The sequence below is a fragment of the Sycon ciliatum genome, chromosome 1 (assembly GCF_964019385.1).
Source record: "Sycon ciliatum chromosome 1, ocSycCili1.1, whole genome shotgun sequence".
NCBI lineage: Eukaryota > Metazoa > Porifera > Calcarea > Leucosolenida > Sycettidae > Sycon > Sycon ciliatum.
Genome location: NC_088643.1, coordinates 96,043,842 through 96,188,020, shown reverse-complemented (window position 1 = coordinate 96,188,020; position 144,179 = coordinate 96,043,842). Strand labels below are relative to the sequence as shown.

Sequence of the window (144,179 nt, the reverse complement as noted above, 5' to 3'; positions counted from 1 at the left end):
GAGAGAAAAGGCGCAACTAGCACATCACGGAGGAGAAAAAGTGCATTCTCTGCAGTTGAAGTAATAGGAAGAGAGCCTGATCGAGCCCGTCGCAAGCTGCGCGAGGCGATTGAGATTCGTGATGCCAAGCCCCATGTGAACATAAGCACCGGATGGGATTTGTTATGAATTTTTCTCAGCTTCCCCTGCTGCTACTTCAATATCACTGAATAATTATAATATGAGGCGGGTCACTCAAATCCATTCTGTTCCTGATGCCTCGTCGCGTCCCTGGTGGTAACAGTTTGGCATGGAAGTTTAACCTCATAGTGCATTGACACATGGGGCTCCGTGCTCCCCTCCTGTGCTAGAATTAACACCATAATTATTTGGCATGTACCCTCACTTCGTAGAGCACAACGGCGCGCTCTTCTTCTCCGTGATGTGCACAGTTGCACCTTTTCTCCCCCCTCTGTATAGAGGTGACATAACTCGCATCATTTTATTTGTTGGCGCTACACTCTGCGTAACACCATTCACAGAGCACAATGCGCGCTACCTTCTGCTGCTTCTCCTCCGTGATGTGCTAGTTGCGCCTTTTCTCTCTCTCCGTCCCCCCCCCCCTTCTGCATACTAGGTGACATAATTCGCATCTTTTTTGGCGCTACACTCTGCGTATATACTGCTCTTGTGTGGCTTCCACGGTATTCATTGTTATTACCTGACGATGGCCAAGTGCCGAAACGTTGTAAAAATAACGGAACTGGTTCGGATGTGATGTGCAGCGCTATGGGAATGGGTGTGTCCACCCGAATTCTTTTCACAGATGAAGCTGCAGGAAGCCTCAGCCCTTCTTCAAACCATTTCGTTGTTATCATTATTCCACGATCGAGGCATGCTGCCGGTATGGAATTTCAGAAGGTAATATTGGTACATCAAGAGATGTGTTAGACCATCACACCATCCCCGATCATTGCGCTGGCGATGCCCAATGAGCAAAACTGGTTTCACTTTTGTGCAGTGTTTGTAAGTTTGTGATCTGCAAAGTGCAAGTACAACTGCAGGGCAGGTACATGTACATGTAGGTATTGAGGGCGTGGGCGGAGGGGGGGGAGGGGCGGGGGGAGGGAGGTGAAGGGCCGGAACAGAGGAGCATCTATAATACACTATGCCATGACCTTAGTGGATATAGTATCTCTGGTCGGTCGCAAACGTTCCTGAGTCCCAGTGTCTGCTCCAGCGCCGGGTGAGCCGGGTAATCCACCCGGTTGGGCGGCGCTTGGACCCGGTTGAAAATATAGTACAGGGTCACCTGTGACCCGGTTGGTACTTTACACTTTCGAACTTTGAAAGGACTGACTACATGGCTTGTATGTGTCAGATACTTCTTCTTCTTTCGCAATTTTCGAATTCCTAGCCTCTCTTTTCTAAATTCGGCTTATCCATTCTCCTTTATATCATTGGGCCTAGTTCCCGTTTATGGTCCGAATTAAAATAAACCAACCAACCAGTTAAATTATGTGACTCGGCTGGTGAGACAGCGCCAGGCACATGTACATGTGTACCCGGCTCCGACCCGGTTGAAATGGTTGCGCCAGGTACACGTGTACCCGGCTGTCCTACAATCCTGGAGCAGACACTGCTGACCTGGCTGGAACAGTCGGTTTCTCTATAGATTTTTCGATTCAATGTGCGACTTGACATTGCCGTCTGGCAGGCTTCATACGCAACCAAATCCATCTGGTGAGACTTGACGCCAAGATATGCATGTCGTCTGACCCTCACGTGTCCAACTCACTCTATCTGCTCACATGTCCCAGCCACTCTAGATGCTGGATATGTACATGGTCTCTTATACTCAGCTTCTCATTGTCCATCATGAAAAAGTGTGCTTTTGAAAACCTCACACAATCCCCCTAGCCTGGGTGGTGCATAACATCGAAGACAGGTAGACACTGGATGTGTGTGAGGGGGGGGGGGACATCCATTCGGGGTCCAGGCAGCGCACGCCTATAACAACATGCCCCTGATATGTTTTCCAACTTTACATGGGTGAATGGCCACCATACCATTCTGAACCACCAGAAGTCTGCGTCAAAGGAGTCGAGTTTTGGCTTTTGTAGCGCATGCCACTTGTACATTGCACAACACAGCCTGACACAGTTTGTCAGCAACATGCCTTCGGACAACCTACACCCTACATGCCATGGTTAAACTAGCAGAGCAACTACACACATGTAAGCCCGAACATGGGCACACAGGCAATGTGCAGGTGAGTAAATCATAGAGGCCGTCAAGTACAGACTAGTGCATCCCTTATACAAATGGATCAGACTAAAGGGAAATATTTACTGAAGTACTTGAGCTGCGACTGATCCAAGTGCATATTGGACATGGGCTGACGGAGGTCATACGTTTCGAGTGTAGACATGGTAAATGGCATTACTGGGAAACAAACACTGTTGCAACATTGAGTTTGGTGAACAACGGACAAAGCAATTCACCAAAGCCACATCTTTTGTTTTTATTAATTTTGTTTTATTCCCCTTCACAATATCGTGTTTCACTGTGGACAAAAAAGACACCAATAAATACCAAACACATGCACAGTACAATGTGACGTTCAAGTACGATGTAAGTTTTCTGAAGTCCAAATGTAGGAGGTTTGATGATAGGTGTATAGTGGTGAATTCTTGGACAGCATGTACTTAACCGTGATCCGACGGTACTGCTCTGTAATTGTGGTTCCTACATTGCAGGCTGGCTAGTAGACATGATAAAGATTGTGTGGTGGATGTGTTTTGTCTTCATCTGTACATGTACATGTATGCGTGCTTGTTCTATTTCGACTACGCCATAATTACTCAGATAAGACTACTGTACTCAGGTGTAAAAATGCAAGTGCGGCAATGGATCATGTGTGAAAAGAAGACGGACGTGTAATATACATGAGGAATGTCTCACAGGTGGTCGGCAAGAGACCTGCTATAGAAAGGTTTGACATCACATTCGTTATCTAAAATGTCATGTGGTCATCATATCTATCTCTAACCAGATTGCACGACAAAATATACCTGTCGTGTCATGCAACACGCAGCACGCCGCTGCTACTAATACTCGCACAGTGCTCCAAGTGCTGTTCTCAGGGCCCACCTACACCTGTTTAGGATAGAGTCAGCTGATATTCTAAGTTTCTTCAATGACTGTATACGTCTTAGTGCTCTGCTGCGTATCTTCATGTACTGGAGGAGAGCCAAGAGAGTTCTGTCATTTGTCAGCAACATGCCTTCGTACAACCTGCATGCCATCGTGAAACGTGCAGAGCAACTACACTTGACATCCCTCACACGGCCTACCGAAGCTGTGCTATTGACCAAATCACAGATGCTGTCAAGTACAGACTAATGCATCACGGATCCAAATAAACCAGACTAAAGCATTATTATTCTGAAGTAGTTGAACGACGACTGATCCAAGGCTAGGATGACACCCAAATGCTTGCATGTCTTCCCTCGGAATATTGTACAAGGGCTGACGGGGTCATACATTTATAATGCATGCCAGGGTACATGGCGCTACGGGCAACCAAAGACTGCTGCAGCTCTGTGTGTGATGAACAGGGAACACTTATGAATCTACACAACCCACACAGCCATACTTGCGCTTCGATTCAACAACTTGCTATTCTTGTCGGCTTGGAACATAATAATTATACAAGAATGTCTTCACGCATGAGAAGTCATCCAGTGGAACAAACATCGAAAAAATGCCCGTGAGTCGGACGTGTGTGACCCCTGATTATTTGCAGACAGCCCACCATCATTTCCCAAATGTCACCATTTGTCGAGTTCTGGTATAAAAAGCCCCTCATTATTTTCCATACTTTAACCTAGAGCAAGTATTCCCGAAGCATCGGAATGGCCACGTCTAAATATAGCAATGGGTGATTGTCCTCTAGCCATGGGCGCACTGGCAGGGTTCTAGCCAGGTCAATATAGTAGGGGGGGGGGCATGGGAAAAAGTTACCCCATGACCCATTTTTTTCCATTGTCAAAAACTGTCTTGCCATGCAAAATGCAACATACAGGGTGAACCCCGACTTCACCTCTCACAGATGTGCCTTTATGAACGCTCTAGTAGTGACAATCGACTGTATTTTCGTTGAATGGCGTGAAAAAATACAAAAATCGGAAAATGAGTAGGGGGGCGGCACTTTTTCACAGGGGGGCGCGCAAACGGAGTAGGGGGCGCTGCGCCCCCTACCCCCCCCCTTGGCTAGAACCCTGACTGGTAAATTACCGACAAACAATACTGAATGCTAAAAAGGAATCCAAGGGATCAAAAGGATTGCCACACACGTCCGACTCACGGGCATTTTTTCGATGTTTGTTCCACTGGATGACTTCTCATGCGTGAAGACATTCTTGTATAATTATTATGTTCCAAGCCGACAAGAATAGCAAGTTGTTGAATCGAAGCGCAAGTATGGCTGTGTGGGTTGTGTAGATTCATAAGTGTTCCCTGTTCATCACACACAGAGCTGCAGCAGTCTTTGGTTGCCCGTAGCGCCATGTACCCTGGCATGCATTATAAATGTATGACCCCGTCAGCCCTTGTACAATATTCCGAGGGAAGTCATGCAAGCATTTGGGTGTCATCCTAGCCTTGGATCAGTCGTCGTTCAACTACTTCAGAATAATAATGCTTTAGTCTGGTTTATTTGGATCCGTGATGCATTAGTCTGTACTTGACAGCATCTGTGATTTGGTCAATAGCACAGCTTCGGTAGGCCGTGTGAGGGATGTCAAGTGTAGTTGCTCTGCACGTTTCACGATGGCATGCAGGTTGTACGAAGGCATGTTGCTGACAAATGACAGAACTCTCTTGGCTCTCCTCCAGTACATGAAGATACGCAGCAGAGCACTAAGACGTATACAGTCATTGAAGAAACTTAGAATATCAGCTGACTCTATCCTAAACAGGTGTAGGTGGGCCCTGAGGACAGCACTTGGAGCACTGTGCGAGTATTAGTAGCAGCGGCGTGCTGCGTGTTGCATGACACGACAGGTATATTTTGTCGTGCAATCTGGTTAGAGAGCGGATCACCTCTCACAGATGTGCCTTTATGAACGCTCTAGTAGTGACAATCGACTGTATTTTCGTTGAATGGCGTGAAAAAATACAAAAATCGGAAAATGAGTAGGGGGGCGGCACTTTTTCACAGGGGGGCGCGCAAACGGAGTAGGGGGCGCTGCGCCCCCTACCCCCCCCCCCCCCCCTTGGCTAGAACCCTGACTGGTAAATTACCGACAAACAATACTGAATGCTAAAAAGGAATCCAAGGGATCAAAAGGATTGCCGAGGAATACATAAAATATTGAATGCTACCTATACACCGCTATTATCTGCAGAGGTGATTTCTTCCCTCGTCGATTTCTTTCCTGCTTTTATACCTCGATATTTAGGTACTTGTTTCCCTTCTTCCCATGCTTCATCTTCCACTCTCCTCTCCCCATTTCCCCATTTTTCTTGCGATATTTATGTGGGAGACTTCCGTGATAAGCATCCATTTGCTTTTGGAGAATCCTTTTAAATAAATACAATACAATACTTAACTCTGCATAACACGTTTACTGGTTGTATCACGTGACGCCTATCTTGACATTACCATGCTGCCCATTCTCTCGAGGTGGTGGGCTGCACATTGATTTGGGCGTCGTCCTTTGTTACCTACATATTAAGAGTCAATCCACAGTGCATTGTATCTCCTGCAGTGCATTGTATCGCTTGCAGTGCGTTATATCTCCTGCAGTGCATTGTATCGCTTGCAATGCGTTATATCTCTCTTCACACTATTGGGTTTCATGGTGTCGAAAAAGATACAAATTTAATAATAGAATCACATGCATACAGTGTGACGTTCGAGTGGGTGTTCTGAAGTCCAAATGTAGGTAATATAATGCTGGGTGTATAGCCGTGAGTTCTTGGAGAGCATACTTAACCGTGTTGCTAAGGCAGTGCTCTGTTATTGTGGTTCCTGTAGCACTGGTGAGGAATCACAAACACAAGGTCTTAGGAGCGGATTTTTTTTGTTCTTTATTGCTTATTGTTTTTGTTTTTTTGACAATGCAACACAATTATGGTGGAAAGGTCACAACAATAAAAGACAAGATCAAAAGGAAAGCTTTACAATAATAATTATTGAATTGTTGGCAGGCAACCTGCCTACACTCAAGAGAGCACTGCATTTCACACAAATCCATTGGTATCCATTGTAACGATACCAATGGATTTGTGTGAGATGCAGTGCTCTCTTGAGTGTAGGCAGGTTGCCTGCAAACAATTCAAGTATAATGAAGCTGCGTGAAGCGTCCTTCATAATTTTGAAATAATAATAATAATAAAACGTAGCCTGTAAAATGTAAAAAGTCACTGAGTACAGTTTAATTCAATATCCATGTCCAGTATTTATAATAAAAATAATCTGCTGCAATTTATAGATTCTCACATGCGAGCAACCTGGGCCTCAGGAACAACCAGTTCAGCAGACTCCAGATGCCGAACCGATCGCTCACGGAAAAGACCCCGTGAACCCCGCAAACACATGATGCATGATCGCAACAGGGCAAATGAGAGACGGCATCTGATGTAAGATATTACGTGGGAGTACTGCTCCTTCCTCCTTTCCGCTCTCAATAACGCGATTCGGCGATAGAGTGATGTCGCCGCTCTTCCCATGCCACCACTTGCCGACAGCACAACAGGCATGAACGTCGCATGCTCCACCTCTCTCACTCTCTCTTCATAGCATCGTCGCTTTTCTTTTTCATGGCGCCGATAGACAGTGGTGTGTGGTGCAGATCGATTTGAGCGTGCATGAGGATTAAAAACCCGTATATCAAGTAAAGTACGCTCAAAACGACTGCCCCACAAACCACTGACCGCTACATCAAGCCGCGCATAATAATAATAATAATAATAATAATAATAATAATAAATCTCAACCCGGCCAAGTGTGCCGTGCTGCACATCAGGAGAGGAAAACCAGATGAAGGATGCTCTATCCAGGTTGGCGATGAGACCATTGCAGAGTCGCTACGACTCAATGAAACATACAAGTACCTTGGAGTAGTGCAAGCAGCCATGATACCTCACCCGAAGCTCAAGACGCAACTCACTGCAGAATACAAAAAGAGATTGTATTTGCTTCTTAACAGTGGATTGAATGCGCGAAACATGATCAAGGCCATCAATACGTATGCTCTGCCGGTTATGACATATAGTTATGGAATCGTAAATTGGACCGAGGCTGAAATCAAGACCACAGATCGAGTGACAAGATCAGCCTTGACTGCGTCTGGATTTCACCACCCCAAAGCCTCAGTCAACAGGCTCTACATGAAGAGGGGAGATGGAGGCCGGGGCTTGGTCTCTTGTGAGGATATGCACGGCCGGAGCATGTGTGGCCTGGCCCGCTACATGAGTACCAGCCCAATAGACAGAATAAGCCTGCTTTATCAGTATCATCAACAAAAACCTACAACAAAAAGCCACTCAATAACTGCAAAGGCCGCTAAGTTCCTGTCGAGTTTGGATCTGCCAGCAGCTGGACCAGCTTTACCCAATAAGCATACCATTAAACAAGCGTGCGCTGAGCGAAAATCCAAAACACTTTCCACTATGCCGCTGCATGGGAGGTATTGGAGCCGATTGGAGGAGAATCGCCTAGATAAGGAGCTTACCTTCATGTGGTTGAAATCAAGGACACTGAAACCTTCAACTGAAGGCATGATTATGGCAGCACAAGACCAATCCCTCAAAACGAAAAATTACCAATACGCCATAATGAAGTCAATTCCTCGAACTGATGCCAATTGCAGGCTTTGCAAGGGCAGCTTAGAAACAATTGACCACATTGTCAGTGCCTGCCCAGTTCTGGCTCGGACCAGTTACATTGAACGACATAACCGGATAGTAAAGTATGTGCACTTCGAAATGTGTAAAGCACGAGATCTACCTACTGGTGCTTCACGATTCGACCACCAGCTCAAGGCATTGGTCAAGAGTAATCAGTATCGCCTCTATTGGGAGTATTCGGTCCCAACTGACCTGAAACTATCAGCAAACAGGCCCGATCTGCTCCTTGTTGATGACAAGGAGCGCATCGCCTACATTATAGACATCAGCGTTCCTGGTGAGAACAACATCAATAAGAAAATGGCTGAAAAGCGCTCGAAATATTATGATTTGAAGCGGGAGATTTCGAGGATTTGGTCCCTCAACCAGGTTGACGTGGTCCCTGTGGTTGTCGGTGCCCTGGGAGGCTTGGTGGGGGAGACTCCTCAATGCCTTCGGACTGTGCAGGGAGGAGACCTGGCTATTGTGCAACAGGAGGCTATACAAGGTTCGATTAAAATACTGAGAACTATCCTTAACATGTAGATGCACCTCTGCTGCGTTTGCATGTTCAATAGCTAAGAGACTTGAATAACGACTGATAAAGACTGATATTTCCTTTGTTACTACTCCCTTCATTGGTTGATGTATTTTGCCTGTCGCTGCAAATTCTTTATTATTGTTTTGATGTTGGAGTTCGGATTGAGTTTCTTTCCTTTCTTCCTCTTCCTTCAACTAGTTCTTGTCCCTTTGGTTTTTAGGTTTTATTTATTTATTTATTTTTGTTTTTGTTTTTTCACTTTCTTTTTGCTGTCCCACCCATGGAAATATTTCCCGGTGGGTCTGGCTTATCGCCTTCGAAAGAAGTGAATAGAGGAGAAATAATAATAATAATAATAATAATAATAATAGTTTCCTCTGAGACAAAAATGCGATAATACTCATAAAAAGGACACACTTCAGGCTCATTACAAACATCTTGAAAGTTTTTGTCTTCACAAGTATACTTTCAAGCCTTCTCATCAGGTGAAATACAGGCAAGAGAAAAGGAACAGGAACAGTGGATTAAATACAGTAAGAAGGTGGTAAAACAGCGCAAAAAGAAAGAAAGAAAGAAAGAAGATAGCTAAAGTAAACAGCGAAAATTGCAATAATGACACAAAGGTGCAAATGCGAGAAAACTCAATAAGCGCGACATGTAGTGCGACAACAAGAGACAACCACTGGACATACATGTAACTAACGAGGTTTTGACGACCTACCTAACAGCCTAAGTGTGAATTTGATTTGTTTCTGTTTGCAAAGGTTGGGTTTCCTTGTGTGGATGTATACAGCTTCCAAAACATTCAGCAATCTAGCACTGCGTACACGCGACACAATCGAAAAACAATCATCCGAATACACAGCACGACAATCAGGATGCTCAAACAAATGACTAGCAATGGAATGTATGTCCAGTGGTTGTCTCTTGTTGTCGCACTACATGTCGCGCTTATTGAGTTTTCTCGCATTTGCACCTTTGTGTCATTATTGCAATTTTCGCTGTTTACTTTAGCTATCTTCTTTCTTTCTTTCTTTCTTTTTGCGCTGTTTTACCACCTTCTTACTGTATTTAATCCACTGTTCCTGTTCCTTTTCTCTTGCCTGTATTTCACCTGATGAGAAGGCTTGAAAGTATACTTGTGAAGACAAAAACTTTCAAGATGTTTGTAATGAGCCTGAAGTGTGTCCTTTTTATGAGTATTAATAATAATAATAATAATAATAATGCCTGGCGGAGGATGTGTTGTTCATTTGGAAGATCTTCCACGGGCCTATGCAACGCTGTTGCCATGCTGACGAAGCGCCTCGCCACCTCTCCTGTCGACTCGGGTGCTTTGGCGCCGCTGCTGGCTGGGAGGCTTGTGCCCCTGGATAAGAATCCTGGTGTGCGCCCGATCGGCATTGGGGAGACCCTCCGTCGCCTCATTGCCAAGGTGGTCCTCCGCATCACGCGTCAGGACATTGTTGAGGCCGCGGGGGCACTTCAAACCTGTGCTGGGCAGGAGGGTGGGGCGGAGGCCGCTGCACATGCCCTGTGTCGCCACTTTGACAGCAGCAACACAGAGGGAGCACTCCTGGTCGATGCTACCAACGCGTTCAACTCCCTGAACCGTGCAGCTATGCTCCACAACATCCACCTACTATGTCCATCAATAGCAACAATTTCGAAAAACTTTTACCGCAGCACAGTACCTCTCCACGTCAGCGGTACGGTCATCTGGTCTGCTGAAGGCACCACGCAAGGCTGCCCACTAGCCATGCCCCTCTACGCTATTGCCATTACGCCACTCGTCACTACCCTCGCCACCGCCCTTATGGACGACTCTCCAGCTGGCACGGTGCATGACCGCGAATCGCCTGAGAGACCAGCCGGCGTCGGTGCGTCCGCTGCTCGACCGGACGCCTCGACCATCCAGCTATGGTATGCCGATGACGCGGGAGCCGCTGGCCTGCTGCGGCGCCTTCGCACCTGGTGGGACCAGATCTGTCAACTTGGCCCAGCATTCGGCTACTATCCAAACGCTGCCAAGACTTGGCTGGTTGTCAAGCCCGAGCATCTCGATGCTGCCAACGCTGCATTCGCCGACACCAATGTCCACATCACCACGGAGGGCCGCCCCTACCTGGGTGCTCCTCTGGGCTCGGAAGCCTTCAAGACAACATTTTGCAATGCTCGAGTGGAGGCTTGGGCATCTGAGATGCGTGAGCTGGCGAACGTGGCCGAGGCCGAGCCCCAAGCCGTGTATGCCGCACTGGTCTTTGGGTACCGTCACCGCTGGACATTCCTGATGCGCGTGTCGAGCTGTGCACCAGACGTCTTCGAGCCTCTCGAGTCCTCTCTTCGCTCCGTCTTGTTGCCAGCTCTATTGGGTGTGCCAGTCGTCCCTGCCCCTCTACGCAGCCTTCTTGCTCTGCCTGTGCGTCATGGTGGCCTTGCAGTGCTCAATCCAGTTGAGGCTGCCCCGCAACAGCGGACAGCATCTCTGTCCATCACGAGCAGTCTCCAGCAACTTATCGCGGACCAGTCCTCCCTCTACAGCGTGGACCCAGCAGCCATTTGCGCCGCCAAGGCTGCTGCCAAGCAAGCCCAGTCTGTGACAACCAAGACCGTCCTGCAGACAGCTGGTCCAGAGGCCCTACCACCAATGCTTCTGGAGCACCTCCAGGCCAAGGGAACAGGTGCATGGCTGACCTGTCTTCCTGTTCGCGAGCATGGATACTCCCTCGACCGGCGGTCCTTCGTTGATGCCCTATGCATTCGGTATGGCCTCACCATCCACGGTTCACCTACCGAGTGTCCATGCGGCCAGCCGTTCACCATCGACCACGCAATGATCTGCAAGTTGGGCGGCTATCCCATCCACCGGCACAACCATGTCCGCAACTACCTGGGCCAACTTCTTTCTCAAGTGTCTGAGGATGTGCAGCTGGAGCCACCGCTGCAACCTCTACCGACGGTCCGCACGTTTGACCATGGTCCTGCCCTGCTCACTGCGGACGACGCCAGACCGGACATCAAGGCCAGGGGGTTTTGGTCGGTACAGACTGATGCATTTTTTGATGTAAGGGTGTTCTATCCCAACGCACAGTCGTACCGATCTCGCCCGCTGGCTGAGGTGTTCCAATGGCACGAGCGTCAGAAGCAGTCGGCATACGGTGCCCGGATCCGGGAAGTTGAGCACGCGTCATTCACCCCGATCGTCCTGTCTTCCGCTGGTGCCCTGGCGAAGGAGGCCACCCGGTTCCTGAAGCTGCTCGGAACGAAGCTCTCCACCAAGCTCTCGCAGCCTTATCCCCTCGTGATGGGAAAGCTGCGGACGGACCTGGCTTTCAGCCTTGTCCGCGACTCCGTCCTGATGGTTCGTGGGAGTCGCCGTGCATTCCGTGCACCTGGTCTGGCGGCGGATGTGGATGCTGTTTCTGTGGAGGCCCGCATTCCCGCCACTACGTGACGCTAAGTCCTCCTGGGGTTTGCCGCTCTCCGGTCCTCTTTCATCCCGTTCTCCCCTCTTTTTTGGGGATTCTTTGTACTTCGTCTTTCTTGTTTTTCTTGTTCCTTTGTTTTTTTGTAAGACAGATTTTTGGTGTACTGATTTCGGTCGTTGTTGTGTCTGACTCTATTCCCAATATCTAATTCTGTGGTTGGTTTTCCAACTCATTGGGTTTTGTAGTTTCCATCATGAGTTTGATTCCATCGTGAGTTTGATTCCATCGTGAGTTTTGATTCTATTTGCTATTTTTCGTTCCATTTTTGAGCTCATATTTTATTTTCCTGATTTCTTCTCCAGTGTATGTTGTATTGCATTTTAATACATTGTGTTAATTTTTGCCCGTAAAAGAGGCTTGCACTTCAAAAAAAAAAAATAATAATAATAATAATAATAATTTTATTAGTGCAATTAGGAGTATAATCGATGCAGACATGGCCAAAACAACAACGAGTTCATGGAATTTTTAAGGATTTTTATGTTATTCAAAATCGATTTTCGTGTTCCGCTCATCAGTGAATAGTATCGGAACTGAGGGTACTGTGTACAAAAATAGAACATTTTATAACAGCATAATTAATTAAAAGTGTGAACAACAAAGGAAGTGCTACAGCATTACATAATAGGTGTCAAACATAGTGCTAACGTATATAACTGAGTGCAGCCACAAAGCAAGAGGTGATACAGTGCAACATGACACAACATTTACATCTGATAACCAGCTACGAGAACAACTTTAGCGCGACTACATGCTTCTTTTGTTTACAAAGAACAGGATTATGCACACGAATACATACAGCTTCCAGAACCTTCAACTGCTTAACATAACTTGCACGGCACAAAACAGAAAAGTGAGGCGGAGGAGATCGAAGGAAAGGAGCGGGATGAGACGGAAGAGAGCGACGTGAGCAAAAAGTCAGCTGTATTTTGTCACTTGTTATCACGTCCAGATTGTCGTAGTGTGTACGATGATTCTCACTTTTCTGTTTTGTGCCGTGCAAGTTATGTTAAGCAGTTGAAGGTTCTGGAAGCTGTATGTATTCGTGTGCATAATCCTGTTCTTTGTAAACAAAAGAAGCATGTAGTCGCGCTAAAGTTGTTCTCGTAGCTGGTTATCAGATGTAAATGTTGTGTCATGTTGCACTGTATCACCTCTTGCTTTGTGGCTGCACTCAGTTATATACGTTAGCACTATGTTTGACACCTATTATGTAATGCTGTAGCACTTCCTTTGTTGTTCACACTTTTAATTAATTATGCTGTTATAAAATGTTCTATTTTTGTACACAGTACCCTCAGTTCCGATACTATTCACTGATGAGCGGAACACGAAAATCGATTTTGAATAACATAAAAATCCTTAAAAATTCCATGAACTCGTTGTTGTTTTGGCCATGTCTGCATCGATTATACTCCTAATTGCACTAATAAAATTGCTTTCTCCACGCCGACTCTTTAAATAATAATAATAATAATAATAATACGAAGTAGTGGTTGCGACTTCGGCGATGATTTGTAAGAAAGGTTTGCTCCCCACACCGGAGCTCGCGCTATTCGGCGGAATAGCGCGAGCTCCGGTGTGGGGAGCAAACCTTTCTTACAAATAATAATAATAATAATAATAATACAAAAAAAGTATTGTCTACGCATGCATCTACGCAAGAGTCACCACCAGCCAATTAGGACATGTGTCAAAGTATTGAACGTTTTCGTTCCCTTCTTGTCAAAATACTACAGGGAATGATGGAAATAAGCTAAAAGACTACAACTATAAGGAAAAGAAGTTCAGAAATATATCACTCCAATTATGTGTAGAAGTGACACGAAAAAAACGCGTAGATGCATGCGTAGACAATACTTTTTTTGTAATATTTTCTGCCTCCGTCCTACTTTCAAATAATAATAATAATAATAATAATAACAGCTCGCATGTACCCCATGGGTGAGATCACCCATGGGGCTAACGCATCTATTTATTTATTCAACATCTCCTGGCCCGTCCGAAGACTGCCAATAAACATGAGAGGTCAGGTGATAGCCAACCACGGCAAGCTAAAAGGGAAAAAAAAAGAAAAGGAAAGATGCTGTCAGAGAGGGAAAGGAGATAGGGAGAGAAAAAGAAAGGGAGGCACATTAATAATACATGGGATCACTTCGGATGAGACAGTGTGGAAAGCTGGACTGTGAATTTCCTGATATCCTGGCATGTCTTAATGCTAGTAGGCAGGTTAGACCAAAGGGAGTATGCTGAGAAGAAAGGGGATTTCAAAAACAGAGAGGAACTAGCTCGGGGCAGTGATAAGGCATTGCGTGTTGGTCTAGTGGTAACAAACCAGTTGTACTTGGCAATATGTTTCGGGACTTGGGCTAGGAAGATTTTTTGCACAAGGATACAAAGATGCTGCTGATGTCGGGCAAGAAGAGGGTGCGTGGAAGCAAGTTTATAAAGACAAAGGGAGGCAAATGTTTGGTCTTTTCGAAACAGAATTTTCAGAAGCAAGCGTTGATGTACCTCCAGTCTGTGGAGTAAAGTCTGAGACAACCCGCACCAAGCTATATCGCAATAGTCAAATATAGGCAAAATGTACGACTTAAAGAACAATTTTCTGCAGTTATCATTCAAGTGTTGGCAGTGGGGTTGTAGCATACCTAAGGACGCACTCGCACGCTTGCACACAGACTGGACTTGTGGAGACCAGGAGAGTTGGCGGTCGAGAATAACGCCCAGGTGCTTGTGCTCGTTAACAACTTTAATAGGTGTACTATTTAGACCAGGAAAATACAGAAGTTGAGTGGGGGGCGAGGGAGAGAAGAACATGGCCTCGGTTTTGGCGAGGTTAGGCTTCAGTTTCCAGGTTTCCATCCATGTTACTGTAGCGTTGACCCCGGACTGCATGGAGGCCGTGAGGTTGTCTGCCGAGCTGTCGGAGCACATCAGAGCAGTGTCGTCAGCAAAAAGACTTACATTTGGTACAAGGGCTGGCAAGTCATTAACGTACAGTAGAAATAGGAGCGGCCCAAGTATGGACCCCTGGGGTACCCCAGACACGACTAGTAATGGGTCTGATAGGGAGGTAGATACTCTGACAGTCTGGTGGCGGCAGGAAAGATAGGATGAGAGCCATTGCAGGGCTGGACCGTGTACCAAGAAGACGGACTCTAGCTTTGCAAGCAGACCACGATGCCAGACGGTGTCGAAAGCTTTCGCTAGGTCAAAGAACACGATGCCAACATGCCGCCTGAGGTTCCGCTGGGTGTAGATGTCTTGTACTAGACGTGTTAGTTGGAAAGTTGTGGAGTCTCCACGGCAGAAACCGGATTGAGATGGTGAAAGCGCTGGGGTGACGTGGCAGTACAGAGACTCAAAGAAAATGCGTTCACAGACCTTGGACACAGCGGGAAGGAGAGAGATTGGTCTGTAGTTGCCAGCCTGAGAGCGTTGGCCTTTCTTATAGATCGGGACGATAACAGCAGATTTCCAGACGGACGGAAATACTCCTGTACGATATGACATGTTAAAGAGCAGGCACAAGGGATAGGACAGAGATGGCGCAAGCCATTTGAGAACCTCATTGGGTATGCCATCTTCGCCAGGGGACTTACAATTCTTCAGGAGTTTGAGGTGCTTACAGACGGTAGCAGTCGTGGTAACGACGCGTGTGAGTGGTGCGCTAAGTTCAGGGGCTGGGGACAGCGATGGAATGACCCAATTCGGATCTTCCGGAATGCCGGATGAAACAAACTGCTTGTTCAGTGTGTCTGCAATCGCCTTCACATCGTGCTGGCGGTTGCCATGGGAGTCCGTCAGGTACTGGATTGGCGCGCGGGAGGTCCCGCGGCACTGGTTGCGAATGAATTGGTGGAGTGATGGGCGATCGGGGGAGGAGAGTGTTGCAGAAAGAGAGCATCTGTCGGCAAAAGAGTTAGAGAAAACGAGAAACACATGACATACACACCTTCTTCATTCTGTTATTGCAGGGAAAAACTACCTCGATTCCACCATGAGCCTAGGCATGCCGCAAGCCGCGCATGCTCCTCCACAATAGCAGACCTGTATCTCATTCTCTCTCCAGTGAGTGGCGCGGAATGCACAGATCCAGCATTGCTGTGGCGCCTGATTAGTAGACAAAATAGAAAATGTGTTGTGTCTTCCCGTGTACATGTGCTTGTTCTAATTTGACTACGCCAGAATCACTCACATAAGACTGTACTCAGGTGTAGAAATGCAAGTGCGGCAATGTGTCATGTGTCAAGGGAAGACGTGTAAGATGGAATGGGGAATGTCTCTTTTGTGCACCCGCACATGTTGTCCAGGCGTCAGGGGCCCAGCGTCCCTGCCCATCCGACCCGCCACACACAACAACGAAACTGGACTAAGAGTTCTACATAATTTCTTGACAAGACGGAGACGGACAAACAAGAAGACCGGACACGACGAGGTAAACTGATAACTGAAGAAAAGACTAACATTATGGCAGCATATAAGCATGCGCACAAACAAAACATAACGCATGACAATGACGTAACCGTTACTTGGATCATGTACAAACTATACATGCAACCAAAACCAGTCAAAGCAGAACGCAAAACAAACCACAATAAACGAAAGGACCACAACAAAAATGAGCCATGAAAAGTCTTTCTACCGATACACAACAGTCTCACAGGTGGTCGGCAAGAGACCTGCTACAGAAAGGATTGACGGCACACTCATAAAATAAAATGCCGGTCATCACATCTGTCACCATCCAGCTTGCATGACACAATAGACCTGTCATCACATTCTGTTAGCTGCTAGCAGCACGCCGCTCCTACTGATATTTGAACAGTGCTCCAAGTACTGTTGTGCCATGGCTGTACAAGTCGCAGTGTTCTTCTGCGTATCTTCATGTGCTGGAGAAAGGCCAAGAGAGTGCTACAGACTCCTTCAGCTAAACATGCGTGCGAAATGTCAACGTAATTGCAAATATTTGCATTGGGCACAGCCTGACGTTCTTTGTACTTTGCACGAAACCCACGAAATCTGTTATACTAGTACAGTCAAATCTGCCGTTAGCGACCTCTGCTGTAGGCGACCATCTACCGTTAGCGACCGATTTTCCGTGCACCGACGGTTTCACATACAAACTGATCTGTCCAGAGCGACCGTCTGCTGTGCGCGACCAGCGACCGCGATTTCATGCACGGTGGCTGCATTCAAATCTGCTGTAAGCGACCGCGACCCAGGTTCAGTAAGGTGCGAAACTGTACTTGCCAGTGCGCTGTCAACTGCAAAGTGTGAAAATGCGCTGTCTTGCAAGTGCGATCGACTGGCGCCTGGCCTGTACTGAGGCTGTGCTGTAGCTCTCAAGTCCAGGCAGTGTCGATCTACTGCCGTGTCGCATACGCGTACTATACGGGTATGGTCGTCGTTGAATATCCAATAAAATGATAGTAAAAATCACATTATTCTCGACGATTTGAGTACATGGAAGCATATACCTGGTATGCCGGATTTACCATACATCTGCCGTAAGAGACCATCTGCCGGAAGCGACCGCTTTTTCTTGCACCAAGGGGCGGTCGCTTACGACAGATTTGACTGTATCGGGATTGGTCGTTTGGGAAAGGACTGCTAGTATTATAAGATATGCAAGGTGTCTGTAAGTTGTGCAACGAGCCCTTTTCCATGGTTGTTGTAGACTCCTAAGGAAACCGACTTGCAAAATTTGAGCGAAATCGGAGAGATTCCCAAGCCCAGCTTTTCTGGTTCTATTGTGCATGATCTCTAAAACTGCCCAATTATGGAAATGAATAGCTCATCTAACAGTGAAGCGTTATCAAGATTACATGAAACTTATTTCTCTGCGTGAAGGGAATACATCAAGCACTTTCATCATGAACGTCCCCAGAATATCCATCTCCACCTGACGAATGTCGGCTTAGCTCCAGTCTACGGAAGGGGCCGGAAATATTAGAGCACGGTGCTCTCGGAAAGCCTAACTTTGTTTTAAACGCATCATGCACCACAGCAGCCAGTAGAATTGTGACAAAAAGCTGGAAATGGTGCCACCATCTATATTGATTTAGGCAGTCGTGCTGGTAACGACATGGATATAATTATTATTATAAGATCGTCATGCAACAAAACTTCACTGTGAGAAAACGTGAAAGGGGAAGGAAATTGAGGTGTGTAAATAAAGAAGTAGGGAGAGAGAGAGAGAGAGAGAGAGAGAGAGAGAGAGAGAGAGAGAGAGCGAGAGAGAGAGAGAGAGAGAGAGAGAGAGAGAGAGAGAAAGAAGTAGAAAGAGAAAGACGGGATTTTTGAGCGAAAAGATGGAAGAGGTAATGATCCAGCATGATGGATAGGTACCGATGTATCCACTCAGTCAGTCACCAATCCACCACACTTACCTCACTCATGTGCTTGCTCGCTCACCAACTCACGCACTCCATCATCCACTCACTCCCTCAGTCACTCATTCCCTCAGTCACTCACTCACTCATTCACTTGCTCACTCCCTCACTCCCTCATTTTCTCACTTGCTCATTCACTCACTTGCTCACTCACTCATTCATCGCTCACACTCACTTGCTCACACTCATTAACTTACAGACTCACTTACTCACTCATTCACTTATTCACTTACTAACTTACTTACTCATTCACACACTCCCTCAGTCACCCACTCGATCACCCAATCACTCGGTCGCTCACGTACTCTCTCTCTCTCGCTCCCTCATTCACGCCTTTGCTCACTTGCTCATTCTCTCACAGTCCGTGCGCCAGACCCTGTTTTGGCCCGATATTTATTTTCTGCGCGGGAACCATACATGCAGACGTTATGCAGGGAAAGATGACGACGCCGGTCAGTAAATTGTTGGCCAATTTGTTGCCTACTTTGAGACCAGTCGATGAAATGAGGGCTTCCTTCTTCAAGAAGTATGTTGCCAGTTGTCAGTCCGATGCCACTCGTCTTCTAAACATCGCACTCGATGCAAACAGCGCAGTTGGATGGACGGGAGGCGAGGAATTTATCGTTTTCGATTTTCACCCTTTTCTGGACTGCCATTACCTTGCAGCTGGCAGCACCACGACGGAATTTTTGCACAAGGGACACTAGGTGAATTCAACTCCTCAGAGATATCGCCATGACAGGGTAAGGTTATTTTAGCCCTGAAATTGTGTACAAACTAACGGCACGAAATTATGGAAATATTTATTTTTTCGCAATAATTGCATGTTTGTTGAAAAAATGTAGCCATCTTTGTATTGTGGCATCCTGGCGGTGTGTTTCGTAACTATACTGCATGACAATATTATTTATGAGAAATGGCAGCGATTGCAGTGATTGGGAACAATGTACAATCAACAGCATTGGCACAAATGATGCAGAGCTGTATGGAACTTTCGTACAATTTGCCTGTATATTGGTATTTGAACACAATGCATGAAGCAGAAGAGCATAATAATGTTGACTTGTCAATTTATAGTTAAGACGTGAATATGAAACCCATGACCAATGCCAATAGCCCAATGCTGAAGGGTCTGCGCAATGCTGAAGGGTCTGCGCAATTACATTGTGTGTGACATTGTATACAAAAATTCCCTGTGGCATAATCATGTTCTCCATGCATACACATGCTTGAGCGGTGATATTTGTTACTGTACATGGTAAAAATCTAGTGGCGCCATGCTCCTTGGTATGTGTGTACGTGTGTGTGTGTGTGTGTATGTGTGTGTGTGTGTGTGTGTGTGTGTGTGTGTGTGTGTGTGTGTGTGTGTGTCCCATATGGTGCAGTGGTATGTGCAGCGATTTCCAATCGATAGGTTGTGGGTTCGATTCCCGACGATTATGGTCACACACGTCTTTCTTCTCTTTCTCAGACTCTTCCTGACTTTTCTTTCATTCTCCTGGGTGGTTACCAACAGCCAGTGCATGCCAGAGTATGTGGTGTGATGTGTGAGCGGGAAAAAAAGGAAAAAAGACCAAAAATAGGGATTCACTGGCCAGAAAAACGTCACTTCAAATAGCTGTATGGTGTAGACCAGGCTGAATAGTGATGGTCAATTCTTCAGCCTTGCAAGCTGTTGTTGTAGAAGTTTATTTAACGTCGCACCACAAACAGGCGATTTCGCCTCCTTTGATACATGTGGACGACAGAAGGAATGAGAGAGAGGGGGGGGGACAGAAGTATGGAGAGAGGAAGGGTAGAAATAAATCAGCAATCAACCTCAGGGCTACACCAAAGCAAAAACGGAATGGGAACATACTATATACAAAATAGCTTCATACATATATTGCAAAACACGTTTACTATTCTTCGGTCCGCTATACCACAGAAACACACTAGCCGAAAAGCATTTAAACGGAGCCATGATGCGCTTTTAGCAGGGCACAGAACTGAAGGTGGCTGGGCTCGGAACGGAGATCAGGCGGGAGCTGGTTCCACAGGACTGCGCCGATGAACTGCATGGTCGCTCGACCCGCAGGACCGGGCCAAAATGGTACTCGAGCGAGGTGATGTGCTGCTCCCCGAGTGCGGTCACCAGTAACTCTCACGAAGAAGCTGGTGAAGAGGGAGCTAGCTCGGGAGAACAGACAACGACGGACAAAGATGAGGAGCTTAATGTTAAACATGTCCTCCAGGGTGGTGAGGCGGAGCTGTTCAAAGATCGGGCTCGTGCGCGACCACGGTGGCAGACCGAAGAAGCCGCGGATAGCGCACTTCGTTAGACGTGTGAGGGGCTCCATGTTGCCAACTTGAAGTGACGGATAAAAGGCGTTGGAAGCGTACGACAACCTACCCTGGATCATCGACCTGTAAAACAGGATCTTTGACGCCAGGGTGAGGCTTCGGCGGCTCCGCCACAGCGCACCTACTGACTTCCGCACCTGCTGGATTGTGTGATTGACGTGAGGCTCCCAGGAGAGCTGCCCATCTACCATTACGCCCAGGTACCGCGCTTGTTCCACAACTGCAAGGGCTGCATTCCCACAACGAATTCGAATGTTATCTGTGTCAGGGGCTGGGCCTCTTGGGGTAATCAACAGAGCTTGCGTTTTCTTTTAGTTCAGCATTAGTCCGCGGTCCTCCAACCACTGCGACAGGCCAGTGATGGCTGTGCTTAGAGAAGAGCACACTTGTTCGCAACTGCCCGAGGCTTCAATTGCAATGTCGTCTGCAAATTCCTGGTTTGTGACCTGCTGGGGCAAGCAGCATCGAAGGTTACGGATGTATAGTGTGAACAGGAGGGGGCCGAGGACGGATCCTTGCGGCACCCCTCGACTGCATGCGACGTATTCCGAGCAATTTCCGCCCACGACTACGCGTTGAAGCCGCTCACTCAGGTAACTAGTGAACCATAGCTGGACAGTACCGCCGACCCCAATGTCGGATAGCTCCTGTGCCAAGATGGTGTGTTTGACACAGTCGAAAGCCTTCGACATATCCACGAATATCACACCTGTGAGTTTGCGCTCATACTTCGCTTTCAGCCAGCGATTGACAGCAAGCACAAGAGCGTCCTCCGTACTGTGGTTCTTCCTGTACGCGAACTGCGAGTCAGGGAGAATACTGTGATCGGTCAGAAAGGATGTAAGCTGAGCTTTGACGATCTTCTCGAGGAGGCGAGAAACGACTGGTAGTAGAGAAATAGGTCGATACGCAGTAGGCTGACAAGGGTCAAGGCCACCACCTTTGAATAGCGGCGACACATTAGCAATTTTAAACTGACGGGGAACACACCCCTGACATAACGAAGTATTGAAAATGATGCTGAGCGAGGGAGCCAGTATTGATGCCGAGTTTCTAAGGACAATACCCGGCAAGTCATCATGTCCAGTTGCTTTTGACGCGTCAACGGACTGGAGAAGGGCCGTAATGTCCTCCGTCGAAACAGGCGCAAATTCCGTGAATGCTGGTGCTTCACGTTCGGCTGGTGCGTTGGCGCACAGCGCGTCTGGTCGTCCAGGGTCATGTACAACTTCGCCAAAAGTTCGGGAGAGGATTCCAACAGGTACTTGTGGTGGGCTTGAACTTTTCGCTCGTCCAGTCACCACGTTTATCGTATTCCAGAGCTTCCGTCCATCCTTTCCGGCCGACTGTAGGCGAGCTTGAAAATACTGATCCCTTAGCCTCCGATCTAGCTTGCGCGCGGCTGCGCGGAGAGTGCGGTGTTGCTCTCGCAGGCGGACATCGTTTGGAGAGCGTGAAAGAAGTCGGTGGGCCTTGTTTCGTTGACGCACAGCAGATACAAGTTCAGGACACAACCATGGGCAAGGTCGGCGCCTCGGCTTACGAGGAGGTTGTAAGGGGGCGTGACGATCTAGAGCAGTAAAAACCTTTGCGTACCATTCGCTTATCATTGCATCAACATCATTCGACTTGCTGAAAATCTCAAGATTGCAGTCCTGCAAGTCAGCGTTAAAATGCTCCCAGTTTATCCTCCACACTCGCCTCTTTCGAGATGCGACTCGTTCGGACTGCCGGGTGGCGACGATAATGTTGGCCACAAATGCGTAGTGGTCGCTGATGTCACACTTGATGACCGTGCATGTTCCAACTAGAGAGTTAGGGGCGAGGAGCAGATCTATTAGGGTGGAAGTTGATGCCGTTACTCTTGTCGGTGTCCGGATGTGGTTTTCCAGATCAAACCGCTGGAGCATGGTGTGCATCCGGCTGTGTCCCGAGCACATGTCCACATTGAAGTCACCAATGGCGACCACGCGGTTGTTTCGTCGCAAGGTTAGATTGTTCAGACTGATTTCTAGGTCTTGCCATACTGCAGCAGTAGTGGAAGGCGGAAGGTAGAACGTAGCGAGGGTGATGGGTTCACCGGATTCTGTCTTCAAGGTGAGTATCAGATTTTCGATTGTGTCACTCTCGAGTTCAGCGTGTCTGGAAACAGCCAGGGTATCTCGACTGTATACAGCTATACCGCCACCAGGTCTGTGCCCGCGATCGCGCCTAAAGAGTCTATAATGAGGTATATGAATGGATGAGTCAGAAATCGAACAATCAAGCCAAGTTTCAGCAATGCCGAAGATATCTACATTGTGGTAGTTTATGAAGTTTTGGATTTCTCCTAACTTCTTTCTAAGGCTGCATACATTCAGAAAAGCAAGTTTACAAGACTTCTGTCGACCGACAGTAGCTCTATGTAATTGTGGATTCATTTAATAGATCTATAAGGAAGAACTACATCTAGAAACTAATCCAAAACCTAAAACAAAAAATACACAGGCAGTTCAAGCATACTATTTCAAGGTGCTGTTGAATGGTGCAATCCCAGCACAAGTTCCTATGGCTTCTGCGGTAGCATTGCTATCATCGCCTCCGGCGATGGGCGTCAAAGGTCAAACGTGTGTGTGTGTGTGTGTGTGTGTGTGTGTGTGTGTGTGTGTGTGTGTGTGTGTGTGTGTGTGTGTGTGTGTGTGTGTGTGTGTGTGTGTGTGTGTGTGTGCAGCGATTTCCAATCAAGAGGTTGAGGGTTCGATTCCAGACGATTATGATCTCACTCGTCTTTCTTCTCTTTCTCAGACTCCTTCTGACTTTTCTTTCATTCTCCTGGGTGGTTACCAACAGCCAGTGCATGCCGGAGTATGTGGTGTGATGTGTGCGCGGGGAAAAAATGAAAAAGACCAAAAGTAGGGATTCACTGGCCAGAGAAAGCCACTTCATAGCTGTGTGGTGTAGACCAGGCTGTATAGTGGCGGTCAATTCTTCAGCCTTGCAAGCTGTTGAATGGTGCAATCCCAGCACAAGCTGCTATGGCCTCTGCATCGCTATCATCGCCTCCGGCGATGGGCGTCCAATGGTCCAATGGTGTGTGTGCACTGCACTCTCTGTGTATTGATGCCTATGTAGATATCACCATGGTCAACAAGGTCAAACGCTTACAACTGCCAACAGTGGATTGCCTCATTTCTCCCACTGGGGTGGTCCTAGCTTGAAGTGATGTATGATATTTGCTTACATTTGAAAGCCATCTGCTGGAAGGCAGTCAAATGGGTTTTCGTCAAACACAACCCCACCAATAAAATGAAGACAACGAGGCAGGAGAGCAGAGACAACGAATGGTAGAGTCACGAGGTGGCCGTGCCGGTGGGGAAGATCCAGCTCAACAAGGTGTTCTTGCAAGTTTGATCAGTGCACCACCCTGGTCCGAATCCTCAACATCAGTGAATCTTACAGATTGATGGCTGCTGCCTTGACTCGTGATGCCTACGATTGGATACAAGCTGCTCGAAGTATGTTTCAAATAAGAGTACAAGTACAATCATGTACATGCATCTTGGACTTAGCATGAGAGGCATCCACTTCGTTGATAAGCATTGTGATACTACATGTATACAGCGTTCGGATGGAGATTTTGCTCCTCCGCAGTTTTTCTAATTCTTTTATCCACTATCCCAGTCAACCGATTATGTCAACCGATAATGATCGGGTAGCGGAGTTCCATCACTGACGCAGTGTGTGGGTATTGCATTATGAATTGGTTGAGTAGATAGTTCCGGTATTAATTCCGTGTTCGATATTGTTTATTTTTTACATATTTTTATTTTATTTTATTCGTGTTCGATATTGAATTTTAATTTTTATTTATTTATTTTTTACAAATATTGTTTTTATTCCATTTCACATTTTTCATTCGTGTTGGGTTTAACTACTCACTGTACTGATTATGAACCTACTTCATTACTTTCTTCTAGGCTTCAGGAGTCAGCTCCAGTAGTTTTCACCGCTGTGGAGTTGCCCAGTCCGCTATTCCTCCCTCCAGCTGGTTTCTTGTTACCTGGCGAACCGGCCATTGTGCCGTAGTTTCGGGTCGTTTTCGACGCCTTCGCCTTGGGCCTTGGATGAGCTGGCTTGCGGTGTTGTGCTTTGCGACTGGGTGCTATCCCGCGTGGCCTGTGACGACTGATGTGCGAGGTACTCTTCACACCTCACGTCTCTTCGCGCCTTCTTCTGGCCGTGCCCGTGTATGCACTGTCACGTTAGTCAACTGGATGCGGTGCACCGGTGGTGATCGGCAGCGGGGATGTCGCAGGTTCGTGGCACTCTGCCATGTTGCTTATGTAGCAGGGGCACCTGTCACCCCTGCTCTTGTGCTGCTGCGGGCAGTTGCTGTGAGAATTGTGGCCCTGGTCGAGATAATCGTTGTCGAAATTTTGGCAATTCTGATCTTCGAACTACAATTGTTGGTGATGCTCATGTGCCATTTGCGCCTCCTGCTGCGCCTCCTGGTTGGGTTCCCCGGAATGTGGGGTCACGGAGTGCTGGAGGCTCCTGTGCTGGAACGGACATGCCATGCACTCACCATCGTCTGATTTGAGATCAAACTATCATAACCAACATAATGTGTCTAACAACCAGATGAGAGTGGGCGATGTGTCCCGCGTTGCTGTTCAGGCGGCTGATTCTGTACATCGCCCTACCCATGATTTGTCAATGCCTGCTGAGTCTGCTAGTCGTGACTCTGCTTCCGTCGTGGTAGCGCCGTCTGTGGGTGATTCTCCTCCTATGGCGCCTGACGATTTGCTCCCACGGCAACCAGCATCCTGTCAGGACATGGTGTCTGGTGCGGATGTGCTCCGTGTGGCGTTGCCCCGGAGACGTGTTGCAACCCGGCATCGCAGTCCCTCGGTTCTGCTCTAGGTTTGGCTTGTTTGCCCTCTCTTACATCGAGCCGGGATGAACGGCAGACTGAGGATTTGCCACAGCACACAGAAGCAACTTTCGATGGTTTCATAATCAATGGTCTAACTAACACCCGTTCAATCGAATTGATTCAGAATACTTATGATGAACTTGTTCATTTTCGCCCCAATGCTTTCCAAGTACCAACAGGAGGTGTGGGTAACTCTTTCGTGACACAACTAACAACTTACCTATCCTGTTTCGGTCGTGCTGGGCCTTACGAAGGAATTGCTATAAAGGTCGCCATGGTCTATCAACAGCTCTTGTTACAGAAACCATGTGGCGTGAGGCCTGACTCTGCAGCAGCATGTTTAAAACGTCGTATGGAGCTATGGAACCGGGGCGAGGTTCGGGAGCTCCTTCATGAGTGCAGAATAATCCACCAGCAGCTGGATGATCGGGCAAAAAGAACTCCTCAGTCCAATATGAATGATACTGCCAGGGATTTTGCCTCGAGGGTGACATCAGGCAAACTCAAGTCGGCTTTGCGAATGCTGGATGGTAATGAGCGGGGAGGTGTACTGCGGCTTGACGACGAAATTGATGGCCAAACGGTGCGTGATATTCTGAAGGGTAAACACCCAGAGGCAGCACCTATCCAGCCCGGATCTGTACCTGATGGTGCCCCGCCACAGCCCCCACATCCAATTCTATTTGGTGCCATAACAAGAGATAGCATTCGACGAACTGCGCTGAAGCTCGAGGGAGCTGCAGGACCGTCTGGAGTGGATGCTGATGTCTGGCGGCGTATGCTCACTTCGTTCCGTCAGGCATCTGATGGTTTATGTGATGCTGTCGCCACCTGTGCCATTCGCATCGCCACCGCCTACATGTATGTTGATCCAGTCAGTTTAGAAGCCTACGCCGCTTGCAGGCTTATTCCTCTGGACAAAAATCCAGGTGTGAGGCCCATTGGGATAGGTGAGGTAATGCGACGCATAATCGGGAAAGCGATTATGGGTGTGCTTGGCAATAAAATCCAGGAAGTCGCAGGTTCTATTCAGCTTTGTGCCGGTCAGGAATACGGTGTCGAGGCCGCAGTTCATGCAATGTGTGGTGTCTTTCAATCACCGGAAGTTGATGGAATTTTGCTGGCTGATGCGTCAAATGCATTTAATAGACTGAATCGCGGATGCTGTCTACAAAATATACGTCATTCATGCCCTTCTCTCTCTACCGCTGTCATCAACACATACCGTAGTCGCGCCCGTCTGTAGGTTGATGGTGAGATAGTGCACTCATCAGAAGGTATCACGCAGGGAGATCTCTTATCAATGGCCATGTATGGGCTGGGGGTGCTGCCGTTGATTGAGGGCGTCTCAATGGCTGACATCATCCAAACATGGTTTGCGGATGATTCTTCCGGAGCAGGCCGATTGAGGGCAGTTCGTGCGTGGTGGGACTCTCTGAGCAGCCTTGGGGAAGCTTACGGGTACCATTTGAATCCAACCAAGTCGATACTTCTTGTGAAGCCAGACAGGTATCATGAGGCGCTTGATCTCTTCGCTGACACAGGCGTTCAAGAGAGGATGGATGGCTGTCGTCATCTTGGCGCAGCCCTCGGCACTGCTCCGTTCGTCGAGGAATACCTGGCTGACAGAGTGAGTGGATTCCTCGGGCAGGTGAACAAGTTGTGCGAGTTTGCTGAGTCGCAGCCACATGCAGCCTACCATGCTTTGGTTAATGGGCTGCAGAGTAAATGGACGTTTCTCTGCCGGACCGTGGGGTGCTGCAGAAGCCCTCAAGCCGTTGGAGGAGGCTATTCATCACAAGCTCCTCCCAATGGTGACTGGATACCACCCTAATGAAATGGAGAGAGAAATGGTTTCCTTTCCTTGCCGCCATGGTGGCTTGGGAATTGTAGTCCCCACCACTCTAAACCACCAGTACACAACTTCGAAGACCATCACAGCGCCTCTGGTGGAACGCATCTGTTCTCAGGCTCCCCTTGGCGACTCGTTTGACTGTATTCGTTCCGCGAAGCGCAAGTTGTCGGCAGCGAACAGACGTTCTATGAAGAGCAAAGTGCTTGATTTCCTTGCGGCGGCACCGGCAGAACTCTCCTATTTTGGCCAATTGGCCTCCCAGCCGGGAGCGTCCAGTTGGCTGACTTGCCGGCCGATGAAGCGCCACGGATTCGCTCTGACCAAGAGTGAGTTCCGGGAGGGCATTGCCCTTCGGTATGGCTGGCCATTGACTGGTCTTCCCAGTAGCTGTGCCTGTGGGGCTAGTTTCGATCTCTGCCACGCATTATCTTGCCCAAAGGGTGGCTTTCCAACATTGCGCCACAATGAGGTACGTGACGTCACCGCCAGCATGCTCCGGAGAGTGGCCAATAACGTTGCGGTGGAGCCTCATCTTCAGCCGGTCACTGGGGAGCGGTTTCGCCATCGGACGGCAATATCAACTGACCAGGCACGGCTTGACATTGTGGCAGGCGGGGTGTGGGGCGGACGGTTTGAACGCTGCTTTTTTGATGTAAGGGTATTCAACCCATATGCAGCTTCGAACCGGTCGGCCCACATATAATCTGCCTTCAACAAGCACGAAGCTGAGAAGCGACGCCATTATGCTGAACGAGTACGGGAAAGGCCTAAATCCCATTTGCCACATCCATGTTTTATTTAATTATTTATTTTATTTTATTCCAAGCAATACATGGCTGGGGTAGCAAATGACCACTTTGCGTGGCGATTGCAGGGTTTTTATAGCCAACCATGGCTAACATGGAAAAGAGTAAGAAGTCAAAAAGAAAAGGAAAAGAAGAAAGAAGCAAATATGGACTGAAATTGTGGTCTACTGGTAAAGCAAGGCGTTCCTGAATGCTGTTAAAAGGGGGGAGTGTAGCAATGCAGAAGAGCGGGCTAGAGGAAGGGAGAGTTGGTTCCTAGTGGAGTTACCCCGTCGGAACCAGTCAAATGGTTTAAGATGCGGGGTATTTTGGAAAGTCGAATACTATGGATAAGACAGCACATCATGATTCGTCGTCTTTCTAGGAGAGGTCTGGTCGAGGATAACATATAGAGAGCGACACTAGAAAGGGACTTGGGCATATGATAAAGAATCTTAAGGAGGGAACGATTGTGAGTTTCCAGTTTCTGCTGTTGGGCAATAGATAGATTTGTCCAGGCAGTACAGCAGTAGTCAAAATGCGGCAAGATATATGCATTATAGAAAAGAGCACGACAGCTGTCAGGAAGATGGGCGCGGTGTGAGTATATTATACCTATGGCTTGACTAGTCTTCTTACATATGTGGGCAACATGGTGAGTCCAGGAGAGATTGATGTCAAAAATGACACCAAGATGCCTGTGATGATCTACATATTCTATGGGAATGGTGGAGAAATGGAATACTAGGGGAGGGAGAGGGTAGTAGAGAGTAGTAGACAGAGGCGGAATGATCATTACCTTGGTCTTCCCGACGTTCGGTTTTAGCTTCCACAATGCCATCCATGAGGTGATATCCGTGATACCCGCTTGGAGGTCTAATACAAGACGGGAAACAGAGGGACTGCTGCGCAGCATAAAAGTGTCGTCTGCAAACAGAGACACGCCAGGGACGCCAGGGTTGAGGACAGGGAGGTCGTTGACGAAGGCCAAGAAAAGTAACGGTCCTAGAGTGGACCCTTGCGGTACACCAGAGGAAATAGGGATAGAATCTGAGAGAACTGGACCAAGCTTGACTGATTGAGTCCTATTGTTGAGATAGGAGGTGAGCCACGACTGCAGGCGTCCGGTGACCCCATAAGCATGCAGCTTGTCTAGTAACCCCCTATGCCAAACTGAGTCAAACGCTTTCGCCAGGTCGAAGAAACACAGGCCAAGGTAATGGCGGCGGTCTCGGAGGGTGCACAGTCTCTGGACAAGGTTGGTTAGATGTAGAGAGGTAGAGTCACCATGGCGGAACCCAGATTGCATATCATGGAGCAGAGGTGCCAGATGATGGTACAGCCGATCATAGACGATTCGCTCAAGTATCTTGGATCAGGTGTTCAGCAGAGAGATTGGGCGATAGTTACCAGGATCATGTCTGCTTCCCTTGTTCTTGTACATGGGCACAACCACAGCATATTTCCAGGCAGAGGGAAAAACGCCGCTGGACAGGGAGTTATTGAAGATAAGGGAGAGAGGATAGGAGATAGAAAGTTTCAAGGCCTTCAGAATCTCGTTGCTTATACCGTCATAGCCTGGGGACTTCCCTGTGGGGAGTTTCTCAATATAGCGAATCACGGCCTCGGAGGAGATGACAATGTTTGAGAGGTTCGAGGCCGGAGAAGAGAGATGAGACAGATCTGGGACGGGCCAGTCAGGATCATCCTGTGTGCCAACCCGTACAAAGTGCTCGTTGAGAGCAGCTGCCATCGCAGCAGGATTATGTGTGAGGGTGTCAGCGGAGGTGGTCATTGCTGAGGGTGCAGGGTGATGCGAAGACACACCAGACAGGGAGCGGACAAATGAGTAAAGCGACGGGCGGGCTGAGTTAGTGAGTTTGCTTTGGAGTGACTGAATGTATCTTTTGTGAGCACGGCGAGAGAGGTGCTTGACCAAATTGCGTTGGGCCTTATAGCGAGCAAGGTTTTCTGCTGCGGGGAACTTCCTGTAGATGCTATAGATATTCCGTTTATTGATGACTGCATTTATTACTGAGGTCGTCAGCCAGGGTGGACGTACCAAGAAGCTCCCTCCAATCCACGGAAGTAAGCTGCTGGTTTATACAGTTCCACTGGTCATTTGTGATCGTACGGAAATGATAGCGGGGCGGTGAACGGCCGATCAAGTCATCTGGCGTGGACGGTGAGCGCTCATAGGCTGTACCTGATGCAGGAGAGAACGTTGGTGTTTGGTAGTGTTGCAGGCTAGGCGCTTCCATGCGAACCAACACGATGTCGTGGTCAGACTGACCCAGAGGAGCAAGAACGTCTGAAATGGAAAACGCAGATGGTGTATCAGTGAGTACCAAGTCCAAGGCTGCTCCTGTTCCGGCTGGAGTGTGGTGAGTAGGGCAGTTGACTAACTGGGAGAGGGAAAACATTCTTAGCAGGCATTGTAGCTTGTGTCCAGCAGCGTCCGTGATATTGCCGTGCCAGTCACTACACTTGGCATTGAAATCACCCATCATAAGCATAGAGGAAGTGGTGTGTCTGGTCGTCTGAAGGACTGTTTGCAGACAGCCCACAAAATTGTCAATATCAGTGGAACACGCATTTGGTGGCTTGTAAACGCATCCAGTAATGAGAGACTCAGGAGGTGCAGATGACGAGGTCGATGTATGAGCTGTTATTTCGACCCACGTGGCCTCAAATTTGGGGAGGTGTAGGTCAGTGCGGTGCTTAACTGCAGCCGAGTGACGGTGTATTGGACCTATTGGACATGCCTCTCTCCTTCTTAAAGTCTGCCACATTGCGTCCATCTGCTAAGTCATCCGTATTTGCTGCTCAGGATCAGGTGGTTAATACCAGGAACTAACAGAGGTCAGTCATTGGCGAGACTTCCGTGGTTGACGTATGCCGTTTGTGCGGAGGTCCGGGGGGGGGGGAGACTGTTGACCATATTCTGGCATGTTGCCCCGTGTTGGCACGGACAGCGAGTTTGTTTTGGGGCCAGCAGAAGCACAATCACCTCTTGCAGCTGCGGTGTGCCTCAGGGATCGGTGCTCGGCCCGCTGCTCCTCAAATGTGTACACAACAGATGTTCCTCAAGTAGCCCAATCCGCAGCCACGATCCAGTTCGCCGATGATGTAGCAGTATATTGTAGCGCTGACACGACTCAGGCTGTTGCAAGTACGCTCTCAACCGCAGTCTCTCCCTTGGCTGCATGGCTGGAAGAGCGAGGACTGATTCTGAATGAGAAGAAGAGTCAAGTAATCACAGTCATCCCTGGTAGAGACGCTGGACTCCGGGTGACAGTCCTCTGTCGCAGCCAAGCTCTGCCAACAGTCACCAGCGCGAAATACCTTGGCGTCATCATTGACGAGGGGCTGAACTTTCAGCAACACCTGAACGCCATTACAGCAAAGGTGTCCCGCAAAGTAGGTGCCCACTGGCGGACTTGGAGGTGCTTCAGCCTGGCGGCCCGAGTCACCTACTTGAAGTCCGTGGTAATGCCGGAGCTGACCTACGCATCAAGTTGTTTCGTGTTCTGTCTAACTGCCCAGCAAGCAACGGATCTCCAGACGCTGGAGAACAAAGCGGTTCGCGCAGTTTTTTTGGCGTTCGGCCTTAATATGACTCTGCTCAACCTCTGCTCCAACGGGTGGAACTCTACCGAATCTCAGAGCTTCACAAACAAAAGGCGCTATTGCTCACCTGGCGATGCATCCACAGCATTGCGGGGAACCAGTATTCCAGTCACTTTTGCTGTCGCATCCACTCGTATGTCGCATCCACTCGTAGTCCACGTCCACTGATGTCGACCGAGGTAGCTCTCTTGCTACTGTGCTGCTGTGTAATAGTTACATGTATCCAGCTAATGTCTCTACTTCGTTTAGGGAATTCAGAATAGGAAGACTGCTGTACCACCCGCTCTTTTCTTTTTTCTTTTTAAAGCGATTATTTTTAACATGGAAATGTGTTCCCTGGCTCACCATCTGAGTTCTTAAAGCTACATGTATTATTCATTTTCTGTTGCCCCGGTCATTTCTTTTATTATTATTATTTTCTTGGCCTTCGCATTCTTGTTATTGGGCAACTTGCCCGTTTGAATCTGTGAAGTAAAATAAACAACAACAACAACAACAACAACAACAACAACAACAACAACAACAACAACAACAACAACAACAACAACAACAACAACAACAACAACAACAACAACAACAACAACAACAACAACAACAACAACAACAACAACAACAACAACAACAACAACAACAACAACAACAACAACAACAACAACAACAACAACAACAACAACAACAACAACAACAACAACAACAACAACAACAACAACAACAACAACAACAACAACAACAACGTGGTTGGCTAACGCCCTCTCTCTTTGTATTGGCCGGTGTTCTCACTGTGCTATGAGATGCTGTAATAAATAAATAAATAAATAAATAAATAAATAAATAAATAAATAAATAAACAACAACAACAACTATGGTGAGAATAAAGATTTGAAACAACAACAACGCGATTAACAAAACCCACATAGGTAAATTAGAAGTTCTCCATCGCCGTATACTGCGCATCATATTTCGTACTGATCGTTATATCACAAATCTAGACTTGTATGCTGCTGCACCCACTACCACTCTGCAACATTACCTTGATGCTTCCAAGTGCACCCTGGCACATTCAATTTTTCTTGACTAGCACCCTGATCATTTACAGTCCCTTGATTGGTTCAATTCAGGTGGCACCACCCGAAGCTGCGTTCGTCTCCCCCTAGCTAGGTCTACCCTATTCGTAAATTCCCCTTTCTTTTCCTCCTACTCCACGTGGCTCCAACTGCCTCCCAGTGTTAGACAAGCCTCAGATATGCCCAAATTCCGTACCCTCGTCAGACAGCACTTCAGTATCTCCCAGTAAACAAAGTCACAGTCACCACTTCCGCTGCATAGCTCGCTGAGCATCCCATTGCTTTTTAAGTTGCTAATCCCTTCCCACTTTGTGTACGTGCTCTTCATTTTCTTTTTTTCTCTTCTTCCGTGGTTGGTCTCACCCTCTCCTCAATTCAATTGGCTGTCTTGACATGCCACGAGGTGCAGAAATAAATAAATAAATAACGCAAAGTGAAGCTCATCCTTCTTGCCCACTCCATAAAATACCAATATGCCCCACAACACATACGCATGTTCAACACCCCCGCTCAAGTTACGGCCCAGTACAGCCTTCGACACGCACGCACTTGGCACCTTTCACCCTCCAGAACCGATCGCTGTAGAGACTCCCCACTGTACAAGTCCCTAGAATACTACAATGCCCTCCCTGTTAGCATTCGTGACGTCTCCTCCAGACCTGACTTTTAAAGGTTTATTTTTATGGTTAGCCAGCATCTAGGCTTGGACTTGGAGTCGTGACTCAACTGTGACTCAACTGTGCTTTCTTCTTCTTTATTTTTCTTTTTTCCCTTTCTCTTTTTCTTTTTGAGTATTTGCAGTCTGTGTTTTCTGTGTTTTTCTCTCTTTCGTGGAGGCTTGCTTGTTGTATCCTTGGCTCTCGGCCGTTACTTTATCGCCATTATAATATTGGGCACCATTGCCCGTTTGGTCTGCGATACAAAATAATATTTCAACAACAACAACAACAACCTGCTTTCAAACAAGAAATCTGGTCACTGCTGATTAACTCAATCTGCTCCTGCAGCGCTCACCCTCTCCCATACTTGTAAAATTCAAAGTGATGTAAATCACTTTCCAACTGCATAACCCACAATTTCACCTTCTCATAAATTTATCTCTTATTGGCGATGGTGCCATCGTGAAAATAAATAATTCAAAAAAACAACAACAACAACAACAACAACAACAACAACAACAACAACAACAACAACAACAACAACACCAACAACAACAGCATACATTACTCGTCATAATCGTCTTGCTGCTGTCGTCTACGGTGCACTATGTCGTCGCTACAAACTGGTATCTCCTGCTCCCCCGGGTCACTTGCCGCACTACGTCGAGGATCGCCAAGGCCGAAAGTTGATGTTGGAAATGCCAATCCCTCAGTACAGGCAGGATGGTAGGGGCGAATCGGCCGGATCTCGTTTGGGACGATGGCAAGTCAGTCCAACTTATTGACGTCAGTGTGCGACTAGATCACAGAGTAACACTAAAGCATGTTGAGAGAATAGCGAAGTACTTGCCCCTTGCAGTGGAAACTAGGCAGATTTGGTAGCGGGAAGCGGCTTTCGTGCCCATCATAGTTGGTGCGCTTGGTGGCCTTTCGAAGGAAGGGGCTATTTCCATAAGCAGCTATGTAGAGAAGAGCGGCATGTTCATGAACTGCAGCAGGCCGCTATCCTTTGCTCGATGGCCATTCTACGATCTGTTTTGGGTACAGCATAGGGCTCTTCGCTGTCTCTGGTGGTCTTCTTATCGGTTCTGTATGTTATTGTATTCGCTTTAGTTTGTAATTGAAACACTGTGGTATTCATGTGGTTATTCGCGCTTGATCTTTCTGTGGGCACGCATTGGAGGTTGTGCCGAATGATGAGCCTAGTCGGCTTGAATTTTTGCCAACATCTGATGCTCTCCGTTTGCAATACCTGTTAAACTGTATCAGGGATACCTTTGGGCTTTAATGCCGGTGATGGTACATGCGCCTTTCTCCCTCCCTCTCGCTCTACCTTACTTTTCCCCATTATTATTCCGTGCTGCTTACCTTTGGCTATGATAAAACCGATGAGTTAGTGTACTACCTCCAATTCTTTATTGATTTTCAGCCCGGAGTGGAATAAAGAATCATAATTCTCCCACCCCGATTGACAACTTTAGATTCCCTAACAGAATTCAAGCGTCATTTACGTATTTACATTGCAAAGTATCAGTTCGACTGCACTGGTATCCCTTTGACGTGCAGTCATTGATTTACATGTACACTGCTTGTTCTTTCACTGTATCTTTTGTACAGCATCTCTCTTTTTCCGAACTCACTTTGCACATTTTCTCTTTTTCCCAACTCACTTTGCACATTTTCTCTTTTTCCCAACTCCAATGTTCATTGTATATACACACAAAATAGGAGATCCCCCCCCCCCCCCCCCCCCCCCCGATAGGCGTTAGCCTTTGGGTAATCCTGAAATAAAGATAATAATATTATAATAGCTATAAAGAGAACAAATTCTGCTGTCATCGCCACACTACAACAAAGTCATGAAGGTTTACCAAAATCGATTTTCTTGTCACAATCATCAGTGGAAAGCCGTGACTGAAGAGTAACCATGCTGAATCAATGATTAATATACATTCAATAATGTGTTACGAGAACAAAACAAAGTGCTAAAAATAGAATGAGGGAAGGTGAAACAATTGAAGTGAAGCGAGAGCTAAGTGCAACAGGGGTGAGGAACTAATTACAACGCTAGAACTGTGTATTGAGACAAACAATCATGCTGTGCACCTACGAAAACAATCTTAACGCAACTACATGTTTCTTCTGCTTACAAAGATCAGGCTTATGCAAACGAATACAAACAGCCTCAAGTACTTTCAACTGACTAGCGTACCGTGCACGACAAAGAACAGAAAAACTAAAATCATCATACACCTGCAGACACTTAGGGTGAGACAACAGATGAAGAAAAACGGCAGACTTCTTACGATCACAATCACCATCCGATTCCTCGTCTCCACCAACCGCAACCTCGTCCTCCGTCTCATCTTCCAACTCGTCCTCAGTGTCGTCCCCCGTGTCATTCTCCTCATCCACACCGATCGGTCCCAGGCTCGCTTCATGTTGCTTAACCTCTGTTCGTTGACTCCTCCTTTGGTCTTGATGGTAATTTGTTACCATTGTTGTTGTTGTTATTGTTGTTGTTCCTGTTGTTGTTAAATCTTCTGTTCCCAGTGTTGTCGCCGGTGCTTGACATCCAGTACTGTAATAATTCATTGAAAAATTAGCCGTTGATCGTCTAGGTCTTTGAATGTTGATCGTGTTGTTTTCTCTGTTGAATTCCGTTCCCTTCAGCTTTCTTTCTCCTTGTTCATGTTCAGTGCTTACCTCTTCCATATTCACCTGTGCCACCGACCCCACAGACCCAGCCCCAGCACCGCCGATGACAGGTGCAGGTGGCGGTTCCGGGGGAGGCAACGGCAACGACGGCGATGGGGGCATCACCTCATCACAGCGTCCACTTTGGTCTTGAGCCAGATGTTCTTGTGGCGTACTCTCTTGTGTTGTTATCGTGCATTGTGTTGTGGTGACGATGTGCACATTATCCATCTCCACGGTTCTCAATACGGGTAACGGAGGCACTATTGCCGACGACGGCAATTGTGCTAACGATGGCTGTGACCGAGGGTTCTTAGGTGGCCTGCCGCGTTTGGGCCGCAGCGCCCGTGCCGAGCCAGTCAGCATGTGCATTGGGACGTGCTGCTTGATACGTGCGTTCAGATGTTGAAGAGTTCTACCAACGTACCGACTGCCGCATTGTCGGCACTCAAATTGGTATACCAATTTAGATGCGAGTTGGGTTGGTAAGACATCCTTCCTCACCGTGAACGCACGTACAGTTGTGAAAACGGGTACAAAATCTACCGCGTAGTACGTTTGTTGTACAATTTTCCGGACCACGCGACTCATGGATAATGAGAGGTTACCTTTCCAAGGGAGAGAAAGATACGTGGGACATTTGTCCGGGCCAAAACGTATTTCCTTACTATGCAGCCTTTCGCTCATGAGCTCCTTCAAGAGATCGTCGGGATACCCGTTCTTGAGAAAAACTGACTTTAGGAAGTCCAGTTCCTCAGCTAGTTTGGAAGAGGAGCAAATACGCTTTGCTCGATCCACCAAGTTACGCACTAAATTCACCTTGTATTGGTACGAGCAATACGAGTCAAACATTATGTACTGGCCGGTGAATGTAGGCTTTCTGTACACAGATGTTACTGTACCCTGACTAGACTTTTCCACAAGGACGTCTAGAAAGGGAAGTTTGTTCGCTTGTTCGTGTTCACAAGTAAAACGTATGGAAGGATGTAGGTCATTTAGAATACCAAGAAAGATTTGGCTATCTTCAAGAGAATCAAACCAGGTGAAGGAATCATCAACAAAACGAACGTACAATGCTGGCCACAACTGTTCCGCAATATTCAATGAATTATTACAGTACTGGATGTCAAGCACCGGCGAAGACACTGGGAACAGAAGATTTAACAACAACAGGAACAACAACAATAACAACAACAACAATGGTAACAAATTGTACCATCAAGACCAAAGGAGGAGTCAACGAACAGAGGTTAAGCAACATGAAGCGAGCCTGGGACCGATCGGTGTGGATGAGGAGAATGACACGGGGGACGACACTGAGGACGAGTTGGAAGATGAGACGGAGGACGAGGTTGCGGTTGGTGGAGACGAGGAATCGGATGGTGATTGTGATCGTAAGAAGTCTGCCGTTTTTCTTCATCTGTTGTCTCACCCTAAGTGTCTGCAGGTGTATGATGATTTTAGTTTTTCTGTTCTTTGTCGTGCACGGTACGCTAGTCAGTTGAAAGTACTTGAGGCTGTTTGTATTCGTTTGCATAAGCCTGATCTTTGTAAGCAGAAGAAACATGTAGTTGCGTTAAGATTGTTTTCGTAGGTGCACAGCATGATTGTTTGTCTCAATACACAGTTCTAGCGTTGTAATTAGTTCCTCACCCCTGTTGCACTTAGCTCTCACTTCACTTCTATTGTTTCACCTTCCCTCATTCTATTTTTAGCACTTTGTTTTGTTCTCGTAACACATTATTGAATGTATATTAATCATTGATTCAGCATGGTTACTCTTCAGTCACGGCTTTCCACTGATGATTGTGACAAGAAAATCGATTTTGGTAAACCTTCATGACTTTAAAGTTTATTGTTCCAACTAGGAACACACGCTTCTTGCCGAACTTGACACTTGACACTCGCAAGAAGCGTGTGTTCCTAGTTGGAACAATAAACTTCATGACTATTACCGCCGAAGTCGCAACTTCTAAGTTCTTCATGACTTTGTTGTAGTGTGGCGATGACAGCAGAATTTGTTCTCTTTATAGCTATTATAAAATTGTTGTCTCCACGTCGATTATTTACATAATAATATTATTATAATAATACTTCAAGTAACAGTGAATCCATACTGCACAACAGCTGAATAGCAGCATCTGGTATAATTCGCAAAAAAGCAGAAAGAGCACGTTGTTGCACTGAAGTTGTATTCGTAGGTTGAAACTTCGTTCAGTGCCTTCTCGCTTTTGGTTATGTAATCTTGTTAGAAGCGTACAAGACGATTTTACTGATAGAGGCAGGGCCAGCCAGAGAGAATAGGCAGCAAAAAACGGAGATCTGGTATAAGCTGAGGTTCGGGCTTTAGGTAAAGTGCAGGGATTGCGCGTAGGACGAGTGGGAAGAAACCAGTTATATTTACGCAAGTGTGGCGGGGCTTTGTCAAGACGAATAGAATGAACAACAATACACAGTTTTCGATCCGCTTGACTAGAGATAGGGAAGGTGTTAAACATATCATACAGCTCGGCAGAAGGAAAGTATGATGGTTTGCGGAAAAGGACTTTGAGTATCCTCTTATTGTGGACTTCCAGGGTACTCATTAACGATTTACTAAGTAGGGATGACCAGGCGGTTGAGCAATAGAGAAAAATGGGGAGAATATAGCAATGATAAAAAAGGCGAATGCATTCAAGCGGTAGGTGGGAGCAGTGAGACACGAGGTAGCCAACAGCTTTACTGACTTTGCTACAGATATAGTCGACATGTCTACTAAACGATAAGTCTGAGTCAATGACCAAACCAAGATGTTTGTGTTGTTTTACCACTGTGAGGTCTGTGAGGGATCCGGGAAGAGTGAATGCATAGGTTGGCTCTGAGTTCGGCAGGAATAATATCTCAGTCTTGGCGATATTAGGTCTTAGTCTCCAGGTAGTCAATTATGAGAAATCGAAAAAAAATCTATGCTCAGTGCTGACCCTACTGATATTTGTACTGCGTAGATCTGCTCATAGTATTTCTTCTCAAACTCTTCTCCTCCAAGTTTTAATCTCCTATCGGCATCTAGTAATACTTCTGTTCTTTCCACACCAGGGAAACATGGATGCAGTGAATGTGATTTTCGGTCTTTGACCACTTTCGACCAAGACTCTATGCAGAGCTGTATCAGGCGTTGCACACTCTGGGGGGTTATGTACTCTTGGCGGTACAGGTTAACCGGTTTTGCACCTCCACATAACAAAATCCGATAATCAGCAAATTAAAAAAAAACTACTTAAAAGTGCTGAAAAAGTGTTGAAAAATGCCATCATGTGTATGATAGAATATAGATTATTCGTTCGATGGAGGGCGAAATTATTCGATAGATTATTCGTTCGAAGAATCCGTGTTCGGTTTAAACACTAATTATTACTGTGCAACACATGGTTCCCTGCTGTTCCTCAGCTAGAGATCGCCCGCACGCACACTATGAGAGTGAAGCCTCTCCAAGCTGCTCCATCCTGGGCCATCATTGAGAGCTCATCCAGCTGGTGCTGAGTGGAAAGGCCTGCCGCATTCCTGTGCAACACGTCACTGTGCAGAACACCCAACAGTGTGGTTTGAGGTAAGTAAGAGATATGACACCTAAAACTACTGCATTGAAATAATACAAGTGGGACTGATCTAACAGAAAAGGCAAGAGCAAACACCAATGCGTGTGTTAACAATTAACTTGCAAATCCAATAGGAGAAAGTGCTAATACAAACAGCAAAACATTTCACCTAGAACACTAACTGCCGCGCTTGGCCACACTAAACATAACATGTTACTTGAACAATTTCAATAATAATACTACCCTTCTGTATGCACAAATTGGGTTAGACAGACGCTGATAAATGGCTTCAAACACTTTTAACTGTAAACCATATCCATGACGATCACTGCCGGCACAATAGAGTGAAACACGAATCAGAATACGAATTGCAACAATCATCAGCCAACATACAACATGTAATAGAACAGCCAACATACAACATGTAATAGTAAAAGAACCGGTGGCTAAACGAAAGAAGAACTACATACAGCACAAGTATTATCATGAAGAGAAGGGAAAAAAACGTTTGATAGATGAAAGGAAGCGTCCACTTAATTGTGTGGATTTGCGTCTTTGCATACGAAGGAATAGATTGCGAAACTTCAACACACGTATTATAATGTATCTGTGCTAGAGTTATGGGTGTGTTGCATGGCTGATGTAATACAATGGAATGCAGTAGGAACTAGGAATGGACAAATTGGCCAGGAGAGGGTGAACTTGCTTTCTAGTTAACACCCTAATGAACATCATCGTACATTGGGTCAGGGTGCACGTGTTCGCCATAGGCCGCGTTTTCAGTAAGGATTGTGTCTGTAGATACCATTTGGTGTTCGTCATACATATTGTTATCAGCAGAGATCTCTACATGGGTCTGCTGACTGCAGGAAGTCCGGCTGCTGCTTGCGTTACCTGCAACTGCTGGAACACCAGTCCTTCTTCGAACGAGGACAATGAGAATAGCCAAGAGAACAAGGATGATTGACGCTGCACACGCTATGATCGCCGCAATGCTTGTATCTGTCAAAACTGTACTAGGTTGCAAGGTCGGTCCTGCAGTGCTGGGAACTGACAAACACACACGTACACACGTACACATACACACACCCACACATACACACATACACACACACACATGCACACATACACACACACATACACATACACGCACACACACAGACACATACACACATACACACACACACGCACACATACACACACACACACACACATACACACACACACACACACACACACATACACACAAAAGAACAACAAATACATTGTACCGGATTCAGACCATTGTTACAATTGTCTGTCACATCATCTAAAACACATGGCGAGACATACAGAGACCAACACCCAGGTTGTGTGTGTGTATGTGCGTGTGTGCATATATCTATAGGTGTGTGTATATGTGTGTGTGCGTGTGTTTGTGCGTGTGCGAGTTAGGGTGTTGTGGGTGGGTGGGTGGGTGTCTGTGTGTGCGTGCGCCCGTGTGCAAGTTAGGGTGTTGTGTGTGGGTGTATGTGTGTGTATGTGTGTATGTGTGTGTATGTGTGTGGGTGCTACTATGTGTGTGCGTGTTAGTATGTGTGTGTGTGTGTGTGTGTGTGTGTATGTGTGTGGGTGTTACTATGTGTGTGCGAGTTAGTGTGTGTGTGTGTGTGTGTGTGTGTGTGTGTGTGTGTGTGTGTGTGTGTGTGTGGGTGGGTGTGGTGTGTGAGCGAAATTAAGCGCGTGCTTGTTAGTGCTAGACCTGCGCCTACTGCATCTGCCTCTGAAATAGCCTGTCCCTGTATACATTCACGTGATTACTCCTCTCGCTATCGTATTATCACACCTCTCTCCACTTAGATATACCAGCGCTGCCTCCTATTCCATTATCGTTGTCTGATGATTGGTTCATCCATGAAACTCTGAGTCACAACGGAATTAATTTGCCAAGGTTTTCATTGTGTGCCTTTGTGTAATAATTTGAAACTCGTATCCTCGTAACTTGTATCCTTATGTCCTTTTCCTTTCTACAATAATAATAATAATAATAAACAACCAAGAGCTACCAGCAGTTCCGCCAAGAGCAAGCCTGCTCCGTTTGACAATCCCACATGAGGAAGTTGATGCCCTATGTGCCTCTCTGGATTCCGCCGGCTCTTGTGCAGTGCTGAGCACTATGCCTGCCTTCTCTGACCGGTACGCTCCAAAGGATCAGGACGGCTGCCCACCATACCAGGTAGACGAGCTCTACAATGACGCACTGTTGACGGCCAACTTTGCCGATGTGCTGCAGCACTGTGAAAAAGTGTTCAGCGCAATAACTGTTACTGCGGAGGAGGCAAAGGCTGTGGAGAGGCTCACAAAGGACCAGGCTACCTCCAAGCAGTGGTTTCGCTACCGTGCTGGCAGGGTAACAGCATCCCGCTTCAAAGCTGCTACGCGCACCTATCCCAGCAATCCATCCGTGTCGCTCATCAAAGCCATTTGTTATCCGGAGGCGCAAGCGTTCACAACTTCAGCCACTAAATGGGGCTGTGAGCATGAGGCCAGTGCGCTTGAGCTGCATGCGAGGAAGCAGGGGGCTGCTCACAAGGAGCTGTCTGTGACTGAGTGCGGTCTTTACCTGTCTCCTGACTTCCCGTATCTTGGGGAAAGCCCAGATGGCTTTGTCAGTTGTGCATGCTGTGGGGCCGGTGTGCTTGAGATCAAGTGTCCCTATTCATGCCGGGACAAGGCATTCGCTGATGCTGCTGACGAGAGCAAATTCTGCTTGGAGTAGGACCCGTCTTCCCGTCTTCCTCCGGGTTGCTGCCACAGCTTCGCCTAAAGCACGACCATGCTTACTACTATCAGGTCCAGCTCCAGCTGAAGGTCTGCGCTGCCAGACACTGTGACTTCATAGTCTGGAACAAGGAAGAGCTGCACCTGGAGCGCATACTTCCTGATGCGCCGTTTATGGCTGAAGCCTTGGAGGCCGTTGTAGATTTCTACAAACTCGGAGTACTACCGGAACTAGCCGCTAAATGGTATTCAAAGAACTTTGATAGCTTACCTGACGAACCACCAGCAGCAGCGGGCGCTTCAGCCACAGTGGGTCTGCCGAAGACTACATTGTCATCGCCGGGTGGTTGTTACTGGGACGGGAAAGAGGCCGGTGATGTAGCGAAGTGTGCTAGTACTGATTGCACTCGCCGCTTCTTCCATGTGAAGTGCCTAGGTCTCAAGAAGAAGCCCGGTTAGAGCTGGCATTGCCCTGAATGCCGCAAGGCAGCTCACCAGAAGAAGTCGAAAGCTTGAGGAGTGGTCCTACCTTTCAGGAATACTGATACTGAGGTATTGTCCAGCATTCACTGGTCATGCATGTTCTTCATTTCACAGTCTGCCGTATGGTATGTACGTTGCTCAAGTCTACCCCTGACAATGCCGTCATCCTGCAACTTGTACTGTTACATTGTATACGCATGACGTCGCTGGATATCTTGTGTATGGAGTATGGCATAATCTAGTTTTCTAGTTTTTGAGGTATTCAAATCGTATGTCAGTAGTGATTACACTATTGTACCTCATCAATCACATTCTCTGAACCAGTGTCTTCTTTTAAACCAAGATCCTCTCCATAGTGAAATCCATTGGACCATCACTCAGACTTTGTTGTGCCTGTGAAAGGCAATTGCGGCAACAAGAGAGATACACTAAACTCCCAATTTGGCTGAGTTTGACTCCTGGGAAAGGGAATGGAACCCCAGCATTGAAGTGGATTTACACCCAAAGGTCATCCACAATCGAACAAGTTCAACTTGTCTGGGTGCCGATAGTGTTAGTTTATATGCAAATATTGAAGTTCACATTGCCGAACACAAAGACAGTTTCATTAATCATGGTGTACAGCAGTTTTCCATTTGATGCTATTAGAAAAATAAAACAATACATTCACAGTTCATCGCATAGCCGACCAGTTCAGGCATCCAATGTGTAGTGTTTTAGTCCGTGACTCACAACACCCAAAAACAAAGCACAACCGTAGTTCACTTATCCAGTACGCAACTGGTTGAATATTACAGAGTACAAGCAATATAAAATGAAGATAATGGAGGTAGTCCAAACACACGAGATAGCTAGCATGCATGAATGGATGAATGCCAAGTGCGGTCATTGGACACTTCCAAAAGGTCTAGCATTACCAACAATAGTCTGGCCATCAGGTGATTCACAATGTCTGTGGTTACAAACACCATAGTCCTCCCTTCTAAAATGGAACATACTTCTGGGACTAGAGTAAAGATCGTAAAGGTCAAGATGAAGATTGAGACAGAGAAACACGAGCATACAGTGAGGTGTAGTTCCGACATGGTCAACATGACCGGGGTTGTTTCTACTTTCTACAGGCCCAAGCGAGACACTTGCTTGCGTGTCCACAGCGATCGGCGTAGAGTCGGAGTCGGTGAGGCGTCGGTAGCGTCAGCCTCGTGCTGTTGTGGCACTGCAGCCGGCTCAGGCTCGGGTGCTTCTGCTGCGATCGGGTGCTGCGCTGGAGGGAGACACGGTGCAGCCACAGATCGTGTCGGCTCATCCACTAATAAGGACGGGTGTCCCGCACGTAGCTGATCCAGGTGTCGCTTCTACTGTGCGCCTTGGCTGGTGACAATCATGTACGTACGAGACCCAAGCTTCTCGACTATGGTCGCTGGGATTCATCCGGGATGGTTGGCGTTCCGGTAATCGGGTGCTAGAACGGCGCCTCCAACCTCGAAGGATCTTGCCTTGCCAGCAGGCTCTTCGGTGGGCGTCTTGGCATTCTGTTGTGCCGTCGACGGTCGCAACAAATCCAGACGTGATCGTAGCTGACGGCCTAGGAACAGCTTCGCAGGCGTTGCGTTTGTAGCCGGATGGACTCCTCGGCGGTAGCTCATCAAGAACCGGTCAGCAGCAATCTGTGCAGGCGTTGACAGTGGTACTGCCTGGATTGCCCGTTTAAAGGTCTGGACGAACCTTTCAGCTTGGCCGGTCGTCGCTGGATGATACGACGCTGAGCGTCTGTGAGCGATGCCGTTCGAGGCGAGGAACTCGGCAAACTCTGCAGATGCAAATTGTGGACCATTGTCGCTGACGATGAGGTCTGGGCAACCATATCAGGCGAATACTGTCCTGGGACTTGTGATGGTAGCCAAAGACGTTGTGGAAGGCATCGGAATGACTTCGGGCCATTTTGAACGGGCATCGACAATGACGAGCCACATCGTTTGCCGCAATGGACCAAGGTAATCTACGTGGACGCGCTGCCATGCGCGGTCTGGCATGCTCCATCGGTGCACTGGTGCTGCAGCAGGTTCGCTCTGGACACTTTGGCATCCGAGGCATGCTTTGACTGCGTCTGCTATGTCGCCGTCCAAGCCCGGCCACCAGAGGATGCTTCTCGCCAACGCCTTCATTCGTACCATTCCTGGATGGCCTTCATGAAGCTCTGTCAGGACAGCTTTCCGGTGGTCCGGCGGAATGATGACGCGATTGCCCCATAGCAAGCACTCGTTGCTAACGCTGAGCTCGTTGCGGCGTTAGAAGTACTGCTGAAGCTCTGCTCTTGGGCCCGACTTCGGCCAACCTTGGAGCACATAGCGATGGACCTCTCGCAATAGCGGGTCGCTGGCTGTTGCCTCCTTGATCTGCTCCACTGTCACTGGGAGTGGTTCGCATTGGTCCATGTAGAACATGTTGACCGCTTCCTCTGCCGTATCTGGTGCCGGAGGATTTCCTACTGGCAGGCGTGACAATCCGTCGGCGTTGCAATGCTTGTCTGCTTGGCGGTACATGATCGTGTAGTCATGTCCGGGTCTCCTGGGTCTCCGAAGTCAACCGTGGTGGCGCAGTCCGCGTGCTGGCTGTCGACATAGCAGGAGCATTCGACAAAGTTTCACACCGAGGCGTGCTCCACAAGGCTGCGTCATATGGCATCACTGGTCCCCTCCTCAACTGGCTGTCTGACTACCTTTATGACAGGAAGTTGCAGGCGGTAGTCGGCGGAGCATCTTCAGAACCATACAACATTGATGCTGGGGTCCCACAAGGGAGCATCCTTGGGCCCACACCGTTTTTGCTGTACGTGAATGACGCCTGCGACGTCCTACCGGAAGGGATCACTCCGGCTGTTTACGCAGATGACACCACGCTTTATGCCCACATCCCAACGCCACATGCTGTGACAGAAGTGTGCTGCAACCTCCAAGCTGGTGTGGATGCACTTGCTGAATGGGGTGCCCAGTGGCGCGTCACTTTTGAGCCAATGAAATCACAGGCCATGACTGTGTCCCGCCACCGCAGACCCTGGGAGACACCATCCATCAAGTTCAACGGCACAGCGGTCCCAGAATGCTCGCGGCTGAAGCTCCTTGGAGTGACGTTTGATGCCCATCTAACATACTCGAAGCATCTTCGAGGAACTGCAGTGCGTGCCACACAGCGAATTGGTTTCTTCCGGAAGGCGTGCCATGTCCTGGACCCACCGGGCCGGGCCACAGCATACCGGGGGTTCATTCGGCCTCTAATGGAGTACTGTCCACTTGTATGGATGGGAGCTGCGGCTACCCATCTCTCACAGCTGGACCGAGTCCAGCATCGTGCCCTCACCCTGATTGGGACAGGGGCTGCAATGGACACTCTGTCCCTGCGGCGCCGTGTGGCCGGCCTCACAACTCTGTACAAGCTCCATTACATCGCAAGCCCGCCAGCTCTTGCAGCGACACGCCCAGCCAGAGCCATCGCACCCGCCATCGCGCCTGCCACACGCCGCCGCTCGGCAGCCAACCTTGCGCACGAGCTTCAACTCCAGACAGCCCTACCTGCCAGATCGTGCAATGTTGCGCTGCGCTCTTTCCCGGAGTGCCTCATCAAAGCCTGGAATGAACTGCCAGCCACTCTCCTCCGCGATGCACCGTCTGCCAAAGGGATGCAGCAGTTCAAGGTTCAGACCTACCGCTACCTGAAACGGTCGGGTTGGTCATTGGCCACGGACATCGCCCCCTAGGCTTTGGCCAGTACGACCCTGTTCATGTTCTCGGAGCACTCCCTTCTCATCAAACTCCCAATCCATCTGTCTTTATCTCTCTCTAACTCTCCTCCATTCTAACTCTAATCTTTCGTCAAATCTGCACGGCAATCAGCCTCTACTTTCGCCTCAGCATCATGATCTTGATACTGCTATATTTGTACTTATTTGTGTACTTGTTTGCACTCATATCTTGGAATAACAAGTTTCCTGGTTTCCTACCCCCCCCCCCCCCTCCTCTCTTTCCTACCCTTAGAGTTCTTGCTCTCCTGCTCCCCTCCCCGCCCTTCCACTCCCCATTTTGTTTCCTTTGGTGCACATGTGCAGCTGTGATGCCGAGACCCTTGGTCGGCTGAGCTTCACAGGTCCCACCCACTCCGTCCTGCTGGATATGTACCATTGTGTCGAGTTCTTCTCCTCACTTTAGTTCATCATGCAGTGAGTGTTCAATAGTCAAAAAAAAAAAAAAAAAAAAAAACATGATCGTGTAGTCATGTCCGGCCAGGAACATCGCATAGCATTGAAGACGTGCTACGGTCATAGCAGACAGGCCTTTCCTCGGGTGGAAGATTGATACCAACGGCTGGTGGTCCGTGATAGTAGGTGATGAGCCCCAGAAAACTGCGTACTTGCGGCACGTTCTCCGGCGGTGGAGCATCACAAATTGCATCAACCTTGCTCGGCATCGTGTGCAGGACTTGTGCGCTGATGGCGTGGCCGCAATATTCCACTTTCGGCTGAAAGAAGTGGCATTTGGCCAGGTTGAGTTTGAGGCCCGCATAAGCGAGACGTTGGAGCACCTTCATCAGCGTGTTGAGGTGGTCCTCCGGTGTGCGGCCAGTGACGATGATGTCATTGATCATGCACTTAACGCCTGGCAGGTCTCGTAGCAGAGAATCCATGGCTCGTTGCCATAGCGCTGGAGCAGACGCGATCCCGTATGGGAGACGGTTGAGTCGAAACAGACCCAGATGGGTATTGAGCGTAAGCAGGGGCTTTGACTCGTCGTCCACCTCCATGTGCGTGTACGCTGCCTTCAGATCGAGTTTTGTTTCAGTAATAACGAGAACATCCAGGGAATGGTCGGAGATGAGGGATTGAATTTCAGGGATTTTATGTCTGAGGCTACGCACATTTAAATGACCGATATTGATGTTATGATTAGTATAATTACTGAGTAGAGATATTGGTGATGGAGGATGTGATCTGGGGGTGAACGGTGTGGTGCGAGTGGGTTTAGAGGAGACATGTTTACTGATTGGAACCGTGGGCGACTCGATCAGTCTCCCAATACCACTTCCGCATCGTGAAATCCTCGGGCCAGAACTCCTTGTCCAACACTTTCGCCGTGTACGTTTCAAGGAACACCAGGTGTGCGTACGAAAGTCCGAAGTACTTTGTTGCGGAAATGTAGCACTTGATTACTTCCACTTGCTTCTGAATGGTTCCAAATCACCTCTGACTAATATTATTAACCGCAACTCTTGAAATATATCACAAGTCGTGGTTCTGGACAGCGGACCCATAATTGTCTGTCTTTGTGTCTTCTTCTTTTATCTCCACTTTTCCTTCTTTCATAAATACACATCCACATCGGATCAAGCACACAGGCATACATGGTATGCTGGTAAACTCCAAGGAGACTGAAAGAAGGCAGGAACAGAATAAGAAGGAGAATAAGACAATTCGGATCCCAATTACCGGGAATTGAATCCACAGCTTTTGGAAATCACCTTCGCACACTATTGTACCACTTCAGACACATTCTACCTACAAACACGTGCGCACACGCTGTCATAAGCATGACACGTGAACACAAACAAGTCAAAATCAAAGGAAGTAAAACCATACCTTGTTGTGAGCTTACAGTAGTGACAACCATACTCATGCATTCCTCCATTGTCGTCATAGTGATAGGTCTCTCCTGCACAGTTGAAGTTGTTATTGACGTTGAAGGGCCAACACCAGCAGAAGATGTCGCAGCAATGGACAGAGTGTACACTGTACCAGCAGTCAAACCATTGATAGTGATACTCGTAAGCTCACTATGTACAGTACTGACGTTGATGCTATGGTCCGCACGATAAGAAACCATATATCCTTGTGATCGGTCATTAAAGTCCAGGAGGCTGATAGCAGTCCAGGAGATGTTGATTTCTTGTGCACTTGGATAAAGATGAGTTATATTTGGAGCCCTAGAGGGAGCTGAAAAAAATAATCAATAAAATGCAGTATTAAACACTTGTAAGTTTGCCATGGATGGGTATCGCCCTCATCTCTTGGTTTGCTCCACATATTAGCGTTGACTGCGTATACTATGATTTTTTAAAGAGAAATGATTAAACTACGGAAAGTGGGTAAGGCGCAATGATACGTGGTACAGTGCACACGTACTCTAGTTGTGCATAATCTGTCAGTGTACAGAAAGTCAGAAATAGCATGCAAATGGGTGAGATGCAAATATCCTTACTTACTTCAGCTGTGTTACCAGGTACACACCAAACACTACTCCTCTGTCACCACTCTACTCCTCTATCACCACTCTACTCCACTGTTGACGTATATTATAACCACTCTGCTGTATTGTCACCACTCTACGCCACTGTCACCACTGTTAAGTATAGCTTTCACTTAATTCTCCAGACACAACAGACAATGGGACAGGTACGTAGAACGACATTTATTGGGGTAGACGAAGAGACGGAGACAAAGACGAACTACTACGACTACATTATGGGAGAGAGAGCGAGTCGACAGGAGAGCATGCAAGATAAAGGGCATGGGTAGCTATGGCAAAGGTGGACGCGCAAGTAGCTACCCAGGCCAACGGAACAAAAGGTGAGTATGAATACTACGAATACGATGTGTACAACTACAACTACAACTACATGCATGCAGGCCAGCCAGAAAAGGTACGGGAGGAGGTACCTAACACCACTCTACTCCCCTGTCACCTCTCTACTCCACTGACACCATTGTACTCTCCTGTCATCACTGTACTCCCCTGTCGCCACTGTACTTCACTATCACCGCTCTATTCCACTGACACCATTGTACTCCACTGTCACCATTCTACTCCACTGGCTACTGCAGCAAGAAAGTTCCAAGAACTGGCTGCAAGGGAGTCCGGTTTCCATGGTTGCACAATCGGGACCAGTAAGATCGCCAAGTGAGTGAAACTCCAGTTAATACAGAGGAATCTTCCTGGTCGGAAGAGAAAAAACGGTTACGACTGCTGATAACTACAAGTAGGGATCCACAACAAGTGGCTGATCTGAAGCATCGGCGGAACACCCTCTCACACCGAATCCGGCTGCAAGGAAAGGAACTAGCATCGAATGAGCTGGACGCTCGGGCGAGGGAAGTAGAAGCAAAGAAGGATACAGCACAGATGTTTCATGCAGTCCATCTACTCCAGCGACAAAAACAACAGCTTATCACTGTGCATGATGAAGCGGGTAGACAAGTAATACAGCCAGTCTCAGTAGCCATCCAAATCACCGACCACTTTTCTAAGCTGTACACACCGGAGCCTGGTGCACTGTTGCTGCGGTGACCGGGCCTTGCCGACCAGGATTGCGCTATTCAGTACCGCCGGCTTGAGCGGCCCATTTCTGAGGCAGAGGTGACACAGGCAGCTGGAAAATTGAATAATGGCAGGTCAAGTGGCCCAGATAACATGCCAGGGGAGCTGCTAAAGTACTCACCTGCCCTCGTCTACTCCAATATCGCCCAGGTCCTCAACTCTGCCGTCGAGACAGGCCTGCCCCTGAACAGCATCGGTAGTGGGTCGCTTATTCCGTTACAAAAGCCTGGCAAATCAAGGGGACCAGTCGCTCACCTACGGCCCGTGGTTTTACTCACAGCGCTCAGGAATATTCTATCATTGATTGTGCTGCGGAGGATCAACAAGGACGTCAACAACTTCGTTGCACACACACAGAGTGGTTTCCGCCCCAGCAGAAGCACCACAGATGTTGTGTGGTCATACCGATGGTTGGCAGCTCGATGCCAACGCTATCGCTGTGCGCTGGATATCCTAGGCATTGATATGTCAAAAGCGTTTGACTGTATAAGCAGGCCACGGCTTATCTCGGTGCTGGGATCGTTCTTGCAGCCGGATGAAATCCGAATGATCAGTTACCTCCTCCAGGACACCGTACTGCGGGTTGTACTCCCATCCGCTAAGGGCCCGTCATTCCCCACTCTCCGCGGCACACCCCAAGGTGACTCGTTGTCTCCTGTTCTTTTCATTGTGTACCTTGAGGGTGCGCTGCGTGATGTCCGGCCTCTTCTTCTACCACGTCCCCCTGCCGATATCTCCCTGGGGTTACCAACTGAAACTGCCTACGCCGACGATGTGGATTTCGTGACTACTGATGGTGAGAGGCTGAGGACCCTCCTTTCAACCATATCCAACAAGCTCCTCGAATGGGATTTGAAAGTGAATGAGACCAAAACAGAGCACACGCACATCGAACGGCACACTGATCGCATCGAGGAGGAGTGGCGAACCACCAAGAAACTCGGGTCCCTATTAGGTGATGCCGAGGATATGCTACGGCGACAGCAACTGGCAACTGTTGCCTTTGGTAAACTCTGGACGCTGTGGATCCGTAGGTCGCTAGTTTCGGAGGATCTCCGCATCCGGCTCTATAATGCCTTTGTACTCCCTGTACTCTGCTACAATTGTGCAACATGGGCACCAACGAAACAGCAGCTGAGCCGTATTGAGGCCTTCCACCGAAAACAGCTGCGGGCGCTAATCGGCATTGTGTTCCCGAATCGGATTAGGAACGAGAGGCTCTATGAGCGTACCGGCGCGGTTCCTCTCGGCATTATCATCTTGAGAGCTAGGTGGAGGCTCTTTGGGCACGTCCTCCGGCTCCCGGCTGACTCCCCACCGTCACTGGCCATGGGATCGTACTTCGCAGAGCCTCGTCCAGCGGGCTGGAGGGGACGACCAAGACGCACACTACCAACGCTACTACAAGATGATGCCAAGCGGATTGGACTTTCCTTGTCAAGCAAAGTCGATCTGGAGGCGTTCCGTGCCCTTGCTGCTGACCGAAGCGGTTGGGTGGGCATCTGTGCCCGAGTGGTGTCGGCACCATAGTTTTTGTCTTCTTTTCGCATATTTCTTCTTTTTCTGAAACTGTTGTGGTCTTTTGTATCTATTCGAAGTGGCTTATGCGAACATTTTTGGCTGGTTTGCATGATTTGCATGCCCATTAATGCAGCTGCAAGCCATGCTGATGTCTACGCGAACAAGCACATAATAATAATAATAATAAAACACCACATTGTCTCCTACACGTACATCTACAATATTTATTTATTTATTTATTTCTGCACCTCGTGGCATGTCAAGACAGCCAATTGAATTGAGGAGAGGGTGAGACCAACCACGGAAAAAGAGAAAAAAGAAAATGAAGAGCACGTACACAAAGTGGGAAGGGATTAGCAACATACAAAGCAATGGGATGCTCAGCGAGCTATGCAGCGGAAATGGGGACTGTGACTTTGTTTACTGGGAGATACTGAAGTGCTGTCTGACAAGGGTACGGAATTTGGGCATATCTGGAGCTTGCCTAACACTAGGAGGCAGGTGGAGCCACGTGGAGTAGGAGGAAAAGAAAGGGGAATTTACGAATAGGGTAGACCTAGCTAGGGGGAGGCGAACGCAGCTTCGGGTGGTGCCACCTGAATTGAACCAATTAAGGGACTGTAAATGAGCAGGGTGCTGGTCAAGAAAAATTGAATGTGCCAGGGTGCACTTGGGAGCATCAAGGTAGTGTTGCAGAGTGCTAGTGGATGCAGCAGCATACGTATATATTCAAGTGGTTAACTTACTTGCTACCAATGTTGTTAGATTGTAAATAGGAGACTTGCAGTACTGCAGTACCTGCGATGAGTTCATTACATACGCCTGGATGGAGTATGTAGCATCCTCCTCTAGACCAACTAATGACATATTGCCACTCACAGACGCTGAGCATGTTGTAACAAGGTTGGTCGTTGAGATCACACCTGATACGTGTGTGCGCCGGTACTCAACACAATAATCTGAACCATTGAGCTTTATTGTGGTGGACACTGTGACTTCAATCGATCTCTTTTGAATACTGATGACTGAAACTGTAGTGGTTAGAAGATCTATGAACAAAAAATAAATAAGAAAACGTGTTCACATCCCTGACCAGCCTTGTACACTAGTAGTATTGGATTAAGAGCCGAGACAATGCTCTCCACTCAAGGTGTTCACGGCAAATGATACAGGAAGACGTGTAAGAGAGGCGGAATGATAGAACGATATAGATAGGGGAGAGGGAGAGAGAGAGAGAGAGCGTGAGTGAGTGAGAGATAGTGAGTGAGAGAGAGGGGGAGAGAGAGAGAGAGAGAGAGAGACAGAGAGAGACAGAAAAAGTGGGTGAGTGAGTGAGTAAGACAGCGAGAGACAGAGACTGAGAGAGACAGAGACTGAGAGAGAGAGGGGATAATGGAAATGGAGGAACTGATATAGAAAAGTACAAGAGTAATTTTAATAAAGCAATAAAAAGAACTAACTCTGCCGTCATCATCATGCATCACCGAAGTCAAATGTTTTCCATGATCGATTTTCATGTCACTATCAACAGTGGAATATCGTAACTGAATTGAAGGCTACCCAAGCAAAAACAATGATTTAATATGCATTCCAAAATGTGATAAAACTTACAAGCAAGCAACAACAATGGTAAGTAGGCGGCACAAAAGAAAGTGAGAAAACCAGAATGTGACAACTGTGAAGTGAGAGAAACAAACTGTGGAAAAAGAAGAAAGAACTTAGCAAAACAATTGCTTGTAAGTTTTATCACATTTTGCAATGCATATTTAAAAAGTCGGCGTGGAGACAAGAAACCTAATATCAACGAAAGTAAAATAAGCGCACTCATACCACGAGAACAATAAGTTGAAAATATGTTATAATTTGAACGTCGTTTTCATGTGATAATACTGGGTCCTCTTTTATTTCTACTTTTTATGATTTGCCGAGTGTTGTTCCCGATACAGTGTACTTCATTGTATGCTGATGACACTGCGCTGATCTAATTCTGCGAGTCTCTCCCACAACTCCAAGCCTCCATCCAACCGGACATTGACGAGGTAGTGACTTGGATGTGTCGCTGGCACCTGTCGCCAAACCACAGCAAGACGGAGGCAATGATTATGGGGATGCGCTTCTCCAGACCCAGTCACCCTGTGCTCCCCAGGATCGTCCAACAGCATCGGACTGGTAAGAAGCTACAAACACCTGGGCGTACGTATTGACTCTGCGTTTTCCTGGTCAGAGCAAGTTAATGATGTTTGTCGTCACGCTAGCTCCGCCCTTGGAGCCCTCGCTTCCCACTGTTACCACATCCCTCATAGTTGTAAAATACTTTTCTACCGTTGCTATATTTTGCCTCTGTTCCACTACGCCGACACAGCATGGTGTGGTCTAAATTCAACTTTGTCCACAAAAAATTTAATGCATCATGAAAAGATTATCAAACGGTTATTTGGACTGCCTCAGTTATTCAGCAGTGCCCAATTATATTCTCGGACCGCCTCATCTCCGCTCTGTGAGCGCCGCCAAGCCCACTTATATACCCTTGCTCACTAGAATATATCTTAAACGAATTCCCCAACACTTGGGAAAGTATGACTGGTTCCAGCGTGATAGACCTACTCGAAATAAAGTATCATTGCCTGCTCCTCGTTTATCTTTGTTTCTAAACTCACCTGTGTTTATGGCATATCGATTTTAGCTCTCCCTTTCCTATAGTATTCGACATGCTGAGACACTTTCCGCTTTCAATAAGGCTCTTCGTAAGTAACGCTCCTCTTTTATTTTATTTGTTTTTATTTTATGGTGAAAAAGGAGGATAAAATGTTACGAGTTATGACTAACTGTCCACCAACGTAACCAGATCTTATACAGTCAGCGGGTGCGACAGGATGGCACAAAGAAGAGCACGAGCTACGCATCACGGCAACAAAGAATGCCAAAAGTTACTGGATGATGACGAAACTAGTAAGACGATTGGACAGACCGGCCTTACTACAACTCGACGACGCAAAGCAACAGACCACCCAACTTAGGAGGCTCAAGTTTATGTAATAAAAAAAGAAAGGGAAGCTAAGCGAAGACGAATTGTGACAAACCGAAACGCCAACATCCTACTGAACTCCACTATCATGTATGATGGACTAGTTATGTACAATAACAAGTAGTTCCACACGACGTACGTTCGCCGTATAGGTCATGACGGCTCATCAGGTCGCACTCGCTGACTGTATAAGATCTGGTTACGTTGGTGGACAGTTAGTCATAACTCGTACATTTTGTCCTCCTTTTTCACCATAATTTAATTGGCTCACCATCCGAGTTAAACTTTGTTTTATTGTATTTTATTTATTTTCTTCTTCTGTTTAATTTGCATTTTTGCCCCCAGTCCGTGGTTGGTTTCACCCTCACTTCCTTGTATTGGCTATTTTCATTATGTGCCATGAAGTGCAGACAGTAAATAAATAATAAATAAATAATCGTAAAATGGCAATAAATAAGATAAATTGTGCACTCATAACAACAGCAAAAATGAAGAAAGTCAAGTTCCATAACGTTTTCTTGTGACTGTCATCAGTGGAACGCCGTCACATAAAAATGTAATAACTAAAACACACACTTATATACATGTAGCTAATATGGTTTCAGGTAGAAATACAGCAGCTAACAAGTACAAAAAGCGAAGTTTGCACCTTTGCAATGTGTGAATATAGTGTATGTGAGAAAGGTAGTGGCAGATGAATGTGATACTGTGTGAATGAATGTAATGGTGCGTGTGTATTACTTGAAGAGTGTGAGTGATACAACGTTTTCTTTCTGTTTACATAGCACAGGGTCACGAGTACGAATATACACAGCTTCCAACACCTGCAATTGCTTGAAGAAACGTGCGCAACGAATAACACTAAACCAGGAATCTTCAAGCAATTGCAGGTGTTGCAAGTTTCTTCAAGCAATTGCAGGTGTTGGAAGCTGTGTATATTTGTACTCGTGACCCTGTGCTATGTAAACAGAAAGAAAACGTTGTATCACTCACACTCTTCAAGTAATACACACGCACCATTACATTCATTCACACAGTATCACATTCATCTGCCACTACCTTTCTCACATACACTATATTCACACATTGCAAAGGTGCAAACTTCGCTTTTTGTACTTGTTAGCTGCTGTATTTCTACCTGAAACCATATTAGCTACATGTATATAAGTGTGTGTTTTAGTTATTACATTTTTATGTGACGGCGTTCCACTGATGACAGTCACAAGAAAACGTTATGGAACTTGACTTTCTTCATTTTTGCTGTTGTTACGAGTGCACAATTTATCTTATTTATTGCCATTTTACGACTATTGTCTCCTCGTCGATTGTTTAAATAAATAATCATGGTGAAAAAGGAGGATAAAATGTTACGAGTTATGACTAACTGCCCACCAATGTAACCAGATCATATACAGTCAGCGAGTGCGACAAAATGGCACAAAACTGACAAGGAGTACTGAGACATTACGTGATGCGTAGCTCGTGCTCTTTTTCGTTGCGCTTTCCTTCCCCTCTTGGACCTTTCCGAACCTGAGCCTTCCAAGTTGGAAGGTTGTTGGTTTGCGCCTTGGAGAAGTGTTGGAGCTAGGTGTCAGGTCGCCGAATGTCTCCGTACTCCTTGTCAGTTTTGTGCCATTTTGTCACACTCGCTGACTGTACAAGATCTGGTTACGTTGGTGGACAGTTAGTCATAACTCGTAACATTTTGTTCTCCTTTTTTCACCATGATTTAATTGGCTCACCATCCGTGTAAAATAAAAAATCATCAGAAATTTTCATCACAATGATAGTTTGAAACTCGGATGTTGAGCCATAAATAAATGTAGAAGAGAAAAGGACATACGGATATGAGTTAAGAGTAACTCTCCATCACTGTAACATAATACTATATACAGTCAGAAAGTGCAATAACTAGGCACACAACTGACAGAGTACTGAGACATTCGACGTCCTGACACCTAGCTTCAACACATCTCCGTAGCGCTAACCGACAGCTAACCGATCAACTCTGTCAACTGTCAACTCGTATCAACTCGTAACTCGTATTATGTCCTTTTCTCTTCTACACTTATTTATGGCTCAACCTCAGAGCTTCAAATTGCACACCTGATGAGCCGTCACGAACCATACGGCGAAACGTACGTCGTGTGAAACAACTTGTTTTGTGGTCGACTAGTCCATCACAATGTCATGCATGAGGATTACTGTAGGAGTTTGGCTTTCGGCTTGTACAATTCGTTTTCGCAAAGCTTCCCTTTCTTTACTTATCTTTAATATTTATGACCCACCCAAGTTGGGTGGTGTGCTGCTTTGCTGCTTCGAAATCTCAGTTTATACGTAGTATTAACTGTAGTTAATACGCACGTAACGCTCTCTCAGCGCGTGCCCGCCTGCGTTTACTGCACGTAGCACTCCATATATACCCGTAGCGATGCCGCTACTTCACACTGCATTCCACATCTACCCGTAGCGCTATCGTTGAGCTGCCCACGCACACCGCTGTGCACGTGACACGGGCACGGTTTGCGCCACGCGGGAGCGTGTTCCCCCTCTAGCTCTGTCAGCAGCTGAACCTACCAGCGCATCTGATCCCATATGTGCATGCACTCGTGTTCTTTGTTCCTGTTGTTGCTTACCACTCTCACTTGCTGTTTGCTCCAACACTAGCTCTTTGCCAAATTTTCCAGATTTTCGGTTTCTTGTTCCAACGTTTTCCATTCGAGACTATGGCCTCCCATGCGTTCAGTACACTCACCGTGCGGGACCTACGCCTCAACCTCGTGGAACGGGGCCTTAGTCCCGCCGGCAAGAAAGCGGAGCTGCTTGCCAGGTTGATGCAATCCGAGGTCGGACCCCAAGTGGAGTCCTCTGAGACCCCCGCCGAGGCTGCCCGACAAACTGTCGAGGACAGGGAGACCCGCGAACTTACTATGCCTGTTGCCTCCGCGTCTACTACTATGCCTGTCGCCTCCGTGTCCGCGGCAATCGCGACTGCCCTGAAACCGTTTTTGGATCGACTGGACCGTTTGGAAGATGCAGCGCAAACAGCAACCTCAGCCCCAGGTACGTCCACTGTGCATTCGTCTAGTGTTTCCTGCACCATGCCGCATGATGACGGGCCTGTAAAAATTTGGGCAAGCACACCCCAGAGCGTGATCGACAAAATTATCACACACCAATTTGTTGATTTACAACAACTGTTGCCCACCACCGCCACGGATGTGCCAAGCCCCCACGCTCTAGTGTTGGGCGAGGAGGCACCCGGGAAATTCACGCTGTCCTCTCAGCCACGCATGTCCCGACGCATTTCGGACATCGAACATTGGCTAGAAGCATGGACGATATTCGCAGCCGTCTATCTAAATGCGCATCCGGGCAGAGCAGTAGAACTGTTGGCGTACCAGCACCATATTCTGAACGCCAGCAAGAAATTCACGTTCTCCGCAGTTGCGGAGTATGACCGCGCCTTCCGCCACAGCATCGCGTCCCAGCCGTCACGCCGTTGGGACACAACACCACAAACACTGTACACTACCGTGTTTGATGCCCGTGCCGTGCGGCCCTTTCGGCCCAGCTCCGCGGCAGCCTCCGGCGCCGCCCGCTCGTCCACCGAGCAGTGTCGCCTCTACAACCGGGGCTTGTGTCGCCAAAACCCTTGTCCGTACGTTCATCAATGCAGCACCTGCAACGTCTCCGGACACAGCGCACGAGATTGTCGCACAGGGCAACCAGCCAGCAGGCGTTCCGTTGCACCAACAATCGCCTTGGACGCCCGTTCACTTGGATCGGCTTGAGTCGGCCCTGGCCAGGCACCCTGACCGCACATTTGTTGCCTCTCTTATGCATGACATGCGTGACGGTGCTGTAATCGGTTACTCCGGTGATCGCTCTCATTTTGTTGCTCCCAATTTAGTCTCTGCATTTCAGAACCCCCAAGCTGTCTCTACTTACCTGTCTAATGAATGCATCGAGGGTCGTATGGCCGGCCCGTACACCCACTTACCTCACGCAGATCTGCGCTGCTCCGGTGTAGGCGTGGTCCCCAAGAAGTCGGGTAAACTCCGCTTGATTATGCATTTATCTGCGCCTCAGGGCACTAGCATTAATGACGGTATAAGCCAAGACGAATTTTCACTGCACTATATGACTGTTGATGATGCGGTTCGGCTGCTGCACCGGCATGGCAAGGGGGCCCTGTTATCCAAAGTCGACCTACGCAATGCATTCCGACTATGTCCCGTGGCCCCGTCCGACTGGCCCTTGCTGGGCATTCACTGGGACAACGCATTCTACGTTGACAAATTCCTCCCCTTTGGCCTGCGGTCCTCACCATTTCTGTTCAACAGGCTCGCCGACGCCCTTCGCTGGGTAGCCACGAATAGATTCAATGTGCATGACCTGCTGCACTACCTCGATGATTTCCTCACAGTTCAACCCCCACAGCCGCCAAACCATGCTCGTCGGCAGTTTCACACGTTACTCGCAGTCATGGAGCACCTGCAAGTCCCGTTAGCCGAGGGCCCTGACAAGGTGTGCCCGCCGTCCACAACTGTCACATTTTTGGGCATAGAGTTAGATTCCCAAGCATGGGAGATGCGGCTGCCAGCCCCAAAGCTGTTGGAATTAAAGAGCACCCTTGACTCCTGGGTACACCGAGTACAGTGCACCAAACGGGAATTGCTCTCGTTGGCAGGCTCTTTGTCATTTGCCGCCAAAGTAGTACCGCCCGGGCGCACTTTCTGCCGCCGGCTCTTCGACGAGGCCAGCCAGTTCACGTCCCTTGACAGTACCCAGCGCCTGAACCAAGAGGCTCTAAACGATATATCCTGGTGGCACGCTTGCATTGAGTCATGGAACGGCCGATCACTACTGCTAGACCCATCCTGGTGCAAACCCACCGAGATGCAGCTGTTCACGGATGCTTCTGACCGTGGCTATGGCTTGGTCTGCGGCAAAGAACGGGCGTACGGCCAGTGGGAGGCACTCCACAAGGATCTGTCCATAGAATGGCGCGAGTTGTTTCTCATCGCCCTTATCTGCGTGACGCTAGGCAAACGACTTCGCTATCGCCGACTCTTAGTTCACTGCGACAACGAAGCGGTCTGCACAATCTGGCGCACAGGATCTTCTAGGTGCCCAGAGATCATGACACTTGTTAGGATTGCGTTGCTAGCGGCTGCCAAGCATAACATGGTTGTGTTTTTAGCACACATATGTGGTGTTGACAACGTTCTTGCTGACCGCTTGTCCCGGCTGCAGGTCGAGAGCTTCCGGAAGCTACATCCCCAGGCGTCTCCTGTCCCCATGTCGCTAGAAGTCCGGCAGCTGACACGCCTACTGACCACACCATGGGCCTCATCCTTGCGGGAGTGGCAACAAGTACCGCCCGGTCGTATGCTGCCGGTGTGACGGCATACGAGAGGTACGCCAGCCTGCACCGTGTCGCGCCATACCCAATTCAGGCCACCCGCCTACTGGATTTCCTAGCATACATGTCATCCAAGTGCCGACTGGCAACTATCAAGGTCTACCTCCATGGCCTCCGGCATCACTGCGTGGTCAACCACCTGTCGTTGTCCCCGTTCCAGGACGGGCGACTGGACCTGCTGCTCCAGGGTATCGCCCGCAACCAGTGCACGAGCAGCCAGGTGCAGGAACGCCGTGCTGTCACGCAGCAACACCTCCGTGCAACCCAGGGCTTCCTGCCGCACTCCGGTCTATCGCCAGCGGACCAAGCCATGCTCTGGAGCGCTATCACACTCGCCTACTACGGGTTCCTGCGAGTCAGCGAGTATGCCTCCACCGACCCGCGGAAGATGTTGACGCAGGAACGCGTCTGCATCCGGGAGAACACAGTGAGGCTGGCCATCCCGTTCTCCAAAACAACGCAACTGGGAGAGGGCAGCGATGTGACAGTCGGCGCCACCAACGATAGCACCTGCCCTGTCGCCGCATTCTCGAAGTACGCACAGCTGCGCTCCCAAGGGGCGGGAGCGTATTTCCGCTACCAGTCTGGCCAGCCGCTTCGCCCCTCAGACATGAACGACTTACTCCGCTGAGCTCTCCCCGGCCAGAAGATCTCCAGCCATAGCCTGCGTATTGGTGCAGCCACTGCCGCCGGAAGGAATGGCCTGCCACCCTACATCATCCAAAGGGCCGGCCGATGGCGGAGTAACGCTTACGTCCGGTATGTCCGTCTGTCAGAATCGGACATGGAGCCAATCGCGAAGGCACTGGCGACAGCGTGAGTACAGGCACCGCCCTCCTAGCACTATCAGCTGCCTGAGTGACGGCACTGCCCCCTTGACACTATCTGCTGTATGAGTGACAGCACTGCCCCTCTAACACTACTCGCTATAGGTCGTGGTGACCACACTGCCCCCCTAAGCACTGCTAGCGGCAGGAACGTCCGCACTGCCCTCTTAGCATTCCTCTCTGTATGAGTGCTTTTGCTCTTTCGTGCTGCTCCCTGCATAGGTGATAGCACCTGTCCTCTTGACACTATCTGCTGTAGACTCAAATGAATTTATGTCCTTGAACGTCGCTGTGCACTTGCATGTAGTTCCCATGTTAATGTCAGCTAGATTGGGGCTCACGCCTCCCCCCAGCAATCTCATTTTTGGGTGGCATTCACATGGAGTGGGTGGCTGCAAAGCACCCCGTAAGCCTTTGAGCTGACACCCAACTCCAGGTTACCAGCCCCTCTGCATTCGTCCTACCATGCAGATGTCCGGGTGTAAGCGTAACCCCGTTAGCAGCCTACTTCCACATCTGTCCTACCATGTGGAAGTGCGGTGTAAGCCTAACCTTGTTAGCGCCCCCCTCCACATTCGTCCTACCATGTGGTGGCCTGGGTGTAAGCCTAACCCCATTTCCCCCGCGTGAGTTCCAGTCTAGCCCAAACCTTGTCTTCAATGTCTGTGCGTGCAGTGGGATGTTAATTGTAGTTAGACCGCTTTGTCAAATATCGTACTGGTCCCGTCATCGTCCAGTAAATATCGACATTCTTTGTTCCGGGGACTGTAGCTTTTGCTTGTTTTCGTTGCGCTTGCCTTCCCCTCTTTGGTCTTTCCATAACCTTGAACTTTCCAAGTTGGAAGGCTGTCGGTTAGCACTACGGAGATGTGTTGAAGCTAGGTGTCAGGACGTCGAATATCTCAATACTCTGTCAGTTGTGTGCCTAGTTATTGCACTTTCTGACTGTATATAGTATCATATTACAGTGATGGAGAGTTACTCTTAACTCGTATCCATATGTCCTTTTCTCTTCTACAATGATAGTTGGACAACAAAGGAAAGATATTTATGGTACCATAAGGTGAACATTATTAGATCTAAAGGTAGAAAGGAAAAGGACATATGGAAACGAGTTAAGAGTAACTCTCCACCACCGTAACTAGATACTATATACAGTCAGAAAGTGCAACAACTAGGCACAAAACTGACAGAGTACTGAGACATTCGACGTCCTGACACCTAGCTTCAACACATCTCCGTAGCGCTAACCGACAGCCTTCCAACTTGGAAGATTCAAGGTTATGGAAGCTACGGAGATGTGTTGAAGCTAGGTGTCAGGACGTCGAATGTCTCAGTACTCTGTCAGTTTTGTGCCTAGTTGTTGCACTTTCTGACTGTATATAGTATCTAGTTACAGTGGTGGAGAGTTACTCTTAACTCGTTTCCATATGTCCTTTTCCTTTCTACTTTTATTATTGGCTCAATACCCGAGTTTCAAATTGCACACCTGATGAGCCGTCACGAACCATACGGCGAAACGTACGTCGTGTGAAGCAACTTGTTTTGTAGTCAACTAGTCCATCACAATGCCATGCATGAGGAGTACTGTAGGAGTTTGGCTTTCGGCTTGTACAATTCGTTCTCGCAAAGCTTCCCCCTTCTTTACTTATCTTTGATATTTATGACCCACCCAAGTTGGGTGGTGTGCTGCTTTGCTGCTTCGAATTGTAGTTAGACCGCTTTGTCAAATCGCCTACTGGTCTCGTCATCGTCCAGTAACAATCGACATTCTTTGTTCCGTGGGGACTGTAGCTTGTACTCGTATTCGTTGCGCTTGCCTTCCCCTCTTTGGTCTTTCCATAATCTTGAACCTTCCAAGTTGGAAGGCTGTCGGTTAGCGCTACGGAGATGTGTTGAAGCTAGGTGTCAGGACGTCGAATGTCTCAGTACTCTGTCAGTTTTGTGCCTAGTTGTTGCACTTTCTGACTGTATATAGTATCTAGTTACGGTGGTGGAGAGTTACTCTTAACTCGTTTCCATATGTCCTTTTCCTTTCTACTTTTATTATTGGCTCAATACCCGAGTTTCAAATTATTAGATCTAAAACTAATACAAGAAACACCGATATTCTAAAGCTAGCACTATTGGAGGCGTGATTACATGAGCAGCGAGCAGTGTGAAAGCAAGTGTAGATTGGAGAAATGCAGGTGGGAAAGGTACACGTATAAATCTGGATCACAATCACGAATAAACATGGCTTCTAATACGGAGAGTAGACGAAAATAGTAGCATAGCATACCACACTTAACTTCACTTAACATATCAACACTCACATACACACTCACATTATTATTATTATTATTATTATTGTGGAAGAGAAAAAGACATATGGATACGAGTTAAGAGTAACTCTCCATCACTGTAACATGATACTATATACAGTCAGAAAGTGCAATAACTAGGCACAAAACTGACAGAGTACTGAAACATTCGACGTCCTGACACCTAGCTTTAACACATCTCCGTAGCGCTAACCGACAGCCTTCCAACTTGGAAGGTTCAAGGTTATGGAAAAGACCAAAGAGGGGAAGGCAAGCGCAACGAAAACGAGCAAAAGCCACAGTCCCAACGGAACAAAGAATGTCGATTATTACTGGACGATGACGAGACCAGTACGATATTTGACAAAGCGGTCTAGCTACAATTCGAAGCAGCAAAGCAGCACACCACCCAACTTGGGTGGGTCATAAATATCAAAGATAAGTAAAGAAAGGGAAGCTTTGCGAAAACGAATTGTACAAGCCGAAAGCCAAACTCCTACAGTACTCCTCATGCATGACATTGTGATGGACTAGTTGACTACAAAACAAGTTGTTTCACACGACGTACGTTTCGCCGTATGGTTCGTGACGGCTCATCAGGTGTGCAATTTGAAACTCGGATGTTGAGCCATAAATAAATGTGGAAGAGAAAAAGACATATGGATACGAGTTAAGAGTAACTCTCCATCACTGTAACATGATACTATATACAGTCAGAAAGTGCAATAACTAGGCACAAAACTGACAGAGTACTGAAACATTCGACGTCCTGACACCTAGCTTTAACACATCTCCGTAGCGCTAACCGACAGCCTTCCAACTTGGAAGGTTCAAGGTTATGGAAAAGACCAAAGAGGGGAAGGCAAGCGCAACGAAAACGAGCAAAAGCCACAGTCCCAACGGAACAAAGAATGTCGATTATTACTGGACGATGACGAGACCAGTACGATATTTGACAAAGCGGTCTAGCTACAATTCGAAGCAGCAAAGCAGCACACCACCCAACTTGGGTGGGTCATAAAATATCAAAGATAAGTAAAGAAAGGGAAGCTTTGCGAAAACGAATTGTACAAGCCGAAAGCCAAACTCCTACAGTACTCCTCATGCATGACATTGTGATGGACTAGTTGACTACAAAACAAGTTGTTTCACACGACGTACGTTTCGCCGTATGGTTCGTGACGGCTCATCAGGTGTGCAATTTGGGACTGTGGCTTTTGCTCGTTTTCGTTGCGCTTGCCTTCCCCTCTTTGGTCTTTTCCATAACCTTGAACCTTCCAAGTTGGAAGGCTGTCGGTTAGCGCTACGGAGATGTGTTAAAGCTAGGTGTCAGGACGTCGAATGTTTCAGTACTCTGTCAGTTTTGTGCCTAGTTATTGCACTTTCTGACTGTATATAGTATCATGTTACAGTGATGGAGAGTTACTCTTAACTCGTATCCATATGTCTTTTTCTCTTCCACATTTATTTATGGCTCAACATCCGAGTTTCAAATTATTATTATTATTATTATTTGAGGGATTCCCCAAAGGCCGAAGCCTAAATCAAGGGGGTCTCCGAGAATAAATATACGTGTACAATGTGTGTACAATAAGGTGCAATTCTTAAAAGGAAGAAAATATTACGATAAAAAAAGATTAATGTGAAGAGGTTAAATAAGAAGTCTGAGTAGAAGCAAGCGAAAAGGGTACTGGTAAAGAAGGGGGGTAATCAGGAAGTGAGAAAACCTCGAGGATGGAATCTATACCTGTGGAAATGGGACTTAACGTGCCGGCTAAATACACCACGGGTTTCAGATATCCTAATCTCGGTAGGCAGGGAGTTCCACGTGGTGATCATGGAATGTAGTAGAGTGGATCGGAAACAGGGACCAGTGTGAGTGGGCAGGAGGTAAAAGTGGGGACGCCGTGCACTCTTGGATAGAACTATGTTGAGATTATTGAGGGTTTCCGGGTATTGGCGGGTGAAATGGTAAAACAGTTTGAGGCAATGTATATGCCGCCGCCACGCAAGACTCTCCCATTCAGCAGCTTCAAACACGTTCTCCATGCCATGAGGAATGGGCACTTTCCGACGGTGTAAATACTGCCTGGCCACGCGTGCTTGCAATCGTTCCAAAGTGTCAATATTTCCTGCGGTCAGTTTGTTATTCCACAGAGGTGAAGCATACTCAATGGAGGGACGGACGTATCCTTTGAAGAGGCGGGCAATGAGAGCAGGGGTCAGATTGGGTGACATGTAGGATAGCAGAACAACGCGACGACGAAAGTTGGAGGTGACACTATTGATGTGGGTCTGGAAAGACAGGCGGGGATCCAGGGTGATTCCTAGATGGCGGTGGGTAGTCGAGGGACATAGGTCTGCAGCATCCACACGCAGTGCTGGGGCAGGAGTCTGGGCGGGGTCAAGTTTGCCGAATACAACACGCACGGATTTAGCGGCATTAAACCTGCCACCAAATGTAGCAGCCCAGTCCATCACCATGTTCACTGCTGACTGGAGCTGTTGCATACACACTCACATACATGTACCTTTCCCACCTGCATTTCTCCAATCTACACTTGCTTTCACAATGCTCGCCGTTCATGTAATAACGCCTCCAGTAGTGCTAGCTATAGAATATCAGTGTTTCTTCTATTAGTTTTAGATCTAATCATGTTCACCTTGTGGTACCATAAATATCTTTCCTTTGTTGTCCAACTATCATTGTGATGAAAATTTCTGATGATTATCCCATGAAAAGACGTTCAAATTATAGCATATTGTTCAATTGTTCTCGTGGTTTGAGTGCGGTTTACCGGGTTATTAGCGGCCGTTGTGAGTTCCCTTCGGGAACGGACACGATAATTTACTTTTTTTTATTACTTTTTTTAATTTTAGTACTTTGAGTCTCACGCGAACCATGATTTTTTTTAGTGCGCTTATTTTACTTTCGTCGACAATGCAATTTTTAAAAGCATTGTTCAATTCAGTCACGATATTCAACTGATGATAGTGACATGAAAATCGATTATGGAGAACATTTGACTTCGTTGATGCATGATGATGACGGCAGAGTTAGTTCTTTTTATTGCTTTATGAAATTTTTTGTCTCGGGGCGTTTATTCACAATAGTAATTCCTTTGTATTTCTGCATGTGCACACAGCCTACGATACCTGGACGCATTTAAAAATCTGCTCACTAGATTCACCATCACCTGTCCCTCCCATGCTTCTCCGTCTTGACCATTACTTTTCTTCTTTTATTCACCATGGTTGGTTAACACCCACATCTCCCGTACTGGCTGATTTTCTTCTCGTGCCATGAGGTGTTGTCTATAATAGTAATAATAACGAGAGAGCTTGGAAGCTCAGGGCCCTACGCTATGCTTTTAATGTAAAACGGCCAGAAAATCCGATTATAAGGAGATAAAAAGGAAAAGAAGGAGCAAACCGAAAGCGGATGAAGTGAGAGAAAAATAACAATCCGCAATACTTTTGCCTAGCTCATATTCATACTGATTGAAACGTTTTTGCAATACAACGATGTAGCCAATCAACGGAAAAAACATTTCCATCAATTCTAGTAACATGTACAATGAGGTAGGCAAAAAATGTCCTGATGTCTGTCCTGACGTTTCCTGTGACCGGCGCTGACTCTGCCGATCACAGGCGTTCTGGCCTCGACGGGATCTCTCTTCCAACTTTTCCTGTGACCGGCGCTGAATCGCCCGTTCACGCTTATTTTGGAGTTGACAAGACGTCTGTCCTGACGTTTCCTGTGACTGGCGCTGACTCTGCCGATCACGGGCGTTCTGGACTCGACGGGATCTCTTTTCCGACGTTTCCTGTGACCGGCGGTGAATCGCCCGTTCACGCTTATTTTGGAGTCGATTCTGCGTCTGTCCTGACGTTTCCTGGGACCGGCGCTGACTCTGCCGATCACGGGTGTTCTGGAGTCGACAGGATCTCTCTTCCGACGTTTCCTGTGACCGGCGCTGAATCGCCCGTTCACGCTTATTTTGGAGACGACCGGATCTCTCTTCCAAAGGATCTCTCTTCCAAAGTATGTTTTTGCTGACGCATCCTATCACCTATTCCGCAACTAGCGTCCATTCTAATTTTATTTCCTCCTCGTCTCCCTATTAATTTTCTTTGCAAATCTCCCTCTACATCAGGGAGTCGTAAACATAATACGACGAGTATTGTCGCCAGCTGTTTGTGGCCAGCTGTTATGTACAATCCTGTAGAACCTTTGTAGTCACAGATACGGGACAGATACGGTAGCTCTAGGCGTGACACAAACACACACAAACAAACACCAAATCACAGATACGGGACAGATACGGGACAGATACGGTAGCTCCAGGCGTGACACAAACACACAAACACACAAACACACAAACACCAAATTAAAGCTGTGTGGACCCTGGCTAGTGCCAGACGTTACTAAAGTAACGTCTTCTGCATAGCTACGGTAATAATACGTTTTCTCATGTTTATGTTCTCACAGTTTGTTGAGTATACGGTAACAGTTGAGTCGACGACCACAGATCCGAGAGAAAGATGCTCTTGAATGCTGCAAATACTCCCATTAAGGCGCAGTTGATTCTTTCGCAGGTCAATATGGACACCCCTGATACAAGAAAATACAACAAAAACAATGTCACCATTACCTCTGCAGTGTAAAACTCACTTTGCATTTCACCTCAACTGCCAACTAAGATTTTTCTGATCTCATGTTGCTCCTTCTAGGCACCGGCGGATTAAAGTAAAAGTAAAGTAAATTATCGTGTCCGTTCCCGAACACTAGCGGCAGATGCTGCGCCTAATGGTGAGGGTGAGTGGATAAGTCTCACAACCACTGGCACAAGTGCCGAGAAAGACCCCGTTAGCCGCATCCATATACCCATTGTGCCTGGCCACAAGTTCCCAATTGACTGTGGATAACAGCATGGCTGGAAAAAACGCCCCTAGGCAGGACTTGATTATGCCGGCATAATTATTGGCATAATTTGGTGGTTGAAAGTTTGCAGCATAATTTGGCATCCTTTCGGAGGTAGGAGCATAACTACATGATTGTATCACAGTTCTAGTATGCAGGCTACACAATTGTGTACCATGCACCTGATCAGTGCTGGTGGTCTGCATGGTAAAGGGTTGGGAGGTCAGGCAGATGGTGTTTTCAATGAAAAGCAGGGTAGAAATCATGGCAATACATTGTTGTATGCTCAAACCCGTCTTGTTCAAAGTTCTTTCTCACACTTGTACAGTACATGTAGCAGACGATGCGAGCGAATCAGCCTTTATCAGGTATCCGGGGCAGATGAGAAAGTGACGAGTAGCTCGCAAAATTCCCCACGTACATGACATTGTGCATGTTACGAAGTCATGACCTTGGACTTTAGCAGCCATAACTGTGCAGGCTGTGGATATTGCTCTAATAATTAAAAATGAGGTCTAGTTCATTTTTTGGTCATGATGGAAGGAAAGGTGGAGCTATGGGAGAGATAAGCTGATTATTCGCATGGCAAGGGGGACATCAGTTGGACGATTACGAAGACAGTTGAACATGATAATTTTCCAAGGAAACTCAAAATGATTTTTTGCGCACGCGAAAAAATATGTTAACACAGAAGGCGCATGCTCTGATCCCAACAAACTCTTACGCGCTCATTGTTCTCCGAAGTCCACTGTTCCTGACTTCAGTCCTTGCTGTGTCCGCATTGGCAGTGGATTTCTTTCTCAACCTCAATCTCAAGGTTTACGATACCTCACGGAGATGTCCCGTGCACGTAAGCAATCGGCTCCCGGGCACAGGCGTTCCAGCCGCAGGCGCGCCTCGTCGTCCCCGTATGCCGACACTCCAAATCGAGCCCCTGTGGACCATGTGGCCGATCGTTCCGGCAATGCCCGTGCGGATCGTTCCGGCAATGCCCGTGCGGAGCAGGACGATATCCCGTTCGCCGTTCCCCAGCCGGCCAGCTTATTCACAACTGGCCTAAAGCCACGTTCCGTTACTGCGGCTGTGTCGACGGCCCTGCACCCCCCCCCCCCCCCTGCTGGCTCGAGTCGAGCGCCTTGAGGAACGAATTTCAGCTCGCCAGGATCCGGACGGCCATGATCAGGCGGAGGTCCCCTCAGTGGCAGATGTGGTCCAAACCGCGTCCAACACCGTCACCCATCACCCGCCGCAGGTCGACTCCGGCCCCATGGACATCTCCCTCATGCAACCCGCGCTGCCTCCGATCGCAGCGCCCATGGCGAACACTCGTGAGTCCAGCTCTATTGTTCCCACGGTCCCGCATAAGTTGCTTGAAAAGATCACACGCGGCGAATATATTGAGCTTGAGGATCTCCTCCCGCAGAATTGATGTGGGCGCAGGGACCAAGCCCTTGGAGCTCAGTACCGCCAACGGAGAGGGCCGGCGTGTGTCCCTCAATTTTTGTGTGACTTAGAAGCGCTCCATTGTCGACTCCATTGTCGACTTTACTGCCTGGCTGGAAGCCTACACAATCTACATGGCCTGCGCACTGAAATATGTGCCATTCCGAGCACTGGAGCTGGTGACGTACCAGCACATTATCTGCAATGCCAACCAGCAGTTTGCGACCCCAGCTGTACTGGGGTATGACCATGCATTCCGTTCAGCGGTGGCAACAACCTCTGCTCGTTGGGACGCAATCGACCAAAGCTTCTGGAACCTGCACCTGATCTGGGCACCCCGACCATCATGTCCGCGCTGCACAACGCACCACAGCCGTGACCGTTGCCCACAGTATTTGGCAGCGCCACATGCTCCAGCTGGCACCAACACCAGCCGTCCTACCCAGCCATTTCTGGCCTGGGCGGGCAGCACCCGCCAGATCTGCCTCAACTTCAACCATGGCCGCCCATGCCAACACCAGCCCTGTGAACGCTTGCACGCTTGCACTGCTCAACCTGCGGCGACCGAGGTCATCCCGCCGCCCGCTGCACCAACGCCAGTCGTGGGGGACCCCGCCAGACGGACAAGCCCTTCGCAGCGAAGTAGTCTCCCCACGCCTCTGTACATAGCCCGCCTACTGACTCTTTTGCCTCGTATTTCTAATCGTGTTCTCTCTGACTTTATCCTTAATGGCTTGCAGCACGGGTTCCCCATTGGCCACTCTGGTGCTTCTGTATCTATCATCTCTGGCAACCTCCCAACTGCCTTTGAACATGTTCCGTTTGTACAACAAATTGCTGACCGGGTCCGACGTGACGAATCGATCGGTCCTTTCTCTGTCCAGCCTTTCCACCCATTTGTATGCTCTCCGCTCGACATAGTGCCCAAGAACAACGGGAAATTCCGCCTCATTCACCACCTGTCTTACCCTGACCGTATGTCTGTCAATGATGGAATAAACAAGGATTCGTTCTCCCTACATTATGTCACAGTGGACGATGCCATTGAGCTTCTGCAACGTCAAGGTACTGGTGCCTTGATGGCGAAGCTCGACATACGCAATGTATTTCAACTGGTCCCTGTCGCACCCACTGCATACTATTTGTTGGGTTTCCAGTGGCAGGGCCTATTCTACTATGACAAAGTACTGCAATTCGGGCTGAGGTCTGCACCCTACTTGTTTAACTGCATTGCCGACGCACTTTGCTAGATTAGTTGTGAACTGTTCCAGGTTCCCCACCTCCTGCACCTTCTGGACGACTTCTGGCTTTGTGGCCCTGCAAACTCAACGCTATGTGCGCAGCGTCTGAATGTAGTCCTCTCCGTATTCCGCTACCTGGGAGTTCCCATTGCCGACGAAAAGACAGTCGGCCCAACCTCCTGTCTCACCTTCCTGGGCATCGAACTGGACTCCGTCCAGAAAGTGGCTTGTCTCCCACAGGACAAGGTTGACGACATCCGCTCCAGATTATTGGCCTTTTGCCAACACCAATCCTGCCGTCTACGGGAGCTTGAACAGCTGTTTGGCAAGCTGTGTCAAAATCTTATCGATTTGATTATAGAATGTAGAATACCTTTCCAACCATGCACACACTCACACTACTACAACACAAACCATCATTGTTCATTCATCAACTACACTTCAGTCAAGAAGAAGAATAACCAAAAACCAAGGAGATACAAACAGCGGAGAAAAGAACTGAGACGCACAATGAGTAAGTTACGCTCCAAAAACGGCGGTGCTCGGAAGCAAGAGAGGCCAAATAGATCGCAACGCAGCGCACCCGGACCCATTCGGGCCTGAGCTGCGTAGCGATCGCGTGGTCAGGTGCACTGTGGTGCCATGGAAACAAAGATGGTGGCGCATGTAGCGCGTGTACCATGAGGTAGAAAGAAAGGAAAATAAATAAATAAATAAACTGCAGAACGAAAGTGAACGCGAAGAAGAAATATATTTGAGAGTCTGAGAAACAGGAACGTAGTTCGCGTCTGGCGGAGGGTGCTTGCACCTAGCTAGAGGTGAGAGCACCACTGTCAGATAATGGAAAGACTGAGTTAGAAAAGGAGAAAGACGACGGAGTTGCAGACTGAAACTACAGGAAGTTCAAGTAAGACGTGAACACTAAATTTATATGTATTTCAAATATTCGTGAACGGAATATGCTCCCTTCCCCGAACCCTTACCCTAACCCTAAAAAACCGATAAAACGCCCTACCGGCTTGTGTAGTGTCAAAGGAGGTAAGAGTTTCGAAGTCGCAATCTCTCTCGGATGAATAATATACCATAGCTTGTTACTGGTGCATTGCTGACCAAAGGCGAGGTTGCCCATCTATCTTATATAATCTTGAATCCTGGTGGTGGCAGCCAATTGTTCTTCAGATTTCCTTTTTCAACATTCACAAACCATTTTTGGTTTCTTTTCGATAAAAGCTTATCCGCTATGTGGGCATCTGACATCGTGGACAGGAGAAGATGGCAGCTAACCGGCCATATTCTCCGTATGGACAGTGACGCGCCGCCATGGATCGCGCTGACGGGCTATTTTGCAGGAGATGCCAAGGCTGGGCGTGGACGTCCAAGGACATCCATTGCGACGCGCATCACAAGCGACTTACAGAGGAGGAACATCGACTTGAAGCGCAGCAGTCAGCTGGGGAATGTGAGGGCCATCGCTCTGGACAAGCCTACATGGAGAAATCTGGCCAACAATCCATGATCTGGCGTCACAGGTCATCAGTGCGCCGTGTTAATAATTATCTTGATAATGGAACTTGACCATAGGAGATAGGACAGAAGCGGAACGTATAATTATACCCACATAATTATATTATTACGCGTACTGTGGTATTATTATTATTATTATTATTATTTGTAAGAAAGGTTTGCTCCCCACACCGGAGCTCGCGCTATTCCGCCGACTTTACTTGACACTTGAAATATCTGGTGTTCACGAGGTGTTTGTCGCGCTGGAAGCGGAGCGTCTCTGTAAGTTTGTATCCCTGGTGATGTTTGTGCCTGGAGAGCACTATATAAGTGGTGCTTTTCAGGCACAATCTTCCTCAGCCTACTCAAGCTCAACTGATGAGGGGTGAATTCCCCGAAACACTGTGTATTGAGCAGGGAGTGGTGCTTTCTTGCAGGTTTGCCGAGTCGAAGGTTCGATGGACTTCTCGTGTGCTCTGGATGGCAGTCGCGAGTCAGTCAAGTGTCAAGTAAAGTCGGCGGAATAGCGCGAGCTCCGGTGTGGGGAGCAAACCTTTCTTACAAATCATCGCCGAAGTCGCAACCACTACTTCGTACTGTTGTGCCCAGCGCGGGCTTGCGACTAGTTGGTTTGGAGGTGACTGCGTTGCGAATGACCGAGGGTCCTCGACGTCTGTCTCACCGTCCAGGAGCGACACTGACTCACGCTGCTATCTGGTGTTCACGAGGTGTTTGTCGCGCTGGAAGCGGAGCGTCTCTGTAAGTTTGTATCCCTGGTGATGTTTGTGCCTGGAGAGCACTATATAAGTGGTGCTCTTCAGGCACAATCTTCCTCAGCCTACTCAAGCTCAACTGATGAGGGGTGAATTCCCCGAAACACTGTGTATTGAACAGGGAGTGGTGCTTTCTTGCAGGTTTGCCGAGTCGAAGGTTCGATGGACTTCTCGTGTGCTCTGGATGGCAGTCGTGAGTCAGTCAAGTGTCAAGTAAAGTCGGCGGAATAGCGCGAGCTCCGGTGTGGGGAGCAAACCTTTCTTACAAATCATCGCCGAAGTCGCAACCACTACTTCGTACTGTTGTGCCCAGCGCAGGCTTGCGACTAGTTGGTTTGGAGGTGACAGCGTTGCAAATGACCGAGGGTCCTCGACGTCTGTCTCACCGTCCAGGAGCGACACTGACTCACGCTGCTATCTGGTGTTCACGAGGTGTTTGTCGCGCTGGAAGCGGAGCGTCTCTGTAAGTTTGTATCCCTGGTGATGTTTGTGCCTGGAGAGCACTATATAAGTGGTGCTCTTCAGGCACAATCTTCCTCAGCCTACTCAAGCTCAACTGATGAGGGGTGAATTCCCCGAAACACTGTGTATTGAGCAGGGAGTGGTGCTTTCTTGCAGGTTTGCCGAGTCGAAGGTTCGATGGACTTCTCGTGTGCTCTGGATGGCAGTCGTGAGTCAGTCAAGTGTCAAGTAAAGTCGGCGGAATAGCGCGAGCTCCGGTGTGGGGAGCAAACCTTTCTTACAAATCATCGCCGAAGTCGCAACCACTACTTCGTATTATTATTATTATTATTATTATTATTACTATGTGGGCATATGCACTACATTGAAAAACAACATTTCAAAGTGCTTACTTACGGGGATAATAAGCCTGGTAAGTCAAATGTACCTGGTGGTATACTCACGATCCTGTTGCCTCGCAACCATCTGGAAGTCAAGACAATGAAGGCAATTGCACACAATACTTCTAAGCTGGTCGGAACCATCGATTTCTTTCTATTAGTATCAGACTCCAGGTGATAAATGAATGCATGAAGCTAGGAGTTGTGAGAGAGAACCACGCGTTGCTGTCCACAAAGAATAATGCTTTGGGCCGATTTTAAAACAAGTATTTGTTGTGCGCCAGATTTCATTGCGATTGAGTCAGCCAGTCTTGTCGACGTCCGCTGATATCAGATGAGGTCTTACAATATTGAAGCAGCTAGCTGTCCAAAAATGGAGGCGATTGATTTTAAATACTCTTTCACCGTACATAATCACTCCACACCAGGGAGTCGTACAAACCCTCCCTGGTCCACTTCATCATGCCATTACTAACCACTAACAGCCCCTTAACCTTACAGTTCCTGAAGATGGGCGGCATGGGCCTGGCATGAAAATTTGGATTTTATTATTTTTGGAAGAATTCGTAGCCGAGAGACCGTTTTTGAGTAGTAGTGGTGTATAACTGTGTGAAACATGAAGTGGCTGCAGTATAGTCTGCACACCCTTAGGAAGGTGCTCAGAGAGTTGGAGATTATGCTTCCTGCCAACTGACTTCCAATGACCGGCCACTTGACACACTGACGGTTGCCGGGGTGTCGCGGCTCAAGCCCGCCAGGCCCTGTATGCCGACAGGGGTAGGAGTCCTAGCCGTCTCAAGGTGGGAGACCTGGCCCTGGTCTATAGAGACTTTCTGATATCACCGGAGGCCCGACAACAGCCATCGAGGAAGCTACAACCAAAATGGTTTGGGCCGTTCCGCGTCGTTTGGGAGGTGGGCTCGAACGCCTACGAATTGGAGCTGCCGTCCGTTTTCCGCTGTCATCCTGTATTCAACGTCACTGCTCTGCGACACTACGAACAGAACACCATTCCCAACAGACGCCAGCCAGTGCCCCCTCCGTTTATGGATCTGGACGGAAACACCCGCTATATGGTGAAGGCCATCCTGAAGCACAGAGATGACCGGGGTGAGCGCCAGTACTTGGTGCTTTGGAAGGGTTACCCCGTTGGCGAGGCAACATGGGAGCCCATTAGTAACTTGGTTGACGAGTCAGGTAAAAACATTGTCCAGCTGCGGAACTATCTATCTAGTCTACGCAAGTGATAGCATGGTCTGCAGCTCCTCCATGTTGTGGTTATTTGCATTCAGTTCCTGACATTATTGAGTTTTTTTAGTTACACAGGCTTCCGTTCCTGACAATTGGGTATTCTGTTGCTCCTTGCCACCTGCTGTATTAATAATAATAATAATAATAATAATAATAATAATAATAATAATAATCAGTCAATAATAATAATAATAATAATAATAATAATAATAATAATAATAATAATAATAATAATAATAATAACCTGCGACAGAGGGACTCTTGCTGGCTGTACAGGATCAGGCCATTGCGACCAGGCACTATCAGGTCACGGTCATTGGACGGGGAGACGTTGTGGACATTTGTCGAGTTTGCGGCACTCGCGGAGAAACAGTTGATCACATTGTGGCCTGTTGCCCAGCCCTAGCTAAAACACTGTATATCGAACGGCATGACACGCTCGTCAAGTTGGTGCATTGGGCACTATGCAAGCGGCATGGTCTGGGTCGGCCGGGAAGCAACCCGCTGAAGCATCATCTTGTGCCTGTCACCGAGAATCTTGACATGAAGCTCCTGTGGGAGTTCAATATCCCAACAGATACGCAAGTGCGCCACAACCGTCCAGACCTGGTGTTGCGGTCCAGCACACAGGTGCTGCTGATGGATGTCAGTGTTCCATTGGACCAGAATGTTCCCACAAAAATCGCCGAAAAAATAACAAAGTACGCTCCCCTTTGCCAAGAGCTGCGGCGCATCTGGCATGTGGATGATGTCCGCGTTGTGCCCCTGGTTGTTGGGGCGCTTGGTGGACTGACTGGTGTGTCCCTGTCACACTTTGTGTTGGCATTGGCAGGCACTCTGCGCATTGAAAGGGCTCAGCAATGTGCTATCCTGGGCACGCTGAACATTGTCAAGTCCGTTCTTGGCATTCGGCATTAGGCTCCTCATGTTACGGGTAGAGCTAGTCCGTATAAACCTCCAATACCGCATTTGCTTTGACATCCATGAATGTGCAGTATGACGGTCCTCACAACCTGATTTTTCTCTTGCCATTTGAGTATGTCCGGCATTCATCTCTTCCTTTATCTCTATTCCTGTACTGGTAGTCCATTTTTGTGATTACTCTTTTTGTATTCGAATATGTCCTGTCCTCCTCCATCTTTTTGTATTCGAATATGTCCTGGCCTCCTCCATCGTTCTGCTTATTTCTGTCCGTCTCTCAGTTTCTGCGTCGGCTTTCAATATTTTTGCTTTGGTTTTTACAATCCTTTTTGCTTCGGTCTTCATTGCGTTGGCCATTTATCTATTTTTTCTCTCATTACCCTTGGTCTCTTTTGGCCCGGTGATGGGGTTCTTACCTCATGTCATGACAACGTGAGTGAAATAAAGCCAACTCCATAATAATAATAATAATAAGAAAGGTTTGCTCCCCACACTTTCTTACAAATCATCGCCGAAGTCGCAACCACTGTTTCGTAATAATAATAATAATAATAATAATAATGAAGGTACGTGTTGGGTCGTAAGTATCCACGCAAACACACATCCAGTCAAAATAAGGCACTTGTCAAAGTATCCGAACGTTTTCGGTCCCTTCTCATCAAGGATTATACAGGGAATGGCTCAAGTTGGAAAGACTAAAACTTATATAGCGTAAAGATATGAGATAACAACACTCGTGACAAGGTGGAAAAAGTATCAAGTTCAGCACGACACAAAACTCGAAGGAAATAATAATAGCGACAAGAACATAGTGAGCAAATTAAGTTACATTGTTAACACCTCGACGAGGAGTTGCGTGGATACTTACGACCCAACACGTACCTTCGTTATTAAAGTATTATCCGCCTCCGACTTCTTGTAAAAATAATAATAATAATAATAATAATAATAATAAGTTACATTGAACGACATAACCGGATAGTAAAGTATGTGCACTTCGAAATGTGTAAAGCACGAGATCTACCTACTGGTGCTTCACGATTCGACCACCAGCTCAAGGCATTGGTCAAGAGTAATCAGTATCGCCTCTATTGGGAGTATTCGGTCCCAACTGACCTGAAACTATCAGCAAACAGGCCCGATCTGCTCCTTGTTGATGACAAGGAGCGCATCGCCTACATTATAGACATCAGCGTTCCTGGTGAGAGCAACATCAATAAGAAAATGGCTGAAAAGCGCTCGAAATATTATGATTTGAAGCGGGAGATTTCGAGGATTTGGTCCCTCAACCAGGTTGACGTGGTCCCTGTGGTTGTCGGTGCCCTGGGAGGCTTGGTGGGGGAGACTCCTCAATGCCTTCGGACTGTGCAGGGAGGAGACCTGGCTATTGTGCAACAGGAGGCTATACAAGGTTCGATTAAAATACTGAGAACTATCCTTAACATGTAGATGCACCTCTGCTGCGTTTGCATGTTCAATAGCTAAGAGACTTGAATAACGACTGATAAAGACTGATATTTCCTTTGTTACTACTCCCTTCATTGGTTGATGTATTTTGCCTGTCGCTGCAAATTCTTTATTATTGTTTTGATGTTGGAGTTCGGATTGAGTTTCTTTCCTTTCTTCCTCTTCCTTCAACTAGTTCTTGTCCCTTTGGTTTTTAGGTTTTATTTATTTATTTATTTTTGGTTTTGTTTTTTCACTTTCTTTTTGCTGTCCCACCCATGGAAATATTTCCCGGTGGGTCTGGCTTATCGCCTTCGAAAGAAGTGAATAAAGGAGAAATAATAATAATAATAATAATAATAATAATAGTACAGCACGCATATAGCTCATGAAAAATCAAATGAGGGTCATGCATCTGTCGACAACGTCGAGCCAGTGCGTTCTGTCTGAGGCAAGTTGCTCCGCTTCCAAAAGAGACATATTGAGAAGTAAAAGGTCATTCCTAATGTTGTCTACCCATCTGGTCACTGGGCGACCTCTGGGCTTCTTTATATCTGTTATATTCATTGCCATGTGAAGGGCTTTGTACGACACAGTGTCCTTCCCTTCACGAATGACATGTCCAAACCATAATAAGCGCCGGCGTCTACAGACTGCACTTATTGGGCATTGAGCAGTTTTAGCATAAAGAGCATTATTCGAAATTTTATTGGGAAAGATGATTCCAAATATTTATCTGAGTTTACGGCGGTGCCATACATCAATTTTGCTTTCTAAGGCTTTTGTTAGAGTCCATAGCGCGTAGTTATAATAGGAGAACTGGCAAAATGAGACAGTTGAACATGCTTAAGCGGGACTGCTGGGTATGGCGTTTCCATGATACACTGGAAAATGCCCGGTTCGCTGCTATGATACGTGCATCAATGTCCTCCGCTGACCCCAGACGAGAACCCAACAGTTTGACCGACCTCCAGGAGGCATCTGACTTTGTAGCTGTTACAAATTGTGTTTTGCTGATGTTTAGTTTTAAGTTGTCTTCTGCGAAGATGGGTTCGCATTTCTCTACGGTTGCTTCAACTGCTGTCCGGTTGTGGTCATGCACTGTTGTATCATCTGCATACAGGGTGAACTTAGTAGGTAGATTGACTTGTTCTGGGCAGGCTTCTCTGATCCTCTGCATTGCACCTTCTGCGTAGACAATATACATAAGGGGTGACAGGGGGTCCCCTGCACCACTCCAACATTAGTTGGAAATGACTGACTGAGCTGCTTTCCCAGCTTCACGCAAGCAGAGGTTTCGGAGACTAGTTGCTGAATAGTGCTAACATGTGCACCTGCCGAAGCCAGACGGTCAACAGCAGTCTGCCTGATTATTGTATCAAATGCGCCACTGAAATCTAAAAGCGCCGCTGAGTAACTCCAGTCTCCTAGCAAGGCCCTCTCGCACATCATTCTTGTGAAGAATACTCCGTCCGCAGTCGACCGCCCAGGGCGGAAGCCAGCCTGGCTTTCAGGCTGCATTGCTACACCATTATGATAATTTACTGTATTCCATGCTCTTAGGTTCCGTGATTAACAATTGGTTAAAGCCACGGAACTTTCCGTTGGGGAGGGGATGGTGTAACAGTTTTACACCTACTTTCACCACTCACACCTTATCACCTTGTGTCACACCTACTCTCATAATATAACCAGTATATTGAGTAATAAACGCTCTCTTCTTCCTTCGCTCAATGAAGAACTATTACAACAACTGCCTCAGGACCGGATAGCCGCTTCAGCCACCACCCTCACGACAGAGGTGTCCATGGCTGGCAGGGGACGAATCCGCCGTGCGCCCCGCAAACAAGCAATGCTGGATCTCAGCAGGGCAAAAGACAGCCGGCACCAGATCCACGACATGACCTGGCTGTACGGCTCCTTCGTCTTCTCTGAGACTAGAGACGCGGCACGCTTGTAAAAGGTGGTGGCTGATTTCCCCATCCCACCACTGGCTGAGAAAACCAATGGCAGGAAAGTGGCATGCTCAATATCCCTGACGCGTTGGCCATAGTGTCGACGTTTTTTCCTTCTCACTGCGCTGGTACATGCTGGTGAGTGAGGAGGTCCGATTCGATTGCGCGAAAGGGTTGAAAACTTGGAGGAAGTTCGTACATCCCTTGCCACCGGAGTTGAAGTCGAAGAAGGCCATTGTTAACGTGCAGAACACTGACAACAAGTGTTTACTGTAAGTATAGCAGTGGGGTTTCAGTGTGGTGATACGGTGTATTGATTGAACTGTATGCCGTCTGTCCATGTCTTATGTCATCCGTACTTTAGATGGTCAATACTGGCTGCTAAATTTTCAGCAGACAAGTCTCATCCCTATCGTCAATCGTCATACGCAGAACATGCGGATACTGTGGATGTGAGCGGCATCGAGTTTCCAGCAAAACTGGAAGACATAGCAGACATCGAAAGACTGAACGACGGTCTTCACATCAACGTCTTCGGATATTTGTATTTGTATTTATATCATTATCTCATGGCACATCATGATGACGGCCAATAAAACTGAGACAAGGGTGAAAGCCAACCACAGCAGTAAAACAGATAAAAGAATACAAATAAGAGGCAAAGAAGGCAAAGGAGGAGACAAACCAGCAGGATATACATGAAACCTATAATTGAGCAGAGATTTTAGCAACAAAATTATCCATCGACGTGCTGGTCTTGGCCTGCGTTGGTAATGTTGCCCAAAACACATAGCCAGCAAAGATCGGGGATCTAGTGAATAAGGTGGAGGCAGCGCGTGGGAGACTGAGTGAGTTCCGGGTATTCCGTGTTTCGGAGAACCAATTATAAGCCTGCATATGCAAGGGTATTTTATTTAGTAATATTTTATGTATGAGAACACAGAGGTGGTACTTATGTCGAGTGGAAAGGGGACTGATCTTGGCAATTTCGTAAAGACTAGCGGAGGGAAAGCGACGATCTTTGCTAAATAAGATTTTAAGGAGCATGCGGTTATGGGTTTCTAGCTTGTTCAATACAGTAGTAGTTATGCCACACCAAGCAGTATCACAGTAGTCAAGTAAGGGCAATATATAGCAACGATAAAACAAGCGTTTGCAAGAAAGAGGAAGATGTCTACAGTGGGCTTGAAGGGCCCCAAGGATGGAGCTTGTGCGCTTGCAGACATACTGCACATGGGGTGACCACGACAATTTAGAGTCAATAATAACGCCAAGATGCTTATGCTCTTCAACAATATGAATAGCAACACTTGAAGAAGGAAAACAAAGTGGCAGGGAAGGGGGAGAAGGGGAAATGTACATAGCTGCCATTTTATCAACGTTTGGCTGCAACTTCCAATCATGCATCCAGGTTATAACTTTCCCAATGCTATCTTGCATGGCTTCGTGCAGGCGTATAGGGCAAGCATTGGAGCAAAGCAGAGCTGTGTCGTCAGCGAAAAGGCTGACACCAGGGGCAATATCGGGGAGGTCATTAATATACAGGAGAAATAGCAGTGGCCCAAGGATTGAACCCTGGGGGACTCCAGAAGTAACGGGTAAAGGCTCCGATAACACAGTTGAGAGGCGTACAAGCTGATGTCGGTTAGAAAGATACGATGAGAGCCAGCCGATAGCCTTGCCATCAATGCGATATACTGTTCGCAGCTTAGCTAAGAGACCCCTGTGCCAAACAGTGTCGAAGGCCTTTGCGAGATCGAAGAAAACTAAACCAACATGGTTATGGGCGTTCCGGGCGGTGTGGATGTCTTGCACGAGGCGGGTAACCTGGTACCTGGTGGAGTCACCCCGACAAAAGCCCGACTGTGCTGGCGAAAGTGAAATGCGAACATGATCATAAATGATGTCATATACAACACGTTCGCACACTTTTGATAAAGTAGAGAGCAATGAGATAGGGCGATAGTTGCTGGGGGTGGTGCGTGGTCCTCTATTTTTGTAGGTGGCCACGACTACCGCAGTTTTCCACATGGCTGGGAATTTCCCTTCACGAAATGACATATTCAAGATAATTGACACAGGATAGGCAACAGACAGAGCAAGAGCTCTCCAATCTTCGTTGGTAATTCCGTCTTGACCAGGGGACTTGCCAGTTTTCAGATTACGGAGATATTTCCTCACTTGGGCTGTACCAGTCGACAATGATAGGAGGGACGCAGGTACTGAGGGTGAAGGGGTGAGTGGTGGTATAGGCCACGTAGGGTCGTCAGGAAGTCCAAACGACGTAAACTGCGTGTTCAATATGTCTGCTATGTCTGCGGGATCTGTTGCTACCGTGCCGTCTGAAGCTGTCATTGATCGGATCGGCTCCCGACTACAGTTCTTACGGAGATGGCGGAGAAATTGATGGAGACTAGGGCGATCATGGGAAGACAGGGTGGCATGAACCGACTGTACATACTGACGATGGAGGGTACGTGACAAACATTTCACTTCGTTACGCTTGCGCTTAAAGGCAATGAAGTTTTCACTGGTTGGATACTTCCTATAAATGCTATACAAATCTCGCTTCAGTTTCACAGCACACTTGAGGTCCGGAGTGATCCAGGGTCGGGATGCATCCCGCATAGTAGGACGAGGCCTAATGTAGTCTCCTGTCCGCGGAATAACTTTGTAAGGCAACAGATGACGATGGAATGCTGACTGTAGTAAAGCATCAAACAGGACAATGGCATCATCAACATCAGAATGCCGATGAAGTAATGACCAGTCCAACCTAGACAAGTCTTCATTCACAACCTGCCAGACACGGGTAGGCACTTGTTTATACCTGTACTGAGCCTGGGGATGGAGGGACGATTTAGCAGTCGCTTGTGGTGTCGAGCACGATGCATAGTTGAGCGTACAAACAACCTGCAGATGATCAGATGTGCCAAGAGGAGCTGCGTGGTCGACTGAGAGGACGTGTCGGGGTTTGTTGGTTACCAACAAGTCAAGACATGAGTTGGCACCCGGTGATGAAGTGTATGTTGGGAAACTCACTAGTTGTTGGAGCCCAAGCATTGAAAAAACTGTCTGTAGGTTGGTACTGGCTGTAGAGGTGGAGTCAGAAGAGCACCAATCATTATGTTTGGCATTAAAATCCCCCGTCAGGAAGAAGTCACACTCGTCATAGCAAGAGGACTGTATAGCATCGACCAGCATATCCGAGAAGAAGGACAATTGTTCCGCCGTTTGGGAAGGGGGTCGATACATGCAACATACAAGAATAGGGTTAGGGGTGCATTGAGACTTAACTTCCACCCAGGTAGATTCACAGCCCTGACGCTGCAGGTCGGGTCTGTGGAGAATATGTTGAAAAGCATCAGTCCGGACAAGCACGGCGACACCACCATATCCTCTAGTGAAAGAGTGTGCATTTCTGTTCTCGTGTGCTGGTCTGTCTCTTCTAAAACAGGAATAGCCCGGTACATGCACGGAAACAGATGGGCACAGCCAGGTCTCCGTGAGGCAAACAATACTTGGCTTAGTGCTCTCCAGAACAATCGAAAGTTCAGCTAATTTATTGACGAGACCGACAATTCATGGTTATCAGCGTTAGGTCGGATTCTGATCTGGGGTAGAATGGGGTAGCATGCAAGTTGAGGGAAGACATAGACAACATGATTATGACGAGGAACTATCACCACCACGTTCAGTCACGTTGGTACCGTCGGCAAAGCGCCACTTACGGACAGTGTGGCTAATTGTTGCCGGCCAAAATCCTGCACTGAGTATTTTGCCTTCATCCGTCGCTAGGACAGTCAGTCGTGCATATGCTGTGCCAAAGGTCCGGGATTCGCTAATACTGCAATTGAGCACCTCAACCTCACGGTCCTTGCACCAGTCAGTAATTGCGTTAGCGCTACACTCCATGTGGACATTGCCCACGTAGAACACAGATTTCGCGACTTTTTCTACGCCTGTAAGGATGTTGGGGTTAGCTGGGGCCACAGGCTTCACGTACCGGGACGTGACCCGACGCCGTACAACTTCGGCCCAGCCATCCGAACTGCTTCCCGTATATTCACTTGTACTAGTTGTAGCCAAAGTTGATCTGGTTGGTGCAGCCGATGGTGTTTCAGTGCGTGATGAGGTCGGGATATGAAGAGAAAGTCATAAATATCTGTTAGGCCCACAATTTATTAATTCATATAATTCATTAGTTCATGCATTATTCATTTGGCCTGGGTAGCTACTTGCGCGTCCATGTTTGCCATAGCTACCCAGGCCCTTTATATTGCGTTGCCTCTCTCTCACTCGCTCTCGATTCCTGATTCTCGATTCATGCTCTACCTCGACTCTCGACTCTCGTAAGAAGATCTACCTTTACTCGCTACGTTGCTGTCTTGTGGATTCAACATATCCGTTAAGAATTTCTCGGCAACAGCAAACTGCCATCAATGTACTGCTCATTCAAGACGAAAGCAATGACGTGGATGTCCAGCACTGGGTGTTGATAAAGTCCTTCAGTCGGCTTGTTGCTACAGGAGCACGTCGAGCACATTTCGTCTGCTTCAGATGTCTCTCAACTCACGCCACGGAGAAGGCATTGAACAATCATAATATGATGTACTGCAGCGAACATCCTGAAGCCACGGTGGAGATGCCAAAGGCTGGCGATAGGGCTTGAAAGTGATGACGTCAAAAACGGCCTGGGAGTAGTAAATTGACATCAGATTTCTATTTTGGATCCACCAAGGTGTGACTTTGCTATTGCCTCAGTATGTGGGTGCATAGCAACCCACTCATGTCGTATGCAGGTGCAACTTTTACTTCGCCACCAGTTGTCACCCCGCCCCCACTAGCCAAATCAGTCAGTTTCACTGGCAACATCACCTTGCTGTGAGTGAGACCGCTTGAAATGTGCTTGGATCCATACAAAAACTGGATCCAGGTGGATCCAGTTTTCGAATTTTTCAAATTGTTGCTATCATTGCTATGGAGTGACGTAGCACTTTCAAGCCCTATAGAGTTGTGTTCAGGAATGTGAACAAGCAGCTTCAAGCCCCATTTGTAAGTAGAACACTTAATCAGGGTGAAGGGAAACAGACCATATGATCACCCTCTACCCAACACTTATTCCCAGGAATAGGAAAGGAATGTGAAACACAACATGAAAATTTCTAAGAGGGCAGATATCATTTTCTGTTTCATCATTTTTATCATAAACCGTTTTCTTTTTTCCCATCAGACCATACCAGTTACATCAAAGGTTGAGGGTGATCTTGCTAGATTGTTTCCACCAAGCATACTGGTAATGGTGTCGGATTAAAATCTAATCTAGGCTGATGTAAGTTTCTTGGATCATTTTCAGGGGCAACACTCATCGAACAGCTGGAACGTTTTATGAGATATACAACAGCACGAATTATAGGAATAACAATCAGAGATAAAAGATAGAGTTTGGGGTCTGTCAAATGAGGGTTACCCACGTTTACTGATTTCGTCTGATCGTAAGGTGGTTGTGTAGTGATATGGTCTGTTGGTGGTGATGTTTCACTAGGGATGTCAACCGGAGTCGGTCTTTCACTTTGGATGACAGTAGGCGTCGAGACCGGACAGCGCAAGGTGGCGGAGTTGCCATATGGCTGAAAGAAGTGATGGTGTGCAAACAACTGGACATCAACTCTGAGTGTGAAACTCTTTGGATTAGTGTTGCTGCAAAGCTGGAATCTGACATCGACAAAGCCCGGCAGTCCTGCTCACACATTATTGTGGCAGGGGACTTCAATGCCCACAACCGGGAATGGCTTGGAAGTCCACGCACCTCGGCTGCTGGAGAAGCTGCAGAAGACATGTGCTGTGTACATGGTCTCCGACAACACGTCACCTCTGCCACTCGTGGAGAAAACATCCTTGACCTCGTCATGTCGGATGTGCCTGGAACTGTGTCTACCACCACCCAACCACCTCTTGGCAGATCAGACCATGCTGTTGTCATAGCCGACTTCCAGCTTACTGCATCTGTAGACCAACCCACCACTCGTACAGTATGGCGATACCAGCGTGCTGACTGGCCCCGCCTCTCTGCCTTCCTCCGGACTACTGACTGGGACACAATAATCGGCGACGACCCAAACATATCATGTGAGCTTCTGACCATGCGAATCACTGAGGGAATGCAGCGCTTTATACCATCCAAGGTCTTCAAGACCAGACCAAAGGACCCAATCTGGTGGACGCCAGAATGCTCTGCAGCAGTCGACAGAAAGCGCAATGCCTGGCGGAAATTCCGCGATGACCCCAGCAATGGAGCGCTCAAGTGTACATACAAGCTAGCACGCCTTGACTCAACAAAATGTCTAGCAAGAGCCAAAGCCAGACATATCGACCATGTCAAACAACGCCTCCGGACGGGCAGCCTGCAGGACAGAGAGTGGTGGAGCGTGATTAAACGAGTTGGAGGGCATGGCCGGGACAGCTCCATCCCAGTCCTGGTTGACCCCGATGGCATGGAATGCACCAAAAGCCACGAAAAGGCTAACGTCATCGGGAAGTACTTTGCCCAGAAGTGCAACCTAGACGATGACTTTGCAGAACAGTCGGGGCTGTTCCCGCATGTCTGCCGGCGCACCGCAAATACGCTTGCAACGTCCACTTCCGCCAAGCCAACGTACGCCGGATACTCCGAGCCCTGAATCGAAGTAAAGCCACAGGGCCTGATGCAGTACCCGCTAGAATGCTGAGAAAATGTGCCGACTCTCTGGCCCTGCCCCTATCCAAGCTGTTTACCCTGTGCTTCTGCAGTGGTCATCAACCTGCCATGTGGAAAGTTGCTAACGTCGTACCGGTACACAAGAAAGGCCCCAAGTCGAACCCCAGAAACTACCGACCGATATCACTACTGCCCATAATGTCTAAGTGTATGGAGTCCATCATGAACCGCAGCCTCTCCAACTTCCTGAAGAAGAATGACATCCTTTCTCACAGGCAGTTTGGCTTTCGCACTGGACTGGGAACCTCTGATCTGCTGATTGCTCTTCAGCATGAGTGGAGCCTTGCAGCTGCCGGTGGAGGCCTCGTCAGGGTCCTCGCAGTAGATATTGCCGGGGCCTTCGACAAGGTCTCGCACAACGGCGTCTTCCACAAGGCTGAGCGGTGCGGCATAAGTGGCCCCCTCCTTGCCTGGCTCCGGAGTTACCTGGCAGACCGCCACATCCACGTCGTCATAGGCGGCCAGTCTTCACCGACTCACCGAATCCAATCTGGCGTGCCGCAGGGCAGCATCCTCGGCCCCACCCTCTTCCTTCTGTACGTCAACGACGCAGAAGACCACCTGCCTGATGGGGCGAAGCTGGCTGTATACGCCGACACACAACTCTCTACAAGTGCATCACCACCCGACACAGACTGCCAGAAGAGACAGCAATCCTCCAGCATGCAGTAGACTCACTGGCAGCATGGGGAAGCAGGTGGAGGATCAAGTTCGAGCCCACAAAGTCGCAGGCATTGACCATCAGCCACCACCGCTCGCCAACCCCCCGAACGCAATACGCTTCCAAGGAGCAGTCGTGCCAGAAGTAGAGGAGCTCAAGCTTCTTGGCGTCACCTTCGACAGGCAGCTGGCATTCCGCAGCCATATCCGACAGCTTGCAGTACGCGGAGCCCAGCGGCTCGGCTTCCTCCGTAAGGCATCGGCTGTGCTAGACCCAAAGCACCGGGCAATCGTGTACCGTGGCTTTGTCCGCCCTGTGTTAGAGTATGGCATGCTGGTGTGGATGAGCGCAGCCCCACCACCTTGGCCCGCCTCACTGCCATCCAGCACCGTGCCCTGCACATAATTGGAGACGGATCATACCTCCCGAGCCTCGACATTCGCCGTACCGTAGCAGGGCTCTGCTTTCTGTACAAGCTGCACTTTGTGGAGGGTCCGGAAATGGTGAAAGCCATTCTGCCACCATCAGCAGCCGCACCGCAATGCCACATGTCTACCCGTGAGACAACCAGATCTGCAGCATATCATCCATCACAACTCAGCAGTATCCTTCCTCCTCAGTCACGAAACAACACGCTCCGCTCATTTCCCCACTCCCTCATCGCAACCTGGAATCAGCTCCCACCTGCCCTTCTGCAGTCTCCCCCTTCTCGTGGAGGTATGCACACCTTCAAGAAAAATGTCAACGACCACTTGCGGCGTAGCAAGTGGGAGTGGGCCACAGACAGGTTATGATCTGTCCATCGCAGCCAACACACCAGCCTAATTATACTGACCGCACTCCAGCTCCCTTCTACCCCCCTTTGATCCCCTTCGCTCAGCCTTAATATGCGATTATCAGTTCTCTCCATATTCCTACGGTGCACTGCTTTTACTATTGTTTTGTCCTATCTCAATCTCAAATTCTCCCCTTTATCGTTTGCAAAGCCGGTGCTTCCCTCTTGGATGCACATGTTTCTTTTCTCCTATGTATCGGCGCACAGGAGTAACGATGATTCCGAGACCTTTGGTCGGAGGAGTTACTTTTGCCCCGCCCCCACTTCCATCCAATATGCCACTGCCAACGCTGTGCAGCATCTAATGATTCTGTGGTATTCAGTAAAAACAAAATACTGTACTGGCAATAACGCGTAACGCAGGGGGGTGCGGCGTAACGCGCGACCAGGCTAGTGCGACAAATTTTCGTTGCGTTCGTAACGCGCGTCCGGCGGGGTGCGGCGATCTTTTCATTGCAAAAAAGGCTGAAAACTGTGAAAGCATGTGTACCGCGTGGTGAAAAGTTCAAAACTGGACGCAGCAGGAAGTCCTGCAATAGCAAAAAAAGGACTGCGGCAATATAGAAACCTGTGTAACGGCTCCTGTGCGACTTTGCATGTAACGCCCTGCGTGCGGCAAACATGTGCCAATGTAACGCTTCATGGCCTCACTGCGGCAACATATATTGTCAGTACGGTAATAATAAACTAATAAAGCAGGGCATTGATGCGTTTTCCCGTTGGGGACATAAGTGGAGGATCAAATTTGAGCCCTCCAAGACGCAGGCTATCTCTCTATAGGCCACCATCGCCAGCCCCGGGAGCTCCCTCGAGCAACATTTGACGGCACACCGGTCAGTGAAAAGAGTCGGCTGAAACTCCTGGGAGTCACCTTCGACGACACCCTGAGCTACTCCTTCCACCTCTGCTCCCTAGCTTCCCGTGCTAACCAGCAGATTGGCTTCCTGAAGCGAGCGTCTCCCATTCTGGACGCCGAGAGCCGCCAACGCGTCTACGACGGCTTTGTGCGACCCACACTCGAGTATTGCCCCTTAGTGTGGATGGGCTCACCCTCGTCCCATCTCAAGAAGCTGGACCAGATCCAGCGAAGGGCCCTCCACATCATCGGAGCAGGTACTTGGCTCCCTAGCCTGGCACACCGTAGCCTGGTAGCTGCACTTGCCTATACCTACAAGCTCTGCTATCTGGATGCATCCAGCCCTCTGAAGCAGATGCTGCCCAAACCAGCCACTCACCGTGCCCCCGAGACAAGACCTACCCGTCAGTCTTTCCAGCTGCAGGATTTCCATCCATACCAGATGACAACTGGCCTGCCTGCCAACACCCGGAATAGCTGCCTCCAAGGATTCCCTGCTTGCACCGTTGCAACGTGGAATGCCCTGCCACCAGACCTGTTCCACCGCCCACCCGCCCAGCCCCACATGCAAAGCTTCAAGAAAAAGGTGTACCGTCACCTTCTTGCTCAGGACTGGCTCTCTGCTACTGATGCCCTTTGAATCTGCTCGCCAACGCTTTCCCTGTTCTTGTTAGTGTTCAGCTGCTTACCGTATAACCCTGCTGCTATCATCACCAATATTCTGATTCTCATGCACATGTCCAGAACCTGTTATCCTTCGCGGCCCCCACCACCAAGAACACTGTGCCCTTCTATCTCCCAGCTCTCTCTCTCTCTCTCTCTCTCTCTCTCTCCCTCCCTCCCTTCCACCCTCCCTCCCTCCCTCCCTCCCTCCCCCCCCCCCCCTCCCTCCCTCCCTCCCTCTCTCCCTCTCTCTCTCTCTCTCTCTCTCTCTCTCTCTCTCTCCCTCCCTCCCTTCCACCCTCCCTCCCTCCCTCCCTCCCTCCCCCCCCTCCCTCCCTCCCTCCCTCTCTCCCTCTCTCTCTCTCTCTCTCTCTCTCTCTCTCTCTCTCTCTCTCTCTCTCTCTCTCTCTCTCTCTCTCTCTCTCTCTCTCTCTCTCGCATTCCAAACCCCCGAGGAAGGATCTCCTTCAAACATTTGAGGAGATCAACGCGCAGGAGCAGATTTTGAGGCTGAAGACTCTTCAGGTGCAAGGCAAGTGGTTGGAGTGGACATCGGTGATGTGGCAGGACCTCTCGTGGAAATCCCTTTTGTACGGTGGTACTGGTAAGGATTTGAAATTTCTTCTCGCATCAACCCTCGACGTGCTACCTTCTCCGACGAACCTACGCCGTTGGGGAAACACCGTAGTGGATCCGTACTGTAGTTTGTGCCGTGCCTGGGCCTGTACTACGCGCCACGTGCTTGGCGCTTGTCGCGTAGCGCTGGACCAGGGACGTTACACCTGGAGGCACGACAACGTACTCGGGGTCATCGTCAGGAACATGCATGAGGAGATTCGAATCCGCACTGCTGCAAACACCGTACAAACCGAAAATTCAAATGAGCTTGACTTCATCTCGTTTTGCAAGGCGGGAGAGAAGCCAGTTCGCGTTCAGCCCAGACGAAAGTTGGTTACGACTGATCTCCTGTCAGCGGCCTCAGACTGGAAACTTCTTGTCGACTCAGTTAGTGCAAAGATTTCTTTCCCTAGCTGTGTTGCACTTACCACCCTAAGGTCAGATATAGTTCTGTACTCTACGAGTCGTAGGATTGTATTCTGGATGGAGTTGACAGTTTGTGCTGAGGACAGATTCAGTGTCAGTAACTCGCGGAAGGACAGGCGGTATGCGGATCTGGCCGATCAATGCCGAGCAAACGGGTGGCAGGTCGTTTCTTTTTCGGTTGAGGTAGGTGTGCGTGGTTTCATCCCGGACTCTCTTCGGAGGGCTCTGAAAGCGCTTGGGTTTTCTAATCGAAGAATAAAATTTATTTGTAATTTGTGCAGTAAGACGTCTCTGCGAAGCAGCTACATCATCTGGTTGCGACGTCAACAAAAACACTGGTCGGAAGATCCACTTTTCTGAGGTACTGTATGTGGGGCTCTGTTTATTGAGGTGCGTTGAAATTTATTCTCTTTATCTTATTATTTCTTTTCTATAATTTCCCCATAGGAGTTCCTATCAGTTGCTGTGAACACCTTGAGTGGAGAGCGCTTGCTCGAGCGTTGAACCGGGTTCTTAATCCACCATACCCAGTTCGCAAGGCTGGGCGGGGTTGTGAGCAGGCTTTCATTTCATCTTTTCTTATTATTTCTTATTATTTCTGCTTTTCATCTCATTACAAAAATTCTGCGCTTTTTCTCCATCTGCGCATAAAATCTAGACTGACAACCTGCTTGTTAAATCATGCACCTGCTTTCAGGCGTAAAAACCCTGTTGTAGAGGTCTCAGTCCTCATTTGTTAGACTTACCTGTCTTTATAAATGTAACTTACTCTCTCTCTCTCTCTCTCTCTCTCTCTCTCTCTTGTTCAATGCACCACAATCTGATACAGTATGCTCTAACCCACTACAGCCTTCCTTTGCAATTCAGGAAATATATTTTTTCCTACTACGACAGTCTTTGCGCTTTCGTCGTACAACCACACACTCCCACCTTTAATTACAACATTGGTGTTTTCCAGGGGTGCCCCTTGTCCCCGGTCCTTTTCAATATTTGTTTCCAGCTTCTGCTGGACTCACTTGCAGCCCCTGAATTAAGTTGCCTCTCCTATGATCTCGCAATGGTGATGGTTGTGTTCAGGAGGGTCTAGTCGGCTAAAGAGCGCAGTGTAATAGTGGAGGTGACTCAACATTTTCTTCAATGGCCGAGAGCTCTGTCGCACCCTGTAATAATAATTACGATACGTGCGCCGTTGGCGTCAGAGCAAGAAGAGGGACAAGACGAGTCAGGGGACAATCCGGAGGACGCAATACCATACGACCAACTGTTTGTTTCTACCAGCGTTATTGTACCGTCGACACAGGTCTGACGACGATATACTGGGCGAATGCCGCGGGGCCTCCCAGCGTGTCAGCGGCAGTGGGTATTGGCAGATAACAAGGTAGCTTGCGGACAACATCGGTGGCATGAAGCCTAGTGACTGCCAAGCGTCTTGGCGCGACGGGCGAGCAGTACAGTGTCATGCCCCAGGGGCTGCTGTGGCTGTTGACGTCGGCGGGTCGTGAGGTGCGTTCGCAGGCCTTCATGGCGCTAGGACAACTGCAATACTAGTTAGTACACAGACTCTCACTAGCTACATAGTACTCTGATTCTGGCACGTTATTTCTGCATTGAATAGTGATTGATTTTCCGCGCCGAATTTCCGACGCTGCATGCATGTCCAATGCGCGTCAACAGTACTTCACACTTTCCTTTTCCCGCGTTATCACCTCAGCTATGCCAGTTTTGTATGTGGAAACCCCCTATATAATAGCAGCTTGGTCTATATTTGTAATCATTCAACATCTACCTTCACTGATGAGCTATGTATTAGCGAAACAGCTGTCTGAAGGAGTTTATCAATATCGTCTACGGAAGTGTCCTCGCAATGGTGATGGTTGTGTGCAGGAGGGTCTAGTCAGCTAAAGAGCGCAGTGTAATAGTGGAGGTGACTCAACATTTTCTCCTATGATATTAAATCTGCCCCTTTGCAAGTGTCCCAAAGAGCTTTTGCTGATGACCTAGGCCTCTATAGCAAATCTAGTGCAGGTTGTCAAAAACTCATTGCGGTCACGGAGGACTTTCTCTCGAGGACCCAATGTATGCAGGCGGCGCCACACAAATGCAAAAGCAGTGCAGCAAAGCTTGTAGATGGCCGGTACAAACCTTACGATCCCCGCCTGACGATGTCAGGGAGGAAGATCGCTTTCATTGACACCGAAGAGTTAAAGTTCCTGGGGCGAAGGCTGCATCTCCATGCTGATTGCTCTGAGCAGACCCAGCGGGAAGACATCCGTCAACTCACTGTATCTCTCATGCAAAAAGTAGATGGCTCTTGGCTTCAAGACCACCACAAGCTATGGCTTTACCACCATCTTGTAGTGCCCAAGCTTTCTTGGTCTTTCCAGGTTCTTGAACTTATACAAGGTTTTGTACGTGAACTGCACTTTATGTGTTTACCACCCCACTTTTGAAGAAATGGTCAGGCCTACCTCGATGCGCAAACTCTGCCATTCTTTTTATTGGCAGTCGCAAAAGCTTCGGCTTACGCCTCCACTAGCTTCCTACGGTGTGGAAAAAGTGCAAGTCCATCAAATGGCACATTCTTCGATCGAGTGGGGACGCGTGCATGAGGGCGTTGTACACTCTGCGTCGGAGTAAGGATGCGAAGCTGACAAAGCGGTATGCGGCGACAATAGAGCTGGAGTGTGCAGAGGCATCAGTAGGTTCAGGGACTCTCCGTCCACCAACATCGTCAAATCATCGTGCAGGGTTGGGTGCTCGTGCTCCGAAGCAGCATTCCAAACCCCCAAGGAAGGATCTCCTTCAAACATTTGAGGAGATCAACGTGCAGGAGCAGATTTTGAGGCTGAAGACTCTTCAGGTGCAAGGCAAGTGGTTGGAGTGGACATCGGTGATGTGGCAGGACCTTTCGTGGAAATCCCTTTTGTACGGTGGTACTGGTAAGGATTCGAAATTTCTTCTCGCATCAACCCTCGACGTGCTACCTTCTCCGACGAACCTACGCCGTTGGGGAAACACCGTAGTGGATCCGTACTGTAGTTTGTGCCGTGCCTGGGCCTGTACTACGCGCCACGTGCTTGGCGCTTGTCGCGTAGCGCTGGACCAGGGACGTTACACCTGGAGGCACGACAACGTACTCGGGATCATCGTCAGGAACATGCGTGAGGAGATTCGAATCCGCGCTGCTGCAAACACCGTACAAACCGAAAATTCAAATGAGCGAAAATTCAAATGAGCTTGACTCGTTTCGCAAGGCGGGGGAGAAGCCAGTTCGCGTTGAGCCCAGACGAAAGTTGGTTACGACTGATCTCCTGTCAGCGGCCTCAGACTGGAAACTTCTTGTCGACTCAGTTAGTGCAAAGATTTCTTTCCCAAGCTGTGTTGCACTTACCACCCTAAGACCAGATATAGTTCTGTACTCTACGAGTCGTAGGATTGTATTCTGGATGGAGTTGACAGTTTGTGCTGAGGACAGATTCAGTGTCAGTAACTCGCGGAAGGACAGGCGGTATGCGGATCTGGCCGATCAATGCCGAGCAAACGGGTGGCAGGTCGTTTCTTTTTCGGTTGAGGTAGGTGTGCGTGGTTTCATCCCGGACTCTCTTCGGAGGGCTCTGAAATTTATTTATTTATTTATTTATTTCTGCACCTCGTGGCATGTCAAGACAGCCAATTGAATTGAGGAGAGGGTGAGACCAACCACGGAAGAAGAGAAAAAAAGAAAATGAAGAGCACGTACAGAAAGTGGGAAGGGATTATTTATTATTATTATTGCAAATAACGCTGAGTAATTACACGAATGCATAAAAACCAGCATTTGCTTCCGGGAAGGATTCACAAATATAAGACAAAAACACCATGGCTCAATGTAACTGCACATACGAAAAGCAGCTTCTATTGTCAAGTTCGAGTGGCAATGTCAGAAAGACGGTAGACTGTTCGTGCATGATGTTCACCCTGCAGGGGATAAGTCAAGGACGCGGCTCGGCAGAGGAAGATGAGTGCCGCGGGGTGCCATTCCACCGTGACATATCCCCTGCCAACTGCCGCAGCTGATTAAGGCCTCTAAGCGTGCCCAGGCGAATGCCGAGTCGGGCTAGGCAGTCCTGAGAAAGAGCTGAGAGGAGAGTTGTCCTGGGTCGTCCCAGTCGACCGCGCAGGCTCGCGGTGGCTGAAAACTCTAACATGCGCTGTGGGGGAGAGCTCTTCTGCATTCTCAGTACGTGACCAAGGAACTCCCAACGCCGTTGGTCAATCTCGAGCGAAATTGGTGCTGGGCCGCAGATGTCGTACAGATGCTTGTTGGTAATTGTGTTCGGGAACTTAACACCAGCCATTGTTCTCATATGCCTTCGATGAAAGGTGTCAATCCCTCTGGTGGTGGCATCTGTGAGACCCCATGTCGCACAGTTGTACAACAGCACTGGCTTCACATAGGTATTGCACAGCGCAACTCTAAGCAGTAGTGAGGTAGATTGATGCTTGAAGAGTGCGTACAACGAACAGAATGCCTGGGTTGCTAGGGCCTTTCTGGCTTGGACATCTTGCTCTGAGCCTAGCCGTGATCCCAGCAACTTCGCATTTCTCCATGCTTCGGAACCACGCTCCTCCAGATCATCAGCCATGTATATCTTTGTTCGTTCAGTTTTGGAGGTATTAACGGTGAGGTTATGGATTAGCAACTTACAAAGCAATGGGATGCTCAGCGAGCTATGCAGCGGAAGTGGGGACTGTGACTTTGTTTACTGGGAGATACTGAAGTGCTGTCTGACGAGGGTACGAAATTTGGGCATGAAAGCGCTTGGGTTTTCTAATCGAAGAATAAAATTTATTTGTAATTTGTGCAGTAAGACGTTTCTGCGAAGCAGCTACATCATCTGGTTGCGACGTCAACAAAAACACTGGTCGGAAGATCCACTTTTCTGAGGTACTGTATGTGGGGCTCCGTTTATTGAGGTGCGTTGAAATTTATTCTCTTTATCTTATTATTTCTTTTCTATAATTTCCCCATAGGAGTTCCTATCAGTTGCTGTGAACACCTTGAGTGGAGAGCGCTTGCTCGAGCGTTGAACCGGGTTCTTAATCCACCATACCCAGTTCGCAAGGCTGGGCGGGGTTGTGAGCAAGCTTTCATTTCATCTTTTCTTATTATTTCTGCTTTTCATCTCATTACAAAAATTCTGCGCATTTTTTCTCCATCTGCGCATTAAATCTAGACTGACAACCTGCTTGTTAAATCATGCACCTGCTTTCAGGCATAAAAACCCTGTTGTAGAGGTCTCAGTCCTCATTTGTTAGACTTACCTGTCTTTATAAATGTAACTTACTTTGTAAAAAAAAATAAAAATAAAAAGATCATTCGTTCCTGAAAGCACTTTGCAACAACACTTTGGTAGATTTTCGGCAATTCTCAAAGGAACACTCCAAAATCGGCGAAAAAAAATTTCACAGTTTGCATGAGACTCGGTTTATCTATAAAGAGGCCGAGTTATCCGCATCCGTAGGAACGCCACCACCCTTCAAGGACTAAGGCGCAGATACAGCTCCTAAAGCGGTGGGAGGTGAGTAGATCAGCTCACCAGCATGTGGTCAAAGACCGACAATCCCATTCACTGCATCCATGTGTTTCCTCGTGCCAGGCCATGAGTTCCCAATTAACTGTGGGTCGCAGCACGGCTGGAAAAATCTTTCCGCTTCCAAGCAGGACTTGAACCTGGTACCCTCTGTTTCTCAATCATGGTCTTAGACCATCCCACTATGCCTGCCTCGGCGAAAAGCCTAGCGATATTTCGATGAGTGTCGTTTTCCGCGAATTTTTCGGCCGGCTGATTTGGGGAAAGCCTAGTTGAATGGACATATCTGTACAGCACGTATCACATGATCAGGGTGTGTCAGATATTCCCAGCAGATCAGCTTAAAGGGGAAGTATACCCTAATATCAAATGTTCACCAGTTGTAGTCTTCGGGGTGCTGAGTCAAATGGTCTTGGTCCGAGGACGCTGAGACGCTCCCTTCCTCCTTTATTCCCAATCGAACTCGCGCACTTCCACCGAAACTGGGTGACTGCGCCCTACTAGATAGGGATTTGAATGGAAAAAGTCACTAAAAACGCCGTTTCGTTCTTATGAAAGCACGGATGACCGCGATTGGTCCATATGTTGTAGTCTTTTGGCCGCTGGGTCGACTGGTTTTGGTCCGAAAAGGCTGCGATGTAGCGTTCGGCCCTTATTCCCAATCGAACACGGTTGAGTAAGCGCTTACGTGCTCATGCGTACACCAGTCGCCTGGTCACCGTGCCTGCAGGCTACAATTTTCACATCAAGGTTCAACTCAAAGGTTAAAAGCAGGGAGTCATAAGAGGCTTTTACGACTCGCTGGTTCAAAGGTTCAACTCGAGTGACATAAACGGGCCCAACCAGGCTGTAAATGAGCACGTGACCGCTTACTCAACCGTGTTCGATTGGGAATAAGGGCCAAACGGTGCATCGCAGCCTTTTCGGACCAAAGCCAGTCGACACAGTGGCCAAAAGACTACAACATATGGGCTAATCGCGGTCATCTGCGCTTTTATAAGAGCGAAACGGCGTTTTTAGTGACTTTTCCATACAAATCCCTATCTAGTAGGGCGCAGTCACCCAGTTTCGGTGGAAGTGCGCGAGTTCGATTGGGAATAAAGGAGGAAGGGAGCGTCTTAGCTTCCTCAGACTGGTGAAAATTTGATTTTAGGGTATACTTCCCCTTTAATTAATTCGGACCCCGGATATCCGAAACCAAAATCCAAGCTGGGTTTGACGGCAGGGCAACCGTCATTGATATCTTGCTGCATCATTTGCCCAAAAGAAAAGAGAAAGAGTGGGTACTATCGCTATAATTGTACTTGTCATTGCATGCGTGTTATGTGAATGTATAAGTACATGAATGTGTTCACAATGTCAAGAGACAATGTCAAGAGACTTTTCAACAGAATTTGGGAGCATTGAAGTGAGATTCTAGCCTTTCACTTCAGTCTGCTTGGTGAACCGTGAAATTCCACATATTTGGGAGTACAATAATAAACTGTTGGGTTCTCGTCTGGGGTCAGTGGAACACATTGAAGCACGTGTAACAGCAGCGAACTGGGCATTTTCCAGTGTATCATGGAAACGCCATACCCAGCAGTCCCGCTTAAAGGGGCACTCCGGCTTCATTTTCGACGCCGAGTTTTCGATGGCAAGACGAAGGTAGGTGAAAGAGAAGACCCCTCGAACAAGAACGAGTCTCCAGAAGCGATCGAGTCGAGCGGGAAGACGACTTTTGAATTTCGCCGAGCGAGCGCTGATGACGTAATGAGGGATTAGCTTGCCGGTGGAAATGCACCTACGCACATACATTTCACATACTTTTTGGCCAATTTTCAATCGAAGAGGAGGTTGTTTTCTATGTTCTCCCAACGTTGTGAGCGATCCCGTCTTCTATACCCTTCCAGGTATCCTGAGGGTCCTTCAGAGGAGAATTTATCTCCAGCAAAGCGTTGTTGATCCGCTAAATTCGTCTCGAGACATATTCACCCAGTACTGATAAATGTAGAATGTTGAATCTGTGATATTTTGTTGACGATGGAGAGAGAGGCTGATAGCCGCCGTCGCAGGGAGAGTGAAGCTGCTGGAAGTAACAACGGGGAGCCCATTAGCATCACATGAGGACCCAGACTTCAAAGCAGCTTGACGGAATCGGGGAGTACAGACTATTTGTCTCGCCGTTTTAGTGAATTTTATGATCAGGAAACTATTCGATCAGGATCCCTTCCACAAGATGTGAAGTACAGGTGATTTCTGAACTTGATGATATGGAGACCGACCAGTGGACCTACAAACAACGTGTACCTGCAGGAAATTCACCCAAGCCTGCTGCTATCCTCTTCAGTGGCTGTTGTCTTTCAGTAAAAAATTAATATATTCACTTCTCAACATACTTCTGCATGGCAGCAAGAAGGTGTGCTATGGAATTCAACGCCACATTCTTCGCCCAGCTGTGGATGAAGCATGGCCAAGTCATGGGCAGTACTGTACATATACTTGTAACAGAAGAGAAATTGAAGTTCATTTGTGATGGGAAGTTTGACAGCCCCAGTGACCGAGTCAAGCATTGCTATGTACTTTTGCCGCTGCAAAAATTACAGAAGAATCCGACATGGTCTTGGATTATGCACATGGATACTACCGGTATACCAGAAATAATGGTGGCATGAACCATTGTGGAATGGGACAGCTCACGGAGAATACTGGAGTAGCGCAAATATCTGTAGGTGATTGTAAAATAGTCCTGTTCTGGCTGATAGCTTCGGCCTGCTGCGCCGGTCCATGCACAATGATGGGAACATGCATTTCTGTTTTCTACATATTTGCCAGCTATTTTTCTATGGCATTACAGTTGCAGGTCCCTTGTATAGAAATATTTTCACCCCCCCCCCCCCTCCCCGTCCCATATACCCACTCAATATGAACTAACAATTTCACTGTTGGACTCAGATAGAGGGCCAATGATTAATTTACAGCAAAGAAAAGGACCAGGGAACTACAAGTAACGCTATAATGTCCACTAACAATTTCACTGTATTTGGAATAATTTGCTTGATACCCTGAGAACTCTGAAACTTTGCAACACTGTGGATTATCCGTGGATACAACATTTATGGAAGGAAAAATGGAATAATTTCCAACACATTGTTCAAATAATTAGAGCCCTGAATTATTGAGATTGTGAGCACATTCCAAACAGCACTCCACACCTTTATAAGCGGTGGCAATCGTTAGGAATAGGTCATGAGTTGTCAGAGTGATCAATTATATAAGAGAAGGCTTTGTTTGTCTAATCGACGGCTCGTTTGAAGTCAGAGTTGTTTCCGTCGACTTGATTCTAGACAGTAGTCGAAGGAGTACTATGAAGTATACACCAGACGCAGGGGCGTAGCACCCGCTACGACTGGTACGACCATGGCCGTACCACTTTTCGAAAAGTGTGGTCCGTCTGGAACGTGCAAAACCGTAATAAAAAAATCAGGATCCATCGATGCATACAATCATATAGCAATAAAAACTGCTTTATGGCAGTTTTCTAAAAAAAAGTTATTGTGTTCTAGTCCATGGATCCCGTCTAAAAAGTAAGAAATTAACGAAATGTGATAGCCGAAAATTAAAATTTCACACAAAACCTCACAATAATCACAACACTTGAAGTGCTGCTTTCCACACTAAACTTGTACTGCACCAACAATTGGCAACATGCAGTCATGCATGCATAGGAAAGAGGATCACGAGGGGAAAAGGTCTTCTACAATGTAGCTTTTCATTCTGTGTGTGATTATTGTGAGGTTTTGTGTGAAATTTTAATTTTCGGCTATCACATTTCGTTAATTTCTTACTTTTTAGACGGGATCCATGGACTAGAACACAATAACTTTTTTTGAAAACTGCCATAAAGCAGTTTTTATTGCTATAATTTCTTTTGTTTTTTCTGTCACCAATCAATGGAATGCCCTACATGTATATGCTATATCAATATGTAAATGATGGCCATCACATCATATCAATACCGTATTATACGCATTGATGTGCAAGCCTTTTCTTGTAGAAAATGGCACTAGCATGTAACAGTACATAATTATGTTCTTCTGCGAGGAAACATGTGAGTAGTGGTGGACCGTGGTGATACTTTTTTTATTATTATACGGAGGTCATTCTGTGCATGTTGCTGTGGCAGAATTTCATGACTCTGTCATAAAATTGTCTTGCCTTTCAGATATTTCAGATTTATTTGAGAAATGTAACCAGGTGCGTGTCGCAGATGGTTTTGTTGATTCTGTGTTTATAATGGTTTATAATCATGGGTTATCGTGATAAGGTCATCCTGCATCATATTGCACTGAAATCGTAATCCTGTTGATGTCGATACAACTTTTGGAAGTAGTTCAATGACTTCAAACTGTTAGTCCACGATTTTCTAAAACAACACAGCAAAGGAGGAACAATAAACACGGATTAAAATGTAAACAAATACATTGCCGAGTCCGACACCTCGTTCCAACAACTACACTGATCCTGAGGAGAAAAGGGGCAAGGCTATGGTTGGAGGTACTGAGAGATAAACAAGGCACTCCATAATAATAAAATCTTACACATCTTTTGGTGAGTATGAATGATATCCAGTCGAACCTCTTTAGGACGAACACCAAGGGACCGATGGTATCTATTATGTGAGTTTGTCTTAACCTATTTATAACTAGTGAATACAATTATTTCTCCAAAAGACATACGAATAGATTTCTTCTACAGCGAAAGATTCTAAGCCACACCGACTCGTCTCGTATGAAACAAATGAGTCACTGAACCTTTCTTTAGCAACATGACGGCAACTGAAACAGCAACAGAGAAAGTACGATACATGTACAGCACATTCTTGCAGGTACGAGGTGGTTTGGCTTTTTTTAACATGGTTGTAAAATGACGTTTTTTCAGTCACTTCTAGACAAGCTACGTCCAAATGAATTGTTGCAAGTGGAAGTGCTATCCTTCATGCCCGTTGTGTCCAAGAATGGGAATGATTCCACTTTGGAAAGTGTCTTGAATCATGTCCTACTTTCATTGTATTCTCAGGATTCAAATAATTGGTGTCATTTTTTAACAAATTTGTAAAATGGCATCACAAACTGGGATATTCGGTCATCAATGTTCTGAAGTTGATAGATATCACTTCAAGGATTGCTAGTGGATGAAATTAATCTATCAACAGAGGAGTGAACTGCATTGTATGCTGCGAAACCCGTGTTTTTGTATTTGTAACTAGTGGCTGTGTTATACGGTGGAATTGGATAGATAGCATAGCATCGCAGCGATGTTTTCGTTCTCACAGAGTGTATTCCGTGACCTACTGTTCTTCATTACTGTCTCTAGTGATGGCAAGACGGCCTGACGTCGTCCAAAGGCCCTGCGGAAGCAATTCACTGCCCTCCTCGTCCATTCAGGGGCTTATTTTACACATTTTACACAAAACAGCAAAGCACCCACCACTAGGTATACCAACGTGGCAGGGAGAATTAAATTATATGCACCAAATTTTCTGGTCAATGTTGATCAACGATAAACTGGCTCTCATTTGCCACCACCCATGTTTCGATACAGCCATCCAGAGCAGAGAAACAGCCAGAAGAAAAGCAAATTTTACACATTTGTTAAAAAATGCCAAATGTTAAAAAAAGCCAAATCACCTCGTACTACAAACAGATTGCAGATCGTAATTTTTGCTTTGGCGACACGCAACTTTATTTGGGGCAGTGCAATCTCGGCGGTACTCACAAATCAAACAGCCCAGACTCGAGTAAACAAATCCATTCATACAAGTACGAGATTTTCACGAGACGAGACTGCACCCATTGGCTTGTTTCGTATGAAGCAAACAAGTCACTGAACCTCCATAATGGAGATTTTCCCTGATATGCGAATTTATTTTGCATACTCGGTCAATGGGTCCTTGAACCTTCCCTCCAGATTGGGAACTGCCAACGATAGTATGCCACTGACCAGTGCCTTACTTGTAACGTACCAATGTACAATGAACAGGAGTATTTCGACAACACATCTAAGCCTCAGCAGCAACATAAGCCTTACCGTCAAGAAGGTGAACTGGCGTTCTTCGCACACTGTAGGCAAGGGCAAAGAGATAAAATGGATCTAAATCCGAATAAAATCAGCACACGTTTCCGTAAATGAAAGGGTGAGCATAAGCAAATGAATCGAAGGAAACTGGTCAACTCAGAGATCACCTGTCATTGAGTATTCCGTAAAAGGAGGCCTCGGCAGCGGAAAAGCTAAATTTAGAAAGGAGATCCTGTCAGCTTTTCCATTATTTATTGCATTCCGCCCAAAATCAGCACACTTTTCGTAAATGAAAGAGTCAACACAAGCAAATGAATCAAAGGGAACTGGTCAACTCACCTGTCATTGAGTAATATTCCGCGAAAGGAGGTCTCAGCAGCGCCGAAACGAAATAAGCCAGGCCAGGAGACGAAATATCCGAAACAGCTCATGCAAGAAGCAGTTCCAAAGAAGGAAGTTCCTCGTGCATGCACATCCGAAAAGGCACCAACAAAAAGTCTGCAATGCACACGCATGCGGCCAGCCGGCCGCGCGATGGTAGGAGCCATGGAGTAGCTCCCTGGTCCAGGACCAGGTACCGAGCATCTTACGTAGAAACTTACGTAGCTACGTAGACAACGTGTCTGAATAGCGGTGTCGTTAGGTAGCGCCATGTGAACACAATAATAGAAAAGCTGACCTGTGACAGGATCGCTTTTCTAAATAATGTATTGTATGCGCATCAGACTTTGACCATTTTCTAGACTCGTACTCGTAGATCTGTTATGCATCTGCAGTCGTACTGAGTACTGTACTCGACTCGACTGCACACTGGGCCTGAAGTGTGCCAGAAGTTCCAAGAACGCAGGATTTTGTGTCTTTTTTACAAAATTTTCCCGCGGGAGGTCCCCCGGACCCCCCTCCAACACGGCCTTCGGCCGCACCGACCTTTGGTCGTACCACTTCCAAAACCCCTCCTACGCCCCTGAGACGTAGTCTGTGAGGTATCTCGTGAGAATTCTGTGGGTACACATCAGGTATCAGCCTTGACAAGATGGCTCCTCTCTCTTTCTTGCAAGCCTGTTTAGCTGGACTGTGGCTCCAGCGATTCCCTTCTCAGAGCAGAAACCATACCCACTGCGGTCAATACATATTGGACAGACCTGTGTGCACAACAGAAATAGTGAAGAGAAATCTCTCAGCTCATGAACAATTTGAAGTTTGAACTGCCGTTGTTTGTGGTCATCAGTATGAACCTATCGACTATAACTATAATGTGCAAAAACCTCTATAACTACAGCTGTGGGCATGGAATTATAAAGCATCTAACTTAGGGAACTGCCAATTCTGGTCTGAGTTGCGTTCGAGGCCTGCAATTCATGATGGCTATCGTATGTTGCATTGACCAGAGATCATGTAAAACTTTCTAATGCCACACTGAAACGCGCACCGCTTCGAGTACTATGATATCCCCCACCAAATGGGCATACGTTCTTGGGGTGGCAGGCGTCACCATTCTTCATGCCTGGATCAGATTTCATTGACCCCAACTGTCATGAAGAATCATTTTTACTTCGACTGGATTTTAGCACAAGTTGTAGAACTTTAGAATCAATTTTGTTGTATTTGGGCAACCATTTCTCTACCAACGCTCTATTTGGAAAATAGAATTTTTTTACCCACATCTACCCAAATCGGAATACAGTGATCGCGCATTCAGTACTACACAGAAATTTAGAAAACGCCAGGGAATAGGAATTTGCTAAAGAGAACTCCAGGCCATAGCATGCCATGCCATGGGTACTAGTGTACGAACAAAAACAAGAAAAACTCACCAGCATAAGTGTAGTAATTCATGTTGGTGTAATATTCACGATACACAACGAGGGAAATAGTCAGCACCCTCCGATTTGGTCAAGCTGCTTTGAAGTCTGGGTGCTCATGTGATGCTAACGGGCTCCCCGCTGTTACTTCCAGCAGCTTCACTCTCCCTGAGACAGCGGCTTATTAGCCTCTCTCTCCATCGTCAACAATTATCACAGATTCAACATTCTACATTTATCAGTACTGGGTGAATATGTCTCGAGACGAATTTAGCGGATCAACAACGCTTTGCTGGAGATAAATTCTCCTCTGGAGGACCCTCAGGATACCTGGAAGGGTATAGAAGACGGGATCGCTCACAACGTTGGGAGAACATAGAAAACAACCTCCTCTTCGATTGAAAATTGGCCAAAAAGTATGTGAAATGTATGTGCGTAGGTGCATTTCCACCGGCAAGCTAATCTCTCATTACGTCATCAGCGCTCGCTCGGCGAAATTCAAAAGTCGTCTTCCCGCTCGACTCGATCGCTTCTGGAGACTCGTTCTTGTTCGAGGGGTCTTCTCTTTCACCTACCTTCGTCTTGCCATCGAAAACTCGGCGTCGAAAATGAAGCCGGAGTGCTCCTTTAAGCATGTTCAACTGTCTCATTTTGCCAGTTCTCCTATATAACTGCGCGCTATGGACTCTAACAAAAGCCTTAGAAAGCAAAATTGATGTGTGGCACCGCCGTAAACTCAGATACATACTTGAAATCATCTTTCCCAATAAAATTTCGAATAATGCTCTTTATGCTAAAACTGCTCAATGGCCAATAAGTGCAGTCTGTAGACGCCGGCGCATATTATGGCTTGGACATGTCATTCGCGAAGGGAAGGACGCTGTGTCCTACAAAGCCCTTCACATGGCAATGTATATAACAGATATAAAGAAGCCCAGAGGTCGCCCAGTGACCAGATGGGTAGACAACATTAGGAATGACCTTTTACTTCTCAATATGTCTCTTTTGGAAGCGGAGCAACTTGCCTCAGACAGAACGCACTGGCTCGACGTTGTCGACAGATGCATGACCCTCATTTGATTTTTCATATGAGCTATATGCGTGCTGTATTAATATTATTATAATAACAGTGAAGCTGAGGTACACGTATCACTACATCAAACAAGCGAAGACAGATTTTAGTCTTACATCGAGGTGAGTATCGGCAAGCCATGGAAGGCATCGTACTCTATTGTATGAATCCGATTCCAGTTTAAATCACTGCCACAGAGAAAAAGAAGGAAACATTTTAAAGGTGTGATTCAGTCATAATGGCTCAGTGAGGGTAGAACAATACGCTCAGTGAGGGTAGAACAATACGCTCAGTGAGGGTAGAACAATACGCTCAGTGAGGGTAGAACAATACGCTCAGTGAGGGTAGAACAATACGCTCAGTGAGGGTAGAACAATACGCTCAGTGAGGGTAGAACAATACGCTCAGTGAGGGTAGAACAATACGCTCAGTGAGGGTAGAACAATACGCTCAGTGAGGGTAGAACAATACGCTCAGTGAGGGTAGAACAATACGCTCAGTGAGGGTAGAACAATACGCTCAGTGAGGGTAGAACAATACGCTCAGTGAGGGTAGAACAATACGCTCAGTGAGGGTAGAACAATACGCTCAGTGAGGGTAGAACAATACGCTCAGTGAGGGTAGAACAATACGCTCAGTGAGGGTAGAACAATACGCTCAGTGAGGGTAGAACAATACGCTCAGTGAGGGTAGAACAATACGCTCAGTGAGGGTAGAACAATACGCTCAGTGAGGGTAGAACAATACGCTCAGTGAGGGTAGAACAATACGCTCAGTGAGGGTAGAACAATACGCTCAGTGAGGGTAGAACAATACGCTCAGTGAGGGTAGAACAATACGCTCAGTGAGGGTAGAACAATACGCTCAGTGAGGGTAGAACAATACGCTCAGTGAGGGTAGAACAATACGCTCAGTGAGGGTAGAACAATACGCTCAGTGAGGGTAGAACAATACGCTCAGTGAGGGTAGAACAATACGCTCAGTGAGGGTAGAACAATACGCTCAGTGAGGGTAGAACAATACGCTCAGTGAGGGTAGAACAATACGCTCAGTGAGGGTAGAACAATACGCTCAGTGAGGGTAGAACAATACGCTCAGTGAGGGTAGAACAATACGCTCAGTGAGGGTAGAACAATACGCTCAGTGAGGGTAGAACAATACGCTCAGTGAGGGTAGAACAATACGCTCAGTGAGGGTAGAACAATACGCACAGTGAGGGTAGAACAATACGCTCAGTGAGGGTAGAACAATACGCTCAGTGAGGGTAGAACAATACGCTCAGTGAGGGTAGAACAATACGCTCAGTGAGGGTAGAACAATACGCTCAGTGAGGGTAGAACAATACGCTCAGTGAGGGTAGAACAATACGCTCAGTGAGGGTAGAACAATACGCTCAGTGAGGGTAGAACAATACGCTCAGTGAGGGTAGAACAATACGCTCAGTGAGGGTAGAACAATACGCTCAGTGAGGGTAGAACAATACGCTCAGTGAGGGTAGAACAATACGCTCAGTGAGGGTAGAACAATACGCTCAGTGAGGGTAGAACAATACGCTCAGTGAGGGTAGAACAATACGCTCAGTGAGGGTAGAACAATACGCTCAGTGAGGGTAGAACAATACGCTCAGTGAGGGTAGAACAATACGCTCAGTGAGGGTAGAACAATACGCTCAGTGAGGGTAGAACAATACGCTCAGTGAGGGTAGAACAATACGCTCAGTGAGGGTAGAACAATACGCTCAGTGAGGGTAGAACAATACGCTCAGTGAGGGTAGAACAATACGCTCAGTGAGGGTAGAACAATACGCACAGTGAGGGTAGAACAATACGCTCAGTGAGGGTAGAACAATACGCTCAGTGAGGGTAGAACAATACGCTCAGTGAGGGTAGAACAATACGCTCAGTGAGGGTAGAACAATACGCTCAGTGAGGGTAGAACAATACGCTCAGTGAGGGTAGAACAATACGCACAGTGAGGGTAGAACAATACGCTCAGTGAGGGTAGAACAATACGCACAGTGAGGGTAGAACAATACGCTCAGTGAGGGTAGAACAATACGTGGACACTTTAAAATGTTGTGGTCTAAACTCAACTTCTTCAACAAAACTTGAAACCCATCATAGACAAATTGAGGAACGGTCATTTTCATACTTGTCACGCATGTTAGGTTTTCTCGCACTTACACCTTGTGTTATTGTTTCTATGTGTATAGGTCACGCGTTTTCCTTGCGTTGGTTTTAGCTATCTTCGTCTTTGCCCTGTTGCATCACCACTCTACTGTACTTAATCCACTGTTCTTGTTCCTTTGCCTTTGCCTGAATTTCACCTGAGGAGAAGGCTTGAGAGCATACTCGTGAAAACTCTCAAGATGTTGGCAAAGAGCCTGAAGTGTGATTTCTCCTTAGTATCAATTCATTCTTGTCTCCGAGGAAACTGATTATAATACTGTTGGGTACGAAGAGGAGTCATACTCCCAAGACAGAACGGACAATGGGAACAGGTACGTGGAACAACATGTATTGTGGGAGGCGAATAGATGGAGACAAGAACGAACGAAATGACTACGTTATGAAAGAGTGAGCGAGATCGAGTGAGGCCGGCAAGATAAAGGGCCTGGGTAGCTATGGCAAACATGTGCGCGCAAGTAGCTACCCAGGCCGACGGAACAAAAGGTGACAAAAGGAGACAAAAGGTGAGTACGAGAGTGCATGCAGGCCAGCTTGGAAAAGGCTGTAGAACGTACGGGAGGAAGTACCTAACAATATTAAAACTGTAGAAAGGAAAAGGACATATTTATACGAGTTAAGAGTAACTCTCCATCACTGTAACCAGATACCAGATTATTGGCTCAACATCCGAGTTTCAAATAAATAAAACTACATTTTTGTAGTTTTGTGCAACCGTTTTAGTAGTTATAAACAAGATATTACAACAATAAGAGGACAGAGAAAACACTTTCTCTGTCCTCTTATTGTTTGAACCAGCTCTGCCTCTCGGTATTGAGCACTCTCTTGGACAGCCTGGAACCTCTCTGTTTTAAACAAGATATTATTGAGTCACAAGGTGCAATAGTTAGCACAACACTGACTGATGTGCTACATGTACTGACATTCAACGACCTGAGGAAGCTCTATTACGTCTCAAATGCGCAAACCAACAGCCTTCCAACTTGGAATGTTCTACGCTAACAAATATCATGAGAAAGGGGAAGGTGCGTGCACTCAAGACGGTCATCTTCCCCTTTCAATTCCCGCCTTCCCCTCTATATTCCGTTTAAATAATTATAGTAACCACATGTCGATTCAGCTTGTCTTCTTGACTAAGATTTTGAGATGCGCTGTGTACTCACATGCCAACCAGAAACTCCAGGCCAACGAAGGTGCTTCGTTGCAGAATATCAAATTGGTTGTCATATAATTTCCTGCAAACCAATCAGTATCATCCATCACAGAGAAGCCAAAGTGAGTAATCCAGTTCTTACAGAATCAACAAAAGTTACTTCAACTGGATGAGGGAGATAGAGTGAATAACTAAAAAATGTTTGATATCAATCATGCAACTGTCACAAGGAGGGGAGAAAATGACAATCGCGGCAGCTTTGTCACATGACGGAAACTATACCGTACCCTAGCTATGCACAAAGGTTGTGTTATACGCTGTCATGCAGGCTCACATGACTCACATCCTCACCATCATTGTACAGCTTTGAAAAGCAATGCCACGAAAGTCCTGACCAGAATAGCAAATGGTTTTGTTGTAACATGTTATGACATTTTTCAATCCTCCACTTTGACTACTTACAAATATGTTGAATTACTTGATACATTACGCGGTACTGCTGATAGTGCCTTGTCTGCACAGTCTGTTGTGCTTCCATGACAGACACAAATAGAAGGACAGCTTCGCACATTGGTAATCGCCATCCACAGCAATATAACAAGTCCAAGAGAACGTCCATAGAACATCTGGCAGTAAACGCACAAGAATATACCGGTACCAGACAATGATATCAAGCCTGGAAATTGCAATGGTGTGTAACATGGTTTCCTTGCATAGAACCATCAAGGCCGGGCATGATCAGTAGTAGTGTGCATGTCGCTCGCACAACCAACAGGCTTGAGTAGCAGTAGCTTTGAGATGCTAAAACAAGAGTTCTTCTATAACGCAACAATATGGAACTTTACCTAGATTTGGGCGAAAACAAGTTGATTTTAAACTGCATTTCCTCACAACCGTTCTCACTGGGGGTCCCGATTAGCCCTTTCCCAAAGGTGCTCTTATAATAGACCAATCCCGAAAAGATTGTCTGGGTTCGAAAGGGGGCATGTCAACTGAGAGTACACTGTACAACACATACATGGCACTACCTGATCAGCATGCGGCACAGGACGTGTTTGATAGTTCGCGTGTGAATGCGAGGGTAAGTACACGGTTTTCTCGTCAGTTGCATGCAAGAGAGACGATGCGACAGAAAGCAAAGCCCTTTGTAGTTTTCTCTCTCGCACTGGTAATGGTCTGCTGTTGGAGTTGAAATGCTAAGACATAATCCTTGTTTCGCTCTTCTGTGTAGTGTGAAGAGGTCAACGAACATGTAGAGCTCACTTTGATGAAGTAGGCAAGGCTGTGAGCGCTGTGGCTCAAAGCGATAGGCCCTAAATCTTACGAGATATTTCGAGTGCTATTGTTTGTTGCGAGCGCTTCGTCTTCGATGAGTCCTGCCTCTTTCCTGGCAGCTGCCCTCCTATTGAGAAACATCATTCGCGCGAGCGTGATGAAGAACTATTTCGAAAGACAACATAGTCTTTACCCCTGGGACGACAACTATGTGCACGTCCTGCAAGGGGAGAATGTCACCAGCGACATCAACGAAGACGACGGCAGTATTTCGGAAACCTGGAGTCAGCGGAGGTCGTCAAGCTCCTCCGCGACCCGGTACAGTATAGGTGACATGTCGACACGAGCGTGCGGAAACACAGCATACACTGCAGTAATGTTGCGAGAGTTTGCGGAAGGAGTCCAAGTCGGGAAATCCAGCATCAGCTCCAAAAGCTACCTGTGGGTGGGCGATGAGACTCCAGCTTCAGACTACAACAGTCAGGACTTGTAAATAGTTGAACTTTGTGAAGCAGCAGATCGAGAAGTTAGCTGAAATCGTAGCTGTTGCAGTATGTCGGCGCTATGTAGCTTGCATTTTTTACGGAGAGTCGATCGCCACGCGAATGTTTCTCTCCTCACCGAGAGCTATCTGGCCTCCAAACTCCGTCAGGGTCTGCCTAAGGTACCGAAGGTCCTTTGACTAGCTGCTGGCAGGACTCCATCAAATCCTTTAGCTTCAGCTCGGCGAGCAAAAGTCTCTCTCTCCTCCGCCATGAGCTGACACACACAAACTGAATACAAAACGATGCACTTCACACGTGCTGGCTTGCACGCGTGCCCCCTTTCACGAACCCAGACAATCTTATCGGGATTGGTCTATTCGCACTTAGTGCTTTTCGAGTTCCTCAAATATGCTGAAAAGTGTTCTTTTTTCAGTGAAGCATAGCCATGATTAGGTCCAGACAGATCCTGCCGGCAATTCTTTCGCCAACATATCGAAGAATTGAAAGAGCGGAAATTGCCGGCAAAATCGGAGCAAAATATCGAGATGTTGGGTAAAATCGATGCCTGATACTTGGATTTCCTTGTTTCTTACCCGTTCAGCAGGACACACTGCCCAGGACGAGATCAGGTCACCGAAACATCACTGGGATTCACTGTGGATCGACATGATTTTTGAAGAACTCAGGGACACGTGCTTGGAAACCCGTGTTGAGAAACCGACCCTGCGATTTTTATGAACGTTTTACGGGATTGTACGGGAAAAGGATAAAATACACGTTTTCCACAGGAAAATGGAGCAAAATATCGAGTTTCTTGTGCCAGGCTCGGCAAAATATCGAAGATTTCGCAGCAACATTTTGCGGCAAAATATCGAGGCGAGCGGAGCAGAATCTGTCTGGGCCTAGCCATGATACATGTTCAGATATGAACCCAAGCTGAGATACGCACTCTTCCATTTATGGGTCCACGAAAGGCAAAACAGGAAGTAAAGTTCAAAAAACCCACTTTTTACAGCATTGTTTACACCGGTCCCCAGGTACAAGCTTCACCAACTTGTTGCCCCCCCCCCCCCCCCCCAAAAAGCGGCGTGCCAAGGCCCATCGAGCACTCAGAAACTGTGATCGCATGCATGAGCAAACAGATTTTAGCACTTTTTCAGCTAAAAAAGCTCAAAAAGGCGATAGTCACCAAAAAGCGCAATAAAGGGCGAAAGAAACGGGCTTTTCCAAAAAGGGCCAAAAAAGGCGGAAAAAAGGGCGAGCACCTTTGGGTAAGGGCTAGTCCCGATCCCCTCAAATCCAGCCACCAGCCAATGCAGCCACTCGGCTTACTTACAGTGTGTCGCCGCTCCATTGCTGGCTTTCTACTGCAACAACTACCGCAATCGAGGTTGTTACTCATACAACGTCAGTTATTGATGATCATACTCTGGTTTCAACTTGTATCTGTGCTGAAAAAGTACACAAAGGCAAATTCAATTACATGTACACGCATGTAGTACTCCTTCCAAGTATATGTGCATTATTCAAACTTGCACATACATATGCCCACCTATTTAGGGGTCCGAGCATCCTCTGTCTTAATTTTGTTGATGCCATGTTCAGTAGGTCCGTCAATTACTTGTGTGGTAGATATTTCTTTTGACCAGACGAGACCAGACGAGACCAGATGAGACCAGACGAGACCAGACGAGACCAGACGAGACCAGACGAGACCAGACGAGACCAGACGACGCTTGCAGACACCAGCACGAATACTGCGCCAGTCACACTCCACAACAGCTAGACGTTGTTCCTGGCAAGCCTTGTTTCTTTCCATTATGTTGTTGGGAACTCATCAGAGGAAAGGTAGATGTTGAATGAGATGGGTAGAACTAAATGATATTGCTTTATAGAAGATATTGGCGCAATGTGTATACACTCAACGAACTATCATGTTCTACAAAACACGAATGAAATAGTGTAGAATGGAGGTGTTATGAACCCTACCGACGCAACTATCACACACTCCTTTCTACCCAACGTCAGCTTTCGAGATTCGTGAAGTATTTGTCTTGTGCAGTTAGCAACTTTCAAAATGTGACGTTAGACGTCCAAAATGGTTTTGTTGGCTGTCACGCGGCTTCTGCTTTTCACCCATCTTTGTCATCACGTCACTATACTTTGTGACGTGTAGTTTGTTTAGCGCAATCTATTCTGTGTACCTCTCTTTCGCCTTGTGATTGACTTAGCACCTGTCGCAATATGTGCGAATGCCGGACTGTTAATATTTGAATACATGTCGCGAGTGCAATTTGAATTTACAGTATTTACAATTTGTCTTTCGTCGCACTCTTACCTAAGGTATATCCCAGGAGCGATAGGGTCCAGGTCCGCTGCCCATAGCTAAGCTCTAGGTATATTAAGTATTTATAGTAAGGTAGCTTGACACATGACTAGCTTCGCTCTATAATCTTGTTCTGAAATGAATTGCATGTGTGGAATTCTTTGATCTCTTCGATCGAACTGTCGATTTATTTGAACTGCATTTTTCTGATTTATTTATTTTCCTTTTTTGCATGCACACACTGGCAGCGCTCCAGTGCAGCCGCCATCTAGATATCTTAGCGTCGATACGCGATCGCGGGATCGCTACGCGTATACGATGCACTTCCCAAACTGGCTGGCTTTTGCACGCAGCAAAATCATGATAATCTATTTTTGGTTTCACATTTTTGCACACAGTACGCTGGCACAGCATGCGTACGGCTACCGTGCGAGCGAATCCTTTTTCGGAGCGCTCTCTTGTAGTGCTTCGTGTCCTTCTCTCGGTAGTTTTCTCTCTCCAAGCAGTGTTCTTTATGTGGTGAAAGAAATAACAACGAACCAGGTCTCTCTCCCATCTTGAAGTTGTCGTGGCAGCTGCTGGCTAGCTGTCCGCGACAGTGTGTGCATGATTGTACAGTAGAAAGTGAAGTGTTTTACCACAGCACCTGTGATAGTTGTGTCGGCAAAATTCATAACAAATACTCCCAGTATAAGACAGCCTGGTGTCCAGGCATCCAACGCAATCCGCAGGAAAAGAAACGCTTTTCTCACCAGACAATGTGAGCAGCACTCTCATGATCCAAGGAGAATGTGGTCAACCTTGAAACGCGGTAATCGGCTGCTCCAAGGCTAGGCAGGACCCAGTGTGCGACGTTTCTGCGGTGAGCAGCTCCTTCAATAGTATTATCACTGATCCAAGTCGTCCGGACACCCTACAGATACCCCACGATCCCTGTACGCGCACCTCACTATCAGCTATTACACCAACGACCTGTCCGGCAGTCCAGTGATTACTGGCCACAATCAATCCTGACAAGGCTACAGGCAGTGACAAGATCCCTGGCCGTCTCCTGCGAGCCTGCAGTGATATTGTTGCTCCGCACTTATGCGACCTCTTCAATGCCTCTTTGCATTCCTGTCGCCTACCGAAGCCGTTCAAACACGCCCTTGTAAAGCCGCTTTACAAAGCAGGCCCAACAGTCGCCACTAATTACAGTCCCGTGTCATTGTTACCAATTGATGCGAAGTTGCTTGAAAAGGTAGAAAAAAAGAACATCGCCAACCTGTAAGGTTCCTCGAGGCAAACGATGTGCAGCCAACCACGCAATTTGCATATCGAAAAAACCACTCCACTGAAGACGCTTTCGTACTCGTGACGGAGAACATTCTCAATGCAAAGGACGCACGACTGGCCAGTGTTGTGTGTTTGCTGGAAGTACTGACTTCGAGGCATTGGGGTAATAGCCGTAGTCTCGCCCATGCTTCTCGATATCAGCCCACCAGCAGCGTAGCCTTGGAAAGGAACTGGCTGCGGTGGCATCATCTGAAAACCAGCTTTGGACTGCCTTGTTCTCCGCCGCACGCTGGATCAACGGGATGGACCCCAGGGCATACATTGGCTCCCAAATCTGCTACCAAAGCCGGCCATGACCGTCCAACCGCACGCGGGTCCATTGTAAGGAACACCCTACCATCCGACGTGTTTGATATTACCCAATACCACCAGTTCAAACATGCCTGCCTCCCGTTCTGTCTTGCTAGGAGAATCACCCACTACTGAACACTACATGTACCTTTGTATATTTGCGTTACTCCACAATACCAGTCGTGTGCTGTCTACCGCGTACCGCCTCCCCTGTGTTTCGTTCTAACGTTATTCATATTCAGACATTTCTGGAACCAACCAAAATTATTTGTACGCCTAGCATACGGTTCATGGACTTGTGAACTGTAAGATTTTGTCACATTGAACTCGCTGTACTGCAGTAATTACATTGAACTCGCTGCACTGCAATATGCACCCAATACCACCAGTTCAAACATGCCTGCCTCCCGTTCTGTCTGCACCCAATTACATGTAGTACAGTTCAAAGCTGCATTGCATAGTAGAGCCTGCTGAAAAATTATTTAATTGCAGCTTTTTCTGTACTCAGCCTGTAATGTCTACTGTCTACTGTGTATATAAGCTAGTGCTGTTTCATTTCCCTTTCATCCTCTGATGAAGCATTCTAACTGCAGAAATCGGTCAGGAAGGTAAATACACTATTTTCAAACAGTATGACTATGTGCCCCTTGATGTGTGTGAGTGTCTTGTCGGAAGTTCTGCTCTCCTAACCTCTTGATGTGTGTGAGTGTCTTGTCGGAAGTTCTGCTCTCCTAACCTCTTGATGTGTGTGAGTGTCTTGTCGGAAGTTCTGCTCTCCTAACCTCTTGATGTGTGTGAGTGTCTTGTCGGAAGTTCTGCTCTCCTAACCTCTTGATGTGTGTGAGTGTCTTGTCGGAAGTTCTGCTCTCCTAACCTCAAGTCCCCTCGTGCTTCTTGGCACCTTCATCCGCTTCCTTGTTATTGAGCCGTCAGGCGAAATAGCGCATCATACTACAATTGAGACCAGCGGGAAGAAGATGACGACGTCCACTAATTTAGTATCTGTGCACACGAATGTGGTGTGTATGTGACTTTGTGTGTCAGCTATGACATTTGTATTTGTATTTATATCATTATCTCATGGCACATCATGATGACGGCCAGTAAAACTGAGACAAGGGTGAAAGCCAACCACAGCAGTAAAACAGATAAAAGAATACAAATAAAAGGCAAAGAAGGCGAAGGAGGAGACAAACCAGCAGGATATACATGAAACCTATAATTGTGCAGAGATTTTAGCAACAAAATTATCCATCGACGTGCTGGTCTTGGCCTGCGTTGGTAATGTTGCCCAAAACACATAGCCAGCAAAGATCGGGGATCTAGTGAATAGGGTGGAGGCAGCGCTCAAAAGTGACATGCCTAGCATGTAGGTCGTAACCATCCTGCAAAGTTTGAATGCTGTAGCTTGAACGATCGTGCGGACAACCATACCTATGATTTTGAAATTCTCCTCGTAGTATACCTTCTACCATTGAAATTTCGAATTTCTTGCTGAGAGGGGTAGCTTGCAATCTCGATATGGCTTGTTCCAGGCATGCTTTGAAGCGAAACCCTGTTGAAATAATGGCGGACATCTGCCCTGCAACTGCTACAACAAAAAATGATTCGATCTGAGAAAGTGTGAGACGGCCAAGCTCATTTGAATACCGTATTTTCCGGAGTATAGTGCGCACTTTAGATGTGCTATTTTAGGCCCTAAATGGCAGATGCGCACTGTGCTCTGAATATGAAATGCATGTACTTCAATGAATATTGAAGTGCGCACCACCAATGAAGATTGGAGGTGCGCGTTATACAAAGGTGCGCACTATACTCCGAAAAATCCGGTACTGAGTGTTGTGAACCCTCTGGTTCTCTAAAGTGTCAGGAACGAACGACCACACGGCACGAAGACAACTATTGACTCTTGCAGTATATTTCACTTCGATCGACAAATAAAAAAATGATAACTAACACTAACACCACCATCTAGTTATAGCGTGAAAATGACAGCGTATATGAGAAAAGCATACACATACAACATACAACTACAGCGCACACAGCAAACCGCACATCGTGCATGTAGCGTATACCACGTCGCAAACCTCAGCGGTACGGCAGAGCTGAGATACAACTGCATTGAAACGAACACAATGTCACAAGCGAGAAAGCCTTTCACTCTTGAGAACTTGTGGTTTCGCAACATTCTCCCCACCAAAGGGCTTCTCACCGTCGTACCACAACTCACAAGTCAAGGCGATCCGGGGCTATGACAACGCATCATCTGCTGCTGCGGTGGTGGCCAAGGTGGAATATCACTACTGCTCACCACTTCGGCCAACTCGATTTCTTCAAGCTTGCCGCTGTGAGCTGTCACACATGACACGGTCACAGGCTTGTTGCTTCGACTTGGGGCGGACGCTGAGATAACACACATCCGATCTCTAAGTTCCACACAGTCTCACCGCTCACTTCTTCCTTGCTGAGCAGTATCGCCTTTCTCCTGTCCTTAGCTTCTCTTTCTTCTTTTCCTTGTGCTTCTACTTCTTGCGCTTCTACTTCGGTTATCAGCCGCACACTGCAGTATCCAACCGTCCTCTCCCTTACAATCTCAGCCGTTTTCTCCCGGCTGCCATCTGCTCCAGCCCACGCACCATGTATGAGCAGATTGTGCTTCCTCTGGCACTTCGTGCACTTCGAGCCCGACTGACATTCCCTTGCCAGATGCCCGTACTTGAGGCAGTTCCAGCAGAGCTTCTCTTGCCGCAAAACGCCCTTCTCCTTTCCTTCAGCCGAGACTCCAGCTGCTTCTAAGCGTCTCCGACCGATATCGCCATGCACTGCACCGACGCAGTGGGCCTTGGATCTGATCCTCCCACTGGCTTCAAATACTCCTCTGACCGCTGCTTGTCTGTAAGCATAATCTTCCACGCCTTGTCCGGCGTCCTTCCGAGCGAGGCAAGCAAATCTCGCTTTGCTTCCTCATAGGTACTGCAGCCAATACAGTTCCTTTTCACCGTGCTACCCAATAGAAGGTTACGCAATCGCAGCAGCCATTCGTTTTCGTCGAAATCGTTCTTGACACAGATGTCCTCGAATAGGTCGAGATAACGCTCCAGTGGCTGCCTTCTGTCGTATGTCGGGACTTGCATTAAAGACCTACGCTCACCGCTGTGACTGGGAGCTTCCGCTGTACCTCCCATCGACCTCACACGCGCGGCGTCACCATCACCCTCATACACCCTGGCGATGCGCTCGTTAATCTCCTTGAGCTTTTCGTTAAACTCTGCGCGGAGTACACCCTCTTGCCATCTGGCACGGCGCTGTTCACGCTCCTCACACTGTCGGAGCCTCTTCTCCACGTATTCCATCAACCTATCGCCTTCAAATCCATACCGAATTCCGTTGGCGATGAAGCTGGCTTCCAAATTTTGTAGTTCCTCTGCCATGCTCGCTTCGATCCTGGCGTGGTCGCCAACTGTTGTGAACCCTCTGGTTCTCTAAAGTGTCAGGAACGAATGACCACACGGCACGAGGACAACTATCGACTCTTGACAGTATATTTCACTTCGATCGACTAATAAAAAACGAGAGAGCTTGGAAGCTCAGGGCCCTACGCTATGCTTTTTTGCCTTGATGACCTAGACAAAAAAAGCATAGGGATGTTATAAATTCTTATAAATTTCTACTTTTCGTTTTTAGACATAACCTGGGATTCGAACCCGCACTATCGCCCTGCATCCATCCCCCGATACACTTCGCATACATACTAATTCTTCCAAGTTGCTTCACGTTATGATCTTGTATTTGAAAGCCCTATTTGAATATGCATTGTGGCCAGCCGTCTTTGATTGTACGGTACGGTACGGGGCAGGTACGGGACAGGTACGGGACAGGTACGGGACAGGTATGGGACAGGTACGGGACAGGTACGGTCGAGGGTAATACAACACCGTCTACCGCCTTGATGACGGCAAAAAAAGAATAGGGATGTTATAATTTTTCAATTTTCCTTTTTTTTTCAGGCATTACCTGGGATTCGAACCCGCACTATCGCCCTACATGCATTCCCCCATACACTTCGCATTCATACTCATTCTTCCAAGTTGCTTCACGTTATGATCTTGCGTTTGAAAGCCCTATTTGAATAGTGCAGCCAGCTGTATGTGGCAGCTGTGTTTGATGGTACAGTACGGTACGGGACAGATACAGGATTGCGCCAGGCGTGACACAAACACACAAACACCAAATTAAAGCTGTGTGGACCCTGGCTAGCGCCAGACGTTACTGAAGTAACGTCTTCTGCATAGCTACGGGAATGATAACTAACACTAAGACCACCATCTAGTTATAGCGTGAAAATGACAGCGTGTATGAGACAAGCATACACATACAACATACAACTACAGCGCACACAGCAAACCGCACATCGCGCATGTAGCGTGTACCACGTCGTAAACCTCAGCGGTACGGCGGAGTTGAGATACAACTGCATTGAAACGAACACAAGGTCACAAGCGAGAAGGCCTTTCACTCTTGAGAACTTGTGCTTTCGCAACCTGTCCCCGGGGAAAATCGCGATTCCGCGGCCGCATTTTTTCCGCGTTTTTTTGCGATTTTTTAAAAGACCGCGTTTTCCGCGATTTTCCCGCGATTTTTTGAACTTTTATGTTGCACTACACGTACACACAGTGCACTGTCCGGTCAGCAACGTCTCATCGTGGCGGCTTTGTACTCAAATATGACGAGTGCTTACACCAGAGACTTGTAACTGATTGATTTCACTACATACTCACTGAAAATTGCCTCATATCAGCTGCAAACTTGCCGCATATCAATAATATTCACCGCATATTTACCGCAAATTCTCCGCAAATTATGCCATATTACGCCGCGTTTTTTCCCCGCGTTTTTGCCCGGGGGCAGCGCAACACTGAGTATTTCAAGCCTTTTTGGACGAAGATGGAGTTCTTCTTGGAGATAGACAATTTTTTTTTACTAAACACACAACTCATCGGCAGGCACATGGGGCTAGCATGGGGTGAGATGGTGCTGGTGGGGCTTGCCATGCTCAACCGACCAGAGGTCTCGGCATCTTCACATGGCAGGCGCACCAAATTAGGGAGGGAAGCATAAGTATGAGGGAAAAAAGCAGGGGAGAAAATGGAAGATTTAGAACGAAGGAGAGGATCTAATTTTGGAACACAGCAGAAAATAGCAAATAATTAAACAGATAAATTTTGAACTCGGATGGTGAGCCAATATTTATTTATTTATTTATTTCACCTTCCCGTGGCCAGAGAATATAGGCCAATATGGAGGGAGGGGGGCGGTAGCCAGCCATGGCTGTAAACAAAAACAAAGCAAAAATAAATAAATATTACACATTACTGGAGGCAAAGAGAAACAAATCTGGATGAAGAATTAGCAGTTATTAGAACACGAGCTTCATGTTGGCCTTGAAATCCTTTAGCGTACAAGACGATTTTACTGATAGAGGCAGGGCCAGCCAGAGAGAATAGGCAGCGAAAAACGGAGATCTGGTATAAGCTGAGGTTCGGGCTTTAGGTAAAGTGCAGGGATTGCGCGTAGGACGAGTGGGAAGAAACCAGTTATATTTACGCAAGTGTGGCGGGGCTTTGTCAAGACGAATAGAATGAACAACGATACACAGTTTTCGATCCGCTTGACTAGAGATAGGGAAGGTGTTAAATATATCGTACAGCTCGGCAGAAGGAAAGTATGATGGTTTTCGGAAAAGGACTTTGAGTATCCTCTTATTGTGGACCGTAGGCTTCCAGGGTACTCATTAACGATTTACTTAGTAGGGATGACCAGGCGGTTGAGCAATAGAGAAAAATGGGGAGAATATAGCAATGGTAAAAAAAGGCGAATGCATTCAAGCGGTAGGTGGGAGCAGTGAGACACGAGGTAGCCAACAGCTTTACTGACTTTGCTACAGATATAGTCGACATGTCTACTAAACGATAAGTTTGAGTCAATGACCAAACCAAGATGTTTGTGTTGTTTTACCACTGTGAGGTCTGTGAGGGATCCGGGAAGAGTGAATGCATAGGTTGGCTCTGAGTTCGGCAGGAATAATATCTCAGTCTTGGCGATATTAGGTCTTAGTCTCCAGGTAGTCATCCACTGATGGACTTCGTTGATACCGCGCTGGAGACTGTCTCGCAGCCTGTTTAGACACTCATTGAACCGGAGCAGTGCAGTATCGTCAGCAAATAAGGACACACCTTCAACATGACTGGGAAGATCATTTATATACGCTAGGAAAAGGAGGGGCCCTAGGATGGATCCCTGGGGCACTCCGGACAGAACAGGTGAAGCATCTTAGAGAAGTCCACCTACAAAGACAACTTGCGTTCTGTCGGATAGGTAGTCTGTAATCCACTCCAACACTGAGTCACACACACCGAAAACTTTGGAGAGTTTAGCAAGTAATGCACGGTGCCACACAGTGTCGAAAGCTTTCTCGAGGTCGAAAAAGCACATGGCAACTTTCCGCCCCATATGACGATGGTCGGCAATGTTTTGGATCAGCTTGGTGAGCTGTAGAGCGGTCGAGTCACCACGACGAAACCCAGATTGCGTGGGATGCAGAGCAGGAGAAATATGATGGTATAATTGATTGAAGAAGAGCCGTTCGCAAAGTTTGGAAATACAGGACAGGAGGGAAATTGGGCGATAGTTACTAGCTTGAGATTTGCTGCCTTTGCACTTGTAAATAGGCACAATTTTAGCCAGTTTCCAGTCAGTAGGGAACTTGCCTGTGGTAAAGGAGAAGTTAAATAGGCGGCTAAGTGGAAAAGAAATCGCAGGAGCTAGCTTCTTTATCATATTGTTCGTGATACCGTCTAGCCCTGGCGCCTTCCCAGATTTCAGGTCATCGCCAGCAATGGCATGTCATCACGTACATTGAAAATCAACATAATTTTTCGAATCGACCTTTTTTTCAGGATCACTTTTCAACGAGGACGAAGCAAAGTCGGCCGAACGAAGCCTAGAGGAAGAAAATCACCCTCTCCACTTCACCATCACGATACTGACATAGATACGAGATGAAACAACTAAAAAATCCACAAGAAAACTGTACGACCATCATCGCGCTGACTTTGGTCTGACTTTGGTCTGAGAATTTCTATCACGATCAAAAATGTACGAGGAGCACTCAAAAATAAGCAACAGACGTACCTCTATCGCTCTCTACTCCTTTTTCAAGGCACAAAAGTCGACTCTCCACTTTCAAACCAGGAACCAGACATACCAGTGGTCCTTTTCAGCTGCTCCACGAGCGCAGGAAATGTTCACCAAGGGGCGCAGAGCAGCATCCATTCCAGAAAAAGAGCTAAAATACGAGTGAGACTGCATGCCTGAGTACATGAGTACATGTATGAGTACATGCAGAAAATAGTCAATTTCAGCGTTTCTGCTCCAAACAGCAACTAGCTTCGACTAGAAACAAAGATTACACCAAAGGATCAAACAACAACCATTTTCTGCAGTTTTTTTGCAGATGGCTTCCTTGTGCTTGGCCCAGCACGCCAAAAATCACACCTCGGAGGAGTACAAAAATTACAACTCTCAGATGTCCTCGATTGCTGGCCATGTTGAGATGGCTTTACGAACATCTGCTGTAGTGATATGAACGCGGGTGAATTGGCGAGTAAGACGAGTGTCATATTGGAGAGGGGGTATTACTAAACGTGGGTCATCAGGCACTGCAACAGAGGTAAACTGCTTGTTGAGGATGGTTGCTTTTTGGAAGCTGTCAGACACCAGCAGCCCATCAGGGCTTGCAATGTCAGGGATGCCAGGTTTTACTTTGTGCGATCGCTGACTGCGGACAAACTGGTGAAGCGTAGTGCTGCCTGACGTAAGTGTTGTTTTGATTGAACGAATGTACTGGCGGTGGCACCAGCGGGAGAGATGTCTCACCTGGTTCCGCTGTGCCTTATAATGCTGATAGGTTGTAGTCCGTAGGGAATTTCTTGGAGAGGCTGAATAGGTCACGCTTCAACTTGATAGCCTTGCGTAGTTCAGTGGAAACCCATGGATGATATTTGCGCGTAGACCCTGGGGTCGAGGGAGTTCTATTTGGTTTGCGGGAGCTATGAAGGGGAACATACTTGGACAGCACAGTCTGCAGGACACTGTGCAGGTTACTAAGTGCACTGTCCACGTCTGAGGATATTAATGAGTTCCAAGGTACTGAGTCTAAGTCTGCATTGACCGCCTCCCACACAGCAGGTGTGACGTGTCGAAGATCGAAAGACATAGGGTTAGGCTCCTGAGCTTGAGACGTTGTTTCGCGGGGAGACTGAGGCAGGGGGATGTCGAACTGGCAGTACACAATGGCATGGTCTGAGGCGCCCAGAGGGCAGTCAGTTTCGACGCAAGACGAGAGATTGGCACGGTTACTAAACACCAAATCCAAGCAGGCTTGGACACCAGAGGGTGACGTGTATGTACATGTGTTGACGAGTTGGTGAAGACCAAATGGACTGAGCGTGCGATACAATTCAGCACCGGCAGTATTGGTGGAATCTGTCGAACACCATGACGTGTGCTTGCTGTTAAAATCACCTGTCAAGATAACGTGAGAAGATGAAAGAGGAAGAGTAATGAGTACGTCTTCGAGAGTCTGGCAGTACCTTGCTATATCTGTTGGCTTAGCAGAAGGTGGACGATAACTGCAGCAGAGGAGGATCGGCTCAGCTGCAGCCGGATACGGCTGCAGTTGAACCCAAACGGCTTCGCACCCATCGCGAGCTAGATCGGGACGCATGGCAACAGACTTTAACTTATTCTGTCGAACAAGGATAGCGACACCACCATAATCTCTTGCACTTGTCCCGGACTTATTCTCTGCAGGGGGCCTGTCCCTCCGGAAGGTGTCATAACGCGTAATATTAAGTGCAATATTCGGGTCGAGCCAGGTTTCAGTTAGGCAGATTATGTCAGGCTGCCACTCTTCAGCAACAATAGTAAGCTCTGTACACTTATTCACTACAGAACGACAGTTTGTTGATAGGAGTGTGAGCTGGGGTGGTGTAGAATGCTGGTAAGTGGGAAGGGAGTGTCTGGTAGGAAAGAATGGGTGTGCGTGTGGGTTCAGTGAGTATAGTTATGATGAAGAAAGGAAAAGGACAAAATGTTACGTTATGTTATGTCCTTGTCAGTTTTGTGCCATTTTGTCGCACTTGCTGGCTGTATAAGATCTAGTTATGTTGATGGACAGTTTGTCATGACTCGTAACATTTTGTCCTTTTCCTTTCTTCATCATAATTAAACAGATAGTAGAGAGTTTGTGCATAACGAAAATTCGTAACTTAGACGTAGTCTGGGCACGAGTAACGAAAAAGGAAAGGAACTTTCGCGAGGATGATCGCGAAACTTGAAGATCTTACGTTTTGAACTTTCGCTTCTTTCTCGCAAGCTTCTGTATACATGTACATGTAGCTGTGTTGATGCACGTGGTGTCAAGAGTTTTTCGCCATGGCCTTTTCAAGTCGTTCTGCGAGTTCTTCCTACTCGGCATCCTGTGGAGCTGATGGATCTCTTTCCCGCTCTCTCAGCGATCCTCTGTCACCTGGACAGCGCTCGGCTAGTTCTGTCAGATCTGGAAGACCTGTCAGTGCTCGCCCTGTGACAAATTATTCTGCTGAATCCCCGCAGCAGAATTCTGCCACTTCGGCGTCTTCGTCTTCCCCTGCGACGTCTCAGCGAAGGACATTTGATCTCGCGATGGACCTGGCCCTTCTCAGGCAGCTTCGTTCTCACGACCAACCGTTTCGACAAGGGTCTCCAGCCATGGAGATCGTTGCCTGTGAGCTGGAAAACTTGAGCCCAACTCAGTTATGTGGCATGGTGTGCCTACACGTGGGCCGGAGTACACAAAAAATTGTTCACCCCGCGCGCAAACAGCGGAAAAAGTACTCGAAAGGGTCACCATGGTCACACTACGTTTTTCGTTGAGCACAACAGATTTTCTTTACGAATTTTCGTCACTTCCAGATGGCTAAGATTCCGAAAGATCTTTACGAATTTTCGTTATGCACAACCTCTCTAGTAGGAGTGAAAGGAGAGTGTCAAATGAAGGGTGCAATAGGGTAGCAGTGGAGATTGGCTACTCAGGATTGGCGACAATTAAAAAACATCGCGGCAAAGGACATGGTTTCCAACTTCTGGCGTCTGATGAAACCAGAGATCATTTGTGCAGTCATGTCTGCAGCCTAACCGTCGGTAAGCTTGTGAGTAGGATCCCGTTCTGCTCGATGTGGTAGATCACAAAATAATTTTGATGTCGCACAAATTGAGCTCTGCATCGTGCGTACCGTATTTTATATTCAGAAAATCGCAGTGTCTCTGTGTGGTCGCCCTATGCCACGAGAAACTCCAATCAGGCTCTTATGTCCTCTGCCTTATGGATTGAATGTCCACTTCGTTTGAACAACGAACACAACAATCGAGGACGGCTTTGCAATGAAAATACAGCTATACTCGAGCTGAAAAAAAAGAAGAAAAACGTGCTCAGGATGAGACTCAAGTGCACGTGTACTCTCCCAGCAGGTTCTGTGAATGTCGCTCATAGATGCGTAATTTCGCGTGACGACCTCTGCTTGTTATTCACACGGAGCACCTCTGCTCGTTTGGCCACTGCGAATTACCGTAAAATGTATTCAACAACAACAACAACAACAACAACAACAACAACAACAGCAACAGCAGCAGCAGCAGCAACAGCAGCAACAACAACTTCTTGGCCACAGGCCATCGTGAGAATAAAAGATTTCAAACAACATAAAGTATGGGGTGAACGCGCTCTTCCTCACGTCCTTGCCCTGTGCGTTACAGCCTTCTAGATCTACTTGTCCGGCTCATCGCAATTGTCGCTTATCTATCGCCACTAAGAACAGGAATTTTTTTACCGCTCTGTGAAATTTCCAACAGGCATAGTGAGGAAGCATGATACATGAATACTCTCCGCCACAAGAAACAATTTCAACAATGGAATCAGGTGAAGCGAGTGGAAATGGAGAAATGGAGAAATGGACTGGAGGTAAGCAAAATGCACGAAATAAATCAGCGAAGAAGCGCGTTCTTGCACTCACACTAGTAATACAGGTCCAGAGTTCATTCAACTCTGCATCTCTCGAGCCGCGCCGTTACATGAGCTGACATTTGCTGGTGTCCAGCTGCTGGCGTAGATTGGTAACGTTATACGTTAGAGTATCTGTTGCGTTCTCAGCCTATCGAGTATCGAGTATCGTATGGCAGCAATGGGAAAGAAACAGTTGGGGCTGTCACTCACTTCGGTCCTTGAAGGAACCGTGGGCAGTGTGACCTGTGTGTCACCACAGTGTGTTTCAACAAAGCCTTCGAATGAGGCATACAGGCGTCTCCAGACAGCTGTCATACGCTCCGCTGGATACGCTGGCCACAGCTCTTGCAATGCGGCTGCTAGGTCCACCAAGAGAAGGAACAACCAACACGTCGGCCGGGCGCATCGCATCAAAAACACTTTTCTTCTTCAGCATGACGCTCATACTCCTCTGCAATGCACGCGTGCCTGTCACGCTCTCCAGGCCAGGATGTCAGTTGCTCCTGCTACAGTTCCGGTCTTCGGGTCGCTGCGCTTGGCTTTTACTTTAGCAACACAGGCAGTGAAGGGCCAGATTCCCACTACCCAAAAAAGTCGAATACATCGCGATCCAAAGCGCTAGCCGCGATCATTTTTTCTTTGGTGCCTCCTTTGATCTTGCCATCACGATCTCCCAAGCAAAAGTAAGTTAGATATCGTGATTGGACTGGGTTTTACCTGTCAAAAAGTGAGTGAGGGATAAGCGACACCCGGACCAAGTAGCAGCTTGTCAGCCTCCACGTTCCCGTTCCATGTACCTCCCGTTCCATGTACCTTCCGTTCCACATATTCATAATGATTATCCCATGTACATACACTGCACGGCTGTGTTACTCTACAACTTACAAGTGACAGGCAGCAGCCTCAGGACTCAACAGCTATTTGGCCAGAAGAACCGTTGGTTAGTGGTTAGTGCTGGTAAAGCCACAGAGGCACAGCCAGAATAGATAGGGTTGGCTCCCAGGCACAGCTGTCTGGCTATGACGCACACTCCACGCCGCATGCAGAATACAGGACACTCTTTCTATGGCACCATTGTGCTTGTGTGTGCTTGTGTGTGCTCTGTGTGTGCTTGTGTGTGCTTGTCACAACACATTTCAACAATAGCACACACAGATCTGGTCTCAGTTGCAATTTATTTATTTTATTATTATTTTATTTATGTCTGCACCTCGTGGCATGTCAAGACAGCCAACTGAATTGAGGAGAGGGTGAGACCAACCACGGAAGAAGAGAAAAAGAAAATGAAGAGCACGTACACAAAGTGGGAAGGGATTAGCACCTTGACCATAGTGATTACAGGTCACCTCATAACAACAGAGTAACCAGAGGCAGAGAGCAATCCAACACGCCGGACTTGCAAATAATGAATTTATTGGTTTTCGGTGTTTACCAAAAGCCAAAAGTCGGTGGACAACCCTTACCAGGTACCGGTGTCTTGGCGGAATCCAGCAGGCACGGCTGGGCACGGTTGAAAGCGGGTTACGGCGATTGGACACCCAGCAGAGCTGAAGCAGAGCTCTTGATGAAGCGAACTCGAATACAAGTCGCTCGCCTCCTGACTAGAAACGATGAATGCAGAAGCAGAGCTATTGCACGCCGAACAAAGTTCGGTATGACTACGAGTCATACAGACTCAGTTCATGCACCTCGACCGTATTTCAGGCGGTCGACGTGCGCCCGGCGATACTTTATTCCCCAACTCAACTTACTTTCCGCTGCAAAGAACGCTGGCACCACAACGTAGGCCGCCCGGGCCCGGCAGTGCAGTGGCACGTCACACGTCTTTACGGCTCCAGCACTGACAGCAGCGGATGTCAACGAACCACGCACAGTCTACAGTTGGTGGTACTGGGCCCGGAGCCGATCGAAGTACATCTTAATCAGGTTGCACATAACTAGAATGTAGAATAGGCCTAGGTGGATACAGACTAGGTATTGGAGAGATCCGCTGCCTTCATGCCATCAGCATGCCATTACAAGGAACTAACTTGCCAAGAGCTGCAATACGCGTATACGTGCTAAACCGATTTATTTCGAGCTAAACAGAATGACGCCTGTCAGTTACATGACTTTCACACTTGCCACGTGATCGTTGCCACGGTTTGACCCAATAAGAGCGCTCACAGGCTGGGCATGAACCTCTGATCATGCCCTGCCAGCCACGTCTACTACCATGCACCGCGCTGTACACCCCATCACGTGATCATTCATGCCCTCCTACCATGTGTGAATGAGTATATTCACACATGGCATGTGTGAATGAGTATATTCACACATGGTAGGAGGGCATGAGCGAATGAATTCACACATGGGTATATTCACACATGGGTATATTCGACATACATGCCGTGGCATTCAGGCCCTTGACCAATCAGCCCGTCCCGAGAGCGTGTGGAGGTGAAACTGAGCACGGGGGGGATGAAGGTATAAAAGGAAGACACCTCTAGGGGTAGTGGTCGGGGACGTGGAGGACTCAACCTCAAAAGATGAAACCTCAGAACGAAACAGCGCTGCGAAACTAACCTCAGAACGAAACAGCGCTGCGAAACCTCAGAACGAAACAGCGCTGGAACTTCAGGACCTGAAACGAGAGCGCACGGAGCTGGAACTTCAGGACCTGAAACTTTGTGAGCTGAAACTTCAGAAGGGAACTTCAGCAGTGCGCTCGACGGCTTGCCCGACAGCGCACGGAGGTGGAACTTCAGGTTGCTTGTGAGTTTCTGCCATTGTTGTGCAACGAGTGCCATAGTAATAAAAGGACTTGAGAACTTACTTGTGCAAGCAGGCACTCGGTGTTTCTAGTTGATGTATTTCAGGTTCGATTTATGTAGATTAGTGCAGTGCAGTGGCTTTTTTGCGCTGCTAGCATCCTGCGGGTTCGCTGTAGGTGCACTTGCACGTTCTGCTGAGGAGAGCGTTCTGGCTTTGGCTTCTGCTGTCGTGCGTGGGTGCCAGTCTGAATCACAATCACACATGGATGTCAGGGCAGGTATCGTTGATTGAGGCCGTGGACCGGCCAAGAACTCTTCATTGCGCAAGGGAAACAAGACAGTAGGGCATAGAGGAACAAAGAGAAAAGCGTTCTTACTTCAGACTTGGGAAGAGAGGAATATTTACAAGTGTGACAAACCAACGAAGCTATTTATTTATTGAGAAGTTACATGTTACGTTGCTTGCAGCAGAGAAGTTCGCCCCTGCAAAATTGACCGGACAGTACCGGTCCAATGAACCCGCACTCTTCATTGCGCAAGGGAAACAAGACAGTAGGGCATAGAGGAACAAAGAGAAAAGCGTTCTTACTTCCGACTTGGGAAGAGAGGAATATTTACAAGTGTGACAAACCAACGAAGCTATTTATTTATTGAGAAGTTACATGTTACGTTGCTTGCAGCAGAGAAGTTCGCCCCTGCAAAATTGACCGAACAGTACCGGTCCAATGAACCCGCACTCTTCATTCCGCAACGGAAACAAGACAGTAGGGCATAGAGGAACAAAGGGAAAAGCGTTCTTACTTCAGACTTGGGAAGAGAGGAATATTTACAAGTGTGACTGTACATTTCCTGGTGCAAACCAACGAAGCTATTTGTTTATTGAGAAGTTAAATGTGACGTTGCTTGCACCAGAGAAGTTCGCCCCTGCAAAATTGACTGGAAGTGATGGAGCACGCGGTGGAGCTGACTGCTGTGGTTTCTCCAGGGCAGATAGGCCCTCATCATCCAGGCTTGCCAGGAGATCATCGATGTCGTCAACTGGCGCAGGATGTAAAGTTAGCGGAGGCAAGGTAGGTGCATCTACAACTGGTTGCTTCAAGCTCGGAACGCATGGAAGGGTGCATAACTCATCTAAGCTGCTTCGAGCAGGCATGGGCAGCTGCACAGTAGGGGGAGTCTGTATTGCCGGAACACTTCCTGCTGATACACTTGTACTTGCAGTAGGCTGTGTTTGTGTGCTTGACCTTGGAGTAGTAGAACATATACTTGAAACACCAGTACTGGCAGTAGCGAGCTGGGTTGACATGGCCACTCTGTCACTCACATTTAGCCTCTGGTAGCTGGAGAGACTGGCAGCGTTGCGATGGCCAGTGACGCTCATTATGTCTCTGTCAGAGACACCACTGGCATGCAATGCTGTCACCGTTGTGGACCGCAGACAGTGGTTGGTGTACTGCGTCTCGCAGCCAGCTTGCATGGAGATAGCCTTCATCATCGATGACATCTGGTTCTTGCCCATTGGAAGTGGTTCAAACCAGGTGGGCTCAAAGTGGCTGTGTCTGGTCTTGGGCCGCTGGAAGAGGCGATCACAGTTCGGATTTAACTTGCGCAAGTAAAAGCGCAGACACTGTACACCATCCGGCTTGCATATAATTCCAGCATTAGTGGTAATCTTACTCGTGGCACCTCCCTGGTTGTTCTTAGTAGCGAACTCAGCAGCTAGTTGGCAATAGCTCGATCCATCAACGACAATGAACTCAAGGTCTTGCTTGCGCAGTTTGGATTGAAGTTCGCGACCTCGCAGGCCAAAGTGGTAAGTGGTAAGGAACCAAACCTTTCTTGCCAGGGTGCTGGGATCGTTTGCATTCTGAAAGAGTACTTGAATCTTCTCCATGTCAGCTTGCGTTATTGATTCTTTATGGTCTGTGGCTTTGATTGCTCCAGCCCGTCTCAACTTCTTCAACATCCCATCAAATGCATCGTTGCACCTTTTGAATACTGGGTCCGAAATGATGTTGAAGCCACGTCGCTCGAGAAGAGTTCGATTCATAGCCGCTCGGAAGCCTACATAACTGGCCTGTTGGTAGGTTTCACCTTTTGGTTTCTTTTTCCGAAGACTTACATAGCATTTGGACAGGACAGTAGCTAGTTCTTCCTTTGACACTGTTTGAAGATCACACTCAATGCCATTTTCTGCCAAATAATCCTGAAACACTGCAACCCACTGCTTGGTTGTGACCTTGGTTCCCTGTGGCACCCTTTCTTCGATAACTTTGTCCACATCTTCATCCTCTACAGAGGCAAACCGTCGCTTTGCTATAGGCTCTTTGTCCACATCTTCATCCTCTACAGAGGCAAATCGTCGCTTCGCTATAGGCTCTGCCATTGTTGTGTCTAGTTGATGTATTTGAGCTTCGATATATTTGTGTTTCGATTTATTTGCATTTATTTGCTTTGCACGTGCACGTTCTGCTGAGGAGAGCGTTGTGTGGCTTTCGCTTGTGCTGTCCTGCGGATTTATTTGCATTTATTTGCTTTGCACATGCACGTTCTGCTGAGGAGAGCGTTGTGGCTTTCGCTTGTGCTGTCCTGCGTGGGTGGCAGTGTGAAACACAATCAGACATGGATGTCAGGGCAGGTATCGTTGATTCCGGCCCTCGAGCGGCCCGCGGCCTTCGGCCTTGGGCCGCTCTCGGGCCTGAATCAACGATACTGCCCTGACATCCATGTTTGATTCTATACGTCATGTACATGTGTCATGCATGTAATAATTGTTCCATCGATCTGCAGTTGAGCAAAAGTCTAAATTTAGGTCAGAAAGGTCGACGCATCTGTCAACAGTGTCAACACGGCTGTTCCATGCTGGAAAGTATTGAAGATGGCCGATCTTTTTGCCGAAAAGTGTCACTGTACACGTGACCACTGTATCTACGGTAACCAAAATGGCGAGTGGGTACACTTGGTGTTTTTTTGTAAGAACAAAAATGCTTTGGATGCATTTCATAAAATTATGCTGATCTTGTGCGGGATCAGCTTGTTTTTACAACAAATTATTATTACTTTGCATACAGGAATTCTATGTCCTGCTCGAAACTCGGTATATTGATTGTTGACTTGGGAAGTTCGGAGCGTGGAAGAGTCCAGTACTAGTAAATGTACCTACGCTGACTTACCTTTCCCCACCACCACCACCCGCCATCCTTTGGCGACGCGTTTCAATGTCCTTTCAAAGTTTCCTTCATCCTTACTACTATGATAGTTATTGTCATCAGCTTTTTTGGATTCTGACATGCAAACGGCATACTCATTTACAGCAACTGTCAGTGCTCAACTAGCTGACTTGTCGGAGTGCTTCCGCTTTGCAGGCTGGAGCCTCATGGCGTTGTATCTTGGCAGCGTGCTGTTCAAATATTGCCAGAAGTGTACTAGTAGCGTGGAGCCGGTCCACGTCCCTGATTGCTGATGGATGTTCTCAGGTGCTTGAAGCACTTGTGGATGGACCACCTTGTTCGCCCATCAGTCCAAGGGATACACCGAACTGACTGATGCAGTCCACAGTATGCGCCTCCAGCATGTGCATTTTAGGCGTTAATAGTCTTGTTCTGGTCGTAGACTGTCTTCCTTAGTGTTGCCATGAAGAGTTTAATGTTCGTAGAGAGTTGATGCAGCTTGTCAGGAGTGATCTTGTTGCACACTGCGAAGATTGCCCTACAATCTTTGTATTGCGTGAAGAGTCTGCCGTACTTGTCTCGGAGTGCTGATGCTCTATCTGGCAGGTCTTGTTGTTGCGGTGTGTACTGGATGTATGGTGAGTTGTCAGTGTTGAAGATGTTTGTCATTGTCTGTAGAGGAGCACTGGTTATTTCCTTGCATGTGGCTGGCTGCAGTGCTTTATGAATGTGGTTTCCCATGAAAGCCCCGGAGTGATATGCCTGTCTGTCTATTCTGTGTTTTTTAAGCACGGGCTCGAAGGATTCGTGGCATGGCTGCATTGAATTCTGCGCTCAGCAAGAATAGACGAGATGAAGGAAGAAGGAGATTTTAGCTGAGCTGCCCACAGCTTAGCTTTGCAATCATATGACATGCATTCTACCTCAAATGCATCTTGGAATAGTTCATGCATATACGACACACACGACAGACGCTCGCAACATGGGTGCTGCACGGCTGCATTCACTTGCCACAAACAGACACAGCAGGAAAGAGAGGGGAGGGTGATAAAAAGGCAGGTGCTTCATTCCCTGCAAAGAAGGCCGGGGAAGCAAGCTCTAGAAGTGCGTCTCGACTGCAGTGGGTGGGATTAGCCCTAGACGCCGTTGAGCATGACGTCGACGGTTTCTTGGGCCTGCACCTTTTCTCCTATCCTCAGCACCTGAGCACACTTTACAAGGGCCAGGAGTGGTACTGCCATGTGGCTGCCACAGATAGAGAGTTGGTGTTCTAAAGTCACTAGAAGAAGAGGAGGATGCCCTTCTCAAGTACGATCTGCATGAATCACAAAATGTTGCAGGATGTACGTCTGGCGTGTCTGTTGCTGTGTTGATGTTGAAATAATGCAGGAGCTCATCTGCGTGATCAGCCACAGCATGTGTAGTCGTCCTCGTCTTCTTGTCTTTCCGAAAGGGTGGTATAAAGAACCCACACACCCTGCACAGAGACTCTAGCACTGAATTGTGGGTTGCCATGGGGGCTGACAACGAGGGACCCTCGACGAGAATGAGTGGCCCTCGACGAAAAAAACTCAATTGGGTTGCAGAGGTAGTATGATCGTGCACCAGGAAAAACTTGGAAAAGACGCTAGAAAACCTTACCTTGGGCAAGAAGCTAGCTGAAAGTATCCCCAGGAATAGGCACGATGCTATGAAAAGGAAGAATACGAAGGAAACGTTCGTCGAGGAAAAGAGCACTTTCATCAGGAGTGAAGCTTCGAAATTTTGGACATGAAGACGACTGCATTCAAGGAGTTTTATAAACCTGAATTCACCTGGAAGGCAGGCTTGGTTTGTCCTATATCCATCGAAGAAGCCATGTATTCAAGGTAATTTCGATGCAATTCAATTTCGAATTTTTGAATTTTCTTGAGCAACCTAGCTGCGCCAGCCGCAAAGGCGCGGATGACGTAGGTGCCGCTTTTTCGGAATCTGAACAGCCGTGTCAAGCCAAGTATGCAGCCTACCCGGTCACACATGCACTTTTTTTGGCGGTTCCGCCAAAGCGAAACTTACGCTTCCGCCGTTGCCGCGGCAACGGCGGAGGCGTAAGTAATAAATAATTAGTTACGCTTTGGCGGAAAGTTTGGATTTCGCTACGCCAAAAAAATGCGAGCGGAGCCTCCACTTTCGCGGATCCGTTTTGGCGGAACCTGCATGGTGATGGCTTTGGAGTTTGGTGTGCTACTTCTCAGTGTCTGCTCTACGATTGTAGGACAGCCGGGTACACGTGTACCTGGCGCAACCATTTCAACCGGGTCAGAGCCGGGTATACATGTACCTGGCGCCGTCTCACCAGCCGAGTCACATGCTCTAACTGGTTGGTTGGTTTATTTTAATTCGGACAATAAACGGGAACTAGGCCCAATGATATAAAGGCGAATGGATAAGCCGCATTTAGAAAAGAGAGGACAGGAATTAGAAAATTACGAAAAAAGAAGAAGTATCTGATACATACAAGCCATGTAGTCAGTCCTTTCAAAGTTCGAAAGACTAGTGTAAAGTTGTGGGATAATGAGGTAACAAACCGGGAGTTTTAGACGGTTTCGCGACCTCAGACCACTAAATTCGAGAGGAGAAAAAGCATTGTTATTCTGGAAGGAGTTCTTGAGTAACTGAAAGGGAAAAACTAGGACCGAGAGAGAAAACCCTAAAAGAGGAGAGAAGAAAATGGCAACCGTAAAAGGGATGATGCGCTACGGTACAACGTTACCGTAAAATGCGTAGTAGTACCAGCGGTTGACACTTTGGGCAACTCGTTAGTACGGCGTGCAATGCAAATAAGGCAACGATAAAATATAATGAGAAAAGCAGTGGAAAACAATAAATTTGATTGCCGGGGTCCTGTGACTGAGTGGAGACGCCACATTACTCCCCCACCAGTGAACAAGTCATACAGCAAAAACTGAGCGGTGAACGGGACAAACAAAAGAGGAAACATAGTGAAAAAACCAAGAAACAGGAAAGAACACGCGAAAGCTGGCAAACGCAAAAAAAAACAACAAAAAACAAGGCAATTCAGCGCCAGCGATGAGGCGGAAATCACACAAATGCGGGCTTGAGGCGGTCAATGGAGACCGTGTCTGAGCGACCATTGACCTTAACAGTGAAGTATTTCTCAGAGCGAGACAGCACAGGAAACGGCCCATCGTATGGCAACTGTAGCGACTTGCGGACACTGTCCCGACGGATAAAGACGTGCGAGGCCGAAGACAATTCCATTGGTACGAAGACCGGCACAGGATTGCTGCGCTGACTGGTTGGAACGGGACGAAGAGTGGATAAAGCGCTACGCAACTGCTGGATTAATGTGGCCGGTGACATGGGAGCGGTCGGAGGTGCCGCATCCAGGAATTGGCCTGGAAGACGTAGGGAAGAGCCGTAAACCATTTCTGCCACAGAACACTCGAGGTCAGACTTGACAGAGGTACGGATACCAAGCAGGACGAAGGGCAGGTCATTGAACCACTCAGATGGGGCTTGGGTGCCGGAGCGCGCCATCAGGGCACTCTTGAGGTGGCGGTGAAAACGCTCCACTAGGCCGTTGGTAGCCGGATGATAGGATGTAGTACGCTGGCGAGTGGACCCAAGAAGCTGCATGAGCTCTTGCCAGAGGGACGATTCAAACTGGGCACCGCGGTCGCTGATGATAGTGACAGGGACACCAAATCGGGCGATCCAATGCAACAGGAAAGCCCGGGCAACTGTTGGAGTCCTGCTGTCCGGTATTGGCAATGCCTCTGGCCACCGAGTGTAGCGGTCAATACACGTAAGCAAGTATGTGCAACCGGAGCATGATGGTAGAGGGCCAACGAGATCAATGTGGACGACCGAGAACCGTTCGCCAGGAGTCAAGAACCGGGAAGGGCTAGATTTGGTGTGACGGTGAACTTTGGCTTGCTGACAAGCTAAGCAACGGCGGGTGAAGTCGCGGACATCCTTGCGTATACCAGGCCAGAAATAGCTATCAGTGAGGAGACGTACTGATGAGCGAGTACCAGGGTGAGCAAGGTTGTGCAAATGGTTGAAGACAGCTTCACGGAGAGATGCAGGTACATACGGACGGAAAGAACCGGTAGAGATGTCACCATGCAGATACGTATCAGGGCTGACGTAGCGACACGACCATTGAATAGAAGTGCCAGGAGATGGGGCAGATCGGAGCTTGACCAAGTCTAGGTCAGATTGCTGAGCATTGGCGAGGGTAGCAAGGTCGATAGCAGGCACCACTGTACAGACGTCAGAGGGCCGAGATAATGCATCTGCAACAGGGTTGGCAGCACCACTGACATGTCGGATGTCGGTGGTAAATTCAGAGATGAAGGCCAAATGACGTAATTCCCTCGGGCTGTAGGTTGAAGAATTTGGGGAGAAAGAGAAACAGAGTGGCTTGTGGTCAGTGAATACGTGAAAACCACGACCCTCTAGCTGGTGCCGGAAATGCTTGATGGCCAAATAGATACCTAACAATTCCCGGCCGAACGTACTGTAGCGGGTCTCCGCTGGCTTCAGGACTTTGGAAAAGTAGGCCAGGGGCTGTGGATCGCTGCCCACGCTTTGGTGTAATACAGCACCAACGGCATGATCGGAGGCATCCACCATGAGGCTGAGCTCTGCGTCCGGCAGTGGATGATGGAGCTGAGTGGTGGCAGCCAAAGCAGACTTGGCCTCGGCAAATGCATGCATAGCGTTGGCATCGAACACCACAGGAGACAACTTGCCCTTCGGACGGCCTTGGAGGAGAGTGGTCAAAGGTAACAGCAGGGTAGCGCACTGAGGAATAAACCGGCGGTAGAAGTTTACCATTCCCAAGAAACGCTTGAGCTGTGCCATGGTTTGAGGGACCTTGAATGCAGCGATATCGCGGACTTTCTCTGGCCGAGGGTGGAGGCCGTCAGAGTCGATGATGTGGCCGAGGAACTCAAGACGAGAAACACCGAAAACGCACTTGTCGACATTGACAACCAAACCGTGAGCGGCGAGGCGCTGAAGCACTTGCTCAACGTGCTGCTGATGTTCTTCATCAGTCTCACTAGCCACCAAACCATCGTCAATGTAGGCATAGGCAAATGGGAGTCCACGGAGAGCTTCATCGATGAGGCGCTGGAACGTCTGGGCAGCGTTTCGAAGGCCAAAAGGCATCCGAAGAAACTCAAATGACCCGAATGGCGTCGTGATGGCCGTTTTCGGGATGTCGTCTGGAGCAACGGGAATCTGGTAATAGGCTTTCTTCAGATCAATCTTGGAGAATATGGTCTTGCCATGCAGAGATGCTGCAAAGTCATGCAGGTGTGGCACCGGGTAGCGATCAGGGATAGTTGCAGCATTCAGAGCCCGATAGTCCCCGCAGGGCCGCCAGTCACCAGAACTCTTGGGCACCATGTGCAGAGCCGAAGACCATGGGCTAGATGAGGGCCGGATAATGCCGAGTTGCAACATATGTTCGAACTCTTGCTTAGCGACTGTGAGACGGTCAGGCTCTAACCGACGAACCTTAGCATGTACCGGGGGACCACGGGTCACAATGTGATGGACCACAGAGTGACGGACCGGTAGCTCAGCATTGCAAGGGCCGACAACTGACGGATAGCGGGCAAGCAGTGTAGCATAAGGACAAGCGGTAGGGGTGGGCAGCAGAGAAAGCGGTGCAAGAGACGAGATGCTAGATCGGGAGAGAATGGTGTTGAGGGAGGTGGTGCCATCATACAAACACTCGGCCAACACATTGACGGACAACCCAAAGCGTTTGAGGAAGTCGATACCGATGATTGGCACCGAGACACTGGCAATGATGAACACCCATTGGAAACGGCGGCGCAAACCAAGGTCGAGAGTGACAGAGCGCTCACCATAAGTCCGGATGGATGTCTGGTTTGCAGCCTGGAGAGGCGGGCCCAGTGGGCGCTGCAGGTCCTCAGCAGAGGGCGGAATACAACTCACGGAAGCGCCAGTGTCAATCAGAAAACGCTGTCCCGAGAGTCGGTTGAGGACGAACATCAGCCTGCCAGAACCACCGGTCGCCATCAGTGGCTGGCGGATCCGTTTCCCGACGAGTAGGTGCAGGGGGATGTACACTTGGTGGCCTTAGCTCCAAATCTGGCATGATACCAGCACAGGCCAGATTCCCGTCGTGAGAAGCTCTGCGCACGGGAACGGGGTTCGGACAGAGAGTTGGAACGGCTACGTGAAAGCTGGGAAACGGCAGCGCTCAGCTCCGACACCTGGCTGACCAATGTGGCAATAGTGGACTGGATGTCTTGAGATTGCACGGTGGTGGAGTGTCCAGCAGGTTGTACAGCACATGTGACTGGCATAGACTGATAGCCTGTGGGCACAGCGGCGATGGGTGGTTGGGTGGCCATCTCAATAATGTTGTCGGCCAACTTAGCTTGCTGCTCTAATGGCAGATCTCTGGCAGACGCAAGGACCATCCGTACGTTAGATGGTAGCCGTTGGAGAAACAGTTCCCGTAGTAAGTCACTGTCCAGGGGTGTATCGCTCTGGAGGCGTTGCATACTCCAGAGTAACTGTGTCGGCTTGCGGTCGCCCAACTGCTCATCCGTAAGAAGCTGGCGAATCCGCTTCTGTGCACTGGCACTCAGGCGAGCTATCAACTGCGCCCGGAGGTGCGTGTAGGGCTCGACAGTTGGTGGCCTCAACAAAATGTCGCGAACCTCATGCGCATACTCTTGCGATAAAGATGAGATTACATAATTGAACTTGGTAAGCTCAGCAGATATGCCACGAGTGGCAAACTGGGCCTCTACCTGGGCGAACCAGAGGTTGGGGTCCGTAGGCCAGAAAGGTGGTAGCTTAATACTGACTGCACTGACCTCCACGGGTCTGCTGAGTGAAGTACTACCGGTATCCGGTGCTGCAGAACTGTTACTACTGCCATTGGCACTGCCACTGCCACTGCCACTGCTACTGCTACTACTGCTGCCACTATTGCTGCCACTGCTGCTGCTACTGCTGCCGCCACTGCTACTGCCACTGCTACTGCCACTGCTACTGCCACTGGTGTTATCCACACCAGCCTGGGCGGACGCATCAACGTCACCGGGACTAGTATCCATTGTGTAAGGAGTACGTGTTACACTGCAACACCAATGCCAATGGACCGTTGAGACAAGAAACACACCGAGCGTCAACTCGAGGAGTGTGCGGTGAGCTAGCGATGGATGTGCTACTTCATTCGGGGTCACCAATGTGGGATAATGAGGTAACAAACCGGGAGTTTTAGACGGTTTCGTGACCTCAGACCACTAAATTCGAGAGGAGAAAAAGCATTGTTATTCTGGAAGGAGTTCTTGAGTAACTGAAAGGGAAAAACTAGGACCGAGAGAGAAAACCCTAAAAGAGGAGAGAAGAAAATGGCAACCGTAAAAGGGATGATGCGCTACGGTACAACGTTACCGTAAAATGCGTAGTAGTACCAGCGGTTGACACTTTGGGCAACTCGTTAGTACGGCGTGCAATGCAAATAAGGCAACGATAAAATATAATGAGAAAAGCAGTGGAAAACAATAAATTTGATTGCCGGGGTCCTGTGACTGAGTGGAGACGCCACAAAGTACCAACCGGGTCACAGGTGACCCGGTACTATATTTTCAACCAGGTCCAAGCGCCGCCCAACCGGGTGGATTACCCGGCTCACCCGGCGCTGGAGCAGACACTGCTTCTGCACTGAGTTCTGGTGTTGTTTGGTTGCCGTTTGGTATTCAGTTTTCATAAGTGTTCTTCTTTGCCAATGAACTGTACGTTCTGGAGATCTCGCAAACAATACTGCATCGTTATGAGTGGATAATTGGTGAGGGAATCCGTCTCCCAACTCATTGGCCCCGATCGCGGACGATCTCCAACTCTCTCCTTCTCTCTCCAAGCAATACGTCCACCAGAGTATGCAACACTAGGACTGCAACCAGGGAGTAGTAGAGTACTCTGGCACTCTGCCACACCCTCACTGAAACTGCAGGCATCCACTCAGTCCCTGGGTCGATGATGGATCATGGAGGAGGCAACGACACCCTGCTATAAAACTATTGGAATTTGATATTGATGTAAACTAAACTAATATCCAAATACACCCGTGCTGGGCCGCAGTGAATGTGCCCCAAATCCATGAGTGTACTTGACAGGAGACATTCAGCAGCCTGTCAGCGATCCACGATAGCTCTACTTGTACAAGCGAAGGTCGCTTCAACTAGGACAAGAAGGAGGCAACGGCTCCCTGCTATACAACTATTTGAATTTGATATTGATGTAAAGTTTACCAAACTAGTAATATTCAAATACACCTGTACTGGGCCGCAGTGAATGCGCCCCAAATCCACGAGTGTACTACTTGACAGGAGACATTCAGCAGCCTGTCAGCGATCCACTATTTTTTTTTTTTTTTTTCTACAAAATCCACTCATTGCATATCTCCAGACACTGGGGTGAATGATGGAGTGTGGTGGTGGGGCCCATTAAGCTCCGCCGACCAGAGGTCTCGGCTTCATAGCTCCATGGACGCACCAAAGGGATATTGGGTAGGGAGGATTAAATTGAAAAAGAAAACAGAAGAAAGAAAATGGAAAGATTGTATTGCTCAGTGAGCAAAAGAATGAGTTGAGTATTGATGTGAACGCTGTTAGACTTTTAAATTCAAGAGGAGACTGTCCGTGAGGAGAGATTACATGTATGTCCAAGCAGGCTAGGACAATGTACCCTCTTACTCGCGTATGCTATGAGTGGCCCAGTGCCAGTTCGTTCTGAGGAGATGGTGATAAGCTGCTGTCTTGAACTTTTGGATGTTCTTTGGGTGAAATGGGTGGGGAATGATAGAGGTAGGCAGCTGGTTCCAAATTGGGATGACGGAGTGGGGAAAGGCTCGGCTCACATTGTTCCTGGAATTGGCAGGAAGAACATTCTGTAACTGATGGGGATGCGCGGTGGACAGTCGTACAGCCTGGCGGGTGAGGCGTGTGGTCCTGGGTTGGTGTGTCGGGGGTGGAGCCATTCTCGAGAGAAGAGCGGGAGAATTATCGCAAAGGGCTTTATACAGGAGGCAGAGGGCAGCGATGGTGCGGCGAATTATGAGGCTAGGAAGCCAGCATTGCGGATGTATTGCCTTGATGGCTCGCTCCTGCACCCAGTCCAGCCGATTCAAGTGGGAAGAAGCTGCCCCCATCCAGACGATTGGGCAGTACTCCATAACCGGCCGGACAAAGGCTTTGTAGGCTCGAAGCCGGGCAGGAATAGTCAGCAAGTGAAATGCCTTGCGCAAGGCTCCAAGTCTCTGCGTTGCTCGGACTACAACAGTTCGGATATGCTGGCTGAATTTTAGCTGATGGTCAAACGTGACGCCGAGTACCTTGATGGAGGGCTGCTCCTCGACAGGAGTTCCATTGAAGACAATGGGGGTATTGGCCAGTCCCGACGATGGTGGGAAATTGTAAGGGCCTGAGATTTGGCTGGCTCGAACTGCACTTTCCAATCCGAGCCCCAACTGGATACTAGGTCGACAGCAGCCTGGAGTACTCTAGCGTTGTCAGGAACAGCAGCGAGCGTTGCAATTTCGGCGTATAGGGTTGTGTCATCGGCGAATGAGGCAAGGTTGGAGCCGATTGGGAGGTGGTCTTCAAGGTCGTTGACGTAGACCAAGAATAAGGTGGGGCCCAGGATACTGCCCTGTGGCACCCCAGCCTTAACTGGGCGTCTGGCTGATGTCTGGCCGGAGATGAGGACTTGAAGTGTGCGGTTGCAGAGGTAGTCTTGGAGCCACCGATGCAGGTCTCCCAAGATGCCATACACTCTAGCCTTGTGCAACACACCAGTGTGAGACACCCGGTCAAATGCTCCAGCAATGTCGATGGCCAGCACTCGAGAAGCTCCTTTATCTCCGGCGGTGTGCACCCACTGGTGGTGGAGAGCAGTCAGCAGGTCTGCTGCACTGTGGCCGCGACGGAATCCAAATTGCCGTTCTGACAGGACGTGATTCGTCTCCATGAAGTTGCTCATTGCCCTGTTGACTATGGTCTCCATGACCTTGGAGAGGATGCTCAGTAACGACACTGGTCGATAGTTTGATGGCGACGATTTAGACTTGCGCTTGTGGACTGGAACCACGTTTGCAACCTTCCACTGTTGTGGCTGGATACCGGAGCGAAGACAGCATGTAAATAGTTTTGAAAGCGGCCGTGCCAATTCTGCAGAGCAAGCTTTCAAGACGCGGGCAGGTATCCCATCTGGACCAGTGGCCTTGGTGGGGTTGAGCTGGCGGAGAGTTCGCTCGACTGTGGTTTCGCGAAACCGGACGGTGCAGAGGTTGCGGTCAGTACGTGGTCGGACGTAAGGAAATGGAGCGGATAGGTCGTCTGCCCCTAGACTGCATTTGTTGGTGAAGTGTTCGGCCATGCACTCTGCTTTGCTGCGGTTGGTGTCGTGCTCCGTACCATCGGTGCTGCGGAGAGTAGGTATGGATGGGCTGTTTCCGTGGCCAGAGGCCTTCTTGATGGTTCGCCACCATTCACCAGACGCCATACACCCAGAGGCTAACTTCTGCGCCAGGCTTGCTGTGAATGCCTGCTTGGCAGTTGCCAGGCAATGGTTAGCCGAGTGCTTGGCGACATTGTAACGGGCTTGCAGCTGGGCACTTGACCGGTCGGCGCAGAGTCTCCTCCATGCTCTTTGTTTCTGTGCTACAGCCTCAGTGCATTCCGGTGTCCACCAAGAGGGGTTAGATGGTTTCATGCACAACTGCTTAGACGGTATGTATCGGCGCATTCCTTCCAGAATATTCTGGGTCAAGTGCATACACATTGCATCAGGATCATCACTGACAGTGGACTGCCAATCTGTTGTTCTAAAGAAGTGGCGGAGTCTGTCCCAGTCTGCGCGTTGGTAACGCCAGACAGTTCTGGTCACTGGTGGTTCCTCTGCTGTGCTTACATGAAAGTCAGCTAGGACACAGGCATGGTCAGAGTTTCCCAGAGGTGCTAAGGTATTGACGGTCGCATCTCCCGGTAGGTCAGTCATTATTAAGTCGAGTGGGTTAAGGCCCCTGGTGGGCTCATGCACGTGCTGCTCCAAGCAGTGAAAAGCACACATGTCTTCAGTGTACACACCTGCATGAGTTGTCTTGGTGCTGCCGAGCCAATCCACGTTGTGTACGTTAAAATCTCCAGCCAATACCACATATTGACAAGATTTACGGGCCAGGTCTATGCCAGCACTGATGGCTTCAAGGGTACTGATGTCATTGTCGTGGCAGGAGCCAGAGCGATATGCAGCACACACAGCCACTGACTTCTTATCCACAGTTCTGACACTCAGCCATATTAGCTCCTCATTACCGACCTGGATGTCATCGAGTTCTCGGAGGGCCAGACTGGCTTTAACCCAAACCGCAACTCCTCCTCCATGAGCTGTTCGATCCTTCCGCAGTGGGGAGTAGTACCCAGGCAAGGACAGTTCGGAATCAGTAGCCTTCTCAGGGGTTAGCTTGCTCTCTGTGACAATGGCAATGTCAGGTTGGTGAACGTGTACAGCATGGTGAAAGTCACCAAGTTTACTCAGTAGTCCAAATGTGTTCGTCAGCAGGATCCGAAAGGATCTAATTGGAGCTTTGAGCTTGAGTGTCGGAGGACTCGGAGAGAGCGTCACTGTGTGAGCCGAACAAGGTGTCCCCCTTTGGAGCATCACTGAGAGTGTCACTGTGTGAGCCGGACAAGGTGTCCCCCTTCGGACGCTCACGGTGGCGCCAAACCCGCGCGTACAGTGGGCGAGGCCAAAAGTTTGGAGCAGTGGCGATTTCAAGGTCAGTCGCATCGATCATCAAGCGGGCAGACACTTTCCCATCTTCTGTGGTGTGTATGCTGCACTGGTGAACCTTCACCGGTTTGTTTACTGCTGCAGAGCGTTGCTCAGTGAATTCCTTGACACTTTCTTCACTGCTATGTGAGTTCAAATTGCCCACATAGATTACGGCTTTCTTCACTCTGTGAGGTTCGTTTGATACCAGTTTCCACGTGTCATCCGTGATTGGCTCTAGCTTCAGTGGCTTGGGCTTGACAGTGGGCCGCTCAATTGCCTGGGACTTGTCCTCATCCTCCGTTGACGTTTCATGGTCACTGGCAGGGTCACCCACGCTACGGGAAGTGCTACGGTGTTCGTCTGCATCAGTGGTACACGTGGCAGCCTGGCCTGCGCGAGTACGGGTACGCTTGCTGGTCCTTCCCGCTGTACTCTCCATCGTACGCTGGCTGTGCTGGTTGTGGGCAACTGCTGGAGGAGTCAGGGGAGAAGCACTTGCTGCGACAATGGCGGACTCCCTGAGGGCGACAACCTCCTCGTTCAGGCCTGCAATTTGCCTCGATAAATCATCGATCCTATTCTTTAGTCGTGTCTCGCGGTCTGCGGACTCCGTCACAAATGTTGCCAGCGTCTTTACTACGTCTAAAATCGAAGACTCGATCCCGGGGAGGGAGCACAACAATTTTACCTCCGAATCCGTCAGCCCGCGAACGGCAGCTTTTGCTGGAGGCATGGCGGAGGTGGGCCAAAGCTATCCGATGTCTACCTAGTTTCCTACTACTACTACTATACCTAATGTTTGAAACCAGGCCGGCCTGATGCCGGTTCCCTGGCGAGAAACTGTGGGAGCCTCAGAGCGCAAAAACCTGCACCCAGCTCCAAAGTTTGAAAAAAATTGCTTGTACAAGCGAAGGCGCTTCAACTCGGACAAGAGTCAGGGATTGCGCACATGTACAGCCTCGACCTGTGTTTGAGCTGGGAGAGCTGGCGGAGTCACCTGAGAGTGTTGCTTCCAGCGTTGGCGTTGGTACCGGTCGAAAGTCGCCGACACAGCTCCCCGCACCGGACTCTGTTGGCATCGTAAATGCAGACCACCTCATGAAACAGTTCCGCACCT

At 48.0% G+C, this 144,179-nt stretch overlaps 2 protein-coding genes across 7 annotated transcripts; both read right to left on the bottom strand.

The window, feature by feature from the left end:
* Positions 1 to 40,181: 40,181 nt before the first annotated feature.
* LOC135806684 (uncharacterized) lies at positions 40,182 to 127,092 on the bottom strand. 6 transcript variants are annotated; one of them, XM_065320915.1, is made up of 11 exons: positions 126,768 to 127,092; positions 118,600 to 118,674; positions 111,588 to 111,702; positions 108,954 to 109,117; positions 108,502 to 108,573; positions 105,269 to 105,340; positions 74,276 to 74,344; positions 68,024 to 68,148; positions 52,697 to 52,999; positions 48,695 to 49,048; positions 40,182 to 40,875 (listed from the first exon to the last, which is right to left on the bottom strand). In XM_065320915.1, exons 3-11 carry the CDS (start codon positions 111,651 to 111,653, stop codon positions 40,547 to 40,549), a joined length of 1,554 nt encoding a protein of 517 aa, XP_065176987.1. In that variant the 5' UTR covers positions 111,654 to 111,702; positions 118,600 to 118,674; positions 126,768 to 127,092; the 3' UTR covers positions 40,182 to 40,546. The 6 variants fall into 6 exon arrangements, with proteins under 6 accessions (XP_065176987.1, XP_065176989.1, XP_065176986.1 ...); XM_065320917.1 differs by lacking the exon at positions 118,600 to 118,674 and adding an exon at positions 115,078 to 115,154; XM_065320914.1 differs by lacking the exon at positions 118,600 to 118,674.
* A 10,197-nt stretch (positions 127,093 to 137,289) lies between these two features.
* LOC135809011 (uncharacterized) lies at positions 137,290 to 138,342 on the bottom strand. Its single transcript, XM_065322272.1, has one exon. It carries the CDS (start codon positions 138,340 to 138,342, stop codon positions 137,290 to 137,292), a length of 1,053 nt encoding a protein of 350 aa, XP_065178344.1.
* Positions 138,343 to 144,179: the final 5,837 nt, after the last annotated feature.

Excerpts from the sequence above, each read along its gene's own strand:
- LOC135806684 (XM_065320915.1), bottom strand. The coding sequence starts at position 111,653 with ATGAGTAACAACCTCGATTGCGGTAGTTGTTGCAGTAGAAAGCCAGCA. Across the intron at positions 108,574-108,953 it reads TCAAGTAATTCAACATATTT|GAAATTATATGACAACCAAT; the intron begins GTAAGTAGTCAA and ends ATTGGTTTGCAG. Across the intron at positions 53,000-68,023 it reads TACCGTATACTCAACAAACT|ATCTTCTAACCACTACAGTT; the intron begins GTGAGAACATAA and ends TTTTGTTCATAG.
- LOC135809011 (XM_065322272.1), bottom strand. The coding sequence starts at position 138,342 with ATGGATACTAGTCCCGGTGACGTTGATGCGTCCGCCCAGGCTGGTGTG.